General features: G+C 32.1%; 1 protein-coding gene across 1 annotated transcript; it reads right to left on the reverse strand.

Moving 5' to 3' along the window:
• Positions 1-3,915: 3,915 nt before the first annotated feature.
• LOC114342891 (zinc finger protein 271-like) lies at positions 3,916-71,547 on the reverse strand. The gene is made up of 4 exons (XM_028293692.2): positions 71,247-71,547; positions 70,952-71,032; positions 28,334-29,029; positions 3,916-8,933 (listed from the first exon to the last, which is right to left on the reverse strand). The coding sequence occupies exons 1-4, from the start codon at positions 71,368-71,370 to the stop codon at positions 7,519-7,521; spliced, it is 2,316 nt and encodes a 771-aa protein (XP_028149493.1). The 5' UTR covers positions 71,371-71,547; the 3' UTR covers positions 3,916-7,518.
• Between the last annotated feature and the right edge of the window lie 72,632 nt (positions 71,548-144,179).

The following is a 144,179-nucleotide window of genomic DNA, read 5'->3' on the forward strand; positions in this document are numbered from 1 at the left end:
TGGTCCACATATTGTTCAGTATTTCAAGCTAAAGCATAGTTTTAGAAATATTGACGAAAAACGTAAACAAACTACTAATTTACCGACTTCTCTCCCATCTTCCCCCCAAACCGGACGCTTAAAATACTGAACAATATGTGGACCATATAGAAGAATTTGGTATTGGAGGAAAACTTTAATTTTGGATGTCTGGGTTAGGCCTTTTTTGGGCCAATGATACTATACTACCTCCGTAACTTTGGAACCGTTCATTTTAGAAGGATTATGCATAGGGCCTTTTTATTTCAAATTTAATGTAGAACATTTTTGTATAGAAGGTCGTTTATGCTAAACCACATAGTTTTAGAAACATTGACGAAAAACGTCAAAAACTACGAATTTACCAATTTCTCCCCCCTCTTCCTCCCAAAATCGACGCTCAACATGGTGTGACTTTTTTCTGAACAGTATGTGGACCATATAGAACAATTTGGTGTTGGAAGATAACTTTTACTTTGGATGTCTGGGTTTGGGTCTAGTTATACCATACTACTAGAAAGACGCATAAGAACCCGTATCGTTTCAATAGGGCTTTTCAATTCACAGTCATTTGTTTCGAGCTTCTGTCATGTGTCATATAATCCGTGTATATTAATGGGTGCGTTCGGACGACCATAGCGGCTGGCTGTCAGCAGAAATCGGCTGAATGGTTGTATCCAGCCGTGATAGGGAAAGCTTAGTAAATCTCTCAGCGGCTGACTTCCAGCGGTGACGTCTGACAGCTACTGCTGGCTCAGCTGTCCAGATGCTGTGGTCGTCCGAACGCACCCAATATTATACAACATATGACAGGAGCTAGAAACAAATGACAATCGATAAAAAGCCCTATATAAACTTGATGAACTTTGAACTGCCTTAACGGAAGAACGGGAAAATTTGGGTTTTGAGTACACTATGGTCTCTGATAAGAAACCTTCCACAGAGAATGAGGGACGTCATTAGAGCCAGAGGTGGTAATACCAGATACTAAAATGTTGACTTTGTCCTTGAAATTTCTTATTACATCGATTTGTATTTTTCATTTTTGTCGAATAATAAATTGTTATTTTAATTTGTTTTGCCTGTTTGTATTTGATTTTTAATTTTATTGGAATAAACCACTGTTACAATGTTTCATTTAACAGTTATGGCATTTCAAAAAAAAAATTTGCAGATACCTATTAATCAAAACTTCAAGACTTCATACATTTGTGATATTTTTTGCGACGAATTATGAGTTTTACCGCATCCACAGCGATATTTATAATGTATCTCTCTTCTTGAGTAGTGTAAATCGAACTTGTGACGTTGGGGACGGAATGGGACGTTTCGATGCCGCCGGTTCATCGCCGGCCGTTTGGATGCCGCCGGTTCATCGCCAGTCCATTTCATCGCCGTCATATCTCGCATTTCCTAGAATTCCTAATTAATACTAAAAATAACTAATAATTGTAACTGTCGAAAATTCGGAAATATATCAGCTAGCGATTAATTGACTGGCGATGAATCGACCGGCATCGGCATCGAACTGGCGGCATCGAAACGGCCGCGATGAAACGTCCTAGACCCGTTGGGGATCAGCCCTGGATTATCAATCTTGAGGCCCCTTAAGAAACCTCCGCCTTCTACCCTCTATCACCGGGCGGTATTCCTTAGATTTATTAGTGGACATTTGTAGATGTAGTGTAGATCTAAACTTACATTTTTGTTTCATTCTGTAAAAGGTGTTGCCTGAAGAAATAAAATAAAGAAATAGTCAAGAAACTATTTAATTGATGGATTCGACCGTTACTTGATGGAAGTTCATTTTATCCGACAATAAAACACTGAAGACGTTTGTTTTCTATACTTCCACAAAATTTATTACAACTATGTGACTACAGCTGTTTCGGCAGACTGCCTTTCTCAGGTGATTTAGTTTACTACCTATGTGTTTGCCTTTTTAAAGTCTTTAACTGAAGAGGTTGAGGAGTGGGGAGCTGTTTGTCTCGAGTTGGTAATTCAGAATTATATCTGTATTTTTCAATTTATTAATTTCCATAGATTCTAATAAACATAGCTTAAGGCCTTTATTTTGTATATGCAAAATTTGATGTTCATTAAAAGAATGATTGTGATCTAGAAGGTGACGTGCGTATGTAGAAGTGTCTGTTTTTCTATTGTTGAAAGCCCATTTGTGTTCTGCTATCCGTTTGCCAAAGGTTCTGCCAGTTTGACCTATGTACGTTTTCGGACAGTCACCACAAGTTAGTTTGTAAACACCGATCTGTAGATGTTTTCTCTTTCGGCTCTTATTGTTCTTAATATATTTCGCCGCCAGCCACGAACAGTATAACTCCGAAAAATGCCGTTAAGAATAGAACTTTCAATGAACGCCGCGAAAAATATTATTTTCGATTATATGATTGTGAAAATTATAATCCCTAATAAAGTGTTAACGAAAAAATTTCTTTTTGAGCAGTATCAGCAAAAAACATAATTTCTGTTTGTGGGTCCACGAAAATTATAATTACTAAAAAGTTCTCAGAAATAATTGTTTTTGCAGAAACAGAAAGGGAAATAATCGTTTTCGTCGGCATCTATTATGAACTAAATATTTTCGTTACAAATATTTTGGCAGTTATAATCTTCGCGGACACGCATATAAAAACAAATTGTATCGCCAACGCTTATCAAAGAGTTATAATTTTCACTGGAAATGTATTAGGAATCGCATTAATCATAGGTACCAGCGATTTGCTTAAGTCGTTGTTACTTCTGAAAGCTGGTGTTATTCCTTTCTTTTTATGTATCTGGCTATTTTTGTTGTTATCTTGCCAGTATATGTTATAGAGCAGAAGGTACTGGGTTCTTTCCTTGGTGGTGGATAGACTAATTTCAGGGCTTTCTTATGGAGTTTTTGGTTTATAATTTTGTTGTTTGTTTGTTATAGCCATTGTTTACTGCTATTTCTTTAATGATGTTCAGTTCTATGTCGAAGTTATTTTTTGACATGGGAATTTCTGTCAGTCTATGTATCATGCTATGGTAGGCTGCTAATTTGTGTTGTGTAGGATGGGATGATGAATTGTGTATAGTTGTGTCAGTATGGGTAGGTTTATGATATACTGAGAACTCATGTTTGTTGTGTAGTCTGGTAATTGTTACATCTAGAAAGTTTATGGACTTATTCTGTTCTGTCTCTACTGTTACTGTAAACGCAATGTTACTGTGAAGTCAATTAATGTATGATAGAAATTGGTCAAGTTGCCTGTTAGTTCCTGTAAAGCATACTGGTATATCATCCACGTATCTCCACCAATATAAGAACTGTTTAAATATGGGATGTTTAGAAATTGTTGTTTCAAGCTGGTTCATAAATATATCTGACAGCAATGGGCTTAGAGGATTACCCATAATAAGTCCTGCACTGTTGTTTGTGTATACTTGATTATTGAATTCAAAATAGTCTTGCTTTATGCAACTTTCAAGAAGGTTATTTAACAGTTTCAAATTGTGCATATTCAAAATAAAGGCCTTAAGCTATCTTTATTAGAATCTATGGAAATTAATAAATTGAAAAATACAGATATAATTCTGAATGACCAACTCGAGACAAACAGCTCCCCACTCGTCAACCTCTTCAGTTAAAGACTTTTAAAAGGCAAACACATAGGTAGTAAACTAAATCACCTGAGAAAGGCAGTCTGCCGAAACAGCTGTAGTCACATAGTTGTAATAAATTTTGTGGAAGTATAGAAAACAAACGTCTTCAGTGTTTTGTTGTCAGAAGAAACTATATAGGCCTATATTGCTTAAATTAAAACAGAAAATTTTCAAAGTTATTGTAAATCAACTACAACTCAATTTGAGTCTAACAAATAAAATAAAATCTAGAAAGGTTAAGAAAGCTTTGTTTGAATTTTAAACATTTTATTTTGATTAGAAAATATAAAAGCTAATGATGACATAATATGTTAGGCTATGGCTAAATAGAATAGTTAATACATTTTACTTATTACATAATTATCTCTAAAGTGCAGTTTTAGTTTGAGTTCTCGAAGCCTTATAATTGAGACCATCAGAATCAAAACCTGCTAAATCCAAATTTTTTCGTTCTGCTAAGTTTTATGATATTTATTGATGCCCCTTTGATTGAGAAATGCCGGAAACTACTTGGAAACTTGACATTTTTAATGTTTTTTTGGCCTCATGACAAAATTTTAAAACATGGATCCAGCAGGTTTTGTTTTATAGGCCTCAATATTATAAAGCAAATTTTCGGAGTTTCATAGAAATAAAATACTAAAATATGTTTAAATTCCATATTTTCGAGCACATCATTCTTAATAGCAATAATTGAAAGAAATATTAACCCTTTCATTACTGAATTCATTCCGCAGATATCAAAAACTTTACAGACAAAAAAATATGATCACAAGTTTTATGGGTGCCTAAAGTGATACATTTCTTTTAATTATCCTTAAATTCTTTGGTAGGACAGTAGTGTTTTATATTGGGACAACTGTGTCCCGGTAGTGTTTTATATTGGGACCAATGTGTCCCACTAGTAATATACGAATAAATTTTGAAAAATAAAAAAACACAGAACCACATTGTACAAGAACAACTATTTCTAAAAAATTTGAAGTTATATAATAGAACTGTTAGTTCCATAACATAAAAAAAAATGTTTAGTAACAGGGTTATATTTGATTAAAGTGAATTTAGGGGACAAATAGGCACCACTTTATTCAATTCCGTGAGACATATAAGTCCCTACAGTAACGAAAGGGTTATCTATGTTTGTGCCATTGTCGAACGGTAAGTTTGTTTTTAATAATTTGCATTTTTGAAAATGACCGTTCACGTGTGTTGCATTTGTAATGATTAGAGTAAAATAAACCTTAAAAGCTATTGACAAATTTGGAAACGTCGACTCGAGTTTCTCATAAATAACCCAAAATGACTGTGAAGCAGGAATAAATTGTTTTCAACAATAATTGTTGCATTTGTAATGAATAACGTACAATAAACCTTAAAAACTACTAACACATTTGGAAACGCCGACTCGAGTTTGTTCCCATAAATAACCCAAAATGACTGTAAAGCGGAAATAAATCGTTTTCCCTGCAAGCTTGAAGCTGGGATATAAAATATTTGAACTGCACTAGTTCATCTTCAATATCATCAGGATACTTTTCATGTAGTTTTGAAGTACACTTCTTTATTTGAGTATCACTCTGTTTTGGAAAAACACACACAACACCAAATACTAAGTAGGGGAAACTGGATAACAGTGAGACACTTGAAATATCTTCCCTACTTTTCGCCATGTGTAGATATCATTACTTGTGCGTGCTTGCTGTATTCAAGATTACTTATTTCTAATATGTTCGGCGGTCGTGCAGTTTCTATTTAGCATTTATCGTGACTGAGTGTGTTTGGTGGGCACTAAGTGAAATAATACAGGTGCTTTGAGAATTTTTTATAAAAACATGTTAATTTTTAGGATTTTTCTTTACCATGGCATTGTGTGTAGATTAGTAAACATGACGCCATAGTTTAGCAAAGCATACTAACTTTATAATAATAAAAAAAATATTTTTTTAATTTTATGGCAAATGGGTAATAGTAAGACGGGGGGTACATTGAGACATGTCTCACTGTTACCCAGATGTTATAAAAAAATTACATTTTGTATTTTTTTTTCTAAAATTTCTAGTAAAAGACATCAAGATGAGATCGCCAAAGCCAGTTTGTTATAATCATACTAAACGGCCAAATTCATTTTTCTCATTCGAGATAAATTTCAATTTAATAAATATACGTCAATTTTCAATCACTATTTTTTTAATTAATAAGTACTTTGTAACTTAAATTTGTTTTTTTATATTTTATTTCATATAAATAAATATTTTGCAACTCAATTTTTTTATGTATTCTTTCATATAAATATTGTACTGTCTCACTGTTACCCATGCATGGGTAGAACTGAGACAAATGAAAACTTGACCTTATATGTGCCGAATACAAACTATACAAACCGAGCTTTTTCTTGTGTAATGAACACATGTGAGAGTACAATCCTGAACAAATTTTGTTTATGCATGTCCTAGTAGTGGACTTACGGTTAAATGAAAAAAAGTCTCACTGTTACCCAGTTTCCTTACACTGACTCATACGCTGTCAACCGACGACTCAGCTTCTTTAATTAGCTTATCCAAAATTGGTAGATACGTTTCAACAACTTTTCTTCACTCTGTAGAAAAACTTAATCGGAATTACCATTATTAACGTCAAAGAACGTAGAGTTTTCCACTTCAATTCTAACGCAGGATCTTACGTTTTGCATTGTTAGTTGGATAAACTTAACTACCTTAGGTGGGGTCTCAAAGTCTATCTTTGCATTATATATAATGCAGTTCTTTTAACACTGTCATATGATATTTTAAAGTCGACGAAGAGATGGTGTGTATCTATGTTATACTCTAGTGACTTTTCTAGAATCTGTCTATGTGCTTGAATTTGATGTAGGTATAGTTATCCGCATTGATATTGACCAACAATATCCTTTGTAAAATGTTTAAGTCTTTCAAACAATACATTGCCAGATTCAGATCCATTAAAATGCCAATAGGTACATTCAGATTTTATAAGATTTCATCGATTCCTGGGTCTTATTGTCTTTCGAGTTTTAGGGTGGCATTTGAAATCTCTTGCGTCTTCACTGTAGATTTTGTCGATTTCCTTTGTTGTAACCATAGTCGTCTTGAGCGTATGTTTTTTCACCCCCGAGTGACCCCGAGAAGGGGTGTAACTCACCCCCAGGCCAAAAGCACATATCGGCACAATATCACTGTCCTTATTTGACATGTTAGCTATGTGTATGCCAAATTTCGTGTCAATCCAAGCAGTTCTTTAAAATTTCAAGCAAAAACCGTGAGTAAAAAATGAACTCTACATTAGCTTGAGTTTTTACAAAAAATTATGATTTATATTTAATGTTAAGTTTTGTTATACAATGTGGGTTTTTATTGGGCGGAAGGGCCCGCATCCCAACTGGAACCAGGGCCCACTGATCTATCGCTACGTCACTGGCGGTTTTGGTCTCAGAGACGTGTCTCGGGATGCCTCAGTAAACATATCTATACACTAAATTTGGACCACGGGCTGTTGCGAGACCAAAAATCGCAGGTTTAAAGTCTCCCGATTGAAACGGGTGACTTGATGCAACGTTGCCACACGTTGCGCAACAAGTTGATAGTTGATCGTGAGTACCTCGCATATGTAGACGAGACATGCTGTTTTTGTTTACCATGTGGTCAAACGTTGAAAGTTATCATGCCCCCTTTTGTTCGTCGGATGTAAAGAGTAGGATGTAGGAATATCGTAGTGTTGAAAACGCAATTTGTGAAAAATTTACGCTTGTGTCACTGTTTCCCCAAAGGTGCGATGTGTTCTCAAATGTCTTTTCAAATCACTTGTAGTAATAAACTGTTTTAAACAAATTTTACACTTTTAAGGTTTTTCGTCAGTGTGCACTTTCAAATGTCTTTTTAAGGTGCCTGCCTGAGAAAATTGCTTACAACAAATTTCACACTTGTAAGATTTTTCTCCAGTGTGTACTCTCAAATGTATTTTCAACTGACCTGCTTCTCTAAACTGTTTTAAACAAATTTCACACTGGTAAGATTTTTCTCCAGTGTGCAATCTTAAATGTTTTTTCAAAGTACTTGACACACTAAATTGCTTAAAACAGATTTCACACTTGTAAGGTCTTTCCCCAGTGTGCACTCTCAAATGGGTTTTCAAACAACTTGCGTCGGAAAACTTCTTAAAACAAAGTTCACACTCGGGAGGTTTTTCTCCGGTGTGCATTCTCAAATGTTTTTTCAAATCATATGTGGTAATAAACTGTTTTAAACAAATTTCACACTGGTAAGGTGTTTCTCCAGTGTGAACTTTCATATGTTGTTTCATATGAACTAGTTGAGAAAACTGTTTAAAACAAATTTCACACTTGTGAGGCTTTTCTCCAGTGTGCACTCTTAAATGTTTTTTTAAACTACTTGCTCCACTAAACTGCTTAAAACAGATTTCACACTTGTAAGATTTTTCCCCAGTATGCACTCTTAAATGGTTTTTTAAACAAACTGCGTCGGAAAACTTCTTAAAACAAATTTCACACTCTGGAGGTTTTTCTCCGGTGTGCACTCTCAAATGTTTTTTCATATAAACTAGGTGAGAAAACTGCTTAAAACAAATTTCACACTGGTAAGGTTTTTCCCCAGTGTGCACTCTCAAATGTGTTTTCAACTGACCTGCTTCTCTAAACTGTTTTAAACAAATTTCACACTGGTAAGGTTTTTCTCCAGTGTGCACTCTTAAATGTTTTTTCAAACTACTTGACACACTAAATTGCTTAAAACAGATTTCACACTTGTAAGGTCTTTCCCCAGTGTGCACTCTAAAATGGGTTTTCAAACAACCTGCGTCGGAAAACTTCCTAAAACAAATTTCACACTCGGGAGGTTTTTCCCCGGTGTGCATTCTCAAATGTTTTTTCAAATCATATGTAGTAATAAACTGTTTTAAACAGATTTCACACTGGTAAGGTTTTTCCCCTGTGTGCACTCTCAAATGTTTTTTCATATAAACTAGGTGAGAAAACTGCTTAAAACAAATTTCACACTTGTGAGGTTTTTCTCCAGTATGCACTCTCAAATGCTTTTTCAAACTGCTTGAGTCATTAAACTGCTTAAAACTAATTTCACATTTGTTCTTCGCCAGTCCTTCTCCAGTCTCTATGTTCATATGATCATTTACATTATTTATTGTTACTTCTTCTGAGTTTACACTTATTTGGTTTTTATTAAATGAATCTTCATGTAAAATTTTCATAATTTCCATTCGGTTCTTCTTGTCAGAAAGACCTAAAATAAAAACGAAACATCAAGTGAATTTTAGAGAATGCCTTGTATAGATGGTTAGTTAATTATATAAATCAGAAAAAAATACACACATCAAAAATGTCTAAGTAACACCATTATTATTAACTTTTTTCAATAATAACTTTTATGTTATTTAATTACTGATGAAGTATAATAAATATTTCGTGTTTTGAATCGTCCACAATAGATGGAAGAGTCCATTTATTACCTTATTAAAGTTGTTATGGTCCTTCTCAGAGACATTTTTCAGTGCGTCACAAGTGACAGAAAAAAGGTAAGTCCGTGATAATACACATTTATAACATTTATTCTAACATGACATTTTAGTTAAATCTGACAGTTGTCAGAATCGTAATCAGCCAAATATGAAAAAGGTACTGCAGTATAATAGTCTAAGATCCGAATAGGAGGACGAAATGTTGCCGGATGAAACATTTTTTTTTATTAAATTTCATACATAGACAAACACGACCAGCATAGTAGAGGATCCGATATAAGGTCGATCTGCACCGATGTGTTTAATGGATAAAAATTATTGGATATGTAATTTAGAATGTTACAAAAAACAAGGGTTGCCCGATCTAATATTGTTCTAACTATATTTAATTAATAGTTAATTAAAAAATGACATTTTTTCTATAAATAAAAAAAAAATCGACCCTGGCAGATATTATTTCAGATTTTTTTGTCATTCTAAACAAAATTTTTGTAATTTTTCTCTAAAGTTGATCGTTTTCGAGTTATAAACAATTTGTGTGTGTGTTTTGTGTTTTATTGGCACTGGTTTTCACAACCAACTGGCCAGTCAATTTCATAATTATTTTTTAGACTATAACTTATCACTAACTCAAGGGAGTAATGTGTGTGTTAAGTAAGTGTCTTGTTACTTTGCAAAGTCGACGTCATTGCCTTTGCAAAGAGACGCTAATTGTATCCGAACGTCTGCGGTCCCTCCGGTGAGTACCGATCTCACAAGGACAAAAACTATTTTTATTTATTTATTTATTTATAATAAACGAAAAATTTCTGACCCTGGTGAGATTCGAACTCACGACCATTCGGAATTTTCGATCCAAAGATAGGCGCTCTTACCACTGAGCCACAGAGGGGGTATTATAAACAATTTAAAACTGAAAAAAGAACGAAATATATTTTATAAACAATTTAAAACTGAAAAAAGAACGAAAAGACTCAAAAACACAAATAAAAATATTATGTCTGGATCCCGCGTATGAAAAAAAAGTTGATTAATAGCAAGCTGAAAATTTGGTAATAGCTTAAGGGTGTCTAGTAGGACAAACTTTGGTATATGGGAACACTGGAACAGGGAAAGTTTTAATTGTGGAACAGGTTAAAAATTTGGAACGGCCAGACCACGAAAACGTCACATGTATTTTGTCCGACAGAACTTCCAATTGATTTGTTACCCTTTCATTAAAATCTCATGCAAAAATCAGACTGCTATTTATCACTTGTCATAATTCCTGTCATTTGATATGTTCTGCGTGTTCCACTCATTATAATGCCCATTTGGTGATAAATAGCAGCCTGATTTTTGCATGAGAGTTTAATGAAAGGGTAACAAATCAACTGGAAGTTCTGTCGGACAAAATACATGTGACGTTTTCGTCGTCTGACCGTTCCAAATTTTTAAACTGTTCCACAATTAAAACTGTTCCAGTGATCTCATATATCAAAGTTTGTCCGACTAGACACCCTTAAGCTATTAACAAATTTTCAGCTTGCTATTAATCAACTTTTTCTTTCATACGCGGGATCCAGACCTATATGATTTTTGTAATCGTCGAGTACATAAATTCAAGTTCAAACCTTTTTTTATCAGGTCCCTATAAGAATTTTAGCCATGTTTTATTCTAAAACATATTTTTTTAATTTTATTAATGAGGAAGGTTTCCTATGGGGAGACGGGCATTAACAAATAAAAAACAATGTTTCAGAATAAGATAAGTCCAAAAGGCTTATCAAGAACTGATGGATTAAGGTTAGAACTTGAATTTAGGTACTTCGTAATTTCAAAAATGATATTTTATACGTTTTTGAGCCTTAAAAATCGTCATCTTTCGTTCTTTTTTCAGTTTTAAATTATTTATAACTAGAAAACGATCAACTTTAGAGGAAAATTACAAAAGACCTTTTTTGTTTAGAATGACCTAGATAATCTGAAATAATATCTACCCGGGTTGAAAAATTGTTTTTAAAATTTATAAAAAAAAAATGTAATTTTTTAATTATTAATTAATAATAGTTAGAACAAGATTAGATCGGGCAACCCATGATTTTTATAATTGTTAACATGCTAAATTACATATCCAATAATTTTTATCCATTAAACAGATCGGTGCAAATCGACCTTATATCATATCTTAGACTAGCATGGGTTGCCTATCAAAATCGTGTCATAGCTATCCTTAAGGGAGGCCGTAGGAGTTGAAATCAACATTTCAAGCACATTTTTGTGAATTTTTTTAAAGCATGATCAAATTATTTTATTTTTATATTAAATAATTCAGTATAGTTCAAATACTCAAAAAAAAATTAAGGAAAAATATTTAAAAATAAGCCAACGGTGGCAAATTTTTAAAGACACCTCGAAAAAAAAAAGGATTTTGCGGTTATCATTGGATCAAGGTAAACAAAAAATTCAAAAAGATTTTATTAGCTTATATGTTTACCGAGATAACTCGAGTTTTTTTTTAGTTATAACGATTTTTGTCTTTTTGGTATCACTCAAAAATCAAAACAACCCAACTTTTTGCATAAAAAAGGGCGAAAATCAACATATTTATGATTGTTAAATAAAAAATAAGCATAAAACAAAAAATATATCGACAGCGTTACCTCAAGGAATGTCTAAAGAAAATATACAGGGTGTAACAAAAATACAGGTCATAAATTAAATCACATATTCTGGGTCCAAAAATAGTTCGAATGAACCTAACTTACCTTAGTACAAATATGCACAGAAAAAAAGTTATAGCCCTTTGAAGTTACAAAATGAAAATCGATTTTTTCGAATATATCGAAAACTATTAGAGATTTTTTATTGAAAATGGATATGTGGCATTCTAATGGCAGGTGCATCTTAAAGAAAAATTATAGTGAAATTTGTGCTCCCCATAAAAATTTTATGGGGGTTTTGTTCCCTTAAACCCCCCCAAACTTTTCTGTACGTTCCAATTAAATTATTATTGTGATACCATTAGTTAAAATCAATATTTTTAAAACTTTTTTGGCTCTTAGTATTTTTCTATAAGGCAGTTTTTATCGAGTTGAGGCTTCTTTTTTAATATGTTTACATAAAAATTTTATGGGGATTTTGTTCTTTTAAACCCCCCAAATGTTTGTGTACGCTCCAATTAAACTATCACTGCGATACCATTAGTTAAAAAAAATGTTTTTAAAACTTTTTTGCCTCTGTATTTTTTCGAGAAGGCACCTTTTATCGAGATATGACTTCTTTTTTAATACGGTTCAAAATATACCTAAAAATGTAAATCATACATAAATTTTCATATTATTACCAAGTCTCCATAATCGTACTTAACCATATACAAATATGTGGTGGATTTGACAAATTTTCAAAATATCTCGATAAAAACTGACTTTTCGAAAAAGTACTAAGAGCCAAAAAAAGTTTTAGAAATATTGTGTTTAAGTAATGGTACTATAATAATAATTTAATTGGAACGTACACAAAAGTTGGGGGGGGGGGGGGGGGGGTTTAAAAGAACTAAACCCCCATAAAATTTTTATAGGGTGTCCAAATTTCACCATAATTTTTTCTTAAGATGCTACTGTCATAAGAATGCCATATGTCCATTTTCAATAAAAAATCTTTAATAGTTTTCGATATATTGAAAAAAATCGATTTTCATTTTGTAATTTCAAAGGGTTGTAACTTTTTTTATATGCACATTTGTACTAAGGTAAGTTAGGTTCAATCCAACTATTTTTGGCCCCAGAATATGTGATTAAATTTATGACCTGTATTTTCGTTACACCCTGTATATAAAATTCCAGGTGGGTCGGTCAAGTAGTTTTGAGGAAAAAGCGTTTAAGGTATTGTCAACTTTTATTTTCAATTTGTTTTATTTTCAGTTTGTTTCTCAAATCATAAAATGATGCACACCGGAATATCTTTTTGAATCGCGGAGTAATTTACAAAAGAAAATGAGAACAGCTGTTCACCGTTGTTCATTACGTTCAAGCGTGCTGACGCGAACCTGCTACAAAGCGAGTCGAAGATAGGGATATTCAACACTATCTTCCTACCGTCGACTCGCTTTGCAGCATCTTCGCGCCAGTGCGCTTGAGCGTAGTGAGAAACGGTCAACAGCTGTTCTCATTTTCTTTTGTAAATTACCCCGAGATTCAACAACATATTCCGGTGTGCATCACTTTACGATTTGACAGACAAAAAAATTGTAAATTAAAGTTGACAATACTTTAAAAGCGTTTTTCTCAAAACTGCTTTTTTCAAAGCCTGTAGACATTGTAACTCAAAAACTACTTGACCAACTCACCTGGAATTTTATACATATTTTCTTTAGACATTCCTTGAGGTAACACTGTCGAGATATTTTTTGTATTATGCTTATATTTTGTTTAACAATAATAAATATGTTGATTTTCACCCTTTTTTCTGTAAAAATTTTCGTTGTTTTGACTTCTGAGTGATACTAAGAAGTCAAAGATCATTAAAACTAAAAGAAACTTGACAGCGTTACCTCGAAAAACTCATAAGCTAATAAAATATTTTTGAATTTTTTGTCTACCATGATCCAATGATAAATTCTGATGTCCACCGCAAAATTCATTGTTTTTTGAGGTGTCTTTAAAGATTTGTCACCGTTGGCTTATTTTTCAATATTTTTCCTTATTTGTTTTTTTTTAATATTCTTTGAACTATACTTAATATGTTTATTTAATTTAAAAATAAAATTATTCTCTCATATTTAAAAAAAATCACAAAAAAAATGTTGATTTCAACCCCTACGGCCCCCCTTAAGGATAGCTATGACACGATTTTGATAGGCAACCCATGCTGATCGTGTTTGTCTATGTATTAAATTTAATAAAAAAATGTTTCATCCGGCAAGCAGATGGGTACATTTCGACCTCCTATTCGGATCCCGTACTACATAGACAAGGCGAAAACGGCGGGGTCGTTGAGAAAATTATTCCCATGAGATTTTTTTGCATCATCACATTCGTAAGACATCCCAGAATAAGGTTCAAGAAGTCGCCCACGTGAAAAGTGGTCCAATTTTTTTTAACAATCTTTTTTTAATCAAATTTCAAAAATCAATATTTTTGGCCCGGATATATTTTTTAGATTTTTAGACCATTCTGGACAAAAAAGGTCTCTCATAATTTTTCTCTAAAGTTGATCGTTTTCGAGTTATAAGCAATTTAAAATTTGAAAAACGCGAAAATGGCAATTTTTAAGACTTAATAACTCAGTTAAAAATTATTATTATGAAAGTCAGAAAGTGACTAAATCAAAGCCTAAAGCCCCCCCTACACGATCCTGAAGAAATTTGTGTCATTAATTCATTACTAAGCTGTTATTTTTAATTATCAACAATGAGCGCTAAAAGCGTACAATGAGCGGTTAGATCGTATTGACGCGGCTGTAAATGTGAGTGCGAGTAAGATGCACAATTGGACTGCAGGAATGGCATCTCTCTCGCACTCAGCATTTACGGCCGCCTAACACTTGCATGGCGCTCATTATTATTACTTAAAAATAACAGCTCAGTAATAAAATAATGACATAAATTTCTTCAGGATCTTGTAGGGGAGACTTTACACTTTGATCTAGTCACTTTCTGACTTTCATAATAATAACTTTTAACCGAGTTATTAAACTTTGAAAATCGCCATTTTTAGTTTTTTTCGATTTTAAATTGATTATAACTCGAAAACGATCAACTTTACAAAAAAATTATAAGAGACCATTTAGTACAGAATGTTCCAAAAAACCTACAAAAAATTGTCCAGGCCAAAAATTATAATTTTTGCAATTTAATTTAAAAAAATTGATAAAAAAATTTGGACCACTTTTCACGTGGGCGACTTCTTGAACCTTATTCTGGGATGTCTTACGAATGTGATTATGCAAAAAAATCGCATGGGGATATTTTTCCCAACGAACCCGCCGTTTTCGCCTTGTCTATTTGCAATTTGGTATAAAAACAAATCAATTGCGTTTATTGCATTTATAAAATGGTATTTTCTTTGATTTGTATAGTCTTATAAATATTACAGATTTATAGTCGTATAAATAATAATTCGTAAATCATTTTTTGTTCGATTATAGCGCCATCTATCAACAACTAGAATAAATGTTACAAAATGACTGGTATCATGGACGTACCTTTTTTTCTGTCACTTCCAACTTAATGCGTTAGAAAGAAATCGAAAAACTGTGACCACTGAAAAATGCCTCTGTGAAAGAGTATAATAAATTATTCCTTTCAAAATATAATCAAAATGTACTTTTAAACATCTTATTTATTTTATATAATAGCCCGATCAAAGAACAATCTGACCCAAAAAAATAAAGGAAAGATGAAAATTTGGGAATAGCTAGCTGAAATTGTCTATTATTATATAAGAAAAAGTTTACAATTCTACATCCGCTCCATTTTACAAAAATGGATGGGAATACCCTCCTCTCAACGGTGAAATATATACATTCAAAATAAGTCAGGAATTGGATAAAATGACTAATTCTAAGCAACTTTTGTTCTATAGAGTTTTTTTCCTAAGTCAAAAACAGGTTTTTTGACGGTTTTTCGGAGATAAAAAAAGTAAGTACTTGAGCGAAAAAAAATATTCTTATCAAAAATATAGCTTATAAAAAAATGAAAAATTTTTTATATGCTTGAGGTCTGTAGATCCAGTAGAAGCAGAGTTGTAGCTAATTAAAGTAGGTTCTTCTTCATCAAATTCCAAATCGAATATTTCAATGTGAAATAACCCAAAAACGGAGCATTTTTCGGGGAAAATTCATTTCAACTTTTTTAAAGTGTTTAAAAAAAGGTTTATTTTTGTTTTTTTTTTAACTTGTAACATTAAAAGTAAGTGAGTGACGCTCAAAATATTGTTGGTCCCTTTTATTTTTTTTGGTAAAAAAATCGCGAAAATCACCCCCTAATTAGCATCACAAATAAATTTTATCGTTACCACTTCACAAGTTACTTTGCTTATGTATTATTTATATGATCTGTAAGTTTCATCGGTTCAAAGTGCTTAATTTTGAAAAAGCTGTAGTTAAAATGGCTTGAACGATTACCTAATCACGAGTTTAGGCAACTTTTGAACAGCCATGGCATAACCACTTTTTGTCTAAAAAGAAAACAAAAAAGCAAAAATATTCAGAAAAGCAAAACGTTCATTTTATAACTCTTTAAGATTTTTGGTATTACTAATGATTTTTAAGTTAATTCCATAAACAATTTCATTTTTTTTTTCAAAATAAAAAAAAATGTTTTATTTTAAACCCAATTTTTTTCAAAAATGAGCACTCTGAACTAATGAAACTTAGTCTGAAAAATGAAAGAATACCCATGAACGAACATATAGAACACGCTGTATTTTCCTGTCGCCGTGTAACAAAGAAAATTGTCCAGTGCAAGTAAGTACATGTAACAATAATTATTACATGTACTTGCGCTGGCCAATTTTTTGTGTGACACGGTGACAGGAAAATACAGCGTGTTTTATATGTTCGTTCATGGGTATTCTTTCATTTTTCCGACTGTATAGATAATATAAACAATATAAAAGTAAAGTAACTTGTGAAGCGGTAACGATTAATTTTGTTTGGGAAGCTAATTAGGGGGTGAATTTCGCGATTTTTGTACCAAAATATAAAAGGGACCAACAATATTTTGAGCGTAACTCACTTATTTTTAATGTTAAAAGTTTTTTTAAAAAACAAAAATAAACCTTTTTTTAAACACATTAAAAAAGTTGTAATGAATTTTCCCCGAAAAGTGCTGTTTTTTGGTTATTTCACATTGAAATATTCGATTTGGAATTTGACGAAGAAGGACCTATTTTTCATTAGCTACAACTTTGCTTCTACTGGGTCTGCAGACCTCAAGCGTACACCATTTTTTTAAAATTTTTTATAAGCTATATTTTTACTAATAATATTTTTTTCGCTAGAATACTTACTTTTTGAGTTATCTGCGAAAAACCGCCCAAACACATGTTTATTGTTAAAAATGAACATATTCACTCGCAAATAACTCGAAAAGTATTGACTTAGTGAAAAAACTCTATAGAACAAAACTTGCTTAGAACTAGTCATTTGTAGAATTGTAAACTTTTTCTTATATAATAATAGACAATTTCAACTACCTATTCCCAAATTTTCATCCTTCCTTTATTTTTTTGGAGGTTTTCGTAAAATTTTGTGTTCCCTGATCGGGCTATAATGATTAAATTCACTATCAAATGTGGATAATTCGATGTAATATCTGGCCAAGCTTCTTAATAGTCCGAGCCACTTTTCACAAATTGAAGTTTTTCGCGAGCCGCAATAAAATACTTATTCAAAAAGTATCTATGTATAGAAGGTATTTACAATTTTTTTAACAGAACTTTTACTTGCTGAAAACCGAAATACAATTACGAAATATTTAAACTTAATTACATTTTTGTTTTCCTTCTTTTGATAATTCTCTAGAATTTGGTGATTAATATGTGACTTCTCAGTAATTCTTTTAGATGCTGGTTAGGTAATATTGATCGGTGTTAGGATTTCACGAATTATAAAATGGAATAAATTGGTCCACACAAGTACGTTGTTCCTAATATGGAAATAATTCGACAAGCATTCTTTCTTAGGGTACCTTCTTGGATTCTGGTACAAATTTCCAAAATTCGGTATTCGGCGTCGACTTATAGTTTTATTTTCGAGCTTAATCTTCTTACGTCTCTATTAATTTTAATTCTCCAGATGTTGTTTGGGTCATATATTGGTAATAATAAAAAATTCACCTTATGAACTATGTTCATTTCAAATGAATTCGGAAAAAAAAAGAAGAGACTATTTAACATATTATTTTAAGTCTTCAAATCTATTTTGGAGTTCGGTCAATATTCCTTCCGGCTTTTTATATACCTACTCTTATATACCTACTCGTTAAGTTTTTCTAGTATAATATGGTAAAAATTTTTTTCTAAGTCGAGTAAAATGACTTAAATGCAAAATGTGTACCTAATACAAATTACATCTGTAGCAAGAGTTATACAAAAATCGGTCTGGATTCAGTTGATTACTGACTTTTACATTGCGCCACTCTTATGTAATGTTCGTTAGCGCAGTTTTCGATGTGTCATATCATTCTTATCTTGGATGGAAATGGAATTTGTTAGAAAGTCTTTCATGTTTGTTGTCAGTAAATTAAGACATTTTGAAACACATATTATGGAACGATAATAATTTTTTTTAAATCATATCTAATACAAAATTGAAAAATAACTCGGGTACAATCGAGAGCCACAAGTAATCCTTCAAAGAGCCGCATGTGGCTCGCGAGCCGCAGTTTGGCCACCCCTGTAATATAAGGTTCGAATTGTTTTCTAATGTCCTGTGTCCCTTTCTTCTCGATCGACGATGATAAATAAATGTTTAAAGTCGTTGAGTAAAAAATATAGTTTTATTGACAGCTACTGAATTATTACACTAAAGGTGTTGGTTAGGTAAAATTTTATAATAGACTACGCTCAAAAGGGTCCAACTCCCTAAATTTATAAGTTCACAAATAATGTATGCCTCAGCACAGAGGTTAATGAATCTATCACAGTAACAAACTTTGAACTGTGAAGCTTACAATACAATTTAATCGAGGATGCGGTTGCAACACAAGGAAGTTCAATTATAATTTACACTATTTAGCAATTTATTCAGATTTTGCAGTAAATTGACTGACACTAATTTATTATTTAGCTATTAATCGATATGTTTCACAATTATACCCGGTGAAAGTATAAAATTTAGGAAGTTAAGATTAATGTGAGATTACAAATTAAGGGATTAATTTGTGATTGAACAAAATGTCATTTATATTTTATTAATACCTAATTTAAAATTCAGTTTGACATTGACGGATGTGTCAAACTCAAACGTAAATAAAGCATGCTTTGCTGATATAAATACAAACATATTAATTATTGTTTGAACATAACATAATCTGTCCAAACAATATAATTTCTTTATTCAATTTTAAACATATTATTTTAATATAACGTAGCTGTACAATCTGTTTAAGGCAGGGGTGGGCAAAAGCCGGCCCGCGGGCCGGATCCGGCCCTTTTGCTTACTTTATCCGGCCCATTGAGAAATCTCGCAAGCGATTTTTTTTAGAGCGTAATGCATTCATTTTTTTTCGAATCCTGAGAAAAGTAATAAATATTTTTGAAAAATTTAAACGCAGAATGAAATATTACATTATTACCGAGGACCGAAAGTCCCTGAAAACTTCTATATTGTTTATCGCAGATGGAAAAAAAAGAGAAAATTTAGTGTGATTTTTAATTTCAAATTATATCTTTCCTCTCTGTTCCTTTTCCATTCTGTGCAACACCATTTCGTTCGTAATATAACCGGTCCATGGTATTTTCATAATTCCCCTAAAAAGCCACATCTGAAAAGCTTGCAGCTTTTTCATTACGTCGGCATTAACAATCCAATAAAGAAGAAGAGAGTGGACATAACATTTTTATTATATCCCGGTTTTTTATAGCGTTCTCTGTCTTCCGGTTGCCAGTTTCCAACTTAGTCCGTCGTTGCATTCGTCAGGGTGAAGGTTCCTTTCCGACATTGCCTTCTGAATGCCGCCTAGCCAGCATTGTTTCGGCGTTCCTCTCTTCCTTCTTTCCCTTGGCGTCCATTTTAAAATTTGTTTTGGCAGCCTGTCGTCGTCCATTTACGTCGTACATGACCGTACCAGACCAGATCAGTTGTCTCCTTTGAATTTCATCTATGATGGTTGACTTGACATAACATTTTACCATCCGATATTAGATTTGCAGATTGAATCTTTGGTTGCTCAGAAATTTCCTCATCTTCAAAAAGGCTGCTCTTGATTACTCTATTCTTGATCGAATTTCTGAAGTTCATTTTTTATCTGGATCCTTGTTATGGCTTAATACAGTGCGCTGGAATAAGTGTTACCCCTCCCTATTAACTTATTTATTTTTAGCACATAAGCAAAACGCTCGAACAGGTCGATTTTTAAAACAGTCATGGTATATTCTGGCATCAATGTTTCGAACTGTACATGATCCCTCTTCATGTGACAGTCATAACTTTGATTTTTTAAATGGGAAAGTACATCATGTGACACCTCATTTAAAAGCTTTTGAGATACTGATTACAAAAATGTATAATACTTAAATACTTTTTGAGAGCGTAGGCGCAAAATTTCAGGTCGAATTATTTTTAAATGTATTCATTTTTTGCGGATCCTGAGAAAACTAATAAGTATTTTTGAAAAATTTAAACGCAATATGAAATATTACGGTATTACCGAGGGTTTTAAGTCCCTGGGAACTTCTTTAATGATGATTTTAATAAGTTACAGGGGTGAAAAAAATAGACAATTAAGAGTGATTTATTAACTTAAAATATATAATTCAAAAGAAACGTTTTGTTTATTTTAAGGGACTTTCAGCCCTCGGTAATAATGTAATCTTTCATTCTGCGTTTAAATCTTTCAAAAATACTTATTAGTTTTCTCAGGATCCGCAAAAAATGAATGCATTTAAAAATAATTCGACCGAAATTTTACGCTTTAATAGAAGAAATATTTAAGTATTATACATTTTTGTAATCAGTATCTCAAAGGCTTTTAAATGAGGTGTCACATGATGTACTTTTCCATTTAAAAAATCAAAGTTATGCCTGTCACCTGAAGAGGGTTCATGTAAAGTTCGAAACATTGATGCCAGAATATACTACGATTGTTTTAAAAATCGACCTGTCCGAGCGTTTTGCTTATGTGCTAAAAATAAATAAGTTAATAGGGAGGGGTAACACTTATTCCAGCGCACTGTACCGGGTCTCCACTTATATTTTCCCCCATTTTAACTGCCTATAACTTCTAAACGGCTCAAGATAGAAATATGCGGTTTTCACTGAAATGTTTTATTTTAGTAAAAGTTTTGTCTGAATGGATCGAATTTTTTATATCGCTTTCAAATACGAAATAAAAAATGGCGGATTTTTTAAAAGAACTTTGTTGACTTTTTTTTAATGGAACACCCAGTATATTCTTTTGTAAATTGAAAGAAAGGTCATTCACCTAGCTAGCGATACAAAGTATTTCAAAATCGGTTGTCAAATCACTGAGTAATTAATTTTTAAAATGAGAGGTGCAACGTGGATATCACATACCTAAATAACATAACTAAGCAAGTTATGTGATTTCCACATTGCATCTCTCATTTTAAAAATTAATGGCTCAATTATTTGACAACCGATTTTAAAAAAATTTATATCGCTGGATAGATAAATTACCCTTTTTCCAGGTTTTTAGGTAAATGACCATTTTTTTTATATCGCTTTTAAATAAAAAATTTCGGATTTTTGAAAAAAAAAAACTTTGTTGACTTTTTTTATTAAAACACCCAGTATATTTTTTGTGTCTTGAAAAAACGGTCATTTACCTATCCAACGATATAAAAAATTTTAAAATCGGTTGCCAAATGACTGAGCAATTAATTTTTAAAATGAGAGATGCAATGTGGAAATCACATAGCATAATATCATTTTGCTCAGTTATGTTATTTAGGTATGTGACATCCACGTTGCACCCCTCATTTTAAAAATTAATTACTCAGTGATTTGACAACCGATTTTGAAAAGCTTTATATCGCTGGATAGGTGAATGACCTTTCTGTCAATTTACAAAAAAATATACTGGGTGTTCCATTAAAAAAAAGTCAACAAAGTTTTTTTCAAAAATCCGCCATTTTTTATTTCGTATTTGAAGGCGATATAAAAAATTCAATCCATTCAGACAAAACTTTTACTAAAATAAAACATTTCAGCGAAAACCGCATATTTCTATCTTGAACCGTTTAGAAGTTATAGGCAGTTAAAATGGGGGAAAATATAAGTGGACACCCGGTATAATGGACCATATTAAAAATTTCGTAATTTTACTGGGAACAAATTGTTCGCATGTACACACCAGAAAGACAATTTATTATTATTAACAGTCAAATGTCTTTCTCCAAATGCTTTAAAATGATACTTTAGTATCTTTGTCAAAAAAATTTCTTGGGCAGAGAAAAATCTCCACCAAAAACATTAGCGTACATACTGGGTATAGTCTTCCGGCCCGGGAGACATGTTGAAAATTTCATTTTGGCCCGCGCTTAAAAGTATTTGCCCACCCCTGGTTTAAGGGGATCGGTATATAGTTTCTGCTCCAATGCTATTCAAATGGGATTCATTTTTTCAAATCCTGAGAAAACCAATAAGTACTTTTGAAAAATTTAAACGCAGAATGAAAGATTACGTTAATACCGAGGGCCGAAAGTCCCTGAGAACTTCTATAATATTTATGTTAATAAGTTACAGGGGTGAGAAACTAAGAGAAAATTTAGTGTGATTTTTAATTTCAAATCTCTCATTCGAAATAAAAATTATATTTATTCTAAACTTTCGGCCCTCGGTAATAATGTAGTCTTTCATTCTGGGTTTAAATTTTTCAAAAATATTTATTGGTTTTTTCAGGATTTGAAAAAAATTAACACAATGTCCGTGGTAATATTTTTCAAATCTACCTTTGTCATACAACCCAATCAGTCGAATAGAATATTGTCAGCATATTGTCAGTCAGACAGTGACAATTTTAGATATTTGACACGGCTTCGGGACTATTTTGAGTTGTTTATTAAATAATATCGATAGTGTATTTGATAAATAATTGATTTAAGACGTGAAATTAATAAAAAATTATCTATTGCTTATTATTTATGGAAGATCCCAAGCAGAGAATACAGTTGGATATCGCACCTTTAATAAAAAAAAGAAATAACTCAAAAACACAGTTTGTGGGAATTTGCAGTAAAAGTTTTTAAGTTTTGCACAGTACAGGTTAAAAATTAATTTCACAAAAATCATACGGGTTAGAGGAATTCTAAAGGTTGGCGTGGAGAGTTTAATTAGTAAGCTCTTAGATTTTAGTAAATGCTAATCCTCTCGTCTATTGTTAAGGGTGCAAATGTGTTGTTCTTTTGATAGTTTATAGTTATTTCACTTTATGATTAAACATATATTCTGCGCCGATGAAATAATTCTACATGATGCTCTTTTATTGCTAAATGAACTGTCATGTAAAATAAACAAATAGGTTTGTTGCAGTTTTGATGTAAAACCTTTGAGTTGACACTGAATTAATTAATTTCTTAAACACAAAATGAATTTTCGTTTTCTTTATAATAAAATACTGATTATTCGTTTATTTATCTTTATTAACAAAATTGCCTGATTACAAAATTAAACTAAAACATAAGTAACACTATAATAATACAATGAAAAGATATTAATACATTTTAAAAATAAACCGAAAATATAAAATAGATTGTTTCAAGAAACTTGTGTGGCTACTCTCAAATATGGCACAACGTTTATCTTAGAACTATGAATTAAAAAAACGATTAAATTATTGAATTATAAAATTGGGAGTAAAAAGAAGGAATCAATCCTTTAGATAGCAATGCTTGCAAATCTTTCCGTCTGTTTGTACTCAATTTTTGTTTTTTTGTATAGGCGGGTTTGAGTGCTATTTCCGTTATTGATCCTATTTTTTTTCGTTTGTTCCTTACATCTACCTGTTTATAAGTCTCATCCTTGTATGATGTCTTATAAAAAAATATGTAGGATTATCTTTGTTAACTTGTATTGCTTTGATTTCGTTTCAGTTAACATTTTTTCCCTCAGTATTAATCGTAAAGTTATACCCCAATTCTTCTTGCAAACCTTTTAATTCATAAAATGATTGGTAATTCATCTCGTGCACAATTAAAGGTGGGTTCGATTTTCTAGCATTCCTTGTTAAAGTTACATATTGGTCTGGAGTGTAAATAGATCCAGATTTCAAGCTCTTTTTAACTCCTTTCTCAATAAGACTGTGCACACTATCGGCTTCGTTCTGACTGTGGCCCCTTATTAAAAATGTATGTGTAATTCTCTTAATTTTTAACGTGTGCACAGCGAATAAATACAGCGACGTTATATACTTATTCTTGTTTTGGTCCACAGCAATTGTCTGAATAGAATATGACTTCTTTTTCACCATCGCCCTTTTCACTTATATTTTTTAAATAGGCCCATATGCAAGAACCGATTTCTATGGAGCCTCGTCTTGCATCACATTTAGATAAAAAATTACAGTGTACATTTTTATATGCCTGCTTAGATTTTTTCTGTCAGTTCCGACACCGTTAAATTGTAACAGTTCAGTTTTGATTTATAATAAAATGAAGAAGACTGACCTGTATGACATTGCAGCACAGCTGGCTACTCTTACATTTTGGCTGACTTTGTTTCGGTCATTTAATTTCTCAGCCCTACTCCAGCTTTTTTTTCTTCTAAATTTGATTTATATTTTTGCTCCAGGTCTTTATTTTCATTAACATTGGAATTGTTGTAGGTATTACACAGATCGCATTGATCTTTTTTTGGTTGGAAGAAACCGATATTAAATTCAGTAGTAAATATTTTATAATAGGTAATATATGTACCAATTTCTTTATTGTTCCGCTCTTTTTCTAATTTAAAATCATTGTATAAATCTTTAATGGTTTTGCTGCCTTCTATGTATTCTCTTGAAGTAGAAACGCGTAGGCAGTGAGATTCAACCCTTGGTATAGAATTAATATGCCCTTGATGTCGGTTATCAGTTCGGGATCATTTTTTCTGTGCTTGCCATGTTTTCCTCTTAAATCATCCAGTGCAAAACCATTTGCATCAATCTTAGTCTGTATTGTAAAAATCATGCGGTCAGAAATATCTAAAGTTGATTTAAAAAATGTTTTGCACACTCTAATTTTGACATCATTTATAACAAAATGGAAAGCCTGGTTGCAGCGCCTATGATTCTCAGCGTTTGTGTACCTGTACTTAGGTTGAATATCATCCATACGAGAATTTATGTATGCTCTTTGCTTTAGCAAACTGCCCAATTCCCAGAACTTGCAAAAAATACCATATCTTTTTGCTGTATTGATATTATCGGAGCACTTAAATCTGCACTTTTCGGAACATGGCTCTTTCAGACAACGAGCGGAGATAGTTTTTTTTTTGCATTTTTGGACACAGATACGTAAGTTTACTATTATTACGTAAGATACTATTACTGTTTGATAGAAACAAGTAAAAGCCTTAGTTTATAATAAAAAAATGTGTATTTATACATATATTAAAGTAATACAAATTGAAACTTACTTCTTCCGTAGTTTCACATTTATTATTAACGGGTTTTTCATTGATGGAATTATTATCCAATGACGAATTTTTCGCTACTAATCCAAGTATTTTTGTGCTCTAGACTAGAAGACGCCACTCTAAAACAAGAGTATAAATATTATACCGGTTAGTTAGACAAAAAGCTGATAGTCAACAAGAATCTAATTAAATTGGATTATCAAAAAATAAGTACATAAGTATCAATGCAAACATCAAACCATTGCATATTAAAAGTATTACTATTACAATAATTATTGTTGATTTTATAATAAACTGAAACAAGTCAAAAACGTGAAGGTTTCTAACTGCCTATCTAATAAAATAATAGTAGACTATTGAAATAATACTTATTGTACTTTAGTAATTTTTTAAATTTTTAATAAGAAACTGCATAAAGTTGAAATAATACGGCACATAATAAGAAATAATTTCTACTAAAATGAACTAACTCATAAATGAACTAACAAATCTTCAACTAGTTTTCTAATAAAGTGAAATAAATCTGAAAGAATACACTTTTCTAAAAAGCGATAGCAAATAATATACTTACTCGTTAGTAAAACACAGAATTGTTTCGTATTGTATCACTTTCTTTGAAAATACCGGATATCTTACCTCCAAACACAACCGGAGTATAACTGAATTCCACCACTTTACGAGTACCGGTTTGTGCAAAGGCGTTAGTAAAAAAGAGCGGGAAAATCATTTATCTCTCTCATTTTCATCATTTTAACCTGGCTGTTAAACGGAACAGGTTCTTCTCGTCTAGTTATTTCACTTTATGATTAAATCTCGAAAACCATGAATTTTGAGTTATTTCGCTTTTTTATTAAAGGTGCGATATATTCTGTGATCCAAGTATTTTGTTGTTAAATAGGTTTAAATTTTATCTAAGCGTTCCATAGTAACAATATACCGCCGTATACACTCACCAGCACAAAATTCCGCCACCCAAATTTTTTTATTAAGTTTGACAATCAATAACTTTATTATTTGTACTCCGATTTTCAAGATTCTTGCATCATTTTGTAGGTACATGTATTGATGTCGTTTGTTATTATTCCGGTAATAATTTTTTTTGCCTAGATGGCATTATACGGGGGTGAATGAAATCGTTGTATTTTCTTCTAGTTTTAAAAAATTCTGTGGAAAAATTGGAGGTCTGATTTTGTTTCATACTCCTTTTGTGCTATCCTGGAAGTGTCAGTAAGGTTTTGTTTTTTGAATTATCCGAATATCTCTTTTATTGTAAGAGCTGTAAATAAAAACTTTCTTTGAAGGTCTATTTAATTAAAATTATCAAGCGCACTAAAATTAACAAAACAAAATTAACAACAAAACAAAACAACTAAATGGCGGATATGTCCACCTCTTGCAGCAATAACTGCTCGCAATCTGTTTGGCATCGAATAAAGATGTGATATCCTTGCCTGGGGAATAGGTCGATATTCCTCTACCAGGGCAAAAACTGTACCAAATTTTGTGGAGGCCTAGGATGACGGCGAATAGCTTTTTTTAATTCATCCCATAAATGCTCAATAGAATTAAGCTCTGGGCTGTACGCGGGCCATTCCAATCTTATCAATCCAACCTCTATTTTATGAGTCAATCAGTGTCATATGAGTCAAAATTTTAGTGATGCTTCCGGGATAATATGACAGGACTATGAAGCCAAATCAGCTATTCCATTTTTCCACAGATTTTTTTAAAGTTAAGAGAAAATACAACGCTTTCATCCCTGTATAATGCCATGCAAGCAAAATTTTGTTTTTTTCTGTGTTAATTTCCTGACCTAGCTTTTTTTGTTTGCGGTTTTAACTTTGCGTATGTTTCTTTTGCTTCCGTTGATGTTCTACTCATAACAGTAATATCAGCGACATAAGCGGCTGGTTAACCGTTCGGTTGGTCAGTAGGTTTCCTCGTCCAGTTTTCATTTGCCTAACCGCATACTCCAGTACCAGGTTAAACAATGTTGAGGCCAGTCCATCTTCCTGCTTCAGTCCCTGCGAAGTGACTGAAAGTCCCACATTAGTTTCACTAAATTGCTTAAAACAAATTTCTCACTTGTAATGTTCTCCAATATGCGTTCTCGTCTGGTGTTTCAAAGAAATGGACCGAGAAAACGGCTTGAAACAAATTGCAGACTCGTAAGTGCGTTTTTATATGACGTTGCAAAGCACTTCAATGCGAATACTGCTTAAAACCAATTTCACACTTGTAAAAGCTTGTCCACAGTCCACACCAATAGACACGTTGCGGGATTTTGGTCTCAGAGACGTGTCTCATGATGCCTCAGTAGACATATCTATACATCAACATCGGACTACGAGCCGTTGTGAGACCAAAAATCGCATGTTTACAGTCTTCCGATTGAAATGACAGACTTGATGTAACGTTGACACACGTTACGCAACAAGTTCATATTGAGTACCTCCCACACATAGACGAGACATGCTCCACGCTCTCTCGCTTTCAAACAAAGTCCACGCGGTCTCTGCTGTTTTTGTTTACCATGAGGTCAAACGACAAAGTTTTAAAATATATTGAAAGTTACCATGGATCCTTTTGTTAGTGCGATGTAAAGAGTAGGATGTAGGAATATCGTAGCGTTGAAAACGCAATTTGTGAAAAATTTACACTTGTGTCAGTGTTTCCCCAAATGTGCGATGTGTTCCCAAATGACTTTTTAAATCATCTCCTCGAATGAAGGCCTTAAAACAAATTTCACATTTATAAGGTTTTTCTCCTGTATGTATTCTCAAATGTCTTTTTAAGGAACCTGCCTGAGAAAACCGCTTACAACAAATTTTACACTTGTAAGATTTTTCTCCAGTGTGCACTCTCAAATGTGTTTTCAAATTACCTGCTTCACTAAACTGTTTTAAACAAATTTCACACTGATAAGATTTTTCTCCAGTGTGCACTCTCAAATGCTTTTTCAAACTGCTTGAGTCACTAAACAGCTTAAAACAAATTTCACACTCGAGAGATTTTTCTCCAGTGTGGACTCTCAAATGACTTTTTAAATCATCTGTTCGAGTGAAGCCCTTAAAACAAATTTCACACTTATAAGGTTTTTCTCCTGTATGTATTCTCAAATGTCTTTTCAAAGAACCAGCCTTAGAAAACTGTTTAAAACAAATTTCACACTTATAAGGTCTTTCCCCAGTGTGCACTTTCAAATGGTTTTTCAAAAAACCTGCGTCAGAAAACTTCTTAAAACAAATTTCACACTCGGGAGGTTTTTCTCCAGTATGCTCTCTCAAATGTTTTTTCAGATCATTTGTAGTAATAAACTGTTTTAAACAAATTTCACACTGAAAAACTCTTTCCACAGTGTGAACTTTCATATGTTGTTCCAAATGAACTAGGTGAGAAAACTGTTTAAAACAAATTTGACAATTGTTCTTCGCCAGACCTTCTCCAGTCTCGATGTTCATATGTTCATTTAAATTATTTATTGTTATTTCTTCGGAGCTTACACTTATTTGGTTTTTATTAAATGAATCTTTAGGTAAAATTGCCATAATTTCCATTCCGTTCTTCTGGTAGGAAGGACCTAAAATAAAAACATCAAGTGAATTTTAGAGAATGCTGTACGTATTAGTAAATTTATAATACATATTTAAATATGACTCCCGTTACTTTGAACTAACTACAACCCCAGAGTAAGGAAGACGGTAGTAAGTATCCATTCTTTTACATTGGTCCTTCGAGCCGGATAAAGATATAGTTGGAATAATATTAGGAATAAGTACACCAATCACGAAGAAACCTTACTTTTTATTGCCGATTGTCTAGGCTAGAATAAATTCCCGAAAAAGAAGTAATAATCCCGATTCAAGAAGAAGAAGTAATAATCCCGATTCCCGAAAAAGAAGTAATAATCCTGATTGACCGAAGAGCTCCAGAATATTTCCAAAGTAATACTCGATGAATATACCCCATTTCACGAATATACGACCCTCTTGGATTATCGCGATAACGAATATTTTACTATGCAAAATATAAAGAACGAAAGTAAATTGCAAATTATATTGTTGTTTATTGGAGTAATTATTAGAGCAAAATACTTTCGTACTTCTTATGTTGCACACTAAAATATTCGTTGTCGCGATAATCCAAAACAGTTGTATATTCGTGGAATACACCATATATGTAATTTATTGAAATAAAGGTGAATAATCTCAAAAGTGTCAAAAGTGACATTTTTCCATATTCACATTACTAGCTGGAAAGGTGGGATTTTAAATTATTTTAATTTTTAGGTAACTGGTGTTTTTGAAAAATATTTTGTATTTTTGTAATATTTTACGCTTTTAATGTAATTTGAATCTAAAATTATGGTAGATGAAAAGAAATCTCGCCAATACATCAAGGCACATATAACGCGAATGGTAAATTGGGTAGAAAACAAATTAGATATCCAAAATGATGAATATTTATTGAGAATTAAAAAAAAAACTTGATTCATAACTTTGAGCAATATTGTTTGACGCAAGACCATATTGAATATTTAGATGTACAAAAATTTGATGTAGAGGACAGAGATGAGTTGGAAGATCTGTACTGTCAAACTTTGGCCAAAATTAGGCGTAAGATAACAAATATTTCACAGCCTTCAGGTCATGCTGTAAGTTCTTTTATTAATAGTCGGCCAAATAAAATTTCACATTCAGTTATTAAATTACCTCAAATATCAATCCCCATTTTTCAAGATGACTTGTAAAAATGGTTGCCTTTCTACCAATTATATACCTCTCTAATAAAAGAAGACCAAGGTCTCACTAATGTTCAAAAATTGATTTATCTTAAATCATATTTAAAAAGAGAACCTTTAACTTTAATAGATTCACTTAATCTTACCAATGCAAATTTCTTAGTAGCTATTGAAATTCTTGAAAAAAGATATAATAATTTAGCTATAATTAACTCTCACATTAATTTAATTATTGATACACCACTACTTGTTAAAAGTAATTCACACAATTTAAGAGAATTAAATATAAGAAATAACGTAGAATCCTTAAAGAATTTTAATTGTCCACAAGATAACTGCTATAGTTATATATACAGTTGGTGCTACTATAGTATGCAGTCTACCTTCGCATTTATGAACGCAGAAATTAAGAAGAATTATTTTAATTTTAGAAATAATCCTTTGATATATCTCTATTTACTATTTTAGTATTTTTACTTAAAAAAGGTGTATTACATTCATCTCGCTAAGTTCAACTGTTTTCAATATAAACGCGTTTTAAGTCTACAATACAACATAATGTTTTGCATAATGTCATTGTAATTAGACCAGAAAAATAAACTTGAAACCATAATAATTGTGCCAATTTTCATATTTATGTCATTGCATCGCAAATTCCATTTAAAGAAATTCGCGATACATTTTTGTAAATGTTTATGGTTTTAAGTTATTTTTCGGGTGTAACTACAATGATAGTATGCAAAAAATTATGTTGCCTCTCAGATTTAAAATGCGTTTATCTTGAAAACAGTTGAGTTTAGTGAGATGAATGTAGTATACCTTTGTTAAGTAAAAATATTAAGAGAATAAAAGTTTTTATTCAAAATGTATGTAGAGTGGGTAGTAAAAAAATTGAACCTATTAAATGAGCGCTGAAAGGCGTATGTGGCGCCCTCTAGGTAATACATCATTTTTGGCGACGAATTTATATTTCTCGTCCCAAAAAAGCTTACCAAATTTTATGTTATTATCCTATGTCTGTTAGGTAATATTCAAGAATAAATAAAATAAAAGTTTAACTTTGACACCCTGTATTTCGGTTATTATCAACTTTCATACTAAGGTAAGTTGGCTCAAATCGACCTAATTTAACCTCAGGAATCAAAGGTAAGGCCCATTCTTTACCAAACACCCTGTATTACAAAATTTTTGCCATTTTTTACTATTTTCCAATAAAATTCATCACTCCTATTGACTGGTCACTATTGAATTTCTATTGTTACGGCCAAATCTTCAAAACCTAACACCCAACACGAAATTTTGATTAAATATGAGAAATTTGAAATAGGCCTAAACGTTTAATTTAAATTTTACATTACAGACGGTCTAAAACTGCTTCTTCTTGATAGCGCAAGCATGTTTTTTGATAGTACACATCTTCAGCTACAAACTATGCCATCTTCATGGAAGCATATCCGATCCGGTGACGTGAGATCGTTTGTAATGTAAAAGTTTCAATTCAGCGTTGCTTAGGCATATTTCAAAAGCCTCATATTTGTTGCCAAAACTCAAAATCGAATTTTCATGTTATGGATTTTGAAGATTAGGCTCCAGCAATGGAAATTTTACAGCAACTGGTCAGTGAGAGTGTTGAAACCATATTATATCTCAGTCTAGGAGTAAATAATTATCGATTGATTGAAAGCTAGAAAAAAACTTTACTAAACTAAAAGTCAAACAATTAGGAATGCATGTCATAGATTTAATGACATAATGACATCATAACTTACCAGTACAATCTTGATGACAAACAAATTCAACAAATTTTTCTTCATATATTAGTTTTTTCGCTACCGTTAGGTTTAGCAGCAAAGCGCTGGTGCCAAAGAAAATACATATTATGTGTATTTACCAAAACAGCTACCGACTACACTGTTTCTCTTTATTTTTAAGAGTGTGAAACAAAGATAACCATCTGTAATATAAGTGTCAAAGTCATGTTGTAATATAGAAGGTTATGTAAGATTTTTGTTTGTTTACTTATTTTTCTTCTTCTTTTATGGCATTTGGGATCTGGGTCCATTTAGCCAGAAACATTTCTTAAAATTAACGATTAACTAAACCTACCATATAACAAAACTAGTACGAACCTAATCGACCAACCAAGGATAGGAAAGGGTTAAAAAATAAACATTAACATAGAAAAGTGTCAGGAGGTTTTAAAAAATCCTTTAAAGTCCCAATTAGCACTTATTAAGTCTAACTACGAATTCGTAAGCGGTATTATTTCAAGAGTGGAAGCGCAAGGAATGCGACTTACTGAATCTGTAGAATTGGTTGAGAGATTTCAAAAAGAAATAAAGGCGCAAGAGGAAATATTGGTGAAATTGTGAAAAAAAGTACAACGATGTATTTAAAAAAAAATTATGGTTATTTACTGCTAATAGAAGTGGCAAAAATTCTAAATGGTAATCTCAGTGTCGTTGTTAAATTAGATCCTGAGTTAATTAGTACCCTGAAGTAAGCACCAATAACATTCGTAGATGTAGAAAGGTCATTTTTTAAATACTTATAAATACATATTATCTGACAGAAAACATAATTTTTTGGTAAACGATCAGGAAAAACATCTTATTGTAAGCTACAGCAGTAGTCTAATTCATATATGTAGGTTATTGTTATTAATTTTATGAGTAGGTACCAGGTACATATACATAAGACAGAAGACGGGTGGGAGAGAAGAACCAACAACGACTTAAAGGCTTTGAACAAAAAACCTATCATCAATAGGTTCGTCAAGTCTCAAAGTAATTGATTATGTACTCTAGAAAGGAACTATAACGTTAACGGAGTTTTATTATTTCATATGGATAATGGACTTCTAAATATGAAAAAACCGCTGAGTGCTACCATTTAAAGGGGCGCGTTTTTGAGAAAAGGGTGAATTAGTCCCTAGGCACAGGGTACATTAGGGTGAGTTCTATGCACTTTTGGTACAGTCTACAGAAAAATTGTTCCAGATGAAATTTACTATCGAAATATTACCTTTTGAAGTCAAACATATTTTTTGTTACAGAAATATATTTACAAGAAGAAGCAAAGTAAAACACGAAAGAAAGCAATTCTGTTTTTTGCCCCATAACTTTTTTCCGCGGGGATATAGGTATAGGCATTGCTTCACAGAAAAAAAATCTTACATCCTTCCTCTTTAAAATAACATTTGGTAAAAGTCTCTAGGATTTATAGTCTCCGAAATATGATTTTTCAAATTTCTCCCTCATAGCATTTTTGTGAGATTTTCCCTATTATTTCGCAAACATTGTTCTGTAACTTTTTTCTACACAATTATAGGTATATGCAATGGTACATTTAGCAGGAAGAGGAGCCAATGCCCATTAAAATGGTCTATTGTATAAGGTTGTACGACTATTTTAAACAAGTTATGGTTTTTCAAAGTTTTATACTTTTAACGGTTTTTGATTTTTTTTACGATTATTTTTTAAATTTCCCATTATACCTTTTTTTCTTGTACATTTAGGTACAGTCGGAAAAATGAAAGAATAATACCCATGAACGATCACATCAATCACTTATTTTGTATTTGCTGTGTTTTTCTATTCTTTTTCTATAAATAACAAACGTTTGTTATAGAAAAAGATAACAAATACCAAATAAGTGATTGATGTGATCGTTCATTGGTATTCTTTCATTTTTCCGACTGTATATACATTGTAGTATAAAAAAAGCTTATTTTCTTTACTTTAAAATGGTGTACATATTGTAAAAAAATCTAAGACTATTTTTAAACAAGATTTTAGTATATCTTTTACTTTTTTTTACTATATCCAAGGGTATCCGTAATTTGGGAAAAATTTTGATTTTTTTTTCAATTAAAAGAATATAATTACATATTAGAACATAATTTTTAATTCCAAATACCATTTCTTAATAATACTTTTCCATATTGTGAAATATAAAAGTACTTTACTCTTGAGCGAAATTCATATTTTTTAACATATCTCGTATACTATTGATTAAATTTGATATCTGATGATTGCATCTTAGGTTTTAGGCTATGCAGAGCATTTTATGAAGAATAATTTTTTTAAATAAGATTAATAACAAAAAAGTTTTCCATATGGTTCAAACATAGTGCGACATATTGCATGTGTATAGGTATGTCACACTTTGAAAAAATATATCTCGTTTAAAAATAGTCTTAGATTTTTTAATACACAATTTTAAAGTAAAAAAAAAATCTTTTAGATTCAGGAATGTATATACGTAAATGTAGAAGAAAAAAAGTTATTATGAGAAATTTAAAAATAATCGTAATAAAACATTCAAAAATCGTTAAAAGTATAAAACTTTGAAAAACCATATCTTACTTAAAAATGGTGATACAACCTTCTATTATCGACCATTTTTAAAGGGAATCGACTTCTTTTCATACTATATGTACCATTGCATAGCCATACCTAAAGCTGCGTAAAAAAAGTTACAGAACAATGTTTGCGAAATAATAGAGAAAATGACCCAAAAATGCTGTGACTGGCGCACTTTGAAAAATCATATTTTGGAAATTATTAATCCTAAAACTTCTATCAAACGTCATTTTAAAGAGGAAGGATAGTAGTCCAAGCTGTGGGTGAAAAATAGGTCGATTTCAGGATATAATTCAGGAATTTTTGAAACCTATCAGGTGTTGTAAAGGACGATGGCAGGAATAACTTATACTAAAATGTAACCAAAAATTTCAGGAGCTTTTTTATTTATGACGTTTTTCATTTGTTAAATTTACAATTTTTAAAGACTTTTAATTTTGCAGCTTAGGATATTCATTTTAGAGAAAAAGTTTTAAATAGAAAATTGTAGTACATTAAAAAACCTACAATTGAGCTATAACAAGTTTAATTTTGTTAATACGTTATTGCAAAACAGCCTGCGAAAGGTCCAAAATGGCCGTTTTTTGCAATTGCAATATTTATTGTAAAAATAACTTTTATTTATTTTTTTAAGGCTTTAAAATAAAGATCTCTCAATACTAAATATAAAAACAATTATAGAGCCCGATTGCTAAAGTTGTTGCTTAGATAATATAACTTGTTTATCCCAAGGGGTCAAATGTCGAAGGCCATAACTTTTTGAAAAAAAATCGTAGAGAGTTTATCCAAGATCCACTTTCCTTCTAAAGACTTATATTTTCATATTCTCATGTAAATAGTTGCGTAAAACATTTTTTAACCTCTTATTTCAAGTTTGAAAATAAGGGGGCAAATTTCGTTACAAACATTTAAAACTGAAGCCGCCTAACTTGTCGATTATTGTTGCTGAAGACAAAATAAAGATTCAAAACAAAATAAAAATTTTCTACGACCAACTGAAGCCGAGATAATTGTTTTTGGTTTATTAAATCGTACTGATTTTATTTATAACAATTAAGAAATTGATTATCTTAAAATAAAAATTATTTTAAACGAAAATTAAATTTAATTATTAAAAATGATTTTTAAAGTATAGTGGAGATTTATTATTCTGTACGAAAGTGATTTATTGTGTCGGTTGCCCTTAGCAACGGTTAGCAACTTACGCTCATCGTACACTGCGAGTACATTGAATCACCGCTTGGATTGATTTGAAATTTGGCAAACGCATAGATAACATGTCAAAGAATAAAAGTGGTATTGGGCCTCTGTGTGATTTTGCCTTGGGGGTGATCTTCACCACTCTTAAGAGGTGAAAAAATATACGTTCAAAATAAGTTAGGAAATAGATAAAACGTCTAATTCTAAGCAACTTTTGTTCTACAACATTTTCTCATTAAGTTAATACTTTTCGAGTTATTTCCGAGTAAATACAGTCGACTCGCGTTAATTCAAACCTGCGATAATTCGAAACTCTCTATAATTCAAAGTTATCACGAGTTCCCTATAAAATCTCTTTACATTTCGAACTAAATCAATACATTTTTATGCACTTGGTCATTGGAACGAAAAAAATCATTTCTATATAACAAAACGACGCGTTAATTCGAACTCATCGGCGTCCAGCAATCGACAATTCAAAGTTGCAGAGAGAAAGATGCGGAAAGATTGTAGTAAGTACAGTTTTCTGTACTATTTCTTCTGTACTTTCTTTTTCTGTACCTACTTCAAAAAATCCGGTTTCTTAAAAGAAGATCAGGAAAATCTTCCAATACTTATGGATTATGAAGAACCAGCAACTGAACCATTAGTTGACATCAGCGGTGTGAGTTTTTCTGACTTGTTCAAGTAGATGAAGATGTTGCTGTCTCAGGTTCACTAACCGATGGCGAAATTTTATCTGCGACAGATACGAATGAAAAAAGTAACGATGAAGATGAGTACGATACATAAGAACCTTTGGCAGAGGTGTCAGTTAAGGGAGCAAGATCCTCATTCGATACCTTACAAACCTTCTGTCTACAAAACGAAAGTGATAAAAAAGCATTTCAGGCACTTTTTTTCTCTTAAAAAAATTATTGAGCACTCGGAGCAGCAGCAATGTGCTTTGAAGCAAACCAGTATAATACAGTTCTTTCGAAAGATTGATTAATTCACATTATGAATACATACATGTATGTACACGAATGTACCTCTAAACTTTTGTCATCGTTATAGAATAGCAGTTAATAAATAATAATTGATCAACACTTAATAATTCGAATATTTATTTATTTTCTCTCACAAATTTCGATCCATGTGATATTTCAAACACTCAATAATTCGTAATATTTTAAGAGTCCCTCGAGTTTCGAATTAACGAGAGTCGACTGTACGTTCATTTTTCAACAAGAAAAAAACACGTTTTTAAGCGGTTTTTTGGCAAATAACTCAAAAAGTAAGTACTTTATTGAAATAAACATTCTTAGAAAAAATATAGCACATTAAAAATGAAAAAAACTCGTGTATGTATGAACTCACTAGACCCAGCAGAAGCAAAGTTATAGCTAATGAAAAATAAGTTCATAACCGTCAAATTTCAAAAAGAATATTTCAAAGTGAAATAACCAAACACTGATGCACTTTTTGGAGAACACTCATTAGAGCTTTTTTAAAGTGTTTAACAAAATATGTGTATCTGTTTTTTTTTTAAGTTTGTATCATCAATAGTAAGCAAGTTACGCTCAAAACAAAGTTGATCTCTTTTTTTTTGTCAAAAAAAACTCAGGAAAGTCACCCCCTAATTAGCATCAAAAATGAAATTAATCCTTTTAACTTCATAAGCTGTTTTACTCGTGTATGTGTCGTTTATGTCTGTAAGTTTCATTGGTTCAAAGTGATTATTTTTGAAGGGACTGTAGTTGAAATGACTTGAACTAGTCAAAAATCACGAGTGTATGCAAATTTATAACAGGCGTATTATCTTAACCAATTTTTGCATTACAAAAAAAATCACACTCATTAGAGATTTTTAAAGCGTATACCAAAATAATATTTTTTATTTTTTAAAAAAGTTTCTAGTATCAAAAATAAACAAGTTACGCTCAAAATAAAATTGATCTCTTTTTTTTATCAAAAAAACTCAGGAAAGTCACCCCCAATTACCATCTTAACTCAAATTAATCGTTACCGCTTCACAAGTTACTTTGCTCATGTATTATTTATATGATCTGTAAGTATCATCGGTTCAAAGGGGTTATGTAAAAAAATGGTTTTAAAGTAAATCTGTTTTAATTTTTAATTTTGAAAAAAATGTTTTTTTTCAAAATAACTTAAAATTTATTAGTGTGACCAAAAATCACAAAGAGTAAAAAAATGTAGTTTTTGCTTTTCTGAGTATTTTTGATTTTTTTTTGTAATGCAAAAATTGGTTAAGATAATACGCCTGTTATAAATTTGCATACACTCATGATTTTTGACTAGTTCAAGTCATTTCAACTACAGTCCCTTAAAAAATAATCACTTTGAACCAATGAAACTTGCAGACATAAACGACACATACAGTCCGAAAAATGAAAGAATACCCATGAACGAACATATAAATCACGCTGTATTTTCCTGTCACCGTGTCACAACGAAAATTGTCCATTGCAAGTACATGTAACAATAATTATTACATGTACTTGCGCGGGCCAATTTTTTGTGTGACACGGTGACAGGAAAATACAGCGTGTTTTATATGTTCGTTCATGGGTATTCTTTCATTTTTCCTACTGTACACGAGTAAAACAGCTTATGAAGTTAAAAGGATTAATTTCATTTTTGATGCTAATTAGGGGGTGACTTTCCTGCGTTTTTTTGACAAAAAAAAGAGATCAACTTTGTTTTGAGTGTAACTTGCTTACTATTGATGATACAAACTTAAAAAAAAACAGATACACATATTTTGTTAAACACTTTAAAAAAGCTCTAATGAGTGTTCTCCAAAAAGTACATCATTGTTTGGTTATTTCACTTTGAAATATTCTTTTTGAAATTTGACGGTTATGAACTTATTTTTCATTAGCTATAACTTTGCTTCTGCTGGGTCTAGTGAGTTCATACATACACGAGTTTTTTTCATTTTTAATGTGCTATATTTTTTCTAAGAATGTTTATTTCAATAAAGTACTTACTTTTTGAGTTATTTGCCAAAAACCGCTTAAAAACGTGTTTCTTTCTTGTTGAAAAATGAACGCATTTACTCGGAAATAACTCGAAAAGTATTAACTTAATGAGAAAATGTTGTAGAACAAAAGTTGCTTAGAATTAGACGTTTTATCTATTTCCTAACTTATTTTGAACGTATATTTTTTCACCTCTTAAGAGTGGTGAAGATCACCCCCAAGGCAAAATCACACAGAGGCCCAATACAATTTTTATTCTTTGACATGTTATCTATGTGTTTGTCAAATTTCAAGTCAATCCAAGCGGTGCCTTAAAATTTGGAGCAAAAACCGTGATTCAATGTACTATAAGTTGCTAACCGTTGCTAAGGACAACCCGACACAATAAATCACATTCGTACAGAAAAATAAATCTCCACTACACTTTAAAAATCATTTTTAATACTTAAATGTAATTTTCGTTTCAAATAATTTTTATTTTAAGATAATATAAGTCTTTCTTTAGTTGATGACTGTGAAATAATTTCTTAATTGTTATAAATAACGTCACTACGAATTAAGAACACAAAAGCAATTATCTCGGCTTCAGTTGGTCGTAGAAAATTTTTATTTTGTTTTGAATCTTTATTTTGTCTTCAACAACAATAATCTGCAAGTGAGAAACTCATAGAATGTACAGGGGCGGCTTCAGTTCTAAATGTTTATAACGAAATTTGCCCCCTTATTTTTAAACCCGAAATAAGAGGTTGAAAAATGTTTTACGCATTTATTTACATCAGAATATGAAAATATAATTCTTTAGAAGGAGAGTGGATCTTCAATTAACTCTACGAGTTTTTTTTTCAAAAAGTTATAGCCTTCGACATTTGACCCCTTGGGATAAACAAGTTATAATATCTAAGCAACAAGTTTACCAATCGGGCTCTATAAATTTTTTTATGTTTGGTATTGAAAAATATTCATTTTAAAGCCTTAAAAAATAAATAAAAGTTATTTTTACAATAAATAATGCAATTACAAAAAACGGCCATTTTGGACCTATCGCAGGCTGTTTTGCAATAACGTATTAACAAAATTAAACTTGTTATAGCTCAAATTGTAGGTTTTTTAATTTACTACAATTTTCTATTTAAAAGTTTTTCTCTAAAATGAATATCCTAAGCGGCAAAATTAAAAATCTTTAAAAATTGCAAATTTAACAAATGAAAAACGTCATAAATAAAAAAGCTCCTGAAATTTTTGGTTACATTTTAGTATAAGTTATTCCTGGCACCGTTCTCTACAACACCTGATAGGTTTCAAAAATTCCTGAATTATACAGTGCGTAAATCGTTCAGCTGGACATAGGGAACATACATTGTATATATTTAGATACATAAATACATACATTGTATTAAATTAGATAAATGTGGCAACTTCGCTCTCTCAACGACAATATATAGTTAAGCATTAAGGGACATTAACCTCAAAATTGATAATTACTTTCGGGTGACACAAATAAACGTCAAAACATGACATTGTAGTAGAACTATTTTTGACCTAATGGGAAAACTGTGTCTGTTTAATTTCGAGATTAATTTTTAAATAAAAGATATTTTAAAAACTAAAGTAAAATGATTAATTCATTAGTCATAATCTTTGTTTTTGATTTATTTACGGATTGCCTTGCATTCAAAATCACTCGTTCTATTCGTTCTAACAGCTCTATTGCACCAGAAACTCGTACTCGAACAGAACTTTCAACTAACACAGGTTAGCGCAGTTGCCACACTGATCTCAATGTATATTCCCTATGTACAGCAAAACGATTTACGTACTGTATCACGTTTTCTCACCCACAGCCTGGGGATAGCAGCTTTTTTCTGTGAAGCAATGCCTATACCTATATCTCTGTGGAAAAAAGTTATGGGGCAAAAAACAAAATTGCTCTCTTTCGTATTTTTCGTTGTTTCTTCTTTTAAATATATTTTTGTAAAAAAAATATTTTTGACTTAAAGAGGTGATATTTCGATAGTAAATTTCATCTAGAACAATTTTTCTGAAGACGTGTTTGTACCAAAAGTGCATAGAACTCGCCCTAACTGTACCCTGTGCCTAGGGACTAATTCACCCTTTTCTCAAAAACGCACCCCTTTAAATGGTAGCACTCAGCGGTTTTTTCGTATTTAGAGGTCCATTAACCATATGAAATAATAAAACACCGTTAAAGTTGTAGTTCCTTTTAGCTCTCTTATTTTGAACACAATCAATAGCCTAAAGGATCAGGATCACGTAGAAAGACTAGATGTTTGTAAATGTTTATATAAAATGAATTAACGTAATAAAATGTTATTTGAAAAAAAGTTTTTTAGTACAAATACTGACTGCCATCAGTCTGTTTGTCATTTATACATGTTTCATTAAGAATTGTCCATATCGTAACTGGAGAAACTTTAGCACAAAATACGAAGATTTAATCCAAAACACTTAAATAAAATATTATTCCTTATTGTGTATCCTTTAACACTAGTTAGAGTATCCTAACATGTGTAAACTGTTTGTTAAGTTTGAACAAAAAATATTGGAAGGTGTTAAAACAATGGGTAAAATCATTTTAGAATATTTGTAATAAAACACTCTGTATCTCGGTAAAGAAGAATATTTTACTTAAGTGTTTTGGGTTAAATCTTTGTATTTTGTACTAAGGTTTCTCCAATTACGATATGGACAATTCTTAATGAAACACCCTGCATTAATATACAGGGTGTAACGAAAATACAGGTCATAAATTTAATCACATATTCTGGGACCAAAAATAGTTTGATTGAACCTAACTTACCTTAGTACAAATGTGCATATAAAAAAAAGTTTAAACCCTTTGAAGTTACAAAATGAAAATCGATTTTTCCATTGTATCGAAAACTATTAAAGATTTTTTATTGAAAATGGACATATGGCATTCTTATGACAGTAGCTAAGAAAAAATTACAGTGAAATTTGGACACCCTATAAAAATTTTATGGGGGTTTAGTTCCTTTAAACCCCCCCAAACTTTTGTGTACGTTCCAATTAAATTATTATTGTAGTACCATTACTTAAACACAATATTTTTAAAACTTTTTTGGCTCTTAGTACTTTTTCGAAAAGTCAGTTTTTATCGAGATATTTTGAATATTTCGTCGGCTTACTGCCAAAACCAACTAACTCCACTTTTTGTCGATTCTGAGCTAAGTACGCCTTTGTACTTAATAATTATCAAAGAATGTACTGATGAAACCAGGCACTTCAAAGCAGATTTTAAATGTGGGAAACGGAAGGGTCTCAAAACAACTAATTCCAATAGTGACACTTTTATTCAGCCAAAAACAGATATGTGCAGTTGTCTGCACATCTCTGTTTAAATAAAATAGTATTTTATCATTTACAATATTCTAGTTCTGCCAAAACAAGACAAGTGCCTGATTTGGAGGACAGTGATGTTCAAAGTTACCTAGAAGTTGACAACTTTGTACAGCCAAAACCCGACAAGTCCCGAAAAAAAATGTTTTTTGTACTTTTTTTAACTTTTACTTCATTTTTAAAATATTTTAACAAAATGTTTCGTTTACAATGTTATTTACTTTAATATTTTTCAGTCATTAAATCATTTTTAAACTCAAACGATTTTTCATTTCGAATTAAAGTTTAAAACGTCGATTCCTCAAAACTTTAAAAAGTGGAGTTAGTTGGTTTTGGCAGTAAGCCGACGATTTGTCAAATCCACCACATATTTGTATATGGTTAAGTACGATTATGGAGACTTGGTAATAATATGAAAATTTATGTATGATTTACATTTTTAGGTATATTTTGAACCGTATAAAAAAGAAGCCATATCTCGATAAAAGTTGCCTTCTCGAAAAAATACAAAGAGGCAAAAAAGTTTTAAAAACATTTTGTTTAACTAATGGTATCGCAGTAATAGTTTAATTGGAGCGTACACAAACATTTGGGAGGTTTAAAGGAACAAAAGCCGCATAAAATTTTTATGTAAACATATTAAAAAAGAAGCCGCAACTCGATAAAAACTGCCTTATCGAAAAAATACTGAGAGCCAAAAAAGTTTTACAAATATTGAATTTAACTAATGGTACCACAATAATAATTTAATTGGAACGTACAGAAAAGTTTGGGGGATTTAAGGGAACAAAACCCCCATAAAATTTTTATGGGGAGCACAAATTTCACTATAATTTTTCTTTAAGATGCTCCTGCCACAAGAATGCCGCATATCCATTTTCAATAAAAAATCTCTAATAGTTTTCGATACATTCGAAACAATCGATTTTCATTTTGTAACTTCAAAGGGCTATAACTTTTTTATGTGCATATTTGTACTAAGGTAAGTTAGGTTCATTCGAACTATTTTTGGTCCCAGAATATGTGATTTAAGTTATGACCTGTATTTTTGTATACACCCTGTATATGTATGTATAAAAATGGGTGTATATACAGGAGTGTAACAAAAATACAGGTCATAAATATAATCACATATTCTGGGACCAAAAATAGTTCGATTGAACCTAACTTACCTTAGTACAAATGTGCACATAAAAAAGGTACAACCCTTTTGAAGTTACAAAATGAAAATCGATTTTTTCCAATATATCGAAAACTATTAGAGATTTTTTATTGAAAATGGACATGTGGCATTCTTATGGCAGTAGTATCTTAAGCAAAAATCATAGTAAAATTTTCACACCCCCCTTAAAAATTTTATGGGAGTTTTGTTCCTTTAAACCACCCCAAACTTTTGTGTACGTTCCAATTAAATTATTATTGTAGTACCATTAGTTAAACACAATGTTTTAAAACATTTTTTGCCTCTTAGTACTTTTTCGAAAAGTCAGTTTTTCTCGAGATATTCTGAATATTTGTCAAATCCACCACATATTTGTAATATGGTTAAGTATGCTTATGGAGACTTAGTAATAATATGAAAATTTATTTATGATTTACATTTTTAGGTACATTTTGAAACATCTTAAAAAAGAAGGCACATCTCGATAAAAGTGCCTTATCGAAAAAATACAAAGAGGCAAAAAAGTTTTAAAAACACTGTGTTTAACTAATGGTGCGGCAGTAATAGTTTAATTGGAACGTACACAAACATTTGGGGGGTTTAAAGGCACAAAACCCCCATAAATTTTTTATGTAAACATATTAAAAAAGAAGCAGAATCTCGATAAAAACTGCCTTATCGAAAAAATAGTAAAAGGCAAAAAAAGTTTTGAAAATATTGAATTTAACTAATGGTACCACAACAATAATTTAATCGGCACGTACACAGAAGTTTGGGGGGTTTAAGGGAACAAAACCCCATAAAATTTTTAGGGGGTGCACAAATTTTACTATAATTTTTTTTAAGATATTCCAGCCATAAGAATACCACAATTTCAATAAAACATCTTTAATAGTTTTCGATATATTCGAGAAAATCGATTTTCATTTTGTAACTTCAAAGGGCTGTAACTTTTTTTATGTGCATATTTGTACTAAGGTAAGTTAGGTTCATTCGAACTATTTTTGGTCCCAGGTTCTTAGCGGGTGGGGACTACAATTCAAAACACAAGTGCTGAGGCTCAAGATTATCCCCCCCCCCCCGGGAAGAGGTAGAGTCCTATACGATGTGGTGAAAGAAATGCAACTACAATATCTCTCGACCTACAAACCAACTTACTGGCCAACCGATCGAAATAGACTGCCTGATCTGCTTGACTTCTTTATATATAAAGGAATACCAAAAGAATACCTGCACATAGAACCTAATGAAGACCTATCGTCAGATCATTCACCAATTATTGCAGCAATAATGACACAACCATCAGAAAAATGTCCACCTCCAAGACTAACGAATAAAACCACAGACTAGAATATTTTCAAAGAAATCCTACAAGAACAAATAGACCTAAAAATCCCACTAAAACAACACCAAGATATAGAAAAAGCAATAGAAACACTACCAAAACAGATACACGAAGCTGCATGCGAATTTACAAAACAAAATTTTGAACGAAAACAGTCCCATAAGGATTGCCCAACAATAATAAGAACAAAAATATTAGAAAAACGAAAACTTCGTAAAAAATGGCAGCAAACTCGTTCACCTCAAGACAAAACAGAATTAAACAGAATGTGTAGAGAAATAAAAGAACTACTAAAACAACATAGTAACGCCAATTTCCAATATTACCTAGAAAATCTGACACCTAATTCAGACAGCGATTACTCATTATGGAAGGCCACAAATAAGCTAAAGCGGCCACAAAACCAAATTCCACCTATCAGAACAGAAGATTTAAAATGGTTAAAAACAGATCAGGAAAAAGCAGACGCTTTCGCAAAACATCTAGAAAAGGTATTTCAGCCACTAACAAACAGAGCCAATGAAGATGACGACATCTATGAATATTTAGATAGTCCCAATCAAATGAATCTACCACCCAAATGGGCAACTCCTAATAAGTAAAAGGTGTAATAAAAAACTTCAATAAAAAGAAGTCGCCTGGACATGATCTGATAACGGCCAATATATTAAATAACCTACCTACAAAAGGAATAGTAAGTCTAACACAGATCATTAACTCGATACTAAGAACAGGCAAACCTCCACATGAGATTACATCCTACCGACCCATTAGCCTATTACCAGTTATGTCCAAAGTTGCAGAGAAAATCATTGCAAGTAGACTAATTATTGATATTCAGACAAACAATATTATACCAAATCATCAGTTCGGTTTTCGCCAAAACCACGGCAGAACTGAACAAGTGCATAGGATGGTAGAAAAGATACAAACAGCCTTCCAGGAAAAGAGCTATTACAATGCCATTTTCCTGGATGTAAGTCAAGCATTTGACAAGGTCTGGCATCCAGGATTGTTATTCAAACTGAAGAAAGAAATCCCTCAGCCGCTATATACAATACTAAAATCATATCTCGAAGAAAGGCTATTTTACACAAGATACGAAGAAAGTGTGTCTGAAATTCACAACATAAATGCTGGGGTCCCGCAAGGCAGTGTCTTGGGGCCAATTCTCTACACAATCTTTACAGCTGATTTCCCAACTGGAGAAGAATCTACAATCGCAACATTCGCAGATGACACTGCAATTCTGGTAAAAAACCCAGATCCCATACAGGCAGCTGAAATATTACAACAAAGCATACATCTAGTTGAAATATGGGCTAAGAAATGGAAGATAAAGATCAACGAAGCAAAATCAGTTAACGTTGTATTCACTAAATGTCACAAAGAAACATCGAATATCCTAATGCGTAACAAGAATATTTCTAAAAATGATACTGTAAAATATCTCGGATTACACCTTGACAAGGGGCTAACATGGAGAACACACATCTGGACGAAGATGAAGCAATTAGGAATAAAATACAAAAAACACTACTGGTTACTCGGCCGAAAATCCACCTTATCTCTATCTAACAAAATATTAGTGTATAAAGCAATCATCCGACCCATCTGGACATACGGGATTGAACTGTGGGGAACTGCAGCAGACAGCAACCTAGCAATACTGGAGCGGTTTCAATCCAAGGTTCTTCGTGCTATCACAAATGCACCGTAGTTCATTCCAAATGCAGACATTTACAGGGACTTGAAGATCGAGACAGTGAAGCAGATGATCATCAAATGCAGTGATACATATTTCAAACGACTGGAAAAGCACCCCAACGAATTAGCAGTGAATTTATTGGACAACTCTACACAACTAAATAGACTGAAAATTAGAACTCCTCTTGACTTGCCATTTAGAACATAAGTGTCTTAAAGTGTTTTAAGGTTTTAAGTGAAAGTAAGTGACTTAGTGTAGTTATTAGTAACAAACCAACTAGGAGTTGATAGTCATTGGACTAAAACTCCTCTCACATTTGTTCGTTCAACAAAAATGCTTAGTGTTACTTTTTTTGTGATGTAACAGATTGTATTTAAAAACAAATAAAAAAAATTTTTGGTCCCAGAATATGTACCTTAATTTATGACCTGTATTTTTGTTACGTATATGCGCATATTTTGGAAAATTTTAGTGCATGTATGTCCGGTCTCTAATTATGACAGACGTGAGTTACTTATTTACAATCTCGCCAAATATAATAATGACGTCATAAAAACTCGTCACTAATTACCCAATGAAATGCTCGCTGTACTTAATAGGAATGGTATGTTAAAAAATCTGATAATTCCTTATACATCTTTTCAAATTTAAAATATGACAACAAGGGAAAATTAAGTGCATTCCTTATTGTTTGACTTTTCCTATATTACTTCTCTTACCTAAATTATCTTTACATTGTTCATTATTCAGTTTTATAAGATCCAGGGATGTAATCAGATAAGTTTGTATACTTCCTTCGACATCTCCAGCAAACTCTTCTTTAGTTTCAACTTTTACTTCCATAGCTAATAAGTACTTATTACATTACACTGTTTATACTTAAAATTCAACAGGATTGTCAGGGCAGACATTTTTTACTTCGTTACCACTTAATGATAAGCGGCTATACAGGGGGCATTAGTGTGACAAAGTCCAATTACTCGTTTGTCGTAAGAGATACGAAATAGCTATTTGTATAACAAGGGAGGAAAGTGCTACTTTTCCTCCCGAGAATGAAGTTTACTGGCCGACGCGTAGCGGAGGGCAGTAATCATTCAAGGGAAGAAAAGGCACTTTACTCCCATGTTATACATATGGTTTTTCCACCTTCCTCAAATAACAAGTTATTTTTTCATTTTTACTTAATTTATTTATATAACTAACAAACACAATTTATTAGAACTAAAACTAACAAGTAGGTACAATATAACTGTCAACTGTCAAATATACCTAAGTCAAATTATTAATGTAAACATTGTTAAATCAAAATAACAATTTACTGTTTTTTACCATCCTGCAAAATACAGGGTGTTTTATAAATAAACGTTAAAATTTATAGATACTTACGTAATAGAAAATAGATATTGTACAGGGCGTCAATAAGTTATATTTCATGAATGAAATACCATGACGCAGAGCCGGATTTAAGGCAGTGGGGGCCCCTGGGCAGAATTGGTATGGGGCCCTACCTCCTGCCATTAAAAAAAAATTGTTGTTATAACTATGGTACCTACATAGTCAACTACAGGGTTTTCCCTTTTAGAAATTAAAAAAAAAATGCTATTCTGGCTGGGAAATAAGCCACAATTTAATTTGAAAATTTTTTTTTTCTTTTCTTATTGGCTTTGGGTTGCTTGATCCATTCAGCCACGATAAAATGATTTTATTGACATTTCGACTTCCACTTCGGACGTCGTTATCAAAATACAAAATATTAATGTACTTATTTATATAAAATTAATATTTTGTATTTTGATAATGACGTCCGAAATGGAAGCCGAAACGTTAGTAAATTCAGTTTTTAAGTTAAATTGTGGCTTATTTCCCAGTTAGAATAGTAAATTACATAAATGTCACAAACAAATAGCTTCAGAACAATATTAAAAAAAATTCGATCTACTGTTATCAATATATTTTTAAATAATAAAAAATACAAGTTACAGTAAAATATTAAAGATGCATGGTTAAAGTCACGGTACTTTTCGAGATTTTTTAATTGAAAATTATTTGATTTGTCGGACATGTCTAAATATCTTAAAATATCGTGTTCAATGCTCATTATTATAGAGCGATGATTACGCTCTTGGCTCATCATAGACCGAAGTCGATTTTTAATTAACTTAAGTTTTGAGAATGATCTCTCTCCACTGCAGTTAGTTAGCAGCAGAACTAAATATAAACGAAGTGTCACCTCAACGTTAGGAAACGCATCATTCACATTATTTTCTTTTATCAGTCGGTACATTTGAAGCTCTTTACTTACCTATTATTGATGAGCCAACCTCCTCTTTAAATCAATTGAAAAATTCTACAAATTATACCAGTTCAACACCTAGGTGTTCAACTAAATCGTTGTTGTACGAGTCGGTAAGCTTCAGTGAGTGAGCTTCATTGGGAGTTAAATTTTCCAAATGATGTAAAAATCCAAAATTGGAATGCATGGATTCATATGCAGAAAGCCTCTGACTTAAAGACGAAATAAAGTGATCTATAATAGCGATAAAATTTTAAGTCCTAAATTTCTCTGATTTTGTCATTTCAGTATCTAGAGATGTTCCATAATCCAGTGGAGTCAGTCGAATATTCCTTACAAGAACATAAATTCGTTAAGTGATCTAAGTGCCGCCACAATACGTATTGTGCTGTTTGTCCAGCAGACTTCATTTTCTTTGTCCAGAAGATTTCATTCCAAAATATTGCAAGTATTCCTGTTTCCTGTAAACACATTCGATTATACAAACCATTCCCATTGTTACGAGTTTTAAATTGTTCCTCATCGTCTTCTGAAATTTTGGATTATGCTCCTTTAATCTGATTATAACGTATAACTCGTGCTTCTGCGGCATCACTTCCAGATGACCATCTAGTATGTAGATAGTATTTACTCCTTTAGGAACAATAATATTTCTGCCACGGTCGCGTTGCTCTCGCTTAAAGACGCAGCTTTTAAATATTCGATTAAAAAGTTGAAGAATTAGAGAATTAAATATATCTTCTGCGTTATGATCGTGATTTCGCAAAAATACATTTTCAACAGGAGAGAAACCTTCCATGTAACGAAATATCAGAGTTAATTGTTTGCAAAAATTATTATTCTATGTGAATAATGTGCAGCTTTTTTAAGTTTCGGGCTTTGTGGGAGGCCCCCGGAATGTGGGGGGTGAATCTGTATCATTTGCTCTAACCAGTTGTTTCCTATTATCCAAGTAAGATTGAAACTAGTTCGAAGAAATAACTGGAATTCCATAGAAATCTAGTTTCTTTATCAAAATGTAGTGATTTACACAATCAAAAGCTTTGGCATAATCACAAAAAATAGTGGCAGTGTGCAGATTATTGTTTAATGCTTGATAAATCTCATGTAGTACAGAAAAAATGGCATCTGTGGTACATTTATTATTTAAAAAGCAGAACTGATTTTGTGATAAAATATTGTTATCAAAGAGAAAGGACATAAATCGGGCTTTTATGAGTCTCTCAATAATTTTGGAGAGTACCGGTAGTAATGCAATAGGTCTATAATTGCAGGCATTAGATTTTTCACCACCCTTATGAAGAGGAATAATGATGGCCGTCTTTAGGCACTCTGGAAATTTACGTTTCTCAAGAGAATAATTAATTAGAGAGATGAGGACTCCCAACACACTGTCTGGGAGATTTGAGAAAATTTTTATGGATAGTCCATCGGTACTACAGAAAGATTTGCTTTTGATACTATTGATTGTTTGGATCAGTTCAGATTTATCAACCGGTCTTATAAAGAATGAATTCGAGACCTTTTCTGAATTAGGGAGATAGGAAATGAGATCTTGTTGTGACACAATAGTTGATGTTATATTTTTACTCACATTAACAAAGTATTCATTTAGATTTTCTGGGTCTGGAAGGGAAAATGTTTGAGCTGTGTGAGTTTTATTTCGAAGATCGTTTATTATTATTTATATATTTCAATGTGTTTGTTAGTTTTATTCTTTTATTTTTTAATTTTTGGTATTGTTTTAATAAAAATTTTTGGAAAGTAGTAAGTATTAAAATTAGTTTATTATTTAAATAAAATATAAATAAACTGTTTAAAATATAATAGAAGTATAACTTCTTACGTGCGTACAAAGTACACACACATTCTTTTTTATTAATATTTTACGCATCAGTAATCTTAACTACGAAGGTATTTTGATATCTCAATCTATATTAATAAAGTAAGGATTAGTCTAGATTAATATGTATTTTTTTTCGAAAAATTATTTTTAATTGAATATTTTCACGGCCACCTAATACACTTTCACGTAATTTTTGTTGCAATTAATGTTTGGCCTAAAGAATCACGAATAACTCACAAATTAAAGCACTTAGGTATAGGGAATGCTTAGGAAATAAAAAAGTACCATAAAATATCATTTCATTACAATACTAAAATACAGGGTGTTCTATTTAAGAAAACTCAGAAAATACTCATTCCGAGTTTCGACCAACCCTGTATACTGAAATTACACGTCTCGCTATATTAATAATGTTTAACAATAGTAGACAAGCGCGCCAATAAGTAAGTGTTGAAAATGGTAATTTTGGGCACGAAGTTGAGTTGTCTGATGAAATCTCCCAATGACTGCGATAAACTTCTATCTAGGTCTGGATCCCGCGTATGAAAAAAAAGTTGATTAATAGCAAGCTGAAAATTTGTTAATAGCTTAAGGGTTTCTAGTCGGATAAACTTTGATATATGGGAACACTGGAACAGGGGCAGTTTTAATTGTGGAACAGGTTAAAAATTTGGAACGGTCAGACCACGAAAACGGCACATTTATTTTGTCTGACAGAACAACTCTCAGAACAGAGATTAAACTCTCATGCAAAAATCAGACTGCTATTTATCACCAAATGGGCGTTTTAATGAGTGGAATATGTAGAATATATCAAATGACAGGAATTATGACAGGTGATAAATAGCAGTCTGATTTTTGCATGAGAGTTTAATCTCTGTTCGGAGAGTTTAAGTCTGTTCTGTCGGATAAAATACATGTGCCGTTTTCGTGGTCTGACCGTTCCAAATTTTTAACCTGTTCCACAATTAAAATTTCCCCTGTTCCAGTGTTCCCATATATCAAAGTTTGTAAGACTAGACACCCTTAAGCTATTAACAAATTTTCAGCTTGCTATTATGAGCAATATGAGCTATGTAATCAACTTGTTTGATTGGTCTACAACAAATGGGATGGGTCTGAATCCATCTATATGTAAAGTTATTACATTTTCTCAGTCCAGATCTCCGATCAAATTTGAATACAAGATTGGCCAGCATTGCCTTGATAATGTACCTTTCATCAAGGATCTATGCTCTCCAATGCTATCCAAATGCCATCCATTTTTATGCGTCATGAGAAGAGAGCTCTTATCACTTGTTACAATATTCTGCATGGCAGAGCTGCTGCTTCTTCTTTGCTCAATAAAATTAAAATACATGTTCTATCTAGACCTACCAGATCTATAGCTAGTTTTTTTTATCCTATACATTGTACTATCTAACTATGGATTTAACTCTTTCAATGCGGAAAGCGCACCGGTGCGCTTTGTTAATTGTCGATAAAATGCAAAAGGTGCACCAGTGCGCTCTCGTCCCATTAACTTTTAATTAAGCAGAGCAGGGCCACACAGCGCAACTCCCTACTATTTAACACCGCACCGAAAGGGTTAACAACTTCATATCAAGAACTGCCAGACTAGCCAATCAATATGATAATATAGATTTCTTTACAATCTTTTGCTCATTCCTGCTTCAGGTTTTGTGTACTCTTGGCTTGAGTAATACATATTATGTTTCCTAGTTTTGACAATTGTCACATTTAAGAAAATATCCAGAATATACATGTCAAAAAAACGTCAAAAGTGAAAACCAATATTTTAAATTTCTCCGAAGAAAATATTAGTTTTTAGCGTTTTTTTTTTCATTAAAGTTCTACTGTAGTTCACCTACGATTCAGACGTGTTTATCGGCAAGAGTAAAACCAAATTAAACAATATCCGAGTAAAATTGTGTCTTAAAATAGTTCAAATTTGGTGGTATATAAGGAAGTTTGGATAGAGTGTTCAAAACCAATTAAATGGACCTGCTAGTCGGGGGGAAACCCCCTGACCCTGTACCCCCAGATATACCTCAAAAAAAGATAAGTTTAATTAAAGATGTAAGTATGGATATTTATCCAGTCGGACAGGTGACAACCTTTAATAAAAATAACATTTGCAATGAAAATAATCCGGTAAGTACTGATAATAATTTATTAATTAATCAAAATTCGTCAACAAATGATAAAATCGACAATATTATGTCAAAAGAAAGAGAGGAATTTGTGTATGTAAGTACTGATTTAGGGTCATACCATATTTATGTTGAAAATAATACAGCTGAATTCAAAGGCAAATTAAATGCTCTCAAAATTGGAGATATAATTCTCTCTAACTTCCCGCAAATAGATAACAAAATTATTAGTATTGATTCTATAGGTCGGAATAGGATTAGAATCAAGTTAAAAGATTATAAATCAGCGAATTTTCTAATAACTCATAAAAACGATAACATTTTTGTTAAAAATAACTTTGTATTGTACATTCCAAAATTTATTCTTCATAGACAGGGCGTCATTAGAGATATTGAACAAGACTTTTCGGATGAGTATATAAAAGGTAAAATAAAACCATTTGATCAACATTGCAATTTTGAAGTTTCTAACGTCAAAAGAATAAACCGTAAAGTAGAAAAAATTACAGATGAAGGTAAGTCAATAGAATATGTAGCTACTAAGTCTTGCATTGTTACTTTTAAATCCCAAATTTTGCCAAAATATATTTCTATTAATAAGGTTATTAAGGAAGTAGAACCCTACAAACAAAAGGTACTATTATGTTATAACTGCCTCCGTTTCGGCCACCTAGGTAGTCAGTGTAGAAGTAGACCGAGATGTAGTAAATGTCAGGAATCCCACACCACAAAAGATTGTACTAGTACTGACTACCTACCACGTTGCTTTAGCTGTCAAGGAAATCACCTTACAACTAATTTATCTTCTTGTCCAGAATTTAAAAGGCAAAAAATTGTGAAGGAAACCATGAGCTCTTCCAATGTTAATTTCTTTGATGCAAATAAACAGGTCCCAAAAAATACATACGCCAACATAGTCGCTCTTAATACCTCTGCCATGGAAAATAGTGTAATTTCCTCGACAAATTATCCCCAACGGATTCAATCTGGACTTACCCCATCTAGCATAATACAGTCTCATTCTTCTCAACCCCAATTCTCGCAGACCCAGAATTTACAACCCAAATCGTATAAAAATAATTTTACTAATTACATGTTTTCTTCTCCTACATCTTCAAGCCCAAACAAAAGGCACAGGCCAATTAGCCCTAATCCCATTGAAATTTCAAGACAAGAAATTCTTTCTCAACCAAACTCATCTTTTGTCTCGGGAGGAATTTTTAATAGTCAACATTATTTAAAAAACTCAGTTGGAGTAAAATCACAATCAGAGGAATTAAATTCAACAATAAGTTTAGTTTTAGAAGTAGTTCTTAATATTATAAATAATATAAAACAAACAAACAATTTTAATGTATCAGAGTCAGAAATAGTTCAATTAATTAGTAATCATGTAAACCAACCCTTGTCTTCAAATTCGCAGACATCACAAATATGAATATGCTGCAATGGAATTGTCGTTCAGCAGTAGCTAATAAAGTAAATTTAGAATATCTGCTATATCAAAATCAAATTTCCATAGCATTACTCTCAGAAACCTGGTTTAAATCAAAATACTATTATAATTTTAAAGGTTATAATTGCTTTAGATCAGATCGTGCAGACGGGTATGGTGGAACTGCCATTTTATTAAAATCAAACATAAGATGTGAAGAAATAAATCTTAAAAATAGACATCCTTTCACTCATAAATGTATTTCAGTTCAAATTTTTCGAAACAAAAATCCTATTACTATTGTCTCAGTATACATTGAACCAAAAACCCAGATATCTGAAAGACAATGGTTGGAATTCTTTACAGATATTCCTAAGCCTTTTATTATTGGTGGCGATTTTAATGCCCACAGTATCGCATGGGGCTGTGAAATTGAAGACAATTATGGTAAAAAACTTTTAGAAAGTATTGATCATTGTAATTTGATATGTCTGAATGATGGGTCGCCCACATTAGCAACTAGTAACAGTCCATCTGCTATTGACTTAACATTTTGTACTCAAGATCTTTCAAATTTTTTAACGTGGAGTGTCTTACAAGATCCTCATGGATCCAATCATCTTCCGATTATCATAAACATGGAAACAGATAATACAACTTCATCTCCAACTGAAAACTTTCATAAGATCTGGAATCTTAACAAGGCCGATTGGGACTTATACACCTCTGTACTAGAAGCTGAAAATTCTCCCGGTAATTATCAACAGTTAATAGCAAACATCAATAAAGCAGCCAATTTAGCAATACCGAAGTTTTCATCTAACGTCATACATAAGAGACAAATTTCAAACCAATGGTGGTGCGAAAGTTGTAAAACTGCTGCTGAAAACCGTAAAATTGCATACGGAAAATATAAACAAAACCCTACAAGGAATAATTTATTTGAATTTAAGAGACTTGATGCTGTCGCAAAAAAACTCTTCAAGCAAAAGAAAAAACAGAATTGGATAGAGTACTGCGAAAGCCTTAACTCCAAAACAAAAATCAGTGAAGTATGGAAGAAAGTAAACGCCTTTAAAAACCGCAAACAGTCCAACAAGTTTCCAATAAATCCAAATTCAAGCTGGCTAGATGAATTTCATAATAAAATATCTCCTCAGTGGGTATCTTCCCAATATTTTCCAGAATACAGCGAAACAGTTTCAAGGGATAAGTTTGGCTTAGAACAACCATTTAAATTGTGGGAGTTAGATCGAGTACTTAGTCAACAAAATAGCAGTGCTCCAGGTAAAGACAATATTTCATATTCCATGATATACCATATACCACTTCAATATAAAATATCATTATTACATATTTTTAATGAAATTTGGAATGACACGTCACAAATTCCAGAGAGTTGGAAGGAATATATTCTAATACCTATTAAAAAACCTGGAAAACCAGAAAATTCTTATAGTTCATATAGACCAATATCCCTAGCTTCTTGCTTCCTAAAGACGTTAGAAAGATTAATAAAAAATAGAATTGAACACTGGTTAGAGCAAGAAGATATTTTCCCAAAATCTCAATATGGATTTCGAAAATCAAAATCAACTCAAGATGCGATAACTTCCTTAGTCTCATCTATACTAATAAACTTTACTGATAATGCGTATACTATGGCTGCTTTTCTAGATGTCTCTTCTGCATTCGATACCGTTAATTTGGACATTATGTATAAAAAACTAGTAGACATTGGTTTTCCCATCAACTTAGCTAGATTTCTGAGGACACTGTACACTAATAGATGGACGGTTTTAAAAATCAACAATTCCATCTCTACTCCACGTCTTACAAATATAGGACTACCACAGGGTAGCATATTAAGTCCAATGTTATATATTTTATATAATATTGATTTAGAAAATTGTATTAATAGCACAACAAAGATTATTCAATATGCTGATGATGTAGTAGTTTACACATCCCACAAATCATTGGATATATGTAAAAATAATTTTAATGTCTCAATTAAGGCTGTTCTTAATCACTATCAAAATATTGGTTTAGCAATATCAGAATCTAAAACAGAAATTTGCATTTTCTCCAGAAATCGTCAAATTCCACAAGGTCATTTGGCAGTAGGTCAAATTCAATATCCTATTAAAAATTGTATAAAATATCTCGGTACTTATTTGGATAGAAAACTTCTATGGAAGGATCACATGCATCATATCATAAAAAAGTCTGAAAATGCAATGAATATTCTACGAGCCTTTTGTAGAACTAATTGGGGTGCCGATCCAAATATAGCACTTTTATTTTACCGTACTATGATTCGTCCTATTTTCGATTACAGTTGTCATCTGTATGGAACTGCTGCAAACACACATTTGAATAAATTAGAAATACAAAAAAATAAATGTCTTCGACTTTGTCTTGGATATTTGAAGTCTACACCCGTTAATATAATGGAAGTTGAGGCGATAGAACCACCCCTGGAATTTCGACGACAGTTTTTAAGTGATAAATTTATTACTAGAACTATAGGAAAAAATACAAACTATCTGCAGGATATACATAAGTTATCAATTTTAGATCTAACTCATAAATATTGGACAAAGAAAAAATGTCCCCTTCTTGTAGATAGTTACTTGAAAATATCTCAATACCGAAGTACTTTCTATACTTATGAAAATCAAGTTTCACCTATGTATTCCCATGTATTAGAAGAAATTTTCTCAAAACAAATTAATACTTTTTTTATGGATATTAATTTAAATCCAGCCGTTTTTCAATCATTTATACTTCATAAATGGCCACATTATCAGTTTTACTATACAGATGGATCCAAAGTACAAAACAAAGTAGGATGTGCAATAATCAATATTCAAAGTGGATTTAAAAAATTATTCAAATTGCCTTGTGAATCATCGATATACACCGCTGAAATGATAGCGATACTTTTTGCTTTAAGACACATATTTAGTAACGAACCCTATAGCTGCATAATATTTACAGACAGTAAGAGTGTCGTTGATAGACTAACTAACGTACATAAGTACCAACAACTCAATCATATAGAACTGGAAATTATGACTCTTTATAATAAAATTGCAAATTTAGGAAAAAACATCATTATATCATGGATAAAGGGACACGCAGGCATTAGGGGTAACGAAATAGTAGACAGGCTAGCCAAATCCGCCCTAGAAATAGGCGAAGAACTTCCCATGAACTTACTACCCATTTCGGATATTGATATTATTAGTAGACGACACCAAAAAGAAAATTGGCAAAGGTATTATCGAAACACGAGAACTGGTAGTAATTACAAACAAATGCGACCTGAAATTCCCATTAAAAGATGGTTTCATTCTGTATCAAATCGCCATTTCATAAGAGTTATAAATAGATTGAGATGTAATCATGCTCTTACCCCCCTTCATATGTACAGTCTGGGTCTCACAGAGTCACCTAACTGTGAGTGTGGAAAAGAAGGTAATCTACTACATATTCTCCTCGAATGTTCACATCAATCAGTAAATATAAACAAATTTTATGATAATCTTAATATATTAAAAATTCCACTTCCCGTCTACCTGAACAATTTGATTTTTTCTGAAGAGATTAATATATTAAAAACAATTTACGAACATATCAAAAATTGTAAATATAGATTGTAGCAATAAAATTTACCCTGTATTTAAGAAATTTTGTTAAAACAAAGCAGGCATGTTTGTTAAAACAAAACAAACATGTTTGTTTTGTTGTTATTTTGTTTTAAATCCTGTAGATTTAAGTAATTATTGTATATTATAATTGAAAAAAGAAAAGAACAAAAAAAAAGAGAAAAAGAAAAGAAAAAAAAACAAAAAAAAAATAAAAAATCCAAAAAAAAACAAAAAAAAATAAAAAATGCAAAAAAAAACTAAGAGGATGTAAACCTCCGCGAGGATGAATCGGGTTTACGTCTTAGCGTAGTAAAAAAAACAATTTATAAAAAATAACAATAAAAAAAATAAATAAAAAATACAAATTAACAAAATAAAAAAAATGCAAAAAAAAAATACAAAAAAAAATAAAAATTTACAAAAAAAAATGAACAACCAAAACAGAGTATTATTTAGATAATAATTGTAGATAATAATGTTAGTTTGTTATGTATTTAGAGTTAGAAATACAGAAAAAATTCCTCTGATTGAAAAATCAAATTTGTTTGTTTTTAAAATAACAAAATGTCTGGCTAATTGGCTCGGCCAAGGCCATCAAATTCACTCAAAAAAAAAAAAAAAAAATCCAGAATATACTTTTAGTTCTGCATCTAATGTCAAATTGTCACCAGGAGAACACAAATACGCAAATTTAAGCGCTCAATTTACTTCGGTAAGATTATTTCATGAACAAAACTAAATTTATAAATAAATTAACTAACATTTTATTAATATCTTCATCTAAATATTTGCTAAACTGTGCTTTTCACTTTGACAAGTTGAAAAAGGTGTGTCACAATAAGTGGGATTAATGTCACTGATTGTTTTTATACGTTATGCCACTGGTGATAGTAAACACGTGATAAATCCGCTCTGTAAGAAAACTTCGAAATAACGGAAACTTACAAGTAGAAAATTGCGAAATTGTGACCATTGGAAAATTGGAACACTTAGCAGTGAATGTGAGTGAAATACGAAGCCAAAAACAAGATTTAGTAAGTCAAAATCGTTTATAATAAAAATAGAAATAACCTTGAAACTTGCACACGGAATAGATATTTTGACATCCGCACTTTTGAGGTGTGTCAAATGTCTTACGCCTGGTGTGCATAGAGCAAACAAACTGAACGGTAACCACAGAACACATCATTACATAGTTACATATATTACGCCGATAGAGTAGGCAACACATAATACTTACAAAACAAGAGTGAAGTACGCCGATAGCGTATGCAACACAAACTCAGCAATAGTAAATTATTGAATAAAACATCAATTAAATATGAGTTTTCAAAAAGAACAAATAATAGAAATTAAAGAATTCATAAAGGAACTGATCGCCGAAAATGGAGAGGAAATGATGAAAGAAACAAGAGATCTAATCAGAGAAGTGAAAGAAATGAATCAGATGTATAAGGATGAAATAAAAAGACTAATAGAAGAAAATTTGCAGATGAAAAACGAAATAAAGGAAATACGAGCTAAAATGAACTACATAGAGGAAGTAGAAAATAGAATAGAAACGAATGATAGAGAAAACAGGAAAAACAATATAATCATAAACGGATTGGATATACCAAATATTAACGAAAAAGAAATAGAAGACCATGTCAAAAACTTCGTCGATAAGGAATTAAAAGTTGCAATAAATAATGCAAAAGTAAGAAAAATCAAGAACAAAACATACTTGGTCAAAGTAGATAACTTCCCAAAAAAATTGGAAATAATGAAAAATAAAACACTACCTACTAATGAGAGGAGAACACAAACAGGTTTATATAAATAATGATCTGACTGTAAAAGAAAGAGCAATCCAAAATAAACTCAAAATAATTGCAGAAAAAAAGAGAGAAGAAAACAAGAAAGTAAAAATAGGATATCAAAAATTAATAATCAATGGAGAAAAATGGATATGGAGTACAAAAAATAATGAATTGATACAAGAACAAAGAAGCAATAACACGCAAACAAAAAACTGGCTACAATAACCACATGGAAAAGAGATGGCAAGACATCAACGGAAACGACGAGGCAAAGAACAGGAAATGAAAATGATAATGGTAATAAACAAACAATTTGGAGACTAGCAACGTGGAATGTGAGAGGACTAAATGGAAAAGAGGCAGAATTAAGCTATGAGTTTGATAGAAACAGAATAGAAATACTAGGAATAACAGAAACCAAAAAGAAAGGCAATGGAGAAATGTATTTGGAAGGTGGACATATTCTCATATACAGCGGTGTGCCAAACGAAAAAAGAGCAGCAGCGCGAGTGGGATGTGTAATACATAAAGACAGAATAAAGCACATACAAACATGGGAAAGCTGGACAGAAAGAATACTTACAGTAGAGATGAAGGATGAAGGGGAAGAAAACCCAACCATAATCACGGTGTATGGCCCAGATGAAAATGAGAAAAAGGAAATAAAGGACAAATTCTGGGAAGACCTCAACATAGCCGTAGAAAACAGTAAAGGAAATATATTTATTATTGGAGATTTTAATGGTAGAGTAGGAAGCAAAGATATGTCGACATCTGATGTAATTGGAAAATATGGTGAGGACGTGAGAAATAACAATGGAAGAAGATTAATAGAATTTTGTGAATTAAATAGCCTAATAGTAACAAACACACATTATGAGCACAAAAATATTCATAAATTTACAAGACAAGGACCAAGAGAAACGGAAAAATCAATAATCGACTACATACTGATAGAACGCAATAATAGAAGGGCACTCCAAGACATAAGAGTTAGAAGAGGACCGGAAATAAGCAGTGACCACTACTTATTAGAAGCTAAAATAAAACATAGGATAGAACCCCAAACTAGAGCAGCAGAAAATAGAAAAAAGATTGAGTTCGAAACAATTAAAAACTATAAGCTTAGAGACAAACAAATAGCTCAAAAATACGAAGAACTGACAAACTTAAAAATAACAAACTTGATGAGATCAATACAGGTAAGCAATTTGGAACAAAAATGGCAACTACTCAAAGATATATTAATTGAAACGGCAAAAGAAGCGTGTGGGGTGTACAGGAAAAACAACAAAACTAAACAAACGAGCTGGTGGAATGATGAAATCAAAAACCATGTAAAAATGAAGAAGAAAATGTGGGAAAAGTACTTAGGGAACAAAACCGAGGAAAATTACGATAGATACAAAGAAGAAAGAAAGAAAGTAAGAGACATGATAAAAATAGAAAAAGAAAAGACCTGGATACAATTCGGACAACAGATGGAATACAACAGTAAAGAAAATCAGAAACTTTTCTATCGAACAATGAAAAATATAAGAATAGACAAACCAACAAGAGATACAAGAATAAAAAACACAGATGGAACAATAATAACAGACGATCAAGAAATAATGGAACGATGGAAGCAACACTTTCAAGAACTACTAACTAGTAATGAAGTAAACAGAGAAGAGAACAACGAAGAAAATGAAGAAAGAACAGAACAGGAAGAAAACACAGATGAAATAACAAACGAAGAAATAGAAACAGCAATAAAGAAACTTAAAAATGGGAAATCTCCTGGACATGATAGAATAACACCAGAAATGCTGAAGTATATGGGACTGGAAGGTAGGAAATTGCTCAGAGAAATATGCAATGAGGCATGGAAGAAAGAAGAAATACCGTCGGACTGGGCGATGGGAGTAATACTGCCCATACATAAGAAAGGAGATATCAAAGAATGTAACAATTATAGAGGAATTACACTATTATGTACGGCACTGAAAGTATATGAAACAGTATTAGAACAAAAGCTGAAGAATATAATAGAAACGACACTAGAAGAAGCCCAGAGTGGTTTCCGGAAAGGCCGAGGGGTGCAAGATCACATATTCACAGTGAAGCAAATAACAGAAAAAACACTACTGACTAAAACCAAAGCGTACATGGCCTTCATCGACCTAGAAAAAGCATTCGACAGAGCGAAAAGAGAAACAATATGGAACAGTCTAATTAGAAGAGGAGTTGATAGAAAACTAATAGAAGTCATCAAAAGTCTATATAAAAGAAACACGAATTACATAATGCATAAAAATATGAAATCGCAACAATTTAAAACATCTGAAGGCTTAAGACAAGGAGGAGTCATGAGCCCTACACTCTTTAACATCTTCATGGACGAAATAATCAAAGAATGTATACCACAATTAAAAAAGCTACATGTAGGTTACCGAAACCTAGAAAGAATAGGAATATCAGAATGTGCATTTGCTGATGATGTAATTGTCATGGCAGATAAAGAGGAAGATCTAAGAAATAATCTACAAACATGGAATGAGGTATTAAATAGGCATGGGATGAAAATAAACACACGCAAAACAAAGATTATGGTAGTAGCACAAGAACAACCCGTATTAAACATACAAATCAATGGAAAAACAATAGAACAGGTAAACTACTTTCAATACCTGGGAGTAACAGTGGAAAACAACGGAAAACAACACAAAGATATAGAAGAAAGGATTAACAAAACGTCTAAAATATTCCACGCAATTAACAACAAATTTTTAAACAAAAAAGAAATATCCAGAAAAACCAAAATAACTGTCTTCAACACGATATACAGACCAGTACTTACATACGGGTGCGAGTCTTGGGTATTAACAAGAAGTATGAAGAGTAAGATCCAGGCACTGGAAATGAAATACCTAAGACGAGTAAAAGGAGTATCAAAAAGAGACAGACTAAGAAATATAGATATACGAGCGGAGCTCAAAGCTAAACCACTCCTAGAATACATCGAAGAAAAACAGCTGAGTTGGTGGGGCCACATGAAAAGAATGAGAAGAAACATACCAGTAAGGAAAGTATGGGAAGCAAGAATTCAGAAAAAAAGAAACAGAGGAAGACCATCAGAAAACTGGGATACAACCATTGCGAAGATTATCCAAAAGAAAGGGAAAACCGTAGCAGAAGCAAGCAGACTGGCGCAGGATAGAAAACAATGGTCAAAGTTTGTGCACACGTGAATAGACATTAGTCCCGACACTGAAAAGTAAAAGGGACTTAAAAGACTATATATATATATATATATATATATATATATATATATATATATATATATATTGTTTTTATATAAAGACTTGAATTTTATATGTAAGTATTAAAAAATAATCTTACGAATATCACACGATAGTAGGTAAGAATAAATAAGAAAATAATGCTTCATTTTTTCTCAAATTTGTTGTCATTGGACAATAGCCACTCGAGCCCTGCGGGCTATCGTGTCTATTGCCAGACAACAAATTTTCGAAAAACTGTCGCATTATTGTCAATTTATTCTCACTCTCTTGTGATATTATATCCGATAATTTTTGATAATATCCCGTCGTCAAGCATTACGTCAGATACCCTTCGTTACTATGCAAAAATGAACATTCAGTGACATTAATGACAATTAATGTTTTACAACATGTCACAGACAACACCAAGAAACACGTTAAGAAAATATTCAGGTGAAGATATCAATAAAATATAATTTGAAATGATTTCTGTCAATGTATCGCTCGGGAAACAAATCGAAAATTTTAGAGCTCTCGTGCAATTACTACTGATAACTTTTTGTATTGTATTGTATAATAATATATATTAACTTTCTGTATTGTAACCATAGATATAGATACTGTTATGAATTCATAGTTTATTATTAAGAGGAAACAGTAGCGATCAACAGGTAGCGAAAACGCGTTCCAAGATTGCGGCTGTAATTTTGAATATTTTTTAGAAATATTTGGCACACGTATTCGTAATATAATAAAGAATGACGGTACAGAGCCCAATTTGAAAAATATATTAGTATGTGGAAATTACTCTGTAGTTAAATACAATATTAAAAAAACGAGCCTGTACCCTCATTAAGATGAACAAAAAAATACACTTTCTTCAAATAAACTTTTTTATCCGATGCCTAGATTTTGTGTCATTTTGGAACTACTAATGAAATAAAAAATTTTAGTAGTTCCAAAATGACACAAAATCTAGGCATCGGATAAAAAAGTTTATTTGAAGAAATTGTATTTTTTTGTTTTTCTTAATGGCGGTACAGGCTCCTTCTTTTTTAAATTGTATTTAATTACAGAGTAATTTCCACATATTAATATATTTTTCAAATTGGGCTCTGTACCGCCATTCTTTATTATATTACGAATACGTGTGGCAAATATCTCGACAAAATATTCAAAATTACAGCCGCAATCTTGGAACGCGTTTGTGCTACCTGTTGATCGCTACTGTTTCCTCTTAAAGGTCACATTCACACTTTACGGAACGTCAATGTCCCGTAATGGACTGGTAACGTTTGCCAGTCAAAGTATTGTTTCAGAGAAACGTTGACGTTCTGAGAGCGGGACGTTCCGTGACGGTGCCGCCATATGATAACATCCTGGCTTAAAATACACTTAGCCCAGTAAATGAATGGGAAATTCGGCGATACCGTGTAATTTTCAGGGGCAACTCCGAATTGCATGAAAATTTGGATTTAGGTTCTACTTACCCTCCACTTCAAAGTTGAAATTGTGCCGTTGGTTGCTTTTACTTGGGGGGTGACACTCACCCCTTCTCGGGGGTGAAAAAACATACGTTCAAGATAAGACCGGAAATGCATAAATTGACTGATTTTAAGCAACTTTTGTTCTATAGAGTTTTTTACGTAAGTCAATACTTTTCGAGTTATTTGCCATTGAAAATGTTGATTTTTCGACAAAAAAACTACGTTTTCAGACGGTTTTTCGCAAATAACTCAAAAAGTAAATATTTTATCGAAAGAAATATCCTCAGCAAAAGTATAGCTTATAAAGAACCCGAAAAAATGGTGTATCAGTAAAGTCTATCAATCACATAAAAACAAAGTTTTAGCTCACGAAAAATACGTTCTTATTCGTCTAGTTCCAAATCGAATATTTCAAGGTGAAATCACCGAAAAATTAAGCAATTTTCGGGAAAAACCCATTTAAACTTTTTTAAAGTGTTTATAAAAATCTTTGTTTTAATTGTTAACAATAGTTTTAGCATTAAAAATAAGCGAATTACGCTCAAAATAAAGTTGGCTCTCTTTTTTTTTGTAAAAAATCATGAAAATCTCGCCGTGTTTAGCTCCCCAAATGAAATTAATCGCTACCGCTTTACAAACAATTTACTTACCTATTTATTTTTTATATGATTTGTCAGTCTCAAAGGTTTAAAGTGTTTATTTTTGAAAGGGTTATAATTGAGAAAGCTTGAATGAGCCACTAATCATGAGTGTATGCAAATTTTGAACAGCCATATATTAACCAATTTTTGTCTTACGGAGAAACAAAATAAACTAGCATATTTATAATAGCAAAACCTACATTTTTTTACTCCTTAATATTTTTTTATCACTAATGCTTTTCAAGTTATTTTGAAAAAATGAAATTTTTCAAAAATTTTTAGAAAATTTTTTTTTACTATAAAACCAAATGTTTTCAAAAATAAGCACTTCAAACCAATCAAACTTACAGATCATATAAACAATACACATACAGTTAAAATAAATGGTAAAGCCAAACGATTAATTTCATTTAGGGTGCTAAATAGGGGGAGGTTTTCACGATTTTTTTTACCAAAAAAAAGGGGCCAACTTTTTTTCAGTGTAACTCGTTTATTTTTGATGCTGTAAACTTTTGTAAAAAACAAATATTAAGCTTTTTTCGATACTTTAAAAATGTTAATAAGGTTTTCCCCAAAAACGCTTATTTCTTCGGTGATTTCGCGTTGAATTATTCGATTTGGAATTAGACGAATAAGAACGTATTTTTCATGAGCTACAACTTTGCTTCTACTCAATTTGTAAACTTTCCTTGTACATCATTTTTTTCGATAAAATATTTACTTTTTCAGTAATTTGGGAAAAACGGTCTGAAAACGTAGTTTTCTTGTCGAAAAATCAACATTTTAAATCGCGAATAACTCGAAAAGTATTGACTTACGTAAAAAACTTTATAGAACAAAAGGTGCTTAAAATAAGTCAATTTATCCATTTCCGGTCGATCTTGACGGTCCAGTTAGCTGGGGCTCAGTCGATCGACAAGTTTAGTGGATTTGCGATTTGCGGTCGCTGGTTCGAGCCTCAGCTAGGTCATGAAATTTATAAAAGGCCAACGCCGTAGTATAAAACTCAATAGAGTCTACGGCTTGGTCTGGAATAAACTGGCGTCTGATCGGCCTATGGAGGAGCGGTACGGGAAGGGATAAGGGCTTCCGGCTTGGTGATACTCCTCCATAGATCCCTACCGAAGGGCGTTGACGCCTAAGAACGGTGTATACATACATCCATTTCCGGCCTCATTTTAAACACTCGTTTTGCACCACCGAGAAGGGGTAAATGTCACCCCCCAAGTGAAACCAACCAACGGTACAAATTCAACTTTGAAGTGGAGGGTAAGTAGAACCTAAATCCAAATTTTCATGCAATTCGGAGTTGCCCCTGGAAATTACACTCCAAAACGGTCATTTATTGGGCTAACTACAGAATATTTTGACGGGACATTGCCAGTCCGTGACGGCACGTTGACGTTCCGTAAAGTGCGACTTGATCTTAATTGTACTGGACTTGCCTGTTGAAAAATAAAATAAAATATTAAAATTAATTCTACATTTTTAGATTAGATTAAAATGTACAAGCTTATCAACAGTAGCATCGTATAAAGTTAATAATAACTTTATTAAGTTTAAAAGCTATTTCGAAAATTTTATATTGTAAAAAAGGGCTAAAGTTGGAGATGTGAGACAAAAGCTAACACGCGACTACCACTCACGTAAAAGCCAACCTAGCGACCAATGCCGGGTATAGCCATACCCTGACTATTGTGACTATCCTATTGAATTTCTACTATACGCTGTGAGCTCGTATGTGGAGGGGATATTTAAAAATTCGCGACGGCCAGTAGTGTCTGTAAACGTTTACTGGAAATTTGACATAAATGTCAAAGTGATTAATTTAAAATTAAAATTAAAAACATTAATTATAAAAAATATTAGTTGGTCAAAGCTGTTATATAGATTTTTATCTTAAATATACTTACGTTTTAAATACTAAATTTAAGTTTTTTTAATGTTCCGTAATGTGTAAGTATAAATTAATCTATTAATCTTAGCGCCATCTACACGATAATTGTGAAAGTATCCGAAATAAGAAATTAATATTTCATCAATAGAACGTCAAAATGATTAGCAAAATCTTAAAAAAATCGATTACAATTTAATTACTTTTTTGCGTTGTAAATATTAAGCGATAACAATTAAATAACAAATTTAAAAATTACCGGTGAAAGTTGCATTAGTAATCCGCTAGGAGCGACACCAGCGAAGCTCAGAGCATACTATACTTTTAGTATACTTTTTTATCGCCAACCGTCACTCTACAGTCATTCATTATTGTACTCATTTGCCCTTATTTTCGGCAGTAAAGTAACACTTTATTGTACTGAAAGAAGAATTTTACCTGCCCCGATTATTTATTTGAGTGAACTTAAAATTTATTTAAGTACTTTAGTTATTAAAAATATTGTACAAAATTTACATTGTTATTAATTCAATTTATGTCAAAAAGTGAAATTCTGTAGTATTTTGCAATTAAGTATATATTCATACAAAATAAATCAAAACTTTACAGTAATTAGCTATTATAATTGGGAAATAAGCCACAATTTAACTTAAAAAATTATTTTATTGATGTTTCGACTTCCACCTCGGACGTTGTTATCAAAATAAAAAATATTAGGTAATAGGTACTTAAATTAAACAAAGATGTTTGTAAAAAAAAATCTTCTAATACCTAATTTAATTTAATCTGACTTATTCATATCAGCAATTCAGACATACATTATACATTTTAAAGTAGAAGACTTTAAAATGATATTGCCAATATTTAAGAGGTGGATGTTGAAACGTCAATAAAATCATTTTTTCAAGTTAAATTGTTTCATATTTCCCAATTAGAATAGCTAATTACATAAATGCGACCAAAAATAGCTTCAGAACAATATTAAAAAACTTTACAGATTTAGTAATTAGGTATTCAATATTGATAACTATGGACTAAACATAGAAACCGGAAATTATGCAAAAGGCATCTGTCATTACTGACATACGAAATTTTTATTTCGTCAACATTAAAAAAAAATTTAAATCTTTTAAGTTAGGTATTAATGCAAATGAATCGATCATCTCCACTTTTTTGACATTTCAACTTTTTGTCAAATATGTATTTATTACACACTACACACAGATACGTCTCTCTCTCTCTTCAATCCTAACCCCCCGGAGGGAGTGTAGTGGTCGACGTGATGTCGTGTATTGTCCGTCTCCAAAGATCTCTGTCTCTGGTCATTTCTTTTAACTCATTGGGGATCTTCCTCGTGATCTTCGGCCTTCCACCTTTCCTTGTATAATGAGCCTTTCCATGTTATCTGTGTTTGCTCTCATAACATGTCCAAAGTATGTATTTTAATTGTTGGAGATGGACTTTACTGGAGAGTCGTTGGCTAACTTTTAGCTCTCTTAAAATTGAATTATTTGTTCTATGGTCAGTCCAAGGAATTCGTAGCATTCGTCTCCAACAGAACATTTCAGTGTCGTCTATGTTTCTTCTTTCCGAATTTCTCAGGGTCCAAGATTCACATCCGTAGGTCAGTATTGGGAATATTAAGCAGTTGATCAACCTCATCTTTAACGCTCTTGAAATTTGACAGTCCTTCCATATTGTGGTCATCTTTGCTGTGGCGATTTTTGCTAGATCACATCTACGTTTTATTTCCTCCTGTAGTGACCCTGTGTTAGAATAGATACATCTATTCCATATGAAAACGGGACAACTTTCAATATTTTTACAGTAAGCACAGCATACTGCGCAAACCAGTTAAATTTGAAAAGGGGTCATCTCCTAGAAATACCCATGCTACAACATGATCTGTTCATTTTAGTCATCTTTTTTTCAAAAAATTGCTGTTTCTAGGTCTTTTGAAATTTAAAAACATTTTTAAAATATTCATCAGCTTGTATTTAGCAGTTTAATGTGTGTAATAAACAATTGTCACATTATAATGACTATTTTTTCTTTTAATACCTGTTCATTTTAAAAACAGGTCATCTTTTTCAAAAAATTGCGGTTTCTAGGTCTTTTAAAATTAAAAAAAAAACATTTTTAAAATCTTCATCAGCTTCATCAGATCTTCATAGGTTAGTTTAGGTCCTATAGACCATTCCAGGGTGACGTCATTTGACAGCGACTGATGGGCAAAATATTGTAAACAAACTAGGTTAGGTGTAGAAAACCATTGTTTAATTTAAGAATATGATTAAAATACCAGCGTTTTGTTCAGTTTGAAAGTGTTCCAGTAAAAGTAAAAGAGATAAAGTAAGTTTTTTTATAATACCAGCCGCATTTAAAGACCGAAATGTTTTAAATCACTATAATCACAATACACTGTAAACAGAACGACGATATGGGCCAAGAAAACTGATTTTCTGATTATACCTACCGGGTTTTTGCATCCCCTACGAGGGTGTCCTATATCCGATATTTGAAATTTTTGTAGTTAAAACCACATATTTTTTATAATAAAACGAGAAAATAGCAAAAATAACACCAAAAACACAATTTTTGCCCCTCAGCAACGATGTCGAAAGTCACGTGACCTGGAATGGTCAATAGTCAATATAAAAACCAAAAATACATAAATACAGTTATTTTCCTAATATTCTTAAATATAAAAAGTTTTTACCTCTACTGTTGAAAATTTAAAAAAATGGAGATGACCCCTTTTCAATATGACTGATTCAAATAAAGTGTGAAAAAAATATATTGGTGTTTTTGTTAATTCGATATTATATAGGACAGTGATTTTCTATGATCCATCAAGGGAAAAGTAACTGCAGGGAAACAGTTCATAAACAATGACGTAACTATTAACGTTATTTTTGATGTTTGGTATTATTTTAAGTACTAAAATTAGTTTAATATTTAAATAAAAATCCAATTAAACAGTATAAAATATATTTATTTCATTGAAATCATAGTAATAGAAGTATAACTTCTTACGTGGATAGAAAGTACACACACTCTTTTTTTATTAGAGGGATGAAATTAAGTAAGTGTTATTGCCAGTTGCACCAACAGACTGTAAAACAACTGATTTGCTAACCGTCAATTCGACGATTTAAATCAATGATTATTTTTCAATCGAGTTGCACCATTCTAAAAAACTGTTGGTTTACAAACCGATAATGTATAAGTGGCAACATCATATTATAGTATTTTTACTACAAAAACGTTATTACGTAGGTCAAAATTTTTGACGTAAGAGAACTGTCAAAACATTAGAATGTGACTTTTCATTATTGCTATGTTTATTATAAACACGGCAATAATGACAACATAGAGTTATATATTAGCATAGAGAGAGTGTCATTCAGAGTGAAGTGACGACACCATCTTTTTTATTTGGATTAGTACTGTTTCACTCTTACTCATAGTAAAGCTGCTACGGTTGTCCTCCTCTTCCGTGCCTATATTCACACTGAATGTCATCATAGATTTTCGATATAATGTGTTAGAAAGAGATGCAGCAAACCAGTCCATGAGATCTTGTCGTCAGGAAGCGCGGAAGGTAGGCTCCCTCTATGTTAATATATACTTCTATGAATGACAAGTCACATTCTAATGTTTTGACAGTTCTCTTACATCAAAAATTTTGACCTACGTAATAACGTTTTTGTAGTAAAAATACTATAGTACAGATTATTTCATTCGAATCCGAGTTTGGTCTGTCAAAGAAAGCTTTGTAAGGTTATGTTATGAAATTGAATTGCCAAAATAAAAACAGTTGATTATTCAAATAACCGCAGAAAATGGGCTGGTTACTTTTGACAGTTCAAAAACTGTTGGTTCCAATTGAGTAATAATTGGTGCAACATATTTTAAAATAAACGGACAATGCAAATAAAAAAATAAATCGTTTATTTGATGGTGCAACTGGACATTAATGTTTTTTTTTTATAATTGGCGATAAAATTTTGTATGTACCACATCAGTAAAAACTCTTTATCGAAGAAGTCTGATACTACGAGCAGAGGCAATGAAGTGTGCTAGGCAAGTAACAGATGAGTCACTTTTACGGACTTGGTACATAAATAACTATTATTTGTCTTACCTGAGCCATCTTCTTCTAGTTCATTCTTTATCTCTTTATGATCTACAAACTCTTCCTTAATTTTGAGTTGTCCTTCCATTGCTAACAAATTAATATCAATTAGTACATTACACTTTTTAAAACTAATGCTTATTATCAAGGGTGTAGTCGCAAATTAAGCAGTACCGGGACGCTATGACTTTGTGGTATTACTTGTCAGTGCAGTGGTCAATTTTCCGCGGGGTTCGAGGAACCCAAAAAAGCAACCGGAACGGCGTTCCGGCTCCACTACACCCCTGTTTATTATCTATTTTACCTGACTGATCCTCTTCTGGTTCATTCTTCAAGTCCACAAAATCCGTTGATGTGGAGAGCTGAGTATGTACATATTTTTGGTCATGTTCAACAAACTTTTCTTCAATTTCCATGTTAAATTCCATATTATAACAAATCGACGGAATATATTGAAAATAGACAAAAACCTATTAAATATGAGACAATAGGACTATGAGAGAATATGGATCCATATAACACACTGTATATTATTAATTCATATTTTGTATAAAATTTGGGGAGAAAAGAGAGATTCTGTAATAACAAAAAACAAAAATAGACGTGACATTTTGACAGTGACAGTTCAATGACATGCGCACCAGACCAGAGACATGTTAAGGATAGACCAGGATTATGAAACCGAGCGTTAGTAGAATTTGAGAATAGGGAAAGATGGGAGACGTTATATAAAAAATATTACTAAAGTTCGTAATGGTCACTACTAACTACCTATTCCCTTCATCGAATTCTGTCTCAGAGCATTCCTTATCTTACCTTTTCGCCAATAAATCTTACTCTGATTACAAGGATAACAACGCTGTGTCTAGGTACACGCTAACGTGTACGCAAATAAAAAAGTTAGGTACACGCTTAAACGTCATTAAGTCAGTGACGTCATTATTTAGCGTGTACTATGACTGGGCCAAAGAATACATATCTCCCAAGAACCGACACAAACGGATTATCTATTTACTAAATTTTTATGCGCATGTGCCAGATCGGCCATTTCTCAATTTGTATGAATAGCAAATAATTTTGGTGACATTTGTCTTGTACAGGATCGGCGTTTGTTGTCACAGTTGTTTGTTTGGCTTGGCTTGGCGTTAGTATTTTGTTTTTGTATCAGTTTGTAGCTCATAATATTTTGTATAGACTTATTTTCTATATATATTTTCTTATATAGCCTACAACTATTAATTGTTATTTTCCAACATTTATACAATTTAATTCTTTTTGAGATATCTTGATTATGTGAATTAATTATTTTAAGCTTTTTTATGAACTATAAACTATCGTATAAAAAATTAATTTTGTATTTATTGGGATTTCACAAAGAATTTGAATCTAAAATATCATACAAATTCTCTAACCTTTCTTTGACCTCTACTGAACCAAATGCATCTGCAGGAAGAGCACAAAGTCATATTTTATATGTGTTCATTCCACAAGCCACGTGCTGTGTTTAAAAAGTTGAGAATCCAATGCTCACAAAAACTTCCATAAAGTACTTTTATCAGCAAACCTAAATTAAATTTAATAAACTATGTTTCATTAAATTGTTTCTGTAGTTTGTATAAAACAATAACTTAGGTCAAATATATAAAACAATTTATGACTGACTACTTGAAATTCAGGATTTTCAGGAGTAACATTATATAATTTAGCTAATTCAAAAAGTTTGATCCAATATCACTTGAAATTGTTTCAACATTCAAGTTAATGCTTGATAATTGACAATACATTCTTCATAATAGGTTTACATTCTCTTGATTATACTTGCGTTCCAACAAAAAAAGCTAAAGGCTGATTTCATATGGAATATAAGCTTCTGACCATAATGATCAAAACGTTTCCATATACAGGGTGTCCAGAAACTCTACCGACAAACGAAGACAGGAGATTCCTCAGATAATTTTAAGATATTTTAACCTAATTCACCTATTCCGAAAATGCTTCCTAAAGGAGCTAGAGCTCTTTGAAGATGGCGTCTTGTAAGTAGTTTTTCTTAAATAACTCCAGAAGGCTTCTATTGAGAAAAACGAAAATTGGTACACATATTTATCTTCTAGAGATAAATCGACTCCATGCATTGCGAATTTCTAGTACCGGTCATAGGCGTCCGTTTTGGGTAGGGCAACAATTATTTTATCGCATAATTTTTTTATCTTTAATTTTTAAGCATTTTTGACTCTGGATTATTAAATTGTGAGATTATCTACAACTAAAAGGTACTCTTGTTTTGGGTCGATAGAATACACCGTTTTCTAGAAAAATCGATTTGAAAAAAATTTTTTTTTTGAATTTTCAAAAAAAAAAATTCAAAAAAAAACTATTTAGAAATCTGAAAACTGGTACGTTTATTTATATTTCAGAGATGAATCGATTTCATTAACTGCGAATTTCTAGTACGGGTCATATGCGTCCGTTTTAGGTAGGTCAACGGTTATTTTATCGCATAACATTTTTGTCTTTCATTTTTAAGCATTTTTGACTCTAGATTATTAAGTTATGGGGTATTCTAGTACTAAAAGTTACTCTTGCTTTAAGTTGATAAAATACACCGTCTTTTTTGAATTTTTTTTTCAATTTTTATTCAAATTCAGAAAACGAAAAATTTTCAATTCGATTTTTCTAGAAAACCGTGTGTTCTACGGACTTATAAACCAAGAGTACCTTTTAGTACTAAAATGCCTCACAATTTAATAATCCATTGTCAAAAATGCTTAAAAATTAAAGACAAAAAAGTTATGTGATAAAATAACCGTTGCCCTACCCAAAACGGACGCCTATGATCGGTACTAGAAATTGGCAATGGATGGAATCGATTTATCTCTAGAAGATAAAATATACGTACCGATTTTCGTTTTTCTAAATTGAAGCGTTCTGGAGGTATTCAAGAAATACTAATTACAAGAAGCCATCTTCAAAGAGCTCTAGCTCCTTTAGGAAGCCTTTTCGGACTAGGAGAATTGAGCTATATTGTCTTAAAATTATCTTAAGAATCTCCTGTCTTCGTTTGTCGGTAGAGTTTCTGGACACCCTGTATATATTTATTAATATATTAATTTAAAAAATTACTTTTTCTCTTTTCTCGATTGCTTATTAGTTTTTATTGAATACTATATATATTTTTTCAGTTATTACATCTTTATATTTATAGAAATAAAATAGTACAATACTTATTGGTTTTTTATTTATTTACCCCGATATTCGACTTTAAAGAATGTACTGGCTGGTTTTGGGTGGAATGTACGGAATGTTTTGGCTGGTTTCCAAGACAATAAAAATTGAAAATATTGACATTCGATTTTAACATACAGTTTCTTGTTGTTGATTACGAACATTTGTCATCCAAAAAGAATTGGATTCTGTGACGGTTACAACGGCTGTTATTTTTCGATTATTTTACGAAATAACGAATATAATGAATTAGGAAATACCTCGACAAACAAGTAATTGGTCCTAGGTTTTCACCCAAAGTAATCGAAAGTAGAACTGGAAGTCGATATTGGAACTCTTCGTGTAACTTTGCGTCGATTGATCTACGATTTTACTAATTTTGTCATCTTGTTTTACATTCATATCATATTTTGAGTGACTTTAAAGCAGTACCTACGGTTGTAACTCTAAAACCGAAGTCCGATGTCAAATTTCTCACCTTTAATACCATCCATGGGTTATAAGCTTTCATTCGACACCTCATTTGTCATTATATCTGTATTAGTAACTGAGGAGTTGTATTCGCGGTCGGACGGACAGACAGTCATGAAACCAGAAGTATATATTTGTTCTCGTCTTGCGAATGCGCGTCGAATAATATATCACTTGTGCTATTGCGGTGACTTTAAAAGAGTACTTCCGGTCGCATTTCTAAAACCGGAAGTCCTAGGTCAAATTTCCCACCTTTAGTACCATCCATGTATTATGAGCTTTCATTCGACACCTCATTTGTGATTCTACCTGGTATAGTGACGGAGGAGTTACATTTCCGGTCGGATGGACAGACAGTCTAGGTCAAATGTCTCACCTTGATCGAGTACCATCCATGGATTATAAGCTTTCATTTGACACCTCATTTGTCATTCTACCTGGTATAGTGACTGAAGGAGTTATATTCGCGGTCGGACGGACAGACAGCCTATTAGGTCACACCAAGTCGTTCAAATTCTCACCAACTTGTTCACACTTTTTCAAAATTGGTGAAAACAACAAATTATATTTTGTATCGTTGTATCAATATAAGCCAAAAAGAATAATTAGTGAATGTCACGCCACTATAATATATTTTATTATTGGTCTTTCAATGCTAAAATAAGGATAAAAAAGGTATTTTATCCATGGTTTTAATCAATATAATTCTCACCATTACTTTGTGTTGTATTTGCAACCTTTTGTAAATCAGTAATAATTCCAGCATATTAAGGATGTCAACAAAAGCCGGCCCTGCATGCAACCTTTCTCTCAGTGCAACTAAAATTTTATTGATACACGCCAGAAATGTGCGAGACTTTTCTCAGTGTACTCGCGTGTACACTTGCCAACTCGATACTAAAATTAAGTACACGCTAACAACAAAAGAATCGCCGTCCGTGTCGGTTCTTGTAAGAGATATGTATTCTTTGACTGGGCTTTTTGGTACACGCTAATTTGAGCCGCGTGTATGCTGTGGTATTAAGTATCGCGAGTCTCAGAGTGTGGTTAGAATTTATCTAATCGCGTTTATGTTTACACTTTAATATTGATTTATAAAGAGTTTCCTTATTTTTTACTTGTTTAGTGTTTTTTAATTAACTATGGAGTGTGGACAATTATTTAGTTCTTTTACTGAGTTTAACAACATTCTAAAACAGTATGAAAAAGTAAAAGACAAAAATTCGTGATTAACGGTAGCAGAAGTAATAAGATAAAATATACGGGGCGATTGATTAGTGTGATAAAACTCAGTAGATCCACTAGAGTAATAGATAGCAATAAAAGTTAGTAACAAAAATTTTAGCAAACTTTAAGCTTCATATTACAAAATTACTAAAATTAGTTAGAATGTTACAGGGCGTTCGATAATATAGTGACAGACCAAACTTATGTTTTTTAAATGGAACACCCTATATTTTATTTTATGTTCGAAATCTTCTTAACTTTCATATCCATATCACCAAAATATAAAGGTTTATTATGTTATACAGGGTATTTACAAAGTTATAACCAATTTTCTATTAAAATTGTAACAAGTTCAACTCTCTGTATAAATAAAAATAAACACCACAGGAAAAATAAATACCAATATAAACTGGTATAATTAACTTACGTATAAAAATTATTTTAGCAGTATTTTTTATATATCATGTTAACTAATATTTATTTTGCTAACCTGAATATATACTTTTATATACATATATACATATTGTTTTATTACAATTAAGTTTAAAACATCTGAATAGTTTTGCTTCCCTTCCACTTCCCTTAATCAAAATATTTTCTATCAAACAAACAACAAACACTAAACATATCAAAATAGCGTGTACCAAAATATAAAGTCATTGGGCACGCTAAATAATGACTTCACTGGCTTGATGAATTTTAATTCGCGTGTACCTAACTTTTTTATTTGCGTACACGTTAGCGTGTACCTAGACACAGCGGGATAACAATTAATCATGGACGTTTCCTTCATATCTTTTTAAAATAGGAATAAGTATTAAAGAACTCCTGTTAGTGGAAATGTAACACCTCTCTGGGAGATTTAAACAATATATTTTTTGAATGTTCAAAACATGAGAATTATTATCAAAATCGTATAATCTAAATATCGTTTGATTAAGAGCACACAGTAGCGATCAACAGGTAGCAACAAACACGCTCCAAGATTGCGAAAGTTCTGCTAACTTTCAAAAGTGAGGCAACAGTCATGCCCCGCGCACTCTAATAAAAAACATGTATTCGTATTTATTTTCCTTCCATTTTGTCAGAGGCGCTGATGTCGGAATTGTGATTGGCGGAACATGACTTTTGACAAATCCTGCGCTATCTGTGAATCTGTGTTCAGTGTTCGTGTTCGTCCGTTCGTTGTCGTTCAGTTATTTTATATGGTCGGTTATGTGATGTGTTTGTGTCACCATAAAAAGCTGATATTCAGTCGTGTTTTTTGATATTTTTGTTATTTTGTAATCGAGTACCTTTTTAAAGGTAAGTTTTTCTGATTGTAAAGTAGAGATTTTCTGATTGTAGGTACTGTTTTTCCAACAGTTTTAAAATACACACTTTATTTCGCGTTTTGTTGTTAGGTCTAATGGCTCCGTTCAGCTGTTGTGTGCAGACGGTGGAAAAATTCAACAAGTAAACATTTATTTAATCCAAATTAAATACTCATATTTCTATGTAAAATGTCACATTATTGTATAAATAAATAAGCAAGAAACAAAAGTTGTTTGTGTTTTACCTTTATTGTCCACTTGAATAAAATATTAAATATTGGAAGTACCGTATGACATGATACTATAAATAACAAGATAATATATTGCACATCCGGAAGTCGTGACGTAACTGGAGACCGGCAAGTTCGTAATAGTTCGTAATCATTCGTAATGTCCGATTACTTTGAATTGTTCGCGGTTGTATTTTATATTTTATCTTTGACAGTTATTTTGACTGGAATCCACAAACCATACATACTCATAGACGTTTCACGGCCATGTTAATCTTTCGGATCGAACTAACGCCATCTCTTGATTGAAATGGGAACTAAATTGACTAATTTTAGTTACGTGGGAATTTCAAATTATAAATTTTGCGGGATTTTTGATGAAATTTCGCAGGAAATTAAAACAACAGAAAGACAATTCAATGTTTTATTCAATGTTTTACTGAAAACTTCAAATATTCCAATTTGTTTTCAAAATGCTATAAACACTACTGACATGTGTCACGTGAAAGCACTGATGTGTAATATTGAGTTAATGAAAATTTTTGAAATAATCTTGTAGGATGATTGTTTAGATAAATACCTTATAATCTTTCACAAACTTCCAAAAATATATAGGCCCGAAATGTTGATGACACACTTGTATATTGGAATAAACTGTTTCAGGATCTATTATATTGTTTTTTTAAATGTGGAGATACACAACACGGGATGATCAATGTAAACTAAAAATTCTACTCATAAAAACGGAGAGGAGGTTAATACAATTGATTAAAATTGTGATTAAATCTAATTAAAAACGTAACACCACTATAATAAAATATTTAAGCCACAAACTGTAAAATAAAAAGTAAATAACAAATTAATTTAATTGTCAACTGTCAGTTGTTAAATATGACAAGAGAATTGACTGACAGCGACATCTCTGGATTGGAATGGTAACTAATTTGCTGTCTTGACCTTGACAATTTACGTGAAACGTCTATAAGTATGTATGGTTTGTGCTGGAATCTCGACACTAAATTCTTTTCGAATATATTGAAGTTTAATGTTATTTTGCTAATTGAATAATTTCATCACATAATGCATACAAATCCCATTTAACTTTAACAAGGATTAAAATTCAACTTCCGGTCTCCAGTTACGTAATCAATGCGCGTACTCGGACGTATTTGAGCTACGGGAAAATACTATCTCTTTATTTATAGTATCATTTATTTATTTATAGTATCATGCCGTATGGAGGCTATGTACCTAGCATGGAGGCTAGATTATGGCACCCTTCCTATCCAATCAACAACAAAAACGTTTAAAATTTCACACCTATCATGTCGAAGCTACAGACCACTTATGTGGAGGCCAGATTTGTAGTATCCTTCCAATTAACCAGGTGCTGAAATACGTGACATATTTTTTGAAGGGTAAGATCGCATTCTACCCAATCACACAACACTTTTTTCTATGGCAACAGTGCGTCGGTAATTCGACAATGACGTTTATACTATCAAAAACCACGGTTCTTATGCCCAGTTGCACCAACAGACTGTAAATCAACTGATTTGCTAACCGTCAATTCGACGATTTAAATCAATGATCAATGGTTATTTTTCAAACGGGTTGCACCATTCAAAAAAACTGTTGGTTTACAAACCGACAATATATAAGTGGCAACATCGTACTTCATTCGATTATTTCATTCGAATCCGAGTGTCGTCTGTCAAAAAAGATTGTCAAAGAAAGTTTTGTTTATTTATTTGTTTGTAGTTTGTAAGGTTATGTCAATTGAATTGAACGATTGAACTACATTGTTTTCTTGCAATTTTGTTTATATTATACTTATCATACTTACGATTTACGATGGAAAATAAAGGAAGCCACTTCTCTAGTTTAGAGAAAGATATAATTTCAGATTTAGCAATTAAATATAAATTTATTATAGAAAATAAACAAACAGATGGTGTGACAAATAAACAAAAAGCCATTGCATGGGAAAATATTAGCTTGTTATATGGGAAAATATACCTTGTTTTAAATTCATCTTCATTATACTATACAATTCATTGCGATCTCTTACAGATCTTATATTTGATAGCATATGCATTATATCTTCCAAATCATCAGAATCAGAAGATGAATTTGACAACTTGATGATAAATCCAGTTTTATAAATTATAATCTATGATGATACTATGATACTTTATTAGATAATAGAGAGATATCGAAACCCTATTTAACATCGATCCTTTAATAAAAGTTTCTTCTTCTTCTTACTCTCTTTCTTGGCTTGCATACTTGTGCATCTGTCAGTACATTTGATTGTATTGCAGCTCGTCTTGCTCTAATCAATGCTGCAACACTGAAATGAAAACCTAAAAATGTTGACTTGATTTACCATTTTGTTAATGTTTAAATGAATAATCACTGCCTCTAGTGGTTCATGGGTAAGATGTTGCAATATATTTTGAACATTGGAATTCTTTGGTACTCCTAATTTTGTAAGTTCGATTCTCAAATTAAACTGCTTGGATACTCTTATTGGACACTTTAGAAGAATATGATCTAGATACTCAATTTTTCCGCGTTCACAGTAAGATGATTATAAAAGTTCCTTTATTTTGACATAACGTGTCAAAAATGTGAAGAAAGCTCTAACTTCACTTGTATTTTGAATTTATCCTGTTGTCGCTTCTTTGGATTAATAATTTATGTATTATTGTGGGATTGATATTTGATTAAACTTTCATCATTAAAGTTGTATGTTGGGTTTTATTTATTAAAAAGAACTCTAAAGTAATATTCTCAGATATAGATTATTGATGTTTTGACTTTTGACCCAAAGGAATATAAAAAAGAACATTTTATTGAAGCTAGAGTTATTACAAAAAGTTGTAAAAGGGAATATTATGTAAATAATTTTAAAGTGTTACTACTTACAGTGATCAGACATAGAATATCATTAACTCATTTTATTAAACTCAATATATTTTACATTTTTATATAGAAATAAATATTTTTTATTATAGATATAAAGAGGTAATTTCAATAAATTTTAATAAAGGTTAGGATTAGTTAAAATTCTAGATTCAAAATAGAGTTCAATTCAACAGATATATAACAACAGGTTAACAAAATAAAACAAAGGCTCAAGTATTTATATTTTAAAATTTAATCTTTTTATAGATTAGAATCTATAAAGTTTTTAGTCAAAGGTATTAGGTAATACACTTTCATTTTCATGCCATCTTCTTTTGATTCCTATCTGTTTCGAATGTTGGAAATCATATTAGCAATCGTAACCTTGCTAGCTGCGATTCGAAACAGTTCCATTGATCTTCTCCCTCTACTGGGTCTTCGCTTAGCTTTGACTGTACCTTGCAATATGTACTGCATCAGGGAGTAACAGTGTTGATTTCTCATATGTGTCCCAGATACTGCAGTTTTATGTGTTTAATGGTAAACACAATCTCCAATTCTTTTTTCATTCCTCCTAGAACATCATTGTTCGAGATCCATTTCATGCCCTCAGTATTTGTTTATTTAAACACTGCCAAAAAAATTAATAAAAAAACCACCATAAAGGTTAATTCTTCTATTATATTTTTGTCTATCGGGAAGTTTATCTGACAGATTAGATATTAGAGGTCTTTTCATTTCCAGATAACTAATTATTGGGAAGTTTATATAGCAGTATCCTTAGTATCTGTCTTTTCAGCTCCGGATAACTAGTTAACGGGAAGTTTTTCTCTGTCAGATATCTGTTAGTATCTAATCTGTCAGATAAACTTCCTGATAACTAGTTATCCAGAGGTGAAAAGAGAGGGTAATAATGGATCTTAATGAACATATTTTAAACTATAAAAGATCAAACACCAATAGCATGTATAATATTTATAAATTTATTATTGAAAACCTGCTAATGAACATAAAGTACTTAAACTCAGTCACCAATATAATATTTATATTAATTTATTAACAAACTGCAGTCCAATAAAAATAAAATTAATTTAAGCTAGCTTTAAATGTCAAACAATATTTTTAAACAAACACACACAATTTAGTTGCATTAGATTCGCTTCTGGTTGAAAATGTACTGCCACAGCTTCTAATATTCAATATCAACAGCACACTCATTTGCCACTATTTCAAGGTTTTCTCTATTATCTACTGCAATATTGTGTAAAACTGAACAAGCTGATATTATTCTTTGAAGAAAAGGTAACTTGCATCTCATTACATATGTTAAAATGGGAAATCTCTTCAAAATACCAAATGTTCTTTCAATAACTAACAATTCTTGAAGGGATTTGTGATTGATTGTAAAACACAACTTCTGTCTGAACATCCTGCAATGGTGTAATGTGTCATTGGGTAGTTGTAGTTGAGGACTGGGATATCCACTATTCCCTAATAATATATTCTCCAGAAATTTCCCATTTTATATACCCATAATGCAAAAGTATTTAAAAACTAAAATAGTATTTTCAATTGCACTTCCATATTATTGAACGATGAGTATTATGGGATATATGATGTTCACTAAACATCTTTAAATGACAAAATAATTAAATTTAACGTTTTACGTGGTTTTACTCTTTTTAATTATCTTATTTTAATTTTTATCAACAACTGGAATTTTATAGGTTATTGGAATAAACGTCAAACGTCAGGTAAAAAACAGTCGATTTTTTAAATAACCGCAGAAAATCGGGTATCGGGTGGTTAATTTTGACAGATCAAAAACTGTCGGTTTTAATCGAATAATGGTCGGTGCAACGCATTTTAAAATAAACGGGCAATCCAAATCAAAAAATCAACCGTTTATTTGTTGGTGCAACTGGCTATTAGACATTACTACGGTTGCCCAGATCAACTAACCAATGAACATTAATAGGGTGCGATAGTTTCGAATCCTGAGAAAACTAATAAGTATTTTTGAAAAAGTTAAACGCAGAATGAAAGATTACGTTATTACGGAGGGCGGAAAGCCCCCGGAAAGAATAAACAAGCAGTTTCTTTTGAATGAAATATTTGAAATTAAATGTCACACTTTTCTTTTATTTTCAGCCCTGTAACTTATTAAAATAAACATTATAGAAGTTTTCAGGGACTTTCTGCTCTCGATAATAATGTAGTCTTTCATTCTGAGTTAAAATTTTTCAAAAATATTTATTAGTTTTCTCAGGAATTAAAAAAAAATGAATACAATTAAAACACATTGAGAATTTTGACATGCGTCAAAATTTTGCATTTTGCTCCTTCCTCTTAATCGATATTTTTATGTCTTTGATGTATGGAAAATAGTCAAGATAGTTAAGAAATAAAGATGTTTAGTGGATTGTAATACCTAATTATGGAAAACTGGTGATATTTATTCATGCAATATTTACGGAAATCTAGAACTTCAATCTCCATCCTACACTGAAAATTTGTTGATGATTTTCCATTAATACTGGATTAACTATTGAATACATACTATCCTTAGAGGTCAGCTAGGATTATGTGATTTAGAATTACTTGTATAATTTATTGTAAGAATTTAAATAATAGGTACCTAATAAATTTGGCCACACTACAGCCTGTACCTGGCATTCTAAAATGTCATTAACATTATTATTATGGTAATACTTAATGAACTTTTAACGTTTTAACCTACCTTATAAATATATATTATTCTTTTTTAAACTCCTACAACTTTCATGAATAGGTACGATCTACAACTTTCATGAATAATTCAAAATAAGTTTTTACGGGAAACAATACCAAAATTACAAGTACAAAAATATAAAGTAAACTAGGAATACCGGGTGGTGAATTGGAAAAGGGGCCATATACTCTGGACTAATTAGCAAAATTCATAGAAAAGTTATTTACCAGCAATTTTATTGCTGGAATCGAATTATAAGATCCTATAATTAATATACTGAATTCGCTCTATCGAGATTCACTTTGACACTGACGTTAGTAATTTCTTTTTTGAAAAGTTCAGTTGTCAGAAGTGATTGGAAATTACTACAAAACCAACGCACCTGCTCATATCCAATATTATTAATAGTAAACAGACATAAAAATAACATAAACCTTACGCCAAGCAATAATTATTTATTTGCACCATTATAATGTATTGATAACAAATGAGAAAATTATTTATTGTACAAAATAAAAATATTTTGTAGAAATAAACTTCACAAAATTTTATGAGATTAGTAGACACTCCCACTATTTCTAATAATTCTTCTTTTTTTAATGAAAGATTAAGTTGATTTGAGTTGATTTTAGCAGTTAATAGTGTGAGGTAGGAATTTTTGAGTTGTATGTTTCCTATTCCGAATGTGTCAAAAAAAATCTCGCGAGAGCGAATGTAGTATAATATAGGTATGCAAAGTCCGCAGATAGTGTGCTACTTTTTTTATAAACAAAATGGCGCCGACAAATCATATTTTTTCAATTATTGCTTTATAAATTCGAAGATTTTAACTTTACAACAAAAACACCCAAATAAAAATTCACCGCAATTAAATTCTGCATAGAGATATGTTTTTCCCGATTTGCTCCGATGAAAATTTTCCTCGGTAAATGCGGGTTTTCCCAACAACATCTCTAATTTTCAAATAAAAGTTTTAGGTAAGTAATTATTAATAAATAATTAAATAACTTAGTGACATCAAAGCTTTCTTGGTATAGATTGTAATTCCAGAAGCCGGTAAAAATTAAACTAATATTTTAGAAACAATTCAATTGTTATTAACAATTTACGATCGCAATAATAACCAAAATAATCATGATACATTGATCAAACTTATAAAGATTATAAAGATGAGATGCTTATTTAATATTCTATCGGCAAAATATAAATTTTTCGTTTTTTTGCATAATCTTTAAATTTTGAAAAAAAATAGTTATAATACGCTGGTCTAATTAGTAAAGTATAAAGAAAGGTTATTTACCAGCAATTTAATTGGTGGAATCGAATATTATGATCCTATATAATAATAACATAGGTATACAAAGTCCGCAGATAGTGTGCTACTTTTTTTATTAACAAAATGGCGCCCCCAAATCGTGTTTTTTTTCAATTATTGGTCTATAACTCCGAAGATTTTAAATTTACACCAAAAACATTTAAATAAAAATTCACCCCAATTTAATTCTACATAGAGGCATGTTTTTTCCGATTTGCTCCGACGAAAATTTTCCTCGGAAAATGTGGGTTTTTCCAACAAAATATCGAATTTTCAAATACATGTTTTGGGCAAGTAATTGTTTTTCAATAATTGGTGAAGTAAAAGCTTTCTTGGTATAGATTATAACTGCAGAAGTCGGTGAAAATTAAACGAATATTTTAGCAACAATTCAATTGTTAATTAGCAAGTTACAGACGCAATAAGAACGAAAATAATCATGAGACATTGATCAAATTTAGAAAGATTATAAAGATGTGATGCCTATTTAATATTTTGTCGACAAAATATAAATTTTTCATTTTCTTTGCATATTTTAATGTTTAAGAAAATAGTTATAAACAAATTAACATTTCTCAGAAATGGTTGATTATATTATAACTTTAAAAAAATACTTAAAATGCGTATTTCAAAGGTCTTGAAAATGAATGCTTTAAAATTTTTTCCAACCATTTGCAAAAAAGTTATGAAACAGCAAAGTAAACACACGATTCTCCGTTGTTTACAATTTGTCTTAATTGTTTCAAAGCTTAAAAGTGAGTTTATGGTACAAACTAATTACTCTCAAAAAATATCAAACATTAGTTCAATGGTTATATTTTATTCAAAGATTAAAAATGTTCTTTTTTGTAATTTTTAGCTCGAAAGTAGGCTTGATACAGAGCCGGAATGTTCACTCGAAGCTACTGACACGCTTTAAACTCGCGCGAGTTGTGTATGTGGACAAGTTATAATACATAATTTTATTTATTAACTACTGTACGTCGCGCAGCGGTCGTCGCTTCGAGTGAAAATTTTAGCTACGGTACTGTATTGGTCTACTTTCGCGCGTGTAAATTACAAAAAAAAAATATTTATAATCTTTAATTAAAATATAACCATTACAGTAATAATCGATATTTTTTGTAAGTATTTAGCTTGTACTTTAAACTCGCTTTTACGCTTTGAGAGAATTAAAAAAAAATTATAAACAACGTAGTAATCGTATGTTTACTTTGCTGTTTCATAACTTTTTTGCAAATGGCTGCAAAAAAGTTTTAAAGCATTCATTTTCAAGATCTATGAAATACGCATTTTACCTATTTTTTAAAATTAGAATACAATAAAAACTTTCTGATAAACGTTAATTTGTTTATAACTATTTTTTTAAACATTTAAAGATTATTCAAAAAAATAAAAAATTTATACCTATTTTGTCGACAAAATATTAAATAGGCATCTCATCTTTATAAGATTTCAAAGTTTGATCAGTGTATCATAATTATTTTGGTTATTATTGCGATCACAAATTATTAATTAACAATTGAATTGTTGCTAAAATATTCGTTTAATTTTCACCGGCTTCTGGAACTATAATCTAAACCAAGAAAGCTTTTATGTCACCGAGTTATTTAATTATTGGTAGATAATTACTTATCTAAAACTTTATGTGAAATTTAAAGATTTTGTTGGGAAAACCCGCATTTTCCGAGGAAAATTTTCGTCGGAGCAGATCGGGAAAAACATGTCTTTATGCAGAATTTCACTTCCGTGAATTTTTATTACGGTGTTTTGGTGTAAAGTTAAAATTTTCGGAGTTATGGAGCAAAAATTGAAAAAAAACACGATTTGGGGGCGCCATTTTGTTAATAAAAAAGTAGTACACTATCTGCGGACTTTGCATACCTATATTATTAATATATATATACATAAGCTTCGATTCCAGCAATAAAATTGTAAATAACTTTTCCCAAAAATGGCCTATTCTCCGACAATAATCAGCCGAGACTAATAGGAAACTCAATGTAATATTCTAAACTGTTGAATTCCAGCTTCCTTAATTATTTTACATCAAGACATTAGAAACTATTTGTAGGGGATTGAAATCTGTATTGAAAACAACTGTTAAAATTGGTCTACGAATTAAACATATTCCAAAATTTTGTAAAAAATGTAATACATTTCTGTTTTTCAGCCCAAAATTAGGCCACACACAGTGCAATAATCACATGCAAGTGTCACAATGAATTTTATATTTTCACATTTTTGAACTGTCAATATTTTTATTTTATCATTTATTGTTTGAAAACAATATACAATGGATAAGATAATCTCAGTTGCGGTAATAGAAATTTTTTATTCAGTCAATGGTGTGAGCACTGTCAGTTAAATAGTAACGTGTGTGGACTAACTTTTATACGCATACCTACTGTGGCAAATGTATCATATTTTTCAAAATATTGGAATGCATTTAAATCGTAGAACAATTTTAACTTTTGATTTTAAGATAGATTTTAATTCTCTACAAGTATTCTCTCATGACTTTTGATGTAAAATAATTAGGGAAGCAGGAATTCCAACAATTTAGAATTTTACATTGAGTTTCCTATGGCCCGTTTTACGATTCACCACCCGGTATAAGATAAAATGTGTATTATTTGTCTTATTATTTAATAATAGGTTTGTTTTAGCATCAGTTTCAAACGGTTTGAAACCATCAGCGAATAGTGGACCAGCGCGAGTAGAGGGGATAGCACTGGTGACTGTATTAGGTTTTCTCACTGACCAACTATTTGCTGACGGTTTTTGACTAGTTTGACTGTTTGCTAGAACAAACCTAATAACACAAATAATACACATACAATAACACACATTCAATAATCGAAAATCATTTAAAAATATGGGATTGTGTATTCTTGTGACGTAAAGTCAAAAATATAAGTCTCCCCACCACCGTCGGTCAAGACAACCGTAATAAAGTCTAATAACCGTGATCAAAAACAATTTTTATACACAAAGGCGCGAAATGTTGCCAAGTCGGTGACGTTCGATTTCTTGTTATAAAAAAATCGATTTTTAGTAAGTAGTACCAATGTGACACAAAATCTAGGCACGGGATAAAAAATTTATTTGAAGAAAGTGTATTTTTTGCCTTTCTTAATGGCGGTACAGGCTCCTTTTTTCAATATTTTATTTAGTTATAGAGTAATTTCCACATACTAACATATTTCTGAAATTGGGCTCTGTACCGCCATTCTTTATTATATTACGAATATGTGTGCCAAATATCTCGAAAAAATATTCAAAATTAGAGCCGCAATCTTGGAACGCGTTTGTTGCTACCTGTTGATCGCTACTGTTTGCTCTTAACGATTTACATTATTTTTAAATTGAAGAAATCAAAGTATGAAGTAAGTAGGTTATGTCGTTATGTATTCACTTTTCTAAATTTTTATACTTTGACCGGCAAGAGAGAAAGTGTTATAGATCTGAGATCTATCAGAGAGAGATATATAGTTCGAGTTGGCAACTCGATAGGGTCGTAGGTATCGAGCAGTGCCATCGAGTTGACTCGCATCGACAACGTAGGGAAAGAGGTTTCGTACACTCCCTACGGTAAAACATGGCGGATACGATGCGTATCGAGTGTTCGTAATCCGGGCCCTTAGAATATAAAATAAACTAGGAAGGAGTACACTGCGAAATGACTTCGAGCCAGGAAGGAGGTTGCAAATGGCAATCAGCTCTCAGATTTGCTTTCTATCTCCAGTGACGTACCTTTGAAAGTGGGAAGAAAAAAAATTCATAACGATTTTATTACATCGTTGATGTTAAACAAACATCTATAGATCAAGAGAAAATACGTATTAATATAATATTTTGTTGAAAAGTCAGTTAAATAACATTTTATTATACTAATAACTTCAGTTAATTGATTGCATATACAGGAGCTTTACCAATGTACGCCTATGCACACAGCTGATCTAATACACAAACACCTTCTACCTCGTTGACAAAAACTTATGAGTCATCCACAGACGTTCAAGATGGCCGGTTCCGCTAGAAATTTAAGGTGTTGTTGATATATGACAGACTCCTTCCTGTTTATTTTATATTCTAAGTCCGGGCCATGATTATGGTTATATTGAAGTATATTCTTCTCCTCCTTCTTTAGTTTATTGGCCTCCACCTACTTGGGTATTTGGCCAGCTCATCGTCGCTGAATAAGGGAAAAGTATTTATCTTCTAATGACATTTATCGTATGTCATTGTAATAATATATACCAGTTTGTTGAGATTGGAGTTTGATAGAGTTTTTGAAGGAAAGGAATGGAGGTTTACTATGGAAAATAAAACCATTTTGTAAAATTACAAGTTTTCTATGAATAGTTCAAATTATCAAAAACACTTGTGACGTCGTATAACTGTATTTTCTACTGACGTTTATAATGTCTAATTTAAAATTATATACAATTTTGTTTACTTTGTTGGTGCAAAATGTAAACATATAACCGGATGACATCACGACGCGTTTTGGGCTGGCTGGTATAATTTGAATTTTTAATCGTCTTTAGGGGCCAAACGAAAGACAAAAATTTTTTTTTATCTTTGATACATGTTTTAAATTATGTTCTGTTGTGATTTATAACATTTTTTTAGAATCTAAAATTATATGCAAGATCCCTATTAAAAAGTTCCCAATCAGTAAGCCCGCTCTTCTTAGTACTTCCTCATTTCTGACTCTGTCCGTCCATGATAATTTAAGCATTCGACACAGGCACCACATTTTAAATACTTCATGTTTGTTAATGGAACTGTCTTTAGCGTCCATGCTTCCATTCCGTACAAGAGCACAGAAAAACACTTTAGCATATTGTATCGGAAGTTGAAATCCAACTTGCGATCAGTCAGTAATTTACGAAGCCTCAAAAAAGCATTTCTGGCTTGTTCTACTCTGCTCTTTATTTCATTCTCAGGGTCCCAACCCTCGTTCAGCAGACAACCCAAGTATTTAAATTGCCTGACTTGTTCGATTTCTTCTCCAGATACATATATATCTTTGCGTTGGGGTAATTATTTCTACTTATAATCATTATTTTTGTCTTCTTTATATTTATTTTCAAACCCCAAGCTTCACATGCAAGAGTTAATTCATTTAAAAGACATTGAAGATCTTCGATGTTATCTGCCACTATCGCTGTGTCATCGGCATACCTGATGTTATTAATAAATATGCCGTTAACTTTAATACCCTTACTAGAGTCTGCCACAGCTTCTGTAAGACTTTTTCGACGTATAACTTACTTACTTACTTAATCCAGAACTCATCGTCTACCTTGTTGTTTGTTTGGGTTTATATGACTGCGGACACTAAATCCATTCGCCAATTTTACTATTTTTTATTTTATTAGTCATTTTTTCGTATCTTATCCTAAAACTAATACTAATATAATAAACAATTCTACTAGTAAATAATTATTTTTGTATTTTTTTTTAATAATTTTTTATATATATATATATATATATATATATATTTTTTTATTAATTTTTTTCCAAATGATGTTCTCAGAGTTCCACAGCAAAAACTGCAACATTCTTCTTTAGCCCTCTACTTCATTCGAAAGCTATTTTACTATGGACTGTCCAAGTTCATCATTCATTTTTATCTACATATTTTTTTTTATATTTTTTTAATTATTATATTTTTTTTTCTATTTTTTTTTATATATCTTTTTTATATTTTTTCTTTCTTTTTTTTTATTATTTTTTTTTTATTTTTATTTATTTTTTTTTGTATTATTTTTATTTTATTATTTTTTTTTTATATTTCTTTTCTTTTTTTTTTTCTTTTCTTTTCTTTTCTTTTTCTTTTAACATATAACAATTTTAACCTTTTCGTGTGAGTTATTACGGAGTTAGGTTCTCCGTCGTTTTCTTCCACATTTCCTTCTATCCATGGCCAATGCCTTCGTTTCCTCCCATTTTATTCCTCTTTTGCCGGCCGCTTCCCTCACTTCTTCTGTCCACGTATTTCTTGGTCTTCCTCTCTTCTTTCTTCCCATATCTCTCGCTTCATATATTTGTCTTACTATTTTCTCTTCTCCTCTTCTCAGTACATGTCCGAGCCATCTAAGTTGTCCTTGTTCGATTGTTGTTGTAACTGGGTATATTTTCAGATTTTCTCTAAAGGTTTGATTTCTAATTTTATCTTTCCTGGTTTTCCCCTCTATTCTTCTAAAAATCTCATTTATGTGCTTATTAGTCTATTATTTTGCCTTTTCGTTAATGTTCAAGATTCACAGGCATAGGTTAGAGTTGGTTTCACAATCTTTTTTACTATTTCCATTTTTATGTTCTTAGGTATTTCTTTCTTTTTTAAAAAGTTACTCTTAATAATATTGTACAGCTTACCAGTCTTTGCAATTCTTTCATTTATCTCATCTTCTAATTTTCCATCACGGTTTATGATTACCCCCAAATATTTATAATCTGTCTACCTGTTTAAGTTGCTTGCCATCTACTTCTATTTCATGTTTTCCTTTTTGTCTTCCAATTATCAATGTTTTTGATTTTTCTTTGTTTATTTTCGACATATAAATTGAACAAAATTGGAGACAGTATACAACCTTGCCTTATTCCTTTTTTAATCGAGAAATCTTCTGTTTCGTTGAAATGTTGAAGACGTACTGTTGCTGTCTGGTTCCAATACAAATTGGCGATAATTCTTATGTCCTTGACCAGAGCCGTGTGGTATATCTTTACATTATGATGCATTTCTTCGAAATACCGCCCCTTGTAATGGTATATAGGGGCACGGCCCACTTGTGAGCCCTTCAGACACTTAGACCTCCTACGGCGGGTCCATTGTATCACCCCTATCTTGCTGATCAGATCAGGTCCATAAGAACCTGGTCTTCGGCGTTTATGGGGCCCAGGCTGCACCGAGCTCCCATGATAGTCCCCCAGAAACCTTATGGCCTCACAGAAACTCACAAGTCTCTTGAAAGACAACTCCCTCACCTGTCTCGGCTGCATAGATGCCGATACCAGGATCTGCCACCTCCGATAGGCCAATACCGGGCACTCCCAGAGGACATGTGAGGAGGTTTCCTTCTCGTTACATAGACACCATGAGCCATCCGCCAGTCCAAGCAGATGAAGGTACCGTCGGAGTATGCTCACCGGCCACCAGGGAGCATCTTCTACGATCCAGAAGAAGCAGTTGGGCTATAAGACTTTTGGATGGCCCCACTATGTGGAGCCTAGACTGTCTCATACCTCCACAACTGGCCCAGGAGTCCTGGAACCTCCGCAGAAGAAGCTCCCTGAGACTACCCCGACCAGTACTGAAGGGCACTCCAATCACAGATTCGGGTCCTACAGGCAGAAAGGATGAGTCCCGTCTTGCCAGGGCGTCAGCCCGTTCGTTACCTTCCACACCTGTGTGTCCCGGTACCCATACCAACCTAACCCTGTTGGTTATAGCAACATCATCCAGAGCTTTCTTGCACTCAAGAACCAGCTTAGAGCTGATCTTGGGTGCTTCCAGAGCCCTTAGCGCTGCCTGGCTGTCATAGCAGATAGAGATGGTCCTGCCTGAGCAAGCCCTATCTGTAATCTCTTGAGTACATGCGAGGATCGCAAAGATCTCGGCCTGAAACACTGATACATGAGAGCCGAGAGCCTGGCTAGACTCAAATCCGACTCCACCTCCATACACTCCAGCACCTGCCCGCTCGTCTGTTCTGGACCCATCTGTGAACCAGGTGAGCCCACTCCGACAGATTAGTGTAAGTTCTCGTTCTACCCATTCATCCCGGTCAGGAAATTACCAAGAAGGAGGATGAGAAATCAAATTGAGGAGGCATGCTGTCCTGTACCATAGAAAGCACAGGACAACATTCGATAGCCTGTCTCCAAATGCCACAATGGCTCATCCGCCCATTCGTTCCCAATCAATATCCAGAGCAGTTGAGACGATAGGCTGCCATCATGGCTTCGTGCTCTACAATGAGATGTAAAGGAGGTAAATCCAGCAGAACCTCAAGAGCTGCTGTGGGAGTGGTCCTCATGGCCCCTGTGATGCCCACGCATGCCAACCGCTGTAGATGAGCCAACTGGACCTTGACTGAAGACAGTCTAGCCCGGGGCCACCACACGATTGCCGCATACGTCAGTATAGGTTTTATCATGGATTGGTATATCCAATATAGAATTTTCGGCTGCAGACCCCATTTGGCTCCGAAAGCTCTTCTGCACGCCCAATAAGCTGCAGCGGCCTTCTTCAACTTAGCGTCCAGATGTTCCTTCCATGTCAGTTTAGAATCCAGGATCACTCCTAGGTACTTCACTGACCTGGAAATCGATAATGTTTTGCCATAGAAGCTAAGATTTCTAGTAGATCCGATGACCCTTCTCCGAGTAAACGGAACCACAGCAGTCTTCTCAGGATTAACCTTGAGTGACTGCCCCCGACACCATTCTTCAACGAGCCCGAGAGCCACCTGATCGACCTCGTGCACTGTTCCCGGAAAGAGTCCCCCAATCAGTAAAACTACGTCATCGGCGTAGGCTTGTGGATACATACCTTGTTCGGAGAGTCGCTGAAGAAGGCCGTCAACCACCATGCACCACAGCAGGGGGGATAAGACTCCTCCCTGAGGGCAACCACGAGATGCCGACACCCGAACGCAACAACCGTTCCGGTACGCAGCTATCTGCCTCTGAGAAAGCAGGGCCCGGATCCACCTGACCAAGTTTCGGCCAACCCCATGCTTTTCTGCAGCATCACACATAGAGTCAAAAGTAGCGAAGCTAAATGCGCTCTCGATATCCATAAAGATACCCAAGCTGTATTGCTTCCGATCTAGCACCCGCTCCACCCTGCAGACAAGTGCTTCATCACGTATGAATCGATCCACTAGTCTCTCTAGAGCCTTTAGAAGAAAGGATGAAAGACTGATTGGCCGGAATGATTTAGCAAGGGTAAAATCAGTTTTACCCGGTTTAGGAATAAATACGACTCTAGTCCTCCTCCAAGGCAAAGGAATATACCCTATCGCAAGACAGGCCCTAAATATCCTGACCAGTGTAGGAGCAATAAGGTATAAACCCTGCTGAAGCAGATCCGGTATAATTTCGTCTCTCCTGGTGACTTGAAGGGAGCGAAACCCCTGACAGCCCAGCACACCTTCGTGTACGATACTATTTCCTTCGCCATCCGGAAGTCCCCCATTCGCGGGAGCCTAGCCGCGGCTAAGGCAGTATCATCGTCCAAACCCTCCGGAAAGTGATCATCCAAGAGAGTTCTGAGGGCCTCCTCGTCAGTTGTAGATAAGCTTCCACTGGGCATACGGACCTGACCGACCCCCAGGGTTGGATGTTTGGAGAGGGCATGATGGAGCCTAGCTGCAGCGGGCATGTGTTCCACGCTGTCACAGTAGGCTCTCCAAGAGCTCCTCTTTGACCTCTTAATCAGAGACATATTCCCTCTGAGCTTCCTTAAAAGAGTCCCAGTGAGCAGGGGTACCAGTCCTCTTGGCCCTATTGAAGAGAGCCTGAGTCAATTTGCGTTGTCTCTCTACCTGAGGTGTCCACCAGGAAATAGCGGAGCCAGCCATCCTCTGTATAAGAGGGCAGCTAGCTCTATATGCCGAGGTTAGGGCTCCGGATAAGTGATCCAAAGAGATCTCTATCTCCTAAGCTCCGCCTCGACAAGGATACAGACCCACGAGATTATGGCCGAGCTCCTCTCGAAAGAGTTCCCAGTCTGTAGCTCTTGGATTCCTATATGAAATATTCTGGAGCTTAAGAGCCTCCAGCTTAATAATAATGTGTCTATGATCTGACAGCGAGATTTCCTCGGACACGACCCAATCTGAGACCAGTCCCACTAGCGCTCTAGAGCATAAAGTGAGGTCGATAACTTGACTTCTTCTAGACGTCATAAACGTAGGTACTGAGCCCCGATTTAGAATTTCTAAGTCGGTTCCCGAGAGATACTGTAGCAGAGCTGTACCCCGGGGATTGATATCTGTACTCCCCCACACTATGTGGTGGGAGTTGGAATCGCATCCCACTAGGAGCGGAAGACGCAGGTCCTCACAGTATCTGACTAACTCCATCATTTCCGTTGTTGGAGGGGATTCTGGTGAATCATAAGGAAAGTAGGCAGAACAGAGCACCATCTCCCTCCACGTCTCACCAACTTGAAACTTCATCTTTACCGCCACAAGGTCTCGCAAACAAAAGTCCTGCAGCAGGCAGGTGAATAAATTATTGGTTAGAACAGCGGCTCTCGGGGTCTCTACAGCGGAACACCAGAACACTTGACCCCCAAAGTTCCCTAGTCCGCATATTTTACCTCTATACACCCACGGTTCCTGGGTGAGAGCTATTCCTACTGACAGTTCGGACAGTCTTCTCAAGAGGACACCTGAGACTGCCTTACCGTGTTGCAAGTTGTTTTTGATGATATAACCCATTGTGGTAGTTGAGATCATTAATCAGGGGAGGAAGGGGGATTCCGGTCACCCGAGCCAGCATTCTCTTCCCCGGAGTGCTCCGGGCCAGAGGAGCCCTGTCCGTCACCGACGAGCGAGCTCTCTCTAGTCCCTGGAAGCAAGACCTCAGAGTCCTTCATCTCAGCAGCAGGTGGCGTAGAACTGGGACCTTGTGCAATCGAGCCCTCCGTCTGATTAACCTGCTCTGGCTCTGCTGCGAGTGGAGAGACCGCGTCGACCCTGTCTCTATCACCTTAGGATCCGTCTGAACGAACCTTTGTTGGTTCTCGAGGACAGTGATCTTGGCCTCCACCGCTTTGATGTGAAGGCGGAAACCCCGAGTCTTCAGAAAGTTAAGAGCTTCAGGATCCATCTTCACAACCAGGCGCAGGGATCCCTCATCCTCGCGCCGGTCCAAGACCCTCCACCAACGGGTAGAGAGCCCTGGATTTAGTAATTCCAGGCTAACCAGCGTATCGCTGGTAGTCTGGTGACGTCGCCCCGGAATATGTATATATATATATATATATATATATATATATATATATATATATATATATATATATATATAAACATAAGATGTAGATCTTTGAAACACACTCAGTGAACCAAAGATCCAAGGTTATTGGTTTAACGACCACTCGTACGAAATCAAATAGATGAAATAGAGAATGTGGAAAAATCCCCTTACGAACAATTCACACATCCACCATTTCGGGCTGGGAAAAATTTTTCGAATAGAATCAAAGATCCAAACACCAGTTCTTAGAAATGTGTTTCGCCCTCTTCAACCTCTCTGGGCTCGTCGGTAAAGACAAGAGGTTGAATATCTTTAGACACATTCTAATCAAAAAACAACATTCGAGACCTAGACATAGAAGGTGCGTAAGTCTACGGCAAATCCGACAATGACAGTCTCAAGTTTTAATTCCCTAATTACTTAAAGTAAGTAAAATATATGTTTAAAAACATAAGATGTAGATCTTTGAAACACACTCAGTGAACCAAAGATCCAAGGTTATTGGTTTAACGACCACTCGTACGAAATCAAATAGATGAAATAGAGAATGTGGAAAAATCCCCTTACGAACAATTCACACATCCACCATTTCGGGCTGGGAAAAATTTTTCGAATAGAATCAAAGATCCAAACACCAGTTCTTAGAAATGTGTTTCGCCCTCTTCAACCTCTCTGGGCTCGTCGGTAAAGACAAGAGGTTGAATATCTTTAGACACATTTTAATAGATAGAGGTTGAAGAGGGCGAAACACATTTCTAAGAACTGGTGTTTGGATCTTTGATTCTATTCGAAAAATTTTTCCCAGCCCGAAATGGTGGATGTGTGAATTGTTCGTAAGGGGATTTTTCCACATTCTCTATTTCATCTATTTGATTTCGTACGAGTGGTCGTTAAACCAATAACCTTGGATCTTTGGTTCACTGAGTGTGTTTCAAAGATCTACATCTTATGTTTTTAAACATATATTTTACTTACTTTAAGTAATTAGGGAATTAAAACTTGAGACTGTCATTGTCGGATTTGCCGTAGACTTACGCACCTTCTATGTCTAGGTCTCGAATGTTGTTTTTTGATTAGAATGTGTCTAAAGATATTCAACCTCTTGTCTTTACCGACGAGCCCAGAGAGGTTGAAGATGGCGAAACACATTTCTAAGAACTGGTGTTTGGATCTTTGATTCTATTCGAAAAATTTTTCCCAGCCCGAAATGGTGGATGTGTGAATTGTTCGTAAGGGGATTTTGCCACATTCTCTATTTCATCTATTTAATTTATATATATATATATATATATATATATATATATATATATATATATATATATATATAGAGGCGCGGGTGAGTCGTACAGGAGAAACCGCCGTCGCGACTAGCCGCACTCCCTCCCAGGATCGGATTCGGTCGATTGTTCCCTCAAGCCAGTAGAGCGAGGCCTGGTCGACAGCTGTTACCATCAACCGACCACCCTCCAGACGCGTGGTGAGCCTTGGTAAGGCAGCCCCCTCTGAGGGCCGTACCAATAAGTCCCCCACAGCATCACTAAACTCCAGGGACTCGTCCACTGTAAATACTGACGCCTCTTGCCCTTCACGGATAATCATGCGTCGGAGTCTGCCACCCTCAACAGCTCGAGCATACGAGTCTCCAGCAGTCCCGACACCGTTTAGAGTGCGTGACCTCTTAAGCTGCTGCTTTCGGTATTCAGGTGTTGTTCTTGTAGATCTAGGCCGCTTCTTAAATGTTTTGTCCCCTCCTTTCTGCAGGGTCGCCACTGAGTCACCATGTGCACTCTGAACCCCCAACGAAGAGCTTAAAGGTGCCCTACTGCAACCCGACGGCAGCTCCCTAGTATCATGGGGGGGGGGAAGGGAAGTTTCCTCTGAACACGAGACTAAGGCGCGGGGCCCTGACTTAGACACGTTACCACGAGCCGCCCGAGCCCGCTTTTTTGCAGCTCCTGATCTGTTTCTCTGTTTGACTGGGATGTCATTGTCCTGATTTCCTCCCTCTGAGCCACCGAGGCCACCGGAAGGAGCACTCTTCAAGGAGAGGCCCTCTACCAGAGGGCCGAGGGTACTTATGGAGGATTGCGTCGTTACAGCTTCCAGAGAAGCTGGAATAGAACTCACCGAAGAGGAGGTGCCGGAGGCCTCCATGGGGGAGCTCTCCAATCGTACAGTGGTAGCAGAGGCCCCCACGAGGGAGCTCTCCGATGATAGTGAAGAGGAGACTGCCGTGAGGGAGCCTACCCCAGGTTCAGAGGTAGTGACCCCCCCCCCGGGGGAGTCACTCAGCTGAGAGGAAGTGTTTTGTTTTAATTTTTGGTTCCTTGTCATTTTAGGTCCCACGAGTAGCTGGGATATAGCAGGTCCACCCGGCCAGAGCCCTGCATGACCGGGTAAGGCTATTTACAAGGGGGTTTCGCCTGGTGCCCCCAGGGGAACGCTACGGCCGCTACTACTCCAGCGACCTTCCATCCACAGCACGTTATCTTCACTTGGAATTGGAGGAGGTGGTCCACGGCGGAGTAGTGGTAGGAGATTAAGAGATTTTACACTCTTTCTCCCCTCCTGAAGCCCCACTAGCCAGAGATTGCCTCCAGCCTTTCTCCTTTACGCCACCTGGAGACGCGCCTGCCTGCCATACTCAAGCGGGATGCCACCCCTTAAGAAGGTAGGCGCAAAATTTCGACTCCAATGCTTTTTAAATGCATTCATTTTTATCGAATCCTGAGAAAACTAATAAATATTTTTGAAAAATTCAAACGCAGAATGAAAGATAACGTTATTACCGCGGGCCGAAAATTCCTGAAAACTTCTATGTTTATTTTAATAAGTTACAGGGGTAAAAAAAGAGAAAATTTAGTGTGATTTTTATTTTCAGTTACATATATCATTCAAATAAAACTTTTTGTTTATTCTAAGGGGCTTTCTGCCCTTGGTGATAATGTAATCTTTCATTCTGCGTTTAAGGTTTTGAAAAATATTTATTAGTTTTCTCAGGATTCGAAAAAATGAATGCATTTAAAAAGCATTGGAGCCGAAATGTTGCGCCTACGCCATTAAATATGATTGAAACCTAACTTTTATTTTTACTAACTGAAACCACACAAAATGAACGAAAACTTTTATTTTAAAAACAAAATATACTTTAAATTAAATGAAATAAATATGTATTAACATTAAATAACATTTACAAAAATTACAATTTTACTCTTCTGACTTTAATTTTGGCAAATTCGTTAATCAGATGGAGTCTAAAGTAGCAGCTAGCGAAGACTCTATTGAAAGCAGTGCCATTTTTTTAGTTTTGTTTGTTGTATGGAGCTTCGTAAATAGTTTTTAATAATTTTTAATTTTGAAAAACTTCTTTCCCCACTAGCTATCGAGCAGGGTGTGTTAATAAAATTCTTAATGATACAACAACATTTAGGTATAAAAAAATTAGGTTATTTTGGAACAAATAGTTCAAACCCACTAAAGATTTCATGGAGTTTGGTATCATTTGGGATATATCACGAAATTTTTCTAGAAGATCATTTGCCTCTAAGTATATCCGTATCCGCTTCTTTTTCGATTGAAAGTATTGAATAAAGATTCATATAATATTTTTCTAGTGTTTTATCATCTATTTTCCTCAATTTAAAACTATCATTTGAAAATTTAAAATTTTTAGAGTTTCTGGAAGCGAAAATCGATCAATCAAAGCATTAATGACAATGTCTAAAATATAGATGAAAACATCTATTTTAAATTTATCTTCCACCGTTAAGAGCTCATCCACGGACTTTTCGTAATCAACTTATATCAAGATATAAACTTATATCAAGATTTGCTGGAATATTTCATTTGCAGTAATTTTGGTCGTAGCCAGATTGTCTGTAACTTTTAATTTTTTCGCTTAGAAAAAACATTGCTGTAAAAACAAATCTATAAATCGTATACCTCAATGTCAGAAAAAGATAGGCGTTGTATGTATAATATTTATACTTTCGGCTGACACTTGGTCCTATATATATGTTTAATTATTGAATGGTTCAATTTGTATTTTGATTATTGTATTTACTGATTATGCCGCCCCCCTTGTGATGCCGCCTGACGCGACTGCCTCACCGCATCATAGCACAGCACGGCCGTGTCCTTGACATCCAATACCAACTCTTGCAGGTATTTTATCATCAGTTCGTGTTTTACATTATCGAATGCTTTCTCATAATCGATGAAACAGATGTAGGTCTGGATCCCGCGTATGAAAAAAAGTTAATTAATAGCAAGCTGAAAATTTGTTAATAGCTTAAGGGTGTCTAGTCGGATAAACTTTGATATATGGGACCACTGGAACAGGGGCAGTTTTAATTGTGGAACAGGTTAAAAATTTGGAACGGTCAGACCACGAAAACGGCACGTTTATTTTGCCCGACAGAATAAGTCTGTTCTTCGAACAGATATTAAACTCTCATGCAAAAATCAGACTGCTATTTATCACGTGTCATAATTCCTGTCATTTGACATATTCTACATGTTCCACTCATTAAAACGCCCATTTGGTGATAAATACCAGTCTGATTTTTGCATGAGAGTTTAATCTCTGTTCGGAGAGTTTAAGTCTGTTCTGTCGGATAAAATACATGTGCCGTTTTCGTGGCCTGACCCTTCCAAATTTTTAACCTGTTCCACAATTAAAACTTTCCCTGTTCCAGTGTTCCCATATATCAAAGTTTGTCCGACTAGACACCCTTAAGCTATTTACAAATTTTCAGCTTGCTATTAATCAACTTTTTTTTTCATACGCGTGATCCAGACCTAATAAAAACATCCTTTATTTGATCTAAATAATTCTGTATTAATGTTTGCATACCAAAAGATTGATTCCCTCGTGCCAAGTCCATTTTTAAAATCAAACTGACTCCAGCCACTGACCTCTTCACATTTCTTAAATAATCTAGTGTGTAGTATTCTTAAGAAAAGTAAAGTTTTAAAAAGTGACTCATTAGGCTTATTAGTCCGTGGTCCTTGCAGAAGTTCGCACGTAGTGTTTTAGGTAGGGCGATAAATGTAGAGCGAAGCCAATCTTTTAAAATATGGCCATTATTGTAGATGTCGTTAAAGAGCTTCACAATAATGTCTGGGTTTTCTTCATTGAGTAACTTGATTGTTTTTACTCGTATACAGTGTGGAAGGCACTTATGGAATAAAATTATTTCTGACCTTGTATCAAAAAATTATAAAAAAAGAATGTGTGTGTACTTTGTACGCACGTAAAAAGTTATACTTCTATTACAGTCGAACCCGCTTATTAGAGTACCGCTTATAGGAATATCCCGGTTTATGGAATAAAAATTCGAGGTCCCGAAACATGTCCATTTACTCCTTAATAAATTTATCTGTTTATTGGAATATGATTTAGTAAGATCGTACCGCTTTATAGAATATTCTTCATGTCAACGAATAAATTTTTACCTACAATTTCCTAAAAATTTAAATTATGTCTGGTATTATGAATTATCGACAAAGGCGTCGAAGGCTTATAATGCTGTTTAATATATTTTTAGGGTTTGTCGAGTAATACACTTTATTACTTTGTTATGAGTACGAATTCAATCTTTTGCTGACACAGGTCATAAAATAATTTCATCTGTCTGCAAATTTCTTTACAAATTGCCACCCATTTGCCTGTTATTAAAAATTTTTAGAAACAGCTAATCGGCTATCCTAACCGCTCGTAGGTAAGAAGTTTTCTGGAGGGTCAATCCAATGGAAATTTTTCTAATTTTTATAATTTAGAGCAACAACTGATCATTTATGTTTATGCAAAAAAAAACAAGTACAAATTACCTATTATTTTTCAAGACAAAATAAGTAACTTTTTATATGTATTTTAATAGACAATATTTACACATCTATATATTGTATACATTTCATATTAATTCCTGTATGCATCCACATTATATAATGCAATTTGGTTTTTAATAACTAAGTACCTAATAGTTACACTACTGTATTATTGACATAAAAAGACCTAAAACCATATACATATACATGTTAACATAGTATGTACTATCATTACGTATATTCGGTACATTTATTTCGGCTAGCCACCAACGATCGGTTATTAGAATATCCCGGTTATAAGAATATTTTTGCTTGGCACGAAGGCTATTCCAATAAGCGGGTTCGACTGTATTATGATTTCGACTAAATTAATATACTTAACAGGTTATTTGTATTTTATTTAAATATTAAACTAACTTTCTTCACTTACCACTTTTAAATTTTTTTTATTAAAACAATACCAAAAATATAAAAAAAAGAATATGAATCGTCCGGAATTTGAACCCGGGACCTCTTGATCTCCGGCCACACGCTCTACCACTGAGCTATATACCTTTTGCTTTGACAGGTTACAAGATTTCTCATACATACTGACAAATTTAAGTGAAGTATACAAAAATACTTTAAATATACTTACTATTATTATAAACTATCTTATTCCCGGGGAAGACAAATTCAAAGACACAAAAATTGTAATCAAGACCTCTCGATCTCTAGCCGAATGCTATACCAAATACGCTACGAGGACTGTGTCTGTATCGGTTCGAACGTACCTAATGACAATTCACGGTAACAAACAGACAAGGTGATGTATAATAAATATACAATAAAATGTTTTAATAATAATCATCTTACCCATGAGGAAGACAAATCCAAAGACACAAAAATTATAATAAATATATTTACTAAAAACACTAATATATTCTTTTCACACCTTTTCTTGCACTGATATATTTATACATAACTAGAAAGATTTAGCAACTAAACGACATACTGTCTGTGTGCGCATGCGCGCAGTATTATGAAATTTTACTCTCAATCGCGCCTAAAGAAGTATAACGTCAAAAACGCTGAGACCCGTCGATTTTTAAATAAAAATGTGCACTTTTTAAACATAAATTTAAATATACAGGGTGATCCTTGTATGTAAGTCTAGCAGAGTCCATATGCTTTATTTTTATAGGAGCACCCTGTATATTCTTATATTTTTACTTAAAGCTACTTAACAACTTGATTTCAACGAACTATATCATGTAGGGTGTATTATGAATAATACAGGGTGAAATTTTGAAATTAACAAGTATGGAAACCACTGATGGAATAAAATTGTTTGTGCCCTTATTTTAAAAAATTATAAAAAATACTGGGACACGTCAACTTTTAAATTCACAGTGATTCAAATATACAGGGTGATTCACGCAAGTACAGTATAGTCCATGATCTTTAGTTTTAATGGATCACCCTGTACATTTTTATATTTTTAGAAATTGCTAAACAACCTCATATCAAAAAAGTGTATTATGTAGGGTCCATTATGAATAATACAAGGTGAAATTTTGAAATTATTTATAAATTTTGTCAAGACATTAAATACAAAACCCAATAAGATTTAATACTTAGTTTAGAAAAATGATGCCTTTATTAAGCTAATTTAAAATATATACCATTATTTAAAGCATGATAAATTATTAATTTTAAAATTTTATGTAGGTATTAATATCTTGCAGAAAATTACATATAATTTTAAAATTTTACCTTGTATTATTCATAATAGGCCCTACATAATAGGTATAGGTACACTTTTTGATATGAGGTTGTTTAGCAGATTCTAAAAATATAAAAATATATAGGGTGATCCATTAAAACTAAAGATCATGAACTATGCTGTACTTACGTGAATCACTCTGTATATTTTAATTTATGTTTGTAAAGCGTCCATTAGAATTTAAAAGTTGACATGTCCCAGTATTTTTTATAATTTTTTAAAATAAAGACATAAACAATTTTATTCCGTAAGTGGTTTTCAATTTCAAAATTTCACCCTGTATTATTCATAATACACCCTACATGATATAGTTTGTTGAAATCAGGTTGTTAAGCAGCTTTTACAAATATAGGAATATACAGGGTGTTCCATTAAAAATAAAGCTTATGGACTCTGTTAGACTTGCAAGGATCACCCTGTACATTTAAATTTATGTTTAAAAAGTGCACATTTTTATTTAAAAATCGACGGGTTTCCTATATATATGCCTTCCACCCTATATATATATATATATATATATATATATATAGAAATAATATATATATATATATATATATATATAGAAAACTTGGTTTAATAATAGCTGACTCAATTTAAATTGTTTAAGGAGGAGAAAATAATTGGGTAACCAGCTGAATATGGAATATATTGGAATAAGTAAAAAGAGTACACTTTGTCCATATTCAGCTGGTTACCCAATTATTTTCTCCTCCTTAAACAATATATATATATATATAAATAAATAAGCAAAATCATTGGCTAATACTCGTAAAGTGAATGTGAATTTAGTTGGAAATATATAAAATGATGAAGGGTCATCATTCCATACATTTCTGTGCAACTATATACACCGGTGTTTCGGCCTATTTGGGCTTCGTCAGTATAGTGTAGCAAGTTAAAAAAGTTGTTTGTTAACTTGTAAAAGGATTACTACAGGAGCAAGGTTACCATTTTTGGTCAGATTGTTAGAAGACCCGCAGTCGCAAGGCTACAACTAACATTGCCAAGGAGGTAAGGCTACCTGAGGAAATGAAAAGCCATAACATTATTAAATAAAATGATGTTGGATAATCGAGTACAAATATAAAAATAAATAAGCAAAATCATTGGCTAATACTCGTAAAGTGAATGTGAATTTAGTTGGAAATATATAAAATGATGAAGGGTCATCATTCCATACATTTCTGTGCAACTATATACACCGGTGTTTCGGCCTATTTGGGCTTCGTCAGTATAGTGTAGCAAGTTAAAAAAGTTGTTTGTTAACTTGTAAAAGGATTACTACAGGAGCAAGGTTACCATTTTTGGTCAGATTGTTAGAAGACCCGCAGTCGCAAGGCTACAATCAAAGTAAATAATATATAATAAATACAAAGCTACTACAGTCTTCTAACAATCTGACCAAAAATGGTAACCTTGCTCCTGTAGTAATCCTTTTACAAGTTAACAAACAACTTTTTTAACTTGCTACACTATACTGACGAAGCCCAAATAGGCCGAAACACCGGTGTATATAGTTGCACAGAAATGTATGGAATGATGACCCTTCATCATTTTATATATTTCCAACTAAATTCACATTCACTTTACGAGTATTAGCCAATGATTTTGCTTATTTATTTTTATATTTGTACTCGATTATCCAACATCATTTTATTTAATAATGTTATGGCTTTTCATTTCCTCAGGTAGCCTTACCTCCTTGGCAATGTTAGTTGTAGCCTTGCGACTGCGGGTCTTCTAACAATCTGACCAAAAATGGTAACCTTGCTCCTGTAGTAATCCTTTTACAAGTTAACAAACAACTTTTTTAACTTGCTACACTATACTGACGAAGCCCAAATAGGCCGAAACACCGGTGTATATAGTTGCACAGAAATGTATGGAATGATGACCCTTCATCATTTTATATATTTCCAACTAAATTCACATTCACCTTACGAGTATTAGCCAATGATTTTGCTTATTTATTTTTATATTTGTACTCGATTATCCAACATCATTATATATATATATATATATATATATATATATATATATATATATTTACTCCCAGCGTATGAAGTGAGCCACATATCAAAAGAAACTGCGGTTGAAGTGAGGTCCTGTACAAAGTGAGGTCCAGTATACGGACCTCACTTAGTCAATCAATGTAAGACTTTTTCGTAGACATGTACTGATAGCAAACACTGTTTTTTTACAAAAAAAAGTGGGACCTCACTTTGTATGGTCCACATCAATTTTTAGTTCAGAGATTTTCCGCATAGAGGCGCTGACTTTGGCGTATATTTTCTAACCATGTATATTCTATGCCCTGTTGAATAACTTACGATACACATAGTGAGGACCATACAACTGGCAACATCTGTTTAACCAATCTTTAAAACAGTGGATCGTCAATCGTCGCATAAATTCAAACAGTACAAAAATGTTTAATACTTTAATCTTTTTTGAGAGCGTAGGCGCAAAATTTCGGTCGAGTTCTTTTTAAACGCATTTATTTTTTTTCGAATCCTGAGATAACTAATAGGTATTTTTAAAAAATTTAAACGCAAAATAGAAGACTACATTATTCCCGAGGGCAGAAAGTCCCTTATAATGAACAAAAAGTTTCTTTTGTAATATATATTTAAAATTAAAAATCATACTATTTTTTTCACCCCTGTTACTTATTAAAATAAATATTATAGAAGTTCTCAAGGACTTTCGACCATGGATAATACAGTAATATTTCTTTCTGCGTTTAAATTTTTTAAAAATACTTAAGGTTTTCTCAGTATTCGAAAAAAATGAACGCATTTAAAAATAATTCGAGCGAAATTTTTGCGCATATGCTCTCAGAAAGGCTTAAAATACTATAAATTTTTGTAATCAGTATTTCAATAGTTATTTATGATATAAGTGTTAAAAGTACACGTTTAAGGCACGCACGTGAAAGTTTGCAGAATGAGCGACAGCGAGTTCTGCAATTCACATGAGTGCCTTAAAAATGCACTTTTTAACACGCATATCATGCAATATTTTTTCTACAAACGTAATTACAGGACAATATCTACAAAAACTTTTACTTGAACTTGACTGACATTCCATTTTTATATTTTTTTGACATTACATCAAAATTGCCTATACGATCAATACGAATTGCAGTGCCATAAAAATTTTAAAGCACTAGTGCCTTAAAGCAGAGCCGGATAAAGGGGCGGGCGAGCCGGGCGACCGCCCGGGGCGCCAGAATTTGGGGGCGCCAAATTTTGAGAGACGCTGATATATAAATATAATATTTACCCCCCTCCGTGGCTCAGTGGTAAGAGCGCCTGCCTTTGGATCGAAAAAATCCGAAAGGTTGTGGGTTCGAATCTCACCAGGGTCGGAAATTTTTCATTTATTATAAATTAATAAATGAATATAGTTTCTGTCCTCGTGGGATCGGTTCTCACCGGAGGGACCGCAGACGTTCGGATACAATTAGCGTCTCTTTGCAAAGACAATGACTCAACACACACACTACTTACACATGACACTAGGTACCTAACTGTTCAAAATTACCGTACCTACCATGCCAATGGCCATTAGTTGTCGAGGCATTAGCTAAACAAAAAAAAAATATAATATTTTTTACATTCACTATTTTTTTAGACTTTATAGATTATCTTTGGGCTAAGATTACTCCTAAGACAATTAATATTAAATAATTGTAACAATAAGAAAACTATTTCTAGCTCACAAAAATTCTCTAATAAAAATAATGCAACCTAAAAATTGTTATGGCTTTTAAAGGTCATTTGTCAGGTAATACCTATCACTTTTATGGTATTACAATGTTATACATACATACTTAAAATACACGAAGATCAGATTTACGAAGTATCAACAAATTTATGAATAGTCAGTGATATTATTATACTGCTGCTTGTCATTATAGCCTCAATGGTTAAATAGTTTTGTCTTCCTGTTCTGTAAACTTTGCTTTATCAACATTGTCGTGTGTCCGTGGGTGTGTAATTTGAAATAAAAAAAAGACAAACCAGGTATATCTATATGAATTAGAATTGACAAGTTCTTTTTCATAATATGAATATATAGAAATTTATTTCGAATACTTTGTACGCGTTAAAGATGTTTCACTTTTTGCATAAAAACGGCACGAACGACGTATGAAAAAAAGGAATAATAGATTTTTGTATATATCATAAATTGAACGAGTAATTCCAAAATGATTTGTTATTTGAAATATCTCAGTGGCGTACTATGTTTTTCTTTAAAAAAATTCACACCATTTCAACAGTAGATATAACATTATTAATTTTATGTCAAAAAATGCGCAATAATTACCTCTTAAAACACATCAAATTTCATTTGCATAACTGAACCGGTTTTAGAACAATAAAGAAATCGTCAGTGTGTAAGAAAAATGTCAACACCCCATATCTCGGAAACGAAGTATTTGCTGACATACGCTTATAGAGCAAACTGTCATTATTTTTTCATATAGAATTACCCTTTAAAGTTTGTCGCATTTATTTAGAAACATCCTGTTTTTTCTTGACCACCCTGGATTTCCATAGTTTTTCCTGTATTATTTCACTTGACCGTTATTTTCAGTTCTTTCTGTTTTTCCGGTCCTGCAGGTTTCTTTTCTAATATTGCTTCGTCCATTTTATCTCTAAAAGATTTTCAGGGTCTGTCTCTCTTCCTTCTTCCTATCGGGCTCCAATCTGTTATTCTGTTTATCAACGATTTTGGTCTGCTCTTCTGCCATGTCCGTACCAGGTTAATCTCTTTTGTTCTATGTTGTCTATTATCCCTTGAATTCATTACCATTATTTTCTTAATCTCTATTTATTCTATCCCTTCTACAGCTTCTACTTAGGTATTCGATCTCTGTTGCTCTTATTTTGCATTTGGTTTTCGTATTTTTTATTCAGTTTTCACACCCATTATTCAGAATACTTTTTGTCGTGGTGTTATATTATATTCTTCTTTTTGTTTTTATACTGATGTTCTTATCCCACAGTACCGGGTTTAATTTTAGTATGCAGCATATTGTTTGTCCTAGTAACTCGATACCTAAAACCATAGCTTGGTTTTATAGGTATCGAGTCATAGAGATAATAAAAAGCTCATGAGATAATAAAAAAAATAATGAATGATTCTATTTGAATTTGCATAGATGATTGTAAGGCCAAGAATATCACAACGGCTCTAAAAGGAAGAGAAAAAATAAAGATGTACAAGCTCGCGTTTGCAAAGAATATCCGCATGCTATTTTATGCTAAGTGGATGCCACTCCCTCAATTTAGTTATTGGGGATGCAGCTATATCTTGCGCACAATCACCATGTTTTTTGGTCTTGTAGAAGATTTATACACATTAAATGATTTAAATGAGTCAGATTAAATAAATTATTAGACGAATTTTTTACTAAGCAACAACATTTTTGTTTAATTTAGTAGTATTTTGTATTTTGACAACGACACCCGATTTGGGCGTCGAAACGATAATAAAATTATTTTTTTCAATTTAATTGTGGCTTATTTTCCATCTAAATAGTTATTTATACACATTTTTTACTGGTTGTTGATAATGTGCATTTATCTTTTACCTCGCTTCTTCGTCGCTTGAACTTAAAATGTGCTCGCTATACTATGCCCTATGTTGGATAAGTTATAAGTAATAACTATCCTACTATTTTTTAAATAAATATATTTTTACATAGTTCTTTATGGTAAAATTTTGATTTTTTCCTATTTTTTTATATTTGCAATAAATTTGTATATTCTTATATGAAGGGGCGCCAAATTTTATTTTGCCAGGGGCGCTCAGAACCCTAAAACCGGCCCTGCCTTAAAGTAGCATTTTTAACGCACGTATGGAGTTCTAAAAATTGCATTTTTAACACGGTTGTAGAAAAAAGCCTTTAAATGAGGTGTCACATGATGTACTTACTTTCCTATTTAAAAAAATCAAAGTTGTGCCTGTCACCTGAAGAAGAGGGATCGCGTAAAGTTCGAAACATTGACGCTATAATATACTATGATTATTTTAAAAATCCACCTATCCGAGCGTTTTTCTTATGTGCTAAAAATAAATAAGTTAATAAGGGGGGTAAAACTTATTCCAGCGAACTGTATTTGTAACAACCAAGGTAGGGATGGCGGTTGTTGAACAAAAAACCGGTTTTCGGTTATACCGGTTTTTTACTTACGGTTTAACCTGGCGGTTATAACTGGTCAAAAAAAGCGGTTGTTCCAAAAACCATTTTTCGGTTTTTTTAATCAGAAGCAAATACTCGATAGGTTATAATGTTAATATAATGTTATATGTTACATACATTTATATTGCAATTCAGTTTGCTCAATTTTCCTCCCGAAAAATTCCCCAACCAATTTAACCTATAAAAATTTTCCCATGTGCTTTCAAATTACCCTAAAAATGGGCAAAAGTACCCCAATCTGGCATCTCTGATTCGTCGCTCGTTGTAGACGGCGTCGGTGTATATTGCGTTGTCAATTGGGATATTCCCAAAACTCCCAAAAGTGATGATCCTACCGACATGTCCCTAGGATCTATCGAGTTTAAAAAAATATCCAAATGACATATTTCGATAAACCAATTCATCATTTTTTATTGCCATAAAAAAATTTCAGTAGGTAGTATTTTTTAACAGGTTTGTATAATACCTATCATTTCCTAAGAATTATGTATTATTTAAAAATTACATAATGGAGATTCCTAATCGTATTTCGGTATTCACATTTCATACAAGAGTCTCAAAGTACTCAAGTATAAACAATTTTTAGATGATTTTGGGAATATCGATTTCAAGCAGATCACTTACCTTTTTATGTAAATATTCATGTGTTTCATAAAAGCTGATGTGACACTTTCGTCCAGTTCTTTATTAGTAAATAAAAGTTGAATTATGGTTGTTTGGGTTAATAATTACTTCGCATATTATTTATAATACATATAGTAGGGGAGCAAAGTATGCTAAATGTGCAGTCACTCGAGCGCTTTGGGGACCTATTGGGTTGTGATTATTAGGTTCTAAAACCAAAAAAGTTGAGTAAAATTTTCCATTTTAGTGGGGACTTTCCATATTTTAATTTAATTTTCTATTTCCAACACCCGTTTTCTCCGATTATAGCGCCACCTATCCGTAATTAGAAAAAACGTTTCGAATAAAAGTTGCTTATTTTTACGCAAAGAATCCAAATCTGAAATAAAAAAAAGGAGTTCCTATTTAAGATTTTAAAGTAACCCCCCCCCCCACCTCCGTGGGGGTCGTGTTTGGTACCATTCGATAGATTTCAGAAAAAATATTCAGAAATTGTAGTGTATTACCTATAAGAAGTTACCGTTAAGCCGGATCCACACTATGTAACAAAACATGTTAAATAACAAAGTTTTGTAACTTGTTACAAAATTTTAAATAAACAAGTTTTAAAACACAGTGTTGTATAACATTTTTCTGGTTATATAGCATGTTTTATGTTATCCAACAGATGTCGGTAAACATCAAAGAAAGTTATAAAACCGCACCGCGACTGATCTACACCTAAAAACATGTTATTGAAACATTTCTCTGGCATAGTACCTACGCGAGCAGCAACCGTTGGAGTCATATCGCCTTGTTCATTCTGGAGTGATTGTGCTAGATTTTTCTTTGCTCTGTTCACGTAGGGTTATTTACGCGATGAAATTGTCGAAAGAACTGGCTACTCATTTAATTGAGCTATTTCGTAAGTAACGAGTATTATGGGATTGCTATGGGATGAGCTACATTTATTGATTTAAAAAACAAATAAAAAACACGATGAATAGACTGAAATAGAAGTGAAAATAGATACAGAAACTGTAGTTAAAACTAATGCACGTACGCCTATAACTCAAGCCAACAAAAGAAAAGCAGTACGCGGAACCTTAACAGCAAGTCGGTGCAAATCAACTCTAAATTTGACATAAATACTATTCTCTACAGAGCAGAGTGTTCAGACATAAAACCTGTAACATTCACTTCATTCGCTACACAGATGCAGACTGCTTTATCAGCTACTCAAACAGGCACTCAATCATACAATATATCTGAGCCTTTCTATTCCGTCCACTACACCTACATCCGCTACTTCTCCAGCTACACCAATTCAAACAGACAGTGACACTCAATCATGAACAGGTGAAGACGATAATACTGAGGAATTAAATTTTACAGAAATGTTATACTTCCTCTCTGAAACAATGAGTAAAAAGTTTAAAAAATATACTTTGCTAATAATATAACTGTTAATCTTTCTCTTACTGGAATTGCATCTCGAAATGTCTTTCCTGCCTATTTTATGGCCGATTTCATTTATAAGAAATTCAAAATCAGAACTTTCTATTCTTAAGAAGTTTTTAAAACTGCCATCACATTTAATGTCTCCTGTCGATGGGTCTATGTTATCTCTTTCCAGATCAGCTAAAAGAGCTGTACCACTACCTATATTTTGCTCGAGCTGCTAATGAAGGACACATCTAAAATATTAATTTAACACGCCGGTGTCGCCTCCACAATATTACACAAGCTGCTGTTGCTATGAAGAGATCCTCCATACTTATATGACGCAATTTTATATACTACCTAACCTACCAGCTATCCATCTAAAATGCTGCAAAATTTATGCGCATGTTGTTGTTTTGTTTTTTGTTATATAGTCTGGATACTCATGCTATATTATAACAAGTTACATAACAAAGTTGTACAACAAATTTGTTGTACAACTTTGTTATTAGCATGTTTTGTTACATAGTCTAGACCCGGCTTTAAAAGTTCCCCGTTTCAGGAAAAAATATTGTCTAAGAGCGATAGCCTCGTGACCTAGTGGGTAGACCTCGGATCTCGGATTCGTAAAGCAGAGGTTTCGATTTCAAATCCGGGGTGTGGATCTCCGATTTTTTTATTTATTGTTACTGCATTCATGTCTGTAGACAATGTTGCAATCTAATATGAGCACAATAAAAAAATATAGCAATAAAATAATAAATAGATATTTCAAAAAAAAAAACAAGAAAAAAAATACAATCACTGGAAGCGAAACTAAACAATACGGAAGAAATATAACCACTGGATTCGGAACTGGATATGGAACTGGATAATATTAGAAAACTGATATTATAATATGTAAGCACTACGAGCCTAGTAGGCCCATGGCTTGATGTACTATTCTTTTCCACTCCCTTTTGTCAGTCGCTTTTTTCCCAGTTTTTTAAGTTAATTCTTCTCATATCTTCTCTAACTCCATTACTCCATCGTGACCTCGGTCTTCCTCTTCGTCTTTTCCCTGCCAATGCACTAGATAGTACCATTCTGGGAATTCTAGATGGAATCATCCTCTGCACATGGCCCAACCATCTAAGTCTTTGCGCCTTAATTACTGCTAGTATGTTAGGATCTTGATAGAGCTCAGTTAGTTCCTTATTTGTTCTTCTTACCCATTGTCCATTTAAGTTTTTCCCACCGAAGATTTTGCGCAGTATTTTCCTCTCCCAAACTAATAACAACTCTTGATGTTTTTTTGTTGTGACCCATGTTTCAGAAGCATACGTTACTGTCGGCCTTATTACGGTCTTGTAAGTTCTTAGTTTTGCTCTTAGTGATATATGTTTACTTCTTAACAACCCATTAAAAGCAAATATAGCGCGGTTGCCCGACATAATTCTCTTTTGTATTTTTTCTTCACAGTTAGGATCTCTTGTGAAGACAGTTCCTAAGTACTCAAATCTCTCAACTTCTTCGAATTTTTACTGTGTTCCCTTCGCTGTTGTCATTGTTATGTATTGCCCCCGAACGAATTGCTTATTTGTCCATTCCATATACTTTGTTTTTACTTCATTTATATACAATCCTTTGGTTGCTGCCCTCTCCTCGAGTTTCATGAGTGTTTCTATAAGTTCTATTTTGCTCCTAGCCAAGATTACCAAATCGTCTGCGAATGCCAAGCACTGATGTTTTTTGTGGTAGATCAGACCTGTTCTATTAATGTTTGTTTCCTGTATAACCTTTTCTAGTAATATGCTAAACATTATAGACGATAATGGATCACCCTGTCGCAGTCCTTGTTTGACCTCAAAGCTTTCTGTTATAGTATTGTTTATCTTGACTTTATCATAATGATATATCATACTGATATTGTTTAAAAACACTAATAATATTGATATAAAATGTTAATCAATTTTATTTATTGTTATAAGAATCAAAGGTAAATATGATTAGGCGAATGAAGCCTTAGGTTTCGCAGTCAATATCCCAACCACACACACATGTTGCAATCTATTTCAATACGGTTTATAGTACAAAATATACATTTAATATCAAAATAGTGGGATATATTTTTTAGTTGAGGACACTTGGTCACATTGCATTGTTTCAGGATAAGGTGAAATATCTTCAATAAATGGAAAAAAGCATGTATGTCATATATTATAATACTTTCTATACTCTTAATATGTAGTCTCGTATAAATTTGTAGTGACATGATTTTAAGTATAAGAACAAGAAGCTTGCAACAATTTTCAGAGAAAATAGAAAACTAAAACTATTTTAAAATGATTATTCGAAATAAAACATATGCACATATTCACTGTATTTGCCATCTAGTGGAATAACTGTAAAATTAAGTCAGTAAAAAAGGTACATTAAGTTTAATTAAATTAAGTAAATCATCTTGAATACTAAAATTAAGGTTGGAAAATTGTCGTTTCAAAATGAAAATCGACAGGGGCAACAGTACCTATACTAAAATACACTCTGTATAGATAATTATGTCAATGTTAATAATACTGGATAGAGAATTGAATATCTTTTCAAATGAGCTAGCACACGCCCCTCTTCCCTATTTAAAAATAAGGGGTGGGGGAAATGGAAGGGAGGGGGTTGACAAATGACAGATATGTATGTACCGTAAAAACTGTGTTCCCCTTAGATCAAAAGTCGGGCTTTTATATTTATATGTTAAGTTCAATATAAATTTCACATAACTGAACTATCACTGTGTCCTCCATTTTGATTATTATTGTTCTCAACTAACGCTATTTCAAAATTCTTGCTTTCCTATCCATCTTTAACGTAAATTATTAAAAAATATAAAACTATTTCTTTATTAACGCTAGTCTCCGATAAGGCTACCGTCATTTAATGCTGAGGTATTAAATGTTATAAAATTAACAAACAGTACGAGCAAGAACAAAGAGTCCACATCCTTCTTATAACTACAAGTTACTGAAACATCGAAACAATAATAATTCTTACTGTGTTATACAGAAAAAGGCAGTAGAAACGATTAATCTCATATTTATCGACAACACTGTATGGTCCTCACTTAATGAGCTGTAAGGAAATATACACGTGAAGTTGTCCTCACTTTGTGCGCATAACGAAAAAGTATATACAGTCTCACTTTAATAGCTGCGTATAATGGCCTCACTTGGGTGGCAATATACTTGAACAATACGGGGCACATATACGTAATTTTTTTTGTGTATACTCGTCATTTTTTAATTGCTATTTACTTGTCAAGGTCACTATGAAGAGTTGAAACGATTATGTCTACGTTTTCAACCGGTCCTCACTAAGTGCGCGTAATGTCAGGACCTCACTTTGATATCTGTGCATAAATATATATATATGATATATATATATATATATATATATATATATATATATATATATATATATATATATATATATATATATATATATATGGCTCACAAATGATAGGAAGCCCGCTACAACCTGCAGATGAATGGAAGCCCGCGGTTTACGGGGTAAGGGGATTATAGCACTGTCTTATTCCTACAGTCTTACGAAGCCCACTCGTATAAACGCGTTCACAGTGTATATGGATTACGCATTATACGAAGCCCGACGATGTTGCCATGTTTTAATTTACGTTTAAATAATACGACTGTTCTACGAGATCCTTATATGTGTATATAAGTCGTCATATTCCCTGTTATAAGAAGCCCAATTCTATTCAGCAATCTATACGAAGCATTTTAGAAGAGTCAAGATAGAACGAAAAGATGCATTGTTTCGGAGCAATTCAAACAAGATTATCTTTTTCTAAAACTTTTTTTGTTAGTTTATATACATGTTAAAATAAAAAGTTCTACTCACAGATTTTGCCGCTAATTGTTTATTATTTGTTTAAACAATAACAATAATTGTTTTGTACAGTGTGTCCAATTAACACGTTGACGGACACTGCGTCAAATGTATAAGCAAGTGTTGTGACACTATATGTATTTTGCAAAGTAAAATAGGGAAAAATTCAACGTATATTGACGTTGTGTCACATTACATCAATGGAAATTAGACGACTATAGACGTTCTCTTCGTCAACGTGAAAAGTTGTGCATGGTCTAAATTAAAAATAGAACCATCAGTTCATTTTTTTAAGCCGTATACGAGATATTATGTCAAAAAATATGAATTTTACTCAAGAGTAAAGTAGCTTTATTATTCAAAATATTAAAAATTGTTATAATGAAAAGTTGTTTGGAATTAAGAACTATATTCTAATATGCCATTTCATCTTTCTAATTAAAAAAAGTTGAATTTTTTTAAATTATGGATATACAACATTATTTTCAGTTAATTCAATTATGATAACTCTTTTATTATAGACCAGTAAGGATCTGTGAAAAAACGTCTATTTTTGGATGTGAAAGGTGGCATTCGAATTTTTGCAGATAAAGTAAGGTGATAACTTCGTTAATAATAATTTACTTATGCTCCTTCTCAAATATGCCCGGAACATTAATAAAAAAATAAAATATTTAAAAATTCGAAAAACGTCGATTTTTTTCTGCTTTCCTTGCTTATAACTTTAAAACGATTCGTTTTGGAACAAAGTCGTACAGAAATAAAATAAAGATAATTGAATTTTGTATGATATCCGACTGGTCAAAAATGTCTTAACTTATTACCTTTTCTGCAATATAGCAATAAATACAAAATAAGGGGGCAAAATATGCCTGTTGTTATTCAATGTTTTTAACCACTTCGGTGGTACTTAGAACCTTAGTAATTCGCTTAGGAAATTCTTTGTAACATACTTAAACCGTGTACCAAATTTCATTAAAATCGACCTAATAGATTTTGCATAATAAATTTGCAATTTAAATGTTTTTAAAAAAGTTCAAATTTTTTAAAATCTTTCTGAACAAAAAGTAGACCATTTAGAAGTTGTCTAATTTTTTTACATATAAAGAGGTGCTTTACCTATCTAATACACTTTACAGAATTAAAATCGGATTATTTAAGGGGCCTTAGCAATGTTTTAAACTTATAAACAATTTTTTCGCTTATAAACAAATAGCTTTGTTTAATAATAAAAAATTAATTTTTAGCAATGCAAATAATTAAAACCGGTATAATTTGATTTAAACTTTCAAATGCTGTCAGCAGAATTGCTATTTTATTTTTTAATCAAAAGTTATTCGCGTTCAAAAATTGCACTTTTTCGATTTTTTGAAAGTTCCACTGCGTTTATCTCGAAAACTATGCATCCTACGAAAAAACTTGTAAGAACATTTTTTGCTTAGACTTACCCAAGAAATATAAAAAAATGTTTTATTTTGCAAAAAATCGATGTTATGTAATTCCTCAAGTTCTTTGTTTATAACAATTTTATTGACATCCGGATCAACTGTTACCCAAAAAAATCGTGTTCCACGGGTCAAAAAATACATAAAAATCTTGGGTAAGTCCATCTAAATAAAGGAGCCCGCAGCACTCCCTCCTGGCCACAGAACTAATTTGTTTATAAGCCAAACAATTGTATATAACTTTAAAACATCGCTGAGGCTGCTTAAACAATCCGATTTTAATTCTGTAAAATGCATTAGATAGGTGGAGTGCTTCTTTATATGTAAAAAAATTGACAAATCTTTGTATATACTAGTTTTTGTTGTGCAAGATTTTAAAAATTTTAATTTCTTAAAAAAAGTTTAGATTGCAAAATTATTATTCAAAATCTAGTAAGTCAATTTTAATGAAATTTGGTGTATGGTTTTAGCACATTACAAAAATTTTCTAAGCGAATTAGGAAGGTTCCAAGTGTAACCTAAGTGATGGAAAATCATTGAATAAAAACAGGCTTGTTTTGCCCCCTTATTTTATATTTATTGCTATTTTGCAGCAAGGGTGATTAATTAAGAGATTTTTAACCAATCGCATCTGATAGAAAATTTAATTACCTTTGTTTTATTCCTATACGACTTTGTTCCAAAATGAATCGTTTGAAAGTTATAAGCAAAAAAAGTAGAAAAAAAAAACGAAATTTTTTGAGATTTTTAAATATTTTATTTTTTTTTATTAATGTTCCGGGCATATTTGAGACGGAGCATTAATTAATTATTATTAACGAAGTTATCACCTAACTTTATCCGCAAAAATCTGAATGCCACCTCTCACATCCATCTAAAAACAGATCCTTACTGGTCTATTATTAATTATACGAAAAAAAGTTATCCTTTGTAAAAAGTTCTGCCTCTCCAAAGACCTTAAATACAACCATCTTATATCAGTTTTGATTAATTTTATACGAGGTATGTCAAAAAAGATAAATTTCGATCAAGAATAAAGTACCTTTATAGTTCAGAATATTTCAATGAGAAGAATGGAATATTGGAAGATGGTTTTTAGTGTTGTTCTGAAGCTATTTTCTTGTGGCATTTTTATAATTATTTTGATTGGGAAATAAGCCACAATTAAATTGAAAAAATAATTTTATTAACGTTTCGACGCCCAAATCGGATGTCCTTGTCAAAATACAAAATATTACCGAGTAAATATTAGTAATATTTTATATTTTGACAACGACATCGGATTTGGGAGTCGAAACGCGAATAAAATTATTTTTTCAATTTAATTGTTGCTTATTTCCCAACCAAAGACAGATTTCCAACCTAGCGACCCGGCATTGGTCGCTAGGTAGATTGTTACGCGAGTGGTCGCGCGTGAAATTTTCTCTCACATATCCAAATTTTACCTTTTTTTACAAAATAAAGTTTTTAAAACAGTTTTTAAACTTTTTTTATTAACTAATAATAAGAAAAAAAGAATGTAACATAATATAGATAATAATATAATAAAATAAAAAGAAATAATCGGAATTAAACCAATATTAATCAATCTCCGTATCTTGATAATTTACGGCACAGCACACAAATATAACAAGAATGCTCTGGAAAAATTGATTGATGACAATTACAATTTTTTTTACATTATTTCAGGTTTTAAGTGCCAAAATAAAATTAATTTTTATGTACAGTTCGTAACGCGGGTGGTCGCTTGATGAGAGAATGTCTCACTTGAAGCGCGCTGACTCAACAATTGGGTGATATTAGGTCAACTGAGTCACTATCTAAGCGGACGATTCTATTAGATTGTCGAGGGAGGATAGTTAGGAGACTAGAAGGAACTACAGATCTTATAATTTCCCAGAAAAAAATTCTGTGCAATTTTCTGAAACCGTGAGAGAAAATCTCATATAGCGACCACTGGCGGGTTAATTATGGTTTTTAGTTCTAAACAACTTTACATAAGCACAATTTTCAATATTGTGAAAAATAAGGGTATATTATTTAAGTACTCTTGAGCAAATTCATATTTTTTTTATATACCTCGTATAAAATTGACAAAATTTGATATTAGACGGTTGTATTTTAGGTTTTAGACCCTGTAGAACATTTTATAAAGAATAACTGTTTTTCGTAAAATGAATAATAAAAGAGTTTTCCACCTACCTCTACCGAAAGTATACTTTTCCGGACCTGATTGTAGGGAGCAAAGTTGTACTTTTCCTCCCTAGGGAAGAAAAGTAAAAGTGACATCATGGTATTTCATTCATAAAAATATAACTTATTGACGCCCTGTACAATATCTATTTTCTATTACGTAAGTTTGTATACATTTTAACGTTTATTTATAAAACACTCTGTATTTCACAGAATGGTAAAAAACTGTAAATTGTTATTTTGATTTAACAATGTTTACATTTTTATTTTGACTTATATTTGACAGTTGACAGTTATATTGTACGTACTTATTAGTTTTAGTTCTAATAAATTTTGTTGGTTAGTTACATAAATAAATTAAGTAAAAATGAAAAAATGACTTGTTATTTGAGGAAGGTGGAAAAACCATATGTATAACATGGGAGTAAAGTGCCTTTTCCTCCCTTGAATGATTACTGCCCTCCGCTACGCGTCGGGCAGTAAACTTCATTCTCGGGAGGAAAAGTAGCACTTTCCTCCCTTGTTATACAATTAGCTATATGTATCATAATTGAAATAAACAACTAAAAATAATGTTGATTAGAAAAATTTTCAAATTTTTTTTTCCATTAGAAGGAAGAAATTGCATGTCAGAATATAGTTCTTAATTCCAAACAATCATGTTAAATTATATAATTTAAAATAATTTTAAAAATATCGTTGAATTTTGTTTCTATTTTGTTTTTGATTATGCTGAATCCGAATATGGCATTACAATTTGAAAATGCTTATAAAGAAGCTCTTCTACACTATGTCTGCGTAGCAAGGAACCATATTCGAAACATTTTTATTACAAATTTTACGAAAAAAAGTTTATTCTTCATAAATTGCTCTGCATAGTCTAAAATCTAAAACCCAATCATCAGATATCAAGTTTTATCAATTTTATACGGGGTATGTCAAAAATACGAATTTTATTAAAGAGTACAGTACCTTTATATTCCAGAATATCAAAATATGGGTATTATAAAAAGTTGTTGGGAATTAAAAACTATGTTTTATTATAATTACATCATTATAATTGAAAAAAAAATTGAATGTTTTCTCAAATTACGGATACCCTTCATCATTATTTTATTTCAATTATTTCAACTATTTTATTATTAATTGTACGAAAAAAAGTTATTCTTCATAAAATACTCTATTCTGGTCTAAAGTCCAAAAACAACCATCAGATATCAAACTTTTTCAATTTTATACGAGGTATGTAAAAAATATGACTTTTGCTTAACAGTTCAGTATGGTTTGTTCAACAGTAAATGGTTGAATTCAATTAGTGCGGTCGTAAATATTATTAAATTTATCTGACCTGGCCCATTGTTAAAACCCACCCGGAGCGATAAGCAACCGAGGTAGACAGAGTTGGTCTTTTGACAATTAACACTGACTAGACCGTAATCCCATAATAAAGCAAAGAAATTGTACCAGAAAACATATTTAAATTTTACCTGAAACCGGACCTTTTATACTATTATTGGTTATTCCAGGATGTTTATAGTGGTAACTAATTGAACTCGACCATTTACTGTTAAACATACCATACCTTTATAGTTCACAATATCTCATTTAGAAGAATGTAATTGAACAGTGAAACATATTTTGTAATTCCAAACAACTTTTTTTAATAACAATTTTCGATATTGTGAAATCTAAAGGTACTTTACTCTTGAGTGAAATTCATATTTTTTTACATCCCTGGTATGTCAAAATGTAAAATCGTATGTAAAACCTCGTATGTAAAATTAAGAAAATTTGATATTTGATGGTTGCATCTGAGATCATATACGATGCAAAGTATTTTATAAAGAATAGCTTTTTTCGTAAAACTGGTAATAAAAAAGTTATTAATAGGTTCGAAGTTACGCAGACATAATGTTTAAGAGCTAAAAATATTTTTTTGTTGAAAAGGTATTATTGTTCAAGCTTATTATTATATTTATTTTAGGTAAGTTTTAGAGAAAACATTTTTGATCACTTTTTATAAACAATTTTTTAGTTGGTAATTTTCGGTTTTTGTATTAGGTACATTTTTGTTATCTTTCTTAGTTTTTGTCAAAAAGGAATAGTTTCATTCATAGTTTCATTTCTAAAATAAAATTATTGAGTAAATTTTAAAAAATACATCAAATACTTTAAAAAATCACCTATAAAATTGTAAAAAATCTTTTCAAACTTGAGTAATACCGTTTTAAAGTGCTGCTAATTCTGTAAACTACGTTTTTACTTAAAACTTACGTAAAAGTTTTCAAAAATTGCATTTTTGCGTCATATCATTTGAATTAAATTTTTGGCATTTTTTTGAATGAAACATTGTTTAGTAAGATGTTTGAAAGGTAAGTTGTGCAAATTTGAGAGCTTTATAAGAAAAATGTTATTAGTTACACATTTTTAAATAATGTTTAAACAAAATTCAGCCCACACCGTACTTATGCCCATACATTTTATTTCTTTTTATTATAACCATAAGATAGCTTAATTGTTCTTCTTTCCAATTAAGCTATCCTTTCTTGTTCCTTCTCTTAATTTCCTTCTTTCTTGTCCAATTTGTAAAATTTTATTTGATCCATTAATTAGAGAAATACACTGAAATAACTCAGTCGTGCACTTCGCTAGTTTACAGTGCGCCAATGTTTGTGAGAAGGGTGACTTTAGCGTTATAAATAAAAAAATATAGAAGCTACAGATTTAATTTTATAAAAATTTTAATCTTATATTTAGGTTTTTTTCAATAGTCTGAATTTTTCAATAGTCAAGTCAGTTTTTTTCTAAAATTTATATTTTCGGGGTTATTTAAAGAAACATCTAATTTCGCAGTTCATTTGTTTAATAAAAAATTAAGTGCCCATTTCTAGAGTATAACTTTTTAATATGTTGTTTATTAAACATTTCTTAGGGCCATCGGTACATAATTCGCAAATATTTTAAGGCTATCCCTACTTTTTCTGTCTTTACACGGCAAATTACGTGTAGTAAAATTGTCACTGGTATGGATATGTAAACTTTACTTGACAATTCCATCATTAACTGTAAAGATGGCTTTTGAATGTTCTTGGATAACTTTTACTAGTATAATTAATTGCCTTAATTGTTAATTCAGTTAATTAATATGATTATTTCATATTTCCGAACAATAGAAAGCTACAGAAATACAAATTAAATTGATCATTTTTGATAATATCCCATCGTCAACTATATTACGTCAGATGCCCTTCGTTGCTGTGAAAAAATACATTCAGTGACATTAATGACAATTACTGTTTTAAAACTTATAAAAGTGATGACTTTCAATCGTCAAATATTTATAACAACTGTGTGTTTAATTGTACTAATTTGTACTTACATAAATAAATTACAATAAAATTTTGGTTTTAAACAGTTTTATTCGTGAAATAATCGCAGCAAATTGCAGCTCGATCTCTGAAATTATTATCGAATTGTTTCCCTCGTGCCACTTGACGTAATTTCACGACTGACGTAATTTCACTCCCCTTCGGGTCGTGAAATTAATACTGTCAAATTGTCACTCGGGAAAAATTCGATAATTTCAGAGCTCTTGTGCAATTACTACTGATAATTTTTTCACTACCTATGTATTCAGTAATAATTTATCTACTGTACAACAAAAGCTAATAATCAATCGAGAAAAAAGGAAAAGTGATAAAATGATAACGTGGTTTTTTAATAATATATTGTTACTATGAAACGCTTACAATTTTGAACATCTGTAACAACACAATACTTGGATCACTGAATATATCCTGGTGTATTCTCTGCTTTGGATCTTCCATAAATAATAAACAATAAATAACTTTTTATTAAGTTCACGTCTTAAATCAATTATTTATCAAACACATTATCAATATTATTTAATCAACAACTGAAAATATTTCCAATGCCAGGTCAAATATTTAAAATTGTCACTGTCTGACTGACAATATGCTGGCAATATTCTATTTACTACTGACAAAGATTTGGAAAATATTACCACGGACATTGTGTTCATTTTTTTTTTCAAATCCTGAAAAAAAAACAATAAATATTTTTGAAAAATTTAAACGCAAAATGAAAGACTAAATTATTACCGAGGGCCGAAAGTCTCTTACAATAAATAAAAAGTTTATTTTGAATGAGATATTTTGAAATTAAAAGTCACACTAAATTTTCTTTTAGTTTTTTAGCCCTGTAACTTATTAAAATAAACATTATAGAAGTTCTCAGGGACTTTCGGCCCTCGCTAATAACGTAATCTCTTATTCTGAGTTTAAAATTTTCAAAAATACTTATCAGTTTTCTCAGAATTCGAAAAAAAAAAAGAATTCCATTTGAGTAGCATTTCAGCAGAAACTACGTACCCATCCCCTTAATGAAATTAAAAAACATCTATATTGTTTGATTTTTTCCGAAAGGAAAATCTATATGCATTTGTATTAAATATTTTGTATTTGTATTAAATGAGGCGCTCAGAGCAACAGTGGCACAGTCCACAAATTGAGCATTTTTAGATTAATACATCAATAAAAGCAGAAAAATTGGATATACGGTTCAACAGTGGTCTACACAATCTAGCTCTATATTTGGCAAGATGGCACTACATAATGTATTGTTGCCTTGACAAATACTAAAAATACGAATGAAACAGTGGCCTAACCCTCAATTGTGTGGCTCAGACCCATCAAACAATTGTTCATCGTATCAGAATCAGAATAATACGCATAATTCATAAGAATGACTATTTTTAATTTTATAAAGTAATATTTAATAATAATAACTTTAACCCCGTCCTTGACTGAGTGGTAAGAGCGCCTACCTTTGGATCGAAAAATCCGAATGGTTGTGAGTTCGAATCTCACCAGGGTCAGAAATGTTTCATTTATTATAAATTAATAAATGAAAATAGTTTCTGTCCTTGTGGGATCGGTACTCACCGGAGGGACCGCAGACGTTCGGATACAGTTAGCGTCTCTTTGCAAAGACAATGACGTCAACTTTGCAAAGTAACAAGACATTTACTCAACACACACACACACACACACACACACACTACACATTACACTAGGTACCTAACTGTTAAAAATTACCGTACCTACCATGCCAATGGCCATTAGTTGTCGAGGCATTAACCTTTTTTAAATAAAAAAAAAACAATAATTTATTTTGTCATATTAATTTCCTATTTGGTAGCAAATTTTGTGGCTTATTACAAACTAAAATAGTAAATTAGTAATACAAAGTATTAATTTGTATTAATTGTATCAATTAAAATAAATAATTCTTTTGCGAATCAATTTTTAAATCTTTTTTCTGTCGGTATCTTACTGTGTACAGGTAATGCTAAGAATTACCATAATCTGTTCTCGGGAGTCTTAGTACACAAGATTAATGACGATGAACGACCCAAAAATACGAAAAATGTGCATGGACAGGTAATAATAGAAATGTTTACAATCTAATAGTACTTTGAGGAATAGGCAAAAACGTTGCCAAACTTCAGGGCTTCTTGTAATCGGTAGCTCAATGTGGGCTTCCTAACGCTGCTGAACTTCTACAGAGTATATACTTTTTTTCGCAGCGCAAACTGGTGGTAGATACCATGAACTACGAGTGTATGTTTTGATAATAATTCCAGGCATAAGCAGCCCGGGCTTCGTATTGTTAATCATGATTTCAGAGCTACCTATGCTACATTTCTAAAATTTGTCCGAATATATATGAAGCCCAAGCGTATTTACATGTTCTGAGCTTGGTTAAAATATCGAGAGATGGTGTAAAGTACGTTTTTTGGGGAAATAACATTAAAGAATTACGAAGCCCGAATCCGGGCTTCGTAAGGAGGTGTCGGGCTTCGTATGACCGGTGCGATATAGCGTTTTTGGCTTCCTAAAGTCGGAATCCATATATATATATATATATATATATATATATATATATATATATATATATATATATATATGGCTCACAAATGATAAGAAGCCCGCTACAACCTGCCGATGAATGGAAGCCCGCGGTTTACGGGTTAAGGGGATTGTAGCACTGTCTTATTCCTACAGTCTTACGAAGCCCACTCGTATAAACGCGTTCACAGTGTATATGGATTACGCATTATACGAAGCCCGACGATGTTGCCATGTTTTAATTTACGTTTAAATAATACGACTGTTCTACGAGATCCTTATATGTGTATATAAGTCGTCATATTGCCTGTTATAAGAAGCCCAATTCTATTCAGCAATCTATACGAAGCATTTTAGAAGAGTCAAGATAGAACGAAAAGATGCATTGTTTCGGAGCAATTCAAACAAGATTATCTTTTTCTTAAACTTTTTTTGTTAGTTTATATACATGTTAAAGTAAAAAAGCTCTACTCACAGATTTTGCCGCTAATTGATTATTATTTGTTTAAACAATAACAATAATTGTTTTGTACAGTGTGTCCAATTAACACGTTGTCGGACACTGCGTCAAATGTATAAGCAAGTGTTGTGACACTATATGTATTTTGCAAAGTAGAATAGGGAAAAATTCAACGTATATAGACGTTGTGTCACATTACATCAATGGAAATTAGACGACTATAGACGTTCTGTTCGTCAACGTGAAAAGTTGTGCATGGTCTAAATTAAAAATAGAACCATCAGTTCATTTTTTTAAGCACGAGATATTATGTCAATGAATTTTATGTGTATATGAATTTTACTCAAGAGTAAAGTAGCTTTATTATTCAAAATATTAAAAATTGTTGTAATGAAAAGTTGTTTGGAATTAAGAACTATATTCTAATATTCCACTTCATCTTTCTAATTAAAAAAAAGTTGAATTTTTTTTAATTATGGATATACAACATTATTTTCAGTTATTTCAATTATGATAACTATTTTATTATAGACCAGTAAGGATCTGTGAAAAAACGTCTATTTTTGGATGTGAAAGGTGGCATTCGAATTTTTGCAGATAAAGTAAGGTGATAACTTCGTTAATAATAATTTACTTATGCTCCTTCTCAAATATGGCCGGAACATTAATAAAAAAAATAAAATATTTAAAAATTCGAAAAACGTCGATTTTTTTCTGTTTCTTTGCTTATAACTTTAAAACGATTCGTTTTGGAACAAAGTCGTAGAGAAATAAAATAAAGATAATTGAATTTTGTATGATATCCGACTGGTCAAAAATGTCTTAACTTATTACCTTTTCTGCAATATAGCAATAAATACAAAATAAGGGGGCAAAATATGCCTGTTGTTATTCAATGTTTTTACCCACTTCGGTGGTACTTAGAACCTTAGTAATTCGCTTAGGAAATTCTTTGTAACATACTTAAACTGTGTACCAAATTTCATTAAAATCGACCTAATAGATATGCATAATAAATTTGCAATTTAAATGTTTTTAAAAAAGTTCAAATTTTTTAAAATCTTTCTGAACAAAAAGTAGACCATTTAGAAGTTGTCTAATTTTTTTACATATAAAGAGGTGCTTTACCTATCTAATACACTTTACAGAATTAAAATCGGATTATTTAAGGAGCCTCAGCAATGTTTTAAACTTATAAATAATTTTTTGGCTTATAAACAAATAGCTTTGTTTAATAATAAAAAATTAATTTTTAGCAATGCAAATAATTAAAACCGGTATAATTTGATTTATACTTTCAAATTCTGTCAGCAGAATTGCTATTTTATTCTTTAATCAAAAGTTATTCGCGTTCAAAAATTGCACTTTTTCGATTTTTTGAAAGTTCCACTGCGTTTATCTCGAAAACTATGCATCCTACGAAAAAACTTGTAAGAATATTTTTTGCTTAGACTTACCCAAGAAATATAAAAAAGTGTTTTATTTTGCGAAAAATCGATGTTATGTAATTCCTCAAGTTGTTTGTTTATAACAATTTTATTGATATCCGGATCAACTGTTACCCAAAAAAATCGTGTTCCACGGGTCAAAAAATACATAAAAATCTTGGGTAAGTGCATCTAAATAAAGGAGCCCGCAGCACCCCCTCCTGGCCACAGGACTAATTTGTTTATAAGCCAAAAAATTGTTTATAACTTTAAAACATTGCTGAGGCTGCTTAAACAATCCGATTTTAATTCTGTAAAGTGCATTAGATAGGTGGAGTGCTTCTTTATATGTAAAAAAATTGACAAATCTTTGTATACACTAGTTTTTGTTGTGCAAGATTTTAAAAAATTTTAATTTTTTAAAAAAAGTTTAGATTGCAAAATTATTATTCAAAATCTAGTAAGTCAATTTTAATGAAATTTGGTGTACGGTTTTAGCACATTACAAAAATTTTCTAAGCTAATTAGGAAGGTTCCAAGTGTAACCTAAATGATGGAAAATAATTGAATAATAACAGGCTTGTTTTGCCCCCTTATTTTATATTTATTGCTATTTTGCAGCAAGGGTGATTAATTAAGAGACTTTTAACCAATCGCATCTGATAGAAAATTTAATTACCTTTGTTTTATTCCTGTACGACTTTGTTCCAGAATGAATCGTTTTAAAGTTATAAGCAAAAAAATTAGAAAAAAAAAACGAAATTTTTTGAAATTTTTAAATATTTTATTTTTTTTATTAATGTTCCGGGCATATTTGAGACGGAGCATTAATCAATTATTAATAACGAAGTTATCACCTAACTTTATCCGCAAAAATCTGAATGCCACCTCTCACATCCATCTAAAAACAGATCCTTACTGGTCTATTATTAATTATACGAAAAAAAAGTTATCCTTTGTAAAAAGTTCTGCATGGCCAAAGACCTTAAATACAACCATCTTATATCAATTTTGATTAATTTTATACGAGGTATGTCAAAAAAGATAAATTTCGATCAAGAATAAAGTACCTTTATAGTTCAGAATATTTCAATGAGAAGGATGGAATATTGGAAGATGGTTTTTAGTGTTGTTCCGAAGCTATTTTCTTGTGGCATTTTTATAATTATTTTGATTGGGAAATAAGCCACAATTAAATTGAAAAAATAATTTTATTAACGTTTCGACGCCCAAATCGGATGTCATTGTCAAAATACAAAATATTACCGAGTAAATATTAGTAATATTTTATATTTTGACAACGACATCCGATTTGGGCGTCCAAACGCGAATAAAATTATTTTTTCAATTTAATTGTGGCTTATTTCCCAACCAAAGATAGATTCCCAACCTAGCGACCCGGCATTGGTCGCTAGGTAGATTACGCGAGTGGTCGCGCGTGAGATTTTCTCTCACATATCCAAATTTTACCTTTTTTTACAAAATAAAGTTTTTAAAACAGTTTTTAAACTTTTTTTATTAACTAATAATAAGAAAAAAAAATATAACATAATATAGATAATAATATAATAAAATAAAAAGAAATAATCGGAATTAAACCAATATTAATCAATCTCCGTATCTTGATAATTTACGGCACAGCACACAAATATAACAAGAATGCTCTGGAAAAATTGATTGATGACAATTACAATTTTTTTTACATTATTTTAGGTTTTAAGTGCCAAAATAAAATTAATTTTTATGTACAGTTCGTAACGCGGGTGGTCGCTTGATGAGAGAATGTCTCACTTGAAACGCGCTGACTCAACAATTGGGTGATATTAGGTCAACTGAGTCACTATCTAAGCGGACGATTCTATTAGATTGTCGAGGGAGGATAGTTAGGAGACTAGAAGGAACTACAGATCTTATAATTTCCCAGAAAAAAAATTCTGTGCAATTTTCTGAAACCGTGAGAGAAAATCTCATATAGCGACCACTGGCGGGTTAATTATGGTTTTTAGTTCTAAACAACTTTACATAAGCACAATTTTCAATATTGTGAAAAATAAGGGTATATTATTTAAGTACTCTTGGGAAAATTCATATTTTTTTTATATACCTCGTATAAAATTGACAAAATTTGATATTAGACGGTTGTATTTTAAGTTTTAGACCCTGTAGAACATTTTATAAAGAATAACTGTTTTTCGTAAAATGAATAATAAAAGAGTTTTCCACCTACCTCTACCGAAAGTATACTTTTCCGGATCTGATTGTAGGGAGCAAAGTTGTACTTTTCCTCCCTAGGGAAGAAAAGTAAAAGTGACATCATGGTATTTCATTCATAAAAATATAACTTATTGACGCCCTGTACAATATCTATTTTCTATTACGTAAGTTTGTATACATTTTAACGTTTATTTATAAAACACTCTGTATTTCACAGAATGGTAAAAAACTGTAAATTGTTATTTTGATTTAACAATGTTTACATTTTTATTTTGACTTATATTTGACAGTTGACAGTAATATTATACGTACTTATTAGTTTTAGTTCTAATAAATTTTGTTGGTTAGTTACACAAATAAATTAAGTAAAAATGAAAAAATGACTTGTTATTTGAGGAAGGTGGAAAAACCATATGTATAACATGGGAGTAAAGTGCCTTTTCCTCCCTTGAATGATTACTGCCCTCCGCTACGCGTCGGGCAGTAAACTTCATTCTCGGGAGGAAAAGAAGCACTGTTATACAAATATCTATATGTATCATAATTGAAATAAACAACTAAAAATAATGTTGATTAGAAAAATTTTCAAAAATTTTTTTTTCCATTAGAAGGATGAAATTGCATATCAGAATATAGTTCTTAATTCCAAACAATCATGTTAAATTATATAATTTAAAATAATTTTAAAAATATCGTTGAATTTTGTTTCTATTTTGTTTTTGATTATGCTGAATCCGAATATGGCATTACAATTTGAAAATGCTTATAAAGAAGCTCTTCTACACTATGTCTGCGTAGCAAGGAACCATATTTGAAACATTTTTATTACAAATTTTACGAAAAAAAGTTTATTCTTCATAAATTGCTCTGCATAGTCTAAAATCTAAAACCCAATCATCAGATATCAAGTTTTATCAATTTTATACGAGGTATGTCAAAAATACGAATTTTGTTAAAGAGTAAAGTACCTTTTTATTCCAGAATATCAAAATATGGGTATTATAAAAAGTTGTTGGGAATTAAAAACTATGTTTTATTATAATTACATCATTATAATTGAAAAAAAATTCAATGTTTTCTCAAATTACGGATACCCATCATCATTATTTTATTTCAATTATTTCAACTATTTTATTATTAATTTTACGAAAAAAAGTTATTCTTCATAAAATACTCTATTCTGGTCTAAAGTCCAAAAAACAACCATCAGATATCAAACAAATATGACTTTTGCTTAACAGTTCAGTATGGTTTGTTCAACAGTAAATGGTTGAGTTCAATTAGTGCGGTCGTAAATATTATTAAATTTATCTGACCTGGCCCATTGTTAAGACCCACCCGGAGCGATAAGCAACCGAGGTAGACAGAGTTGGTCTTTTGACAATTAACACTGACTAGACGGTAATCCCATAATAAAGCAAAGAAATTGTACCAGAAAACATATTTAAATTTTACCTGAAACTGGACCTTTTATACTATTATCGGTTATTCCAGGATGTTTATAGTGGTAACTAATTGAACTCGACCATTTACTGTTAAACATACCATACCTTTATAGTTCACAATATCTCATTTAGAAGAATGTAATTAAACAGTGAAACATATTTTGTAATTCCAACCAACTTTTTATAATAACAATTTTCGATATTGTGAAATCTAAAGGTACTTTACTCTTGAGTGAAATTCATATTTTTTTACATACCTCGTATGTCAAAATGTAAAATCGTATGTAAAACCTCGTATGTAAAATTAATAAAATTTGATATTTGATGGTTGCATCTGAGATCATATACGATGCAGAGTATTTTATAAAGAATAACTTTTTTCGTAAAACTGGTAATAAAAAAGTTATTAATAGGTTCGAAGTTACGCAGACATAATGTTTAAGAGGTAAAAATATTTTTTTGTTGAAAATTTATTATTGTTCAAGCTTATTATTAAATTTATTTTAGGTAAGTTTTAGAGAAAACATTTTTGATCACTTTTTATAAACAATTTTTTAGTTGGTAATTTTCGGTTTTTGTATTAGGTACATTTTTGTTATCTTTCTTAATTTTTGTCAAAAAGGAATAGTTTCATTCATAGTTTCATAGTTTCATTTCTAAAATAAAATTATTGAGTAAATTTTAAAAATACATCAAATGCTTTAAAAAATCACCTATAAAATTGTAAAAAATCTTTTCAAACTTGAGTAATACCGTTTTAAAGTGCTGGTAATTCTGTAAACTACGTTTTTCCTTAAAACTTACGTAAAAGTTTTCAAAAATTGCATTTTTGCGTCATATCATTTGAATTAAATTTTTGGCATTTTTTTGAATGAAACATTGTTTAGTAAGATGTTTGAAAGGTAAGTTGTGCAAATTTGAGAGCTTTATAAGAAAAATTTTATTAGTTACACATTTTTAAATAATGTTTAAACAAAATTCAGCCCACACCGTACTTATGCCCATACATTTTATTTCTTTTTATTATAACCATAAGATAGCTTAATTGTTCTTCTTTCCAATTAAGCTATTCTTTCTTGTTCCTTCTCTTAATTTCCTTCTTTCTTGTCCAATTTGTAAAATTTTATTTGATCCATTAATTAGAGAAATACACTGAAATAACTCAGCCGTGCACTTCGCTAGTTTACAGTGCGCCAATGTTTGTGAGAAGGGTGACTTTAGCGTTATAAATAAAAAATTATAGAAGCTACAGATTTAATTTTATAAAAATTTTAATCTTATATTTAGGTTTTTTTCAATAGTCTGAATTTTTCAAGTCAAGTCAGTTTTTTTCTAAAATTTATATTTTCGGGGTTATTTAAAGAAACATCTAATTTCGCAGTTCATTTGTTTAATAAAAAATTAAGTGCCCACTTCTAGAGTAGAACTTTTTAATATGTTGTTTATTAAACATTTCTTAGGGCCATCGGTACATAATTCGCAAATATTTTAAGGCTATCCCCACTCTTTCTGTCTTTACACGGCAAATTACGTGTAGTAAAATTGTCACTGGTATGGATATGTAAACTTTACTTGACAACTTCATCATTAACTGTAAAGATGGCTTTTGAATGTTCTTGGATAACTTTTACTAGTATAATTAATTGCCTTAATTGTTAATTCAGTAAATTAATATGATTATTTCATATTTCCGACCAATAGAAAGCTACAGAAATACAAATTAAATTGATCATTTTTGATAATATCCCATCGTCAAGTATATTACGTCAGATGCCCTTCGTTGCTGTGAAAAAATACATTCAGTGACATTAATGACAATTACTGTTTTAAAACTTATAAAAGTGATGACTTTCAATCGTCAAATATTTATAACAACTGTGTGTTTAATTGTACTAATTTGTACTTACATAAATAAATTACAATAAAATTTTGGTTTTAAACAGTTTTATTCATGAAATAATCGCAGCAAATTGCAGCTCGATCTCTGAAATTATTATCGAATTGTTTCCCTCGTGCCACTTGACGTAATTTCACTCCCCTTCGGGTCGTGAAATTAATACTGTCAAAGTGTCACTCGGGAAAAATTCGATAATTTCAGAGTTCTTGTGCAATTACTACTGATAATTTTTTCACTACCTATGTATTCAGTAATAATTTATCTACTGTACAACAAAAGCTAATAATCAATCGAGAAAAGAGGAAAAGTGATAAAGTGATTTTTTAATAATATATTGTTACTATGAAACGCTTACAATTTTGAACATCTGTAACAACACAATACTTGGATCACTGAATATATCCTGGTGTATTCTCTGCTTTGGATCTTCCATAAATAATAAACAATAAATAACTTTTTATTAAGTTCACGTCTTAAGTCAATTATTTATTAAACACATTATCAATATTATTTAATCAACAACTGAAAATATTCCCAATGCCAGGTCAAATATTTAAAATTGTCACTGTCTGACTGACAATATGCTGGCAATATTCTATTTACTACTGACAAAGATTTGGAAAATATTACCACGGACATTGTGTTCATTTTTTTTCAAATCCTGAAAAAAAAAACAATAAATATTTTTGAAAAATTTAGACGCAAAATGAAAGACTAAATTATTACCGAGGGCCGAAAGTCTCTTACAATAAATAAAAAGTTTATTTTGAATGAGATATTTTGAAATTAAAAGTCACACTAAATTTTCTTTTAGTTTTTAGCCCTGTAACTTATTAAAATAAACATTATAGAAGTTCTCAGGGACTTTCGGCCCTCGCTAATAACGTAATCTCTTATTCTGAGTTTAAAATTTTCAAAAATAATTATTAGTTTTCTCAGAATTCGAAAAAAAAAATGAATTCCATTTGAGTAGCATTTCAGCAGAAACTACGTGCCCATTCCCTTAATGAAATTAAAAAACATCTATATTGTTTAATTTTTTCCGAAGGGAAAATCTATATGCATTATTGTATTAAATATTTTGTATTTGTATTAAATGAGGCGTTCAGAGCAACAGTGGCACAGTCCACAAATTGAGCATTTTTAGATTAATACATCAATAAAAGCAGAAAAATTGGATATATGGTTCAACAGTGGTCTACACAATCTAGCTCTATATTTGGCAATATGGCACTACATAATGTATTGTTGCCTTGACAAATACTAAAAATACGAATGAAACAGTGGCCTAACCCTCAATTGTGTGGCTCAGACCCATCAAACAAGTGTTCATCGTATCAGAATCAGAATAATACGCATAATTCATAAGAATGTCTATTTTTAATTTTATAAAGTAATATTTAATAATAATAACTTTAACTCCGTCCTTGACTGAGTGGTAAGAGCGCCTACCTTTGGATCGAAAAATCCGAATGGTTGTGAGTTCGAATCTCACCAGGGTCAGAAATGTTTCATTTATTATAAATTAATAAATGAAAATAGTTTCTGTCCTTGTGGGATCGGTACTCACCGGAGGAACCGCAGACGTTCGGATACAGTTAGCGTCTCTTTGCAAAGACAATGACGTCAACTTTGCAAAGTAACAAGACACTTACTCAAGACACACACACACTACACATTACACTAGGTACCTAACTGTTAAAAATTACCGTACCTACCATGCCAATGGCCATTAGTTGTCGAGGCATTAACCTTTTTTAAATAAAAAAAAACAATAATTTAATTTGTCATATTAATTTCCTATTTGGTAGCAAATTTTGTGGCTTATTACAAACTAAAATAGTAAATTAGTAATACAAAGTGTTAATTTGTATTAATTGTATCAATTAAAATAAATAATTCTTTTGCGATTCAATTTTTAAATCTTTTTTCTGTCGGTATCTTACTGTGTACAGGTAATGCTAAGAATTACCATAATCTGTTCTCGGGAGTCTTAGTACACAAGATTAATGACGATGAACGACCCAAAAATACAAAAAATGTGCATTGCCAGGTAATAATAAAAATGTTTACAAGCTAATAGTACTTTGAGGAATATGCAAAAACGTTGCCAAACTTCAGGGCTTCTTATAATCGGTAGCTCAATGTGGGCTTCCTAACGCTGCTGAACTTCTACAGAGTATATACTTCTTTTCGCAGCGCAAACTGGTGGTAGATACCATGAACTACGAGTGTATGTTTTGATAATAATTCCAGGCATAAGCAGCCCGGGCTTCGTATTGTTAATCATGATTTCAGAGCTACCTATGGTACATTTCTAAAATTTGTCCGAATATATATGAAGCCCAAGCGTATTCACATGTTCTGAGCTTGGTTAAAATATCGAGAGATGGTGTAAAGTACGTTTTTTGGGGAAATAACATTAAAGAATTACGAAGCCCGAATCCGGGCTTCGTAAGGAGGTGTCGGGCTTCGTATGACCGGTGCGATATAGCGTTTTTGGCTTCCTAAAGTCGGAATCCATATATATATATATATATATATATATATATATATATATATATATATATATATATATATTCTATAACACTATAAAACAGTGTTGAAATTATCGGGAATTGCGGTCTGTGGCTTAGATTGAAACTGCATTTAATTCTGTTGAATTTCGATATTTCGATGAGTATTTATTAATTTTTCATCTTCATCAGGAACAAACTACAAAATTAACTAACAGTTAGGTACAAAAATAATATTACAATGATATAACTTACGAATTGTTGTAGGTATGTTATATAAAGCAATTTAACTTAAAGCTATGCATGTCGTTTCACGAGAACGTCGAGGGCGGCACTGAGTCAGGTATCTTTTCTCACATGTGTTAAGCGTCAAAAGTTCCAATATCGAGCCATCTGTTTAATGTTCTGCTATTTTTCGAATTTTAAAACATTGCAGTAAATTTCGCTTAATCTACTTGTGTCTGATTTGTAATTAATTGAACGTTTATTACTGTTTATGTGGTACATCTCGAGGAACAATCTTTTCTTATAATTTCTTTCTGAATCTAAGATCTTGATATCTGACAAATTAAATTGGTGTCCTGTTGTTATGGAATGGTGTGCTGCTGCACAAGTATTTTTGTGTGTTTTACAATCACTTTTGTGCTGCGTTATTCTTTGTTTCAGCCACTGCGATGTTTGTCCTATATACTGCCCATCACATTCGAGACAAGAAAGTTGATAGATGATATGACTCTGATTTAGAAGCGGTGTCTGGTCTTTAAGCTTCGAGAATAAGCTGTAGTTGGATATGCTATTGTATTTCGCTATTTTGATTTTAGGAATTCCGTTCAGCAGCTTGATTATATTGTTGGTTAAGCCATTTATGAAGGGCAACTTTTTGTAAATCACGGGATCTGATGGTCTGTTGTCACGTTGCCCGTCGTATAAGTCTGAGTTATATATCAGTTGCTTAAGAATTTTACTTGGATAGCCGTTGTTCAAGAATATGTTGTAGAGTGTTTTTAAATTCTTTTGTGTGAACAGGTCATTGCTGATGTGTAAAATTCTGTTTTTCATTGCCACAACAGTGTTGTGTTTTTGGCTTTTCGAGTGCTATATATATATATATATATATATATATATATATATATATATATATATATATATATATATATATATATATATATATATATATATATATACATCCTTCATACAAAGTCAGTCCATTAGACAAAGCAGTCATCCCGAGCCATCGATTTCTGATAGAGTTAGAGGAGTATATCTTTCAAATTTAAACTTAGGTGATATATGACGTAATGAATTATAAAATATATACTTGACATATTTTGCAAATAAAAGTTTTGTAGAAAAAAAATATATCGCCTAAAAATTTCTAACATTCCTGAGCCAAACGTAGTTTCGTACAAATCGAGTCCATCTTTATACTCCAATAGGTATCCCCACGGTAAATCCGGAGCCAGGCAATGTTGCCGTAATATTAATACGTATAAAAAGTGTAGACTTTTAAATAATTTTACATTTGGCCCTTTTCGGTTAGAAAATCATCTTCACAGTCTTGTCTACAAATTTTCAGCCTGAAAATTTTAAGTATATCGTAGTTACATAATATAATGGAATGCAAAAATTACGAAAATCAAATCAAATCTTGTAAAACCGATGAACAAATTGCTTATTATAAAATTATTAAAGCGCAACCGCTATTAGGGAGAACCTATTTCTGCTTTTAAGTAAAGAATTAAAATTAACTGATCAAATAATGCAAAGTTAATTTATTTAAATTGATTAATAATTATAAGTGTAAAGATAAAACTATGTTTATTTTACATAAAACAGCATTATTTATAGACCTGGATCCCACGGAAAAAGTTTATTAATAGCAAGCTGAAAATTTGTCAATAGCTTAACGGTGTCTAGTCGGACAAACTTTGATGTATGGGAACACTGGAACAGGGGAAGTTTTAATTGTGGAACAGGTTAAAAATTTGGAACGCCAGACTACGAAAGCGTTCCATGTATTTTGTCGGACAGAAATTCCAATGAATTGATTTGTTACCATTTCATTAAACTCTCATGCAAAAATCAGATTGGTGTTTATAACCAACTGGGTATTTTAATAAGTGGAACATGAAGAACATGTCAAATTACAGGAATCATGTTGGTTAGTAATAGCAGTCTGATTTTTGCATGAGAGTTCAATGAAAGTGTAACAAATCAATTGGATGTTCTGTCCGACAAAATACATGGGACGTTTTCGTACTCTAACGTTCCAAATTTTTAAACTGTTTCACATTTAAAACTTCACCTGGTCCAGTGTTCCCGTACATCAAAGTTTGTCCGTGTAGACAAGGTTAAGCGTTAAGCTATTAACAAATTTTCAGCTTGCTATTAATAACTTTTTTTTGATACGCGGGATCCAGGCCAGTTAGTTATTTTAAGTTATTTATGTAATTTTCGGTGGCAAGACTGTTTAATTGTAGTTTTATTGACATTTGTAAATTATAGGATAGTAGTCAAAAATAACTGACTTGATTCTGTTTTTAGGTTTATATTTGTTAAGATATTTGACTTAAATTACTCTTGTTAATCTTGATTGTACATATTGTAAATCAGAGGTGGCCAACTTAGTGGGACTCAAGATCTACTGTCTGTCTTTCTAATTTTTGGCTATCTATCGACTAAAAAATTTTTAAATATACTGGCGAGCAATAAAACTTTTAATCCAGAATTTTAACGTTAAAAGTGAGTTAAATATCTATATCTCAGTATATCTCAGAAAATCAATCACTGATTTTGAAAGACAATTTGTTCAGCTTTCGAGATCTTAAACAATTTTTAATGTGAGTAAAACCGATTCTGAAATATTTGATTCGGCTTTGAACGCTAAAATTCTGGATGGGCCAGTTTTATTGCTCGCCAGAGTATATTAGTAATACCTAAATAAAACAAAAGTAGTAATTCTTATTTATTTATTTATTTTTCCAACTATGTATATTAAATTAAAAAACACATTATGAGACTTGCGTTTGAACAGTTATTGTGAGGTTCTTAAAGTCTGGCCTAAAGAATCCAACGTATGCGGATCAAATAAATATCTTTGCAAATTGTTTGGATGTTTCAAAGGTGCCACGAATAGTATCATTAAATGGATAATTGATAAAGTTGACCAACTTTTCAAATTTATTGAAATATCTGAAATGGATATCAAAGTCTGATACTACTGACTAAATTTCTGCTCCATATTTGTGTGGCTAGGGTGTTTTTCCATCTGATGTTGGTGCAATGGTATCAAATTATTGAAATTTCAGAACGCATCTATTCATGTAAATTTTGTTTCATTTGAGTCAGATTATATTTTTCATAAGATGTGTGCTGTGTCCTTTGGTAAGGGGGGATTTTTTGGATGAGAAATCTAAATTCGCTACCAAAAATAATCTATTACCCAGAGGGCGCCACATACTTTTTTCAGCGCTCATTAAATACGTTAAATTTTTTTATCCCCCACTCTACATACTTTTTGAATCAAAACTTTTATTCTAAATATTCAAAATGTTTTTACTTAAAAAAGGTATCCTACATTTTTATCTCGCTAAACTCATTTGTTTTTGAGATAAACGCATTTTAAATCTGCGATGCAACATAATTTTTTGCCTATCATTTTAGTTACCTTACCTACACCAGAAAAATAATTTTGAAACCATAATAATTGTGCCAGTTCTCATATTTATGTCATTGAATCGCAAATTCCATTTGAAGTGCGGTACATTTTTGTAAATTTTTATGGTATTAAATTATTTTCCGGGTGTAACTACAATGATATATGCAAAAAATTATGTTGCCTCGCAGATTTAAAATGCGTTTATTTCGAAAACGGTTGAGTAGCAAGATACATGTAGGACGTAGGATCCATTTTTTAAGTAAAAATATTAAGAGAATAAAAGTTATGGTTAAAAAAGTATGTAGAGTGGGTAGTAACAAAAATTTAACCTATTAAATGAGCGCTGCTGAAAGGCATATGTGGCGCCCTCTGGGTAATACATCATTTTTGGTGGCGAATATATATTTCTTGTCCCAAAAAACCCCCGCTTACCAAATTTCGTGTTATTATTCCATGCTTGTTAGGAAATATTCAAATAAAAGTTGAACTTTGACACCCTGTATTTCGGTTATTATCAACTTTCGTACTAAGGTAAGTTAGCTTAAATCGACCTATTTTAACCGCCGGAATCTAAGATTCATCTATGGCCTATTCTTTACCAAACACCCTGTATAAGTATTTACTTACACAGCACATGTATTATGTTAGCACAATTTTTTCGATTATTTGATCTGTACCTACCTATTTTATATATTTTGTGTAATATTTTCAACTTCTACAATTTTAAATTGTTTTTTTTTGCATAATTTACGATTTTTCGACAGTTTTGTTGAATTTTTAAGTAAAACCAACCTCGGATTTGGATCACAGGCGACCCACATCGGCTGGCTTTGTTCTACTCACGTTCATATCTTTACCTGCATCCGTCCTTATACTGGACTGGATTTGGGTTGCTAAATATAATATTTTTTATTTTATTGTAAAAGGCGTGTACCTACTTATATTAAAATACCTACCGACTTTATACTCTATAGCAGGGTGACCAAACGTCCCATAAAAACGAGATTGCGGCTGTAAATAATTTTGAATATTTTTTCGAGATATTTGGCACATGTATTCGTAAGATAATAAAGAGTGGCGGCACAGAGCCCAATTTGAAAAATATATTAATATGTGGAAATTACTCTGTAATTAAATACAATATTAAAAAAACGAGACTGTACCGCCATTAAGAAGAACAAAGAAATACACTTTCTTTAAATAAACTTTTTTATCCGATGCCTAGATTTTGTGTCATTTTGGAACTACTAATGAAATAAAAAATTTTAGTAGTTCCAAAATGACACAAAATCTAGGCATCGGATAAAAAAGTTTATTTGAGGAAAGTGTATTTTTTTTGTTCTTCTTAATGGCGGTACAGGCTCGTTTTTTTAATATTTTATTTAATTACAGAGTAATTTCCACATATTAATATATTTTTCAAATTGGGCTCTGTACCGCCATTCTTTATTATATTACGAATACGTGTGCCAGATATCTGGAAAAAATATTCAAAATTACAGCCGCAATCTTGGAACGCGTTTTTGCTACCTGTTGATCGCTACTGTTTCCTCTTAAGAGCAAGAGTCAGGTTCATATTATACTTAGAGTATTGCTTCTCAGCAGATTTCTACCGTGTAGATTATTTTTCTGTCCTTCAGGATTCTTTCCTCTGTTCGCTCTTTTCCGGTTTTCCCTATTTTTACATCAAGTAGCTAAAGGTGGATACAGTTTCAAATTTATGGTTCTGTGTTATTAGATATTTCTGAGTTGGCTCATCTTTCCCTATCGCCATGTATTTTTCTGTGAGCTGGTTTATCTCTAGTCCTATTATTCTCTTCGCTTCCTTATGTAATTTTTCAACTGCAAGTGTTATCTTCGTCTTCGCTGTGATGACTGAATCATCTGAATATGTTACTATTTGAAGTTGATCTGTAATAATGTTTTTTGCAAGTTTGTCATCCTCATGATTACTGATTATGTCAATATCTGATATTGTCAATATCAGATTAAATACTATCGGAGAGATAGAGTCACCTTGTTTCACGCCTTTGTGTACATTAATCTTCTTAGAAGTTGTTCCGTTGAAACTGATCCTTGCTTTAGTGTTCTTTAGGCTCACTGTTAGCATATGTTAAATTTATTTAAAAAAAAATGGATACATTTAAATAGCATTGGAGTAACATTTTGCGTCTACCCACTTAAATCATAATTACTAACGTTTAAATAAATTGTTTTAATCTAAATTTATAATAAAATAATATTTGTCTACTTGTTAAAAACATTTTTTTAACCCTAGGATACAAAACGTGAGTCTAATGCTGGCCACTCACTTACGGATATCGAAGAGGCCATGGCATGCAGGCCAGGACTGAAGGCCGTTATTTGAGTAGTTAAGTTAATGAACTGCTGTTGAGACGCCACACATATGCAGTTTTGTGATCGAGCGTGCCAACGCCTTTACGAAAATTGCGTGTATGTGGTGATTTTGGCTTCAATTAACTGCCTGTCAGTCGCCCGGCCTCTTCGATATCCGTAAGTGAGTGGAGAGCATAAGAGATTGAAGCGCACATTTACATCTTCGTAAAATGTCATTTCGATCATTGCCTATTTAGGAATTCGTTTTTGACATGTATGATTGTTTGTTAGTATATAAAAATTTAAATAGTATTCATAAAAAACTAAAAAAAAAATTTCCGTTCATACCCCTATAATGCATACAATTAGTCCGGGAAACACTTATCGACTTAATGTTCAAAGGTTCGTTGAGAATGACCGCGATCCTTCGGTACTATCCCATTAAGCATATTTATCTATTACCTGAAATCTGAAATGGTTGAAGGCATAAAATATGTACCAATAGAGAAACCAACCAAGTATTGGAGGCCAAGGGAAAGGTATGTAGACCAGAGTAAGGATCTGCGAAAAAACGTCTATTTTTGGATGTGAGAGGTGGCATTCGGATTTTTGCAGATAAAGTTAGGTGACACCTTCAGTAATAATAATTGACTTATGCTCCTTCTCAAATATGCCCGGAACATTAATAAAAAATTAAAATATTTAAAAATTTTGAAACACATCGATTTTTTTTCTACTTTCTTTGCTTATAACTTTAAAACGATTCGTTTTGAAACAAAGTAGTAGAAAAATAAACTAAAGGTAATTGAATTGTGCATGATATACGAATGGTAAAAAATGTCTTAAGGTATTACCTTTTCTGCCATATAGCAATAAATACAAAATAAGGGGGCAAAATAAGTCTGTTGTTATTTAATATTTTTTAATTACTTTGGTGGCACTTAGAACCTTAGTAATTCGCTTAGGAAATTCTTTGTAACATACTTAAATCGTGTACCAAATTTTATTAAAATCGACCTAATAAATTTTGCATAATAAATTTGCAATCTAAATGTTTTTAAAAAAGTTCAAATTTTTTAAAATCTTTCTGAACAAAAAGTAGACCATTTGGAAGTTGGCTAATTTTTTTACATATAAAGATGTGCTCTACCTATCTAATACACTTTACAGAATTAAAATCGTATTATTTAAGGGGCCCCAGCAATGTTTTAAATTTATAAATAATTTTTTGGATTATAAACAAATAGCTTTGTTTAATAATAAAAAAAATAATTTTTAGCAATGCAAATAATTAAAACCGGTATAATTTGAAAAGTTTCAAATGCTGTCAGCAGAATTGCTATTTTATTTTTTAATCAAACGTTATTCGTGTTCAAAACTTGCAATTTATCGATTTTTTGAAAGTTCCACCGCGTTTATCTCGAAAACTATGCATTCTACGAAAAAACTTGTAAGTGCATTTTTTGCTTAGAATTATCCAAGTAATACAAAAAAATGTTTAATTTTGCGAAAAATCGATGTTATGTAATTAACTGTTACTGTTACCCAAAAAATTGGTGTTCTACGGGTCAAAATACATAAAAAAACTTGGGTAAGTCCATCTAAATAAAGGAGCCCGTAGCACCCTTCCTGGTTACAGCACTAATTTGTTTATAAGCCAAAAAATTGTTTATAATTTTAAAACATTGCTGAGGCTGCCCAAATAATCCGATTTCAATTCTGTAAAGTGCATTAGATAGGTGAGGAGTACTTCTTTATATGTAAAAAAATTGACAAATCCTTGTATGCTCTAGTTTTTGTTGTGCAAGATTTTAAAAAATTTTAATTTTTAAAAAAAAGTTTAGATTGCAAAATTATCATGCAAAATCTAGTTAGTAAATTTTAATGAATTATGGTGTACGGTTTTAGCACATTACAAAAATTTTCTAAGCGAATTAGGAAGGTTCCAAGTGTAACCTAAGTGATGGAACATCATTGAATAAGGACAGGCTTGTTTTGCTCCCTTATTTTATATTTATTGCTATTTTGAAGCAAGGGTGATAAATTAAGACATTTTTAACCAATCGCATCTGATAGAAAATTTAATAATCTTTGTTTTATTCCTATACGACTTTGTTCTAAAATGAATAGTTTTTAAGTTATAAGCAAAAAAATTATAAAAAAAACGAAAATTTTTGAAATTTTTAAATATTTTATTTTTTTTATTAATGTTCCGGGCATATTTGAGAAGGAGCATAAATCAATTATTATTAACGAAGTTATCACCTAACTTTATCCGCAAAAATCTGAATGCCACCTCTCACATCTACCTAAAAACAGATCCTTACTAGTCTAATGGCCAAAAATTGAACAGGACGAAATAAAAGCATTTTTTGGCTTGCTGCTACTGGCTGGTGTCGAGCAGAAGTGGAATACCCCTGTCAGAGACTTGTTCTTAGATAAATCATCAAACCCACTGTATAAAGCTACAATGGCAGTAAATTGTTTTGAAAATAAAGACGATTCATCCGATTTGACGACCCATGAACGCGTTCAACTAGGTTGGAAACTGAAAAATTTACTTATGTCCGATATATATGGGAGTTGTTTGTGAAACAGTGCCGAACAGTAATGGTAGCAGAATTGAATGTAACCATTGACGAACAGTTACTTGCATTTAGAGGTCGTTGTAATTTTATTCAATACATGCCATCGAAACCTGCAAAATGCGGCATTAAATTTTTTTGGCTTTGTGAAAGTGAAACAAGATATGCAGTTGATGGGCAGATATACTTAGTTCGTCAACCTGGTGAAAATATTCAACAAAATGTAGGAGAAAGTCTTGTAAGGTCCTTGGCAGCTTCCATAAACAATTCTGGTCGCAGCTTGACAATTGACAAGTTTTTTACTAGAATCCCTTTAACACAACATTTACTGTCTACAGAAATAACTTGTGATGGGACATTACGAAAAATAATTAAAGAAATTTGCTACGAATTTCAAGCTTCAAAAGAAAGCTGCGTTTTTCCTATATTTTTAGATTCAATGATAATTTGACTTTGGTAAGTTACGTGCCAAAAAAATAAAGCTGTCATTATTAAGTCAATGCAACATAATCAATCTGCAGATATTAAGAGTCCAGCAAAGAAGCCCGAAATTATCAAATTTTACAACAAAACAAAAGGTGGGGTTGATCAAATGGAACGAATAATACCTTACCGTTTGGTACAACATTATGGTTGTAGCAATTTTTAACGCGTTTTTCCTTTATACAAATTAAGATCAACATTTTGCTGAATCAGGAAAAACAAATAAAAGAAGATACTTTCTCAAAGATTATTAAATAAGTTAGTTTTACCATTTATAAAAAGAAGAGCTGGAAACTCTAAACTTACAATAACCATCCGAAGACATATGGGTAATTTTATAGAGTTGCCTCAAGAAAATTTAGGGATATATTTGGCTTATAGAAAATAAGAGGAGATGTTCCGAGTGCCAGTGCCGGATTAAGAATCTTCAGGCCCCTAGGCAACCAAAGCTATGAGGACCTTTAAGAAAAAGTTACTTTTTTTATGGTTTG

This window comes from Diabrotica virgifera, chromosome 3, assembly GCF_917563875.1.
Source record: "Diabrotica virgifera virgifera chromosome 3, PGI_DIABVI_V3a".
Taxonomy (NCBI): domain Eukaryota; kingdom Metazoa; phylum Arthropoda; class Insecta; order Coleoptera; family Chrysomelidae; genus Diabrotica; species Diabrotica virgifera.

Excerpts from the sequence above, each read along its gene's own strand:
- LOC114342891 (XM_028293692.2), bottom strand. The coding sequence starts at position 71,370 with ATGGAATTTAACATGGAAATTGAAGAAAAGTTTGTTGAACATGACCAA. Across the intron at positions 29,030-70,951 it reads ACTAGAAGAAGATGGCTCAG|GTCCTTCCTACCAGAAGAAC; the intron begins GTAAGACAAATA and ends TTTTTATTTTAG. Across the intron at positions 8,934-28,333 it reads AAAACAGTTTAGTGAAGCAG|GTCTTTCTGACAAGAAGAAC; the intron begins GTAATTTGAAAA and ends TTTTTATTTTAG.